Raw genomic sequence first — 133,459 nt, forward strand, 5'->3', positions numbered from 1 at the left:
TTGCACGTGTCAAAATGACTCTGACATATAGTTAAATGGGCTAGTTTGAATATGTAGACAGTGCTGCTTCTTGGAGCCTAACACCGATTTCCTCTGTCTTTCAGGTGTTACTGATGAGATGCTGAGCTTCTTCCTCACTTTATTTCAAGGCCTCAGGGTCCAGATGGGCGTCCCTTTTGCAGAACAGATTATCCAGACCTTCCTCAACATGTTCACCAGGTAACTCTGCTCACTGGAGGGGTGGGAACTGAGCCCGACTCCCTGTGTCCTGAGGGAAATGGAGCCCAATCCTGGTTTTGCCAGCTTTGGGTAGGGGGAGCTAAGTAACATGCCTGGCATCTCTTCAGGGTAGGGAGAGAACTGATCCAAGTATCACTGTGGGGGGGGAAAGTGACTGATCCTTATGCCTCTCATCAGAGGGAGGGGGGGTAAATTGTCCTGCTCCTTGTATTGGCAGAGGGACTGAGCCAGTTGCTTGATGTCACGGGTGTGAATGTGGGCACAGCAGGGGTGAGGAGCCTCCATTCTGGCACTGCTGTTGGGGAAGTGGAAAATAAGCCCTATGCCCAACATCGCTGGGGATGAGGCATGTCCATAATGTTGTTTCTTCCTTTTGTTATGCAGGGAGCAGTTGGCAGAGAGTATCCTGGAGGAGGGCAGTGGTGGTTGCCGTGTGGTGGAGAAGTTCCTGAAGATTCTGCAGGTGGTGGTCCAGGAACCTGGGCAGGCATTCAAACCATTCCTCCCCAGCATCATCTCCCTGTGCATGGAACAGGTCTACCCAATCATAGCAGAGGTAAAGCTGAGATGCTCTTGCATCTCCAATTCTGATGTAGCATAACTCTTTGGAGAGTTTCTATTTCTTACCGTCAGTGCAGGTGCTGTGTGCCAATGTATGATGGTAGCCATTCAGTGCCTGTGGAATGTTTGGAATTTTCTACTGCAGAGTGCTGTAGTGCATGGTTGTTGAATGTGTTTAAGACAGACGGACAGATTTGGAGGCACTAAGGGAATTGAAAGAAAAAGAGATACGGTGGTGTAAAAGTTCAGACACAATTTTATTCAATGGTGGTGCAGGCTCATGGGGCCATATTGCCTATTCCTTTATTCTAATGTCGCCCTATATTCCTTGTTTAACCCCCTGCACACTGGCATTGGTGGAAGATTGTTTTGCTGTCACAATGCTTTGCATGATCCCAGAGTGTTTAATTGGATTTCTTTTGGGTCCCATTCCAGTCAGGTTGCAGACCATTTTGGATTGTGTTCTGTTCCTTTGCTAGTTTGTTCCTCATCTTCCTTTCTCGTTCTCCAGCGGTCCTCGCCAGATGTGAAGATGGAACTGTTTGAACTGCTTTACCAGATTTTGCACAATAATTGGCGATTTTTCTTCAAATCATCTGTCCTGGCCAGCGTTCAGCGTGGAACAACTGAGGAACCAATGGAGAATGAAGCCCAGTTTGCTTCTGCTATGCAGGTACCTCTGGTTCTTCATTATTTGTATGTTTGCTGTTACGTTTCTACATGGACCGTTCTGTCCCTGGACAAATGAACAGTGCTGTACGCTCAGGACTGCAGAAAGTTCTGTTGCCTATACTGGGCTTCACTGCAGAAGCTAGGGAGAGTAGCATAGTCAGAGGTGCACCTTTCAGGCAAGATATTAAACCGTGCTGTCGGGTAACCATAAAAGATCCACACCTATTTTAAAGGAGATGAAGCCGTGTTCATCCAGCCCATTGCTCAACATTTATCCCTCAATTGACACCACTCAAACAGATTATCTGGTTACTACTATCTAAGGAATCTTTTTGTGTGCAACTTGACCGCTATATTTCCTATATTATGCTAGTGACTGCACTTCTGAAAAGTGCTACTTTGGCTGTGAAGTGCTTGGAGCATCCTAAGGATATGAGATGGGTGCTACATACAAGTGTCCATTTCTTCCTTTAACATGGTGTGACCACTAAAGCTGCTCTTAGTTCTGCTTTGGGATCTAACGTGGTCAATGTAATGATGAAATGAACTGTGACGCCGCCCAAGGAAAGATGCTGTGCCATCACTGCTGCATGGTGTGTAATGGTTGTCGTAAGGTGCTAGCCCAGGGAAAGGATTATTTTCTTTGTATGTAATCAATGGCAACATATTAATTCAGGCACACTGCCTCTTCCTGTTCTTTTGCCAGGCTTTTGGTCAGTCCTTTTTGCAGCCGGACATTCAGATCTTTAAACAGAACTTGTTTTACTTGGAGACGCTCAACACCAAGCACAAGCTGTACCACAAGGTGCGTCTGGTTCAGGTATATCTGCAGTAGATTTTTCTACACAATACATTTGGGATGGGTCTCTTCACTCTGAAGGTATTGCATGACCCAAGTTGAGTTCATGGTTTTAGAATGCTGCATTCTAACATTGTGCCCTATTGTCATATCTGACAGAAATCCACTAGACTTTATCACAAAATACAAATTTACAAGCGTAAAATCCAGTTGTATTTGTTTCTCTAAGGCACCCTTGGCCAGAGGGATTAGAACATAGTCTCCATTTAGACTTTGTCCTTGGATAGCAATTTCAGATTGGGTCTCAGATTAGGAAGGGAAAATCTTTGGCAGGGAGTTGCTACAGTAAAGCAGGCATTATACTGACACTTGGTTTAATGTATGTGAGTTGGGAGATAGCTTTGTAGATTGCAAGGGTGTGCACACAATTGTACTTAAAATGGAGACTTGAGGTGAATTTAAAAAGGTATAACTTGCTGCATGTCCAAAAACCATCATGTTGAACCTTGCCGCAGATACACTTTCTCTTTTTCTCATGAAGAATCCCCAGTGCAGTGGCAAGTTTTTCCATCGGGAATCCTGCCAGCCACCATTCTGTCCGCTACTGTGTAACATGGTTCTTTTCTGTTTGCATGTCATCAAGAATTTTCTTCCATTTCTGATGGTACAGGCTGAGTTAATTCCCTGGTGTCAGCCACGGAGCCTCACCTCATGACCATTCTCCATGTGCAAGCCTTCATCACATCAGACGTATCCTTACTGTGATTCTTGCATTTGGTACAATGACTGCTGCAAAGTTTTGTCAGCATTATGTTAAATTCCCTCTTTTTTTTTTAACCTCCTGGTGAGCAAAGGCCATCTAGCACCCAGATTTGGCAAAATTTAGTTACTGTGATAGCAGAAACCAGGTTATCCGGAGGAAATCCTTCAATGTTTATATAGCGACTTGATGCATTTTACACAATGAGCCAGTTTTAGTGAGTTTTATATTCATTCACTGGATGTAGGCATAGAATTCATTGTCCATCTCTAATTTCCTATTAACTGAGTGACTTGTGAAGCTATTTCAAAAGACAATTCAGAGTCAATCACATTGCTCTGGGTCTGGGGTCACATTTAGACCAGACTGGGTAAGGATGGCAAATTTCCTTCACTAATGGACATTAGTGATCTAGATATAATTAACTAAATTTAAGCTCAGTGCATCCTCTCTTGAAGTCTGTTCCTGGTTTGTTCTTGGTCCAGAGAAGATCGAATTGCCCAGTCATTTGAATGGTACATAGTAAAATGGTGAATTTAGCTGGGTTTTTTTGATGAACTCAGATCATTTGAATTCAACTTGAGTGACTAGGGGTCACTGAAGGCGTAGATTGTATCTTGGCATCCTGTAGTACAGCATGTAGACATTTCAGCCTGTTAACACGTAGTGCTAAGATTTTGCAGAACATGTTCTGTGGGTCAGCTTGCTGTGACTTGGTGGGAACACTCCTCTCGCCTCTTGAGTCAGCAGTAGGTCCCAGTCCCACCCCAGAAACTTGAGCACATAATCTAGACTGACACTCCAATGAAGAATGTTACACTGTCAGAGGTGCCATCTTCAGATGAGATGTTAAACAATGGCCCTATCTGCCCTCTGGATACAAGAGTATTCCACTGTAGTTGTTTGAAGAAAAGCCATGAGAGTTATCCCTGATATCCTGGCCAATATTTAACCCTCAAGCAGCATCCCTTAAAAAAACAAACGTTGTTTGATCATTATCACATTGCTGTTAGTGAGAGCTTGCTGTGTGCAAATCAGCTGCTTTACTCGCTTTACAGTGACTTCTCAAAACACTTAATTAGCTGTAAAGCTTTTTGAAATTAACTGAGGTCATAATGGGTGAATTTTTTTTGCTATTGGAAGGGATGCATGGTCTTGTAAGTCAATGCCTGGGCAGATTCTTCCTGATCTCTCAGACCTTACTGAAGAAACTGTTCTCTCCAAACACTCAACAAATCTTCCTGTTTTCTTCCCAGAAAATCTTCCGGACGACCATGCTGTTTCAGTTCATCAATGTACTGCTGCAGGTGCTGGTCCACAAATCGCATGACCTACTGCAAGAGGAAATAGGCATTGCTGTATACAACATGGCCTCTGTGGACTTTAGCAGCTTTTATACTGTGTTTTTACCCCAGTTCCTGGGCAGCTGCGATGGTATCGACTCCAATCAAAGAACAGTGCTTGGCAGGAATTTCAAAATGGACAGGGTTAGTAACTGGAAGAGAACTAGAATCATACAAGGGGGCATCAGAAAAGTGGATGTAATTCGATGACTGGGTACTACAGCCAGAGGATCCCTTTCTAAAGTCCCCAAGTGCTTAGTAAATGCTGTATCATAGAGTACTGTGTTTAGTAACTGTGACTTCTCTCCATGGTAAGTGAACACTTACCATGGAGACACAAGGAAGACGGTCAGAGTGCACTTTCCAACTTGTGCATTCTTTAAAGCCTTGTGTACAATGCAATTGCATTGAGGAATTAGCAAAGTTTCATTGGAAACTGAGTGCCACAAGCTGAGCAGGCTCCTGATGGGATTTAACATAAACTGCAGTGGAGTCCTGTTGCAGGTACGGAGACCACTGTCCCCAACCCTAAATAACTGGGAGAGTTTGGGCAGATCAGTTGCTCAGAGGCTGACATGGTATTCTCCTGTGTGTTTGAAAATTAACCAGATAATACACCAGCTGTTCAGGGAAACGCTCTAGTAGCTGAAAGACTGACAAGTCCAATTTATTCTGTTCATTTCACTGATTCTGTAAACGGTGGGCTCCATCAGGATTGTCAATACCCAGCTCTTACTCTGGCCGTTAACACCACTCCTGTCATAGCTCAGTGTATGTGGTTAACCATTACTGTGTTGACTTGGTGACTGATTTGCAGACCACTAACTTTGGGCTAAAATATTGGAGCAGTGCGCTGTCCTAAAGCCTGAGTCATTGTAGAACCCATCTTCCAGGCATCTGCAATCTCTCTCTATTCTTTCTGCCAAAGTGGACAAGTTCACATTTTCCCACATCATTCTCTATCTACCCAAATTTTTGCCCACTCAATTAACCTACCTATGTCCTTTTGCAAACTCCTTATATCCTCTTACCTATCTTTGTGTGATTAGCAAATTTAGCAACCGTACGTTTGGTTGATATAAATTGTAAATAGTTGAAGCCCCGATTCCTGAGCAAGTGTCACTTGATAACCCTGTCAGCGAAAACTTCCATCACTCTGCCAGAGAATAAACTAATGGGACAGTAATTGGCCAATTGGATTTGTCCTGCTTTTTGTGGACAGGACATACCTGGACATTTTTGACATTTCAGTAAATTCCAGAGTTGTGGTTGTGCAGGAACAACTTGGTTAGGGGTGCAGCTAGTTCTGGAGCACAAGTCCTCTCTACAGCAGGGATGTTGTCAAGGCCCATAGTCTTTGCTGTATCTAGTGCATTCAGCCATTTCTTCATATTAAGTGAATTGAATTGGCTGAGGACTGACATCTATGACCCTTGGGATGTCAGGTGAAGGCCGAGATGGGTCATCTGGTTGAAGATGGTTGGCCTTGTCATTTGCACCGATCATTGAGGATGGGCATGTTTGTGGCACATCTCCTTCCCATTAGTTGTTTAATTGTCAATCATGACTGAATGTGACCGAACTACAGAGCTTTGACCTGATCCTTTTGTTGTGGGAATGCTTTGTTCCTTCCGTAGCATGCTGCTTCTGTTAGCATGTATGTGGCTCTGTACTTGTAGCTTTATCAGACTAGCTCCTCATTTTTAGGTTCCTGTGGTGCTTCCATTGGCATGCTGCCCTGCACTCCTCATTGAACAGACTTGCTCCCCTATCTTGCTGGTCATGATAGAGTGAGGAATGGGAGATATTCGGATTTGCCAGACTGAGAGTGGTGGGTAGTAATCAGCGGTTGGTTTCCTTGCCTATGTTTGACCTGATGACATGAGATTTCATGTAGTCCGGAGTCAATGTTGAGGGGTCCCAGAGCCCCTCCTGACTGACTCAATATCACTGTGCTGCCTCCTGAATCTATCCTGCCTGTAAGAGAGGATATACTCAATAATGGTGATGGAAGAGTGAGTCATCAGCTGTAAGGTATGATTTAGCAAGTGTGACTGTCATTTGTTACTTTATTAGTTTGTAAATCAGCTCTTGCAATGTTAGCACAAATCCCTAGATGTGTTTGTGAGGAAGACTAGTAGGGTGGTGTGCCCCGGTTGATGCCAGATGGTCCAATAAGAAATTATAAAACTGTGTGACTTATTCAACTATTTCCAAGAGTAGGTAACCAGATTGTTGTGGGTCTAGAGTTATGTATAGGCCTGACCTGGAAGATTTCCTTCCCTAAAAGGTATTAGTGAACCAAATGGATTTTTGCAATAATCCAGTATTTTTCTGTTTATTATCAATAAGACTTTTCATTCCAGGTTTTTAGTTAACTGAATTTAAATCTTCCAAGTGGGATTTGAAATAGTGTATCCATAGTCCAGATCTTTTCATATCCCCTTTGCGAGGGTGTAAAATTGAATTTTTTAACTCTTAACAGTTCATTACATAGCCCAGTATATTTTTGGTTAGGGAGCTATATTTTAACATGTAATTTCTATTTTGTAAGGCATTGTCCTCATGGGTGGGAGTTTCAGGGCTACTGAGAAATTGTATTCAGATAAGCTGCTGTATTAAGCTAATAAAAAATCTGAGGCCATATGTTCCATCCAGTCTGTGGCTTTGATTCTCTCCATGAGCCCTCTAGTCTATACCCAGTCTCTCAGGCTTCCCAGACTCTCTAATATTTCTTTTCTTGGGTCATTACTTAATTCCCTTTATTTATGGATGTACCAACATTGCAGTTTCAACTACACACGGGGAAAGAATTTACTTTAAACTCCCTCCTAATTCCACCACATTTATCATGAATGTCTGTCCCCTCACTGTTTGCACTGATTAGGGAGATGGTAATCTCTTGCTATTTATCATAACTCTTAAGTATGAAGAACACTATCTGAACATCATTTAAACTTGTCAATTCTACTGGTAAAAGCCCCATTTACTCAAGTCTCTTTGCTAACTTTTTAGTGCATCTATACTTGTACCTATCCCAAGTTTCCCCATCCCTTCCTGTAATGGAGCACCCACAATTGTAAACAAGACTCCAATTATCTCCTAAGGTTTCCTCAAAATGATATTCGGCTTTTCAATTTTGTGTTTCTAGGGTTTTTAAGCTTCTTATTGTCACAAGTAGGCTTGCGTTGTTTCATGGCAACAAAGTTACTGTGAAAATCCGCTAGTCGCCACACTCCGGCGCCTGTTCAGGTACACTAAGGGAGAATTTAGCATGGCCAATGCGCCTAACCAGCACATCTTTTGGACTGTGGTTTAGAACTGAAGTCCGTTTGTCTTTCTATGCTCCTACGTGAACTGACTTGTCAATTTTATGAAGAATTTGACTGAAGTAATTTGATAAAATGTATTTTCATGCTGCTGCCTTTTGGTAAGCGTAATTAAGTTAAACTTGAAAACTGGTGGAGAGCAATGCGTGTAAGGTAGCAGACTGCACTTGGTTTGCTGTCCATACACTGGGCAGTGAGGAAATCAGGTTAGTCATTCTCATAGAATCCCAATAGTACAAATCCCCATAACGCCACACATTTACCATGGCTAATCCATATAGCCTACAATTTTTACTACAGCCAATCCATCTAATCTGCACATTGTTGCACTGTGGGAGGAAACCCATGCAGACATGGGGAGAAACTCCACACAGACAGTCACCCAAGGCTGGAATTGAACCTGAGCACTGAGGCAGCAGAGCTAACCACCGTGCTGCCCCTATACTGATATGACATTATTGATGCTGGAATTTCAGTAAAGTACAGTGAATGAAATGTTTGCTGTATCCGTTGAATAGATATTCAGCACCACACTCTCAGAAGTAAACGCCTAAACATTTGGCTGCAGGTTCTATACCAGCAGAAGAGTTTTTGTTGTTTGGGTAATAAATGATGAAAGAGTAATACTGCTGCCAGTAACTCTAGAGTCTATCAGACCCTATCATCTACTAGTGAAATGAAGACTCAGTTCTATTTGTTGTCTCTGCATAACCTGAAAATGTGCTTTGCTGCAAGGAGGATTCGTTACAGAAGACCATACTAACATTTCTCTCTTTCTCTTCCCTTCATGCTAGGATTTGCCTTCGTTTACACAGAGTGTACACAGACTTGTGAACGATCTGCGTTACTACAGGCTTTGTAATGGCAGTTTACCTCCTGGGACAATCAAGCTATAGCCCTTCCTGATTGATGCCTTTACCCTTGCCCTCTCGCCAGGCTGTCCAGTGCGACCTGCTAGCTGGACCCCTCAGTATGCTGCTGCAGCACTTTGTGTCTTTGTCCTGCAGGAATATAATGGTTGAATTCAGTACATTGACATGATGCAAACCAATCATGTAGCCTGCACTGAATAGACATCAATCATTTGCACCTTCGCATCGATGTGCTCCTCTCAACTGTTTCATTGAATTAACGAGACTCTCCCAGGCAGTGCTACTGTGTTCAGCACTTTGTTTCCTCATTTGATTTGATTTGCCTTGAACATTTCTGCTCTGTACAGGCAGAGGAACTCTCAATTTTAGGTCATATCATTCCAATGTGATACCAATGGCACACGCTTAATTGATGAAGTGGTTGTGTTGTAAACTTGTGTTCGGCTCCATTGAATAACCCTCTTCAAAAAGTATGCTGGATTATTTTTTAAATGAGAAGTTTTTAAGTTGGATAAATTTATTTTATATTTTCATTAGACTTCCACTCATCTTTGTAATAATTCTCTTATGATCCCTTTCTCACATTAGTCAATCCTGTTCAACTTTTATTGGCCCATGTGTGTGTGTCATGTGTCCACTTCTGATTTGTTGAGGTTGGCTGTGAGATCAGGAATTATAGCCTTTGCCGAATGTAGGATTCAAGCAGATGAGAACGTGTAGTCACTAAATGTAAAAGACCAAGTGTTTGTTTTTTTTTACATTTATGTTTTTCCTTTTTAGTATCTAACTTATTCTCTGTTTGTAGACTGTTGTGACTGTACTAATATGGACTTTCACCAGATTCCAACGGAAGAGTGAATCCCAGCATGGACTCTTTCCTAGTGCAGTATTTGGGTCATAAGTCACTCCATTTGTCCTGGCCCAACGTGTTTTATCTCTGAGCCTCTTCATTGTTCAACTCTGAATTTGCTGTCCAGGGCTAGAGCCTGCAAAAAATCTAGTTCCACATTTTGAGAGAGAGAAGGATTAGAGAACACGGGAGAGAAGGTGGAAAGAGAACTTCTGTTTGATCAGCTTACAGCCCAGGCAGTGGGACCTGCAAATCTGGTAGGCCTGGAGTGGACACATGACTGACCAGAGTTTAGTTGGGATTTCTAACCTGCAAAGACAATGGTGCAAATCAGGAACACCGTGGAATTCCCAGACCCCAAGCCACAAAGAGACTGGGCTTTAATTTGACTTTGACTAGCTGATGCCTTCATGCTTACCTGCTGCTTTCCGAAGATTTCAGTCAGCTACACATTTTAATTACCAGTTAGTGTTAGAAAGTTAAGCCATCTAGGCTGAATGTGTTAAATGGGTGGATAAAGCCTCCAGTATACTTGAAGATTGAACTTTTTTTTCCAAAGGAACCAGTTGTTCCACTCTTAAATTATAGGTACAGAGACTCTAGGAGTCTGGAAAATGTGGCTTTTTTTAAAAAAAAAATCAGTGAGGGTTTCAAATTAATGACCTAAAGCCTGGTTATCATGCACAGGATATCCGTGGTCTTTTCAGGAGCAAAAGACTGTCCTGTCCTTTTCTGCTTCAGTCATTAATATTAAGCAGGCCCCTTCCATTTAATCATTGACTTTCCTTCAGGTCAAGGAAGCTTCAGGCAGCAGTGATATTTGCAGACTTGGCTCTGTGGTTTGAATGTTGCCCAGATCCTTGGCTGTGGTATATCTCTAATCCCATACTGTCTGCCCTGTTTGTGGGGTGCTGATTCATGACCCATCTGTTCTCGGGCAACAAAATATATAATAACTTTGTGCAAGACCGTTTTTTTAAAAAAAAACCTCCAAACTTTTTTTAAAAAAAACCTCCAAACTTTTTCGTACATTTCCAACATTTGTTTAACACTTTGTTTAAAAAAAAAAAGCACTGGTACTTTTCAATCTCAACAATATCTGGACCCAAATAATGCAGTTCACAGTTGGAATTCTATCGGAATGCGGAATGAACTTTCACTCTAGGGGAACTGAGGAAGATGGAGAGGGGGGTGCTGAGAGTTCCAATCTAAAATAGTGTGCTGCTTTAAATGCTGGTGAGGGGTGCCCACCCCATAGTGCCCTACACCAGGTGCCAAATTGGCACAATGGTCAGTGTATATCACATAGACTGGTACTGCTGGTGTGCATCACATAAGCAACTATTACGCTGTAGCCAGTTCTACATAAGCTTGTAGTTAAATGCTGGTCAACAAGCTTGTTCTGTATTTTCAAGAATGGAAATGCACCTTGTAAACTGTGCCACTGACTTCTAGAACATTGTGAATATTAGCAACACCTCACTATCTTAAACCACCTCCAGGCACCAGCAATCTCCTCTGTGATTGGAATTGTAGGCTGCATTGTGTATTGCCTCTGTTTGACTCAATAATCTGAATCTACTGAGTCCTTAGAGAGATTTCTGATTTGAAGTGTTTTTCTGTTTCTGAGCTGTGGATGTTTGATTCTGTCAGGAGCCTGCAATGAGCCATTTGTACTTTTACCCTATGCCTTGATGAGCACATGAATAAAGGTCTTTTTTACAGAAACAATATAATTTGCATTTTGCTGCATGTTGTACAAGAACAAAAGGTACTCTGCAGCTTGCTGTAACCTTCAGTAAAACGTATTTGTTTCCATTAGACTAGAATCATGCACCAGTCAGACATGGCAGATAAGTGGAAGTCTAATGTTTGTGGTGCACTATCACCATTGATTGGACTGGATCTCTTAGATTAGGGCTGTTGCCAAAGCTTCTGTCAGCCCTGTTGGTTCCCATATGTACAATGGGGTGATGGCATGACCTTGCATCTTGCCTTTTTAATGAATCCATTCCCCTCCATTTGGTTCCCCCATTGCTTCCTTCTGCTTTGCTTTTACTCCTCTAAGCTGGTGGCACAGACAGGCTGCCATAAGCTCTTCTGTGCCCCATGTCAGCATTGTTCCGTTATCAGCGAATAAATGTGTACTTTTGCAGTGTGTTGCCTGTTTCTCTCTCCCTTCACTGAGGGTAGACAGCTGTGCTCTTGCACAACATCCTAGCAGACTGTGAAAAAGATTCTCCGGTTGATAATTGAATGGAAGATGAAGCCAGATTTTGATCCTATATCTGGAGATGGAATGGCAAGGTGTTTGTGCTGTAGAGATATTGGGCTTTCCTTGATTGGGTCCAATGCTGTATATTTCCTGGACGCCATTTAGTGGTCCAGGCTCTGAGGCCACTAAAACCATTGTGGAATCCTGTGTCTGAAGTTGCTGGGTCCGACTGGTTGGATCCTACATTATGGGACACCTTCAATGAGTCTTGTCCTCTGACACCTCCTTTGGAGACACCCTGGGCTACGAGCCTCCTACTGTATCTTTACCCATTTGAAGAATGCCACATCTGCAACATGATTGAACTACACTGTGGTATTTATACCAGATGCTTTCTGTACCTGAAAGGAATTTCCCAGTGTACAAACTAAATGTGATGCAGATACCACAGTGCCACAATGTTGGTCTCACCATTTTAAAATGTGGCTGATCAGCTTGTGTGTTAAAATTTGAAACTCTGTTTACAATTGTACTTAGAATGCCTGTATTTGTACAGTCACTGCAAGTATGTGCAAGAAGGTGCTGCCTCATGCAGCTTGCACCATGTACAAAGTGGACTCTTTATTTTTTTAGGATTATGGTAATACTTTGTGTAAAAGTGGACATCAGTGCGATTATAAACAGGTTCCAGCTTTCACCAGGGCTGTGTCAGTGTTTCTGGATGTAAATATGAGACTCTGTATTGTGCCTGAACACTTACAATGAGAAGTGTATTAAAACTACACACTGGTTTTACTGTTTGGGTTGATTCTGTGACATTCCATTGCAGAACTTAATCTTTTAATAAGATGCAATTTTTCAACATTTGTGTAGATATGACTTAATAAATAATGAACTTAATGAGTGTTTGGTTTCAGCAGGGTCTCAGAATCTCAACATGGCTTGGGGACCTGTGTCACTGTCACAGGAGCAAAAGTTCAAACATTTGATTCAACTCCTCTACTGTGTACATTGTACACAGGCTGTTTTCTTTAAACTTGCAGAATTCTCCATTGATCTTGGGGATAATTAACCACAGGCTAAAGATTACTTGACCTATTTGTCAGTTTCTACATTCTGGGATTAATAGCAGATGAACAAATTGATTCCAATGTTGTAAGAGTATAAAGCCAAGATTATTGCAACAAAAACAGGAACACTTTTAAAGGTTATGTATTTCAATCATAATTTTTGGTCTTGCTCATTAAAAACTCATGAAGTAGGCCTGCCTCCTTTCACTCAATGGCATCCAACTCCAATATGTTTAGGGCTCACGAATGGTGATTTAGGTGTACTGCGGTTAGATTTTGTTTAATTAAGACCAGAAAGTTGCTGATGCTATTGGAGAGACTTGGATATTTTGACCACCAGCCGTGACCTCTTTTAAGGGCTTAAAAGGTGAAGAGAAAACACTTGGGATGGAGGGGGGAGGGGGGGGGGGCAGGGATTTAGATGGGGTTAACAGGATGGTGAAAGGTGCAGCAAGTGATGGAGATGGGAGATGAAGGTGGAAAGATTGGTCTCCAAGGATCCACATCCATAACTGGTGTTAGATCTTTAGATCTTTTGCAAGTGCAAAAATGAAATAGGAGCAGAAGTAGGCTATTTGGCCCCTTGAGTCTGTTCTGCCATTCAATAAGATCATGATCTGTTTGTCTTTTGAGTTCCACATAACCATCTACCCCTGATAATGTCTTGCTAGGTAAGGAAACCAGTCTACCCCTGCCTTAAAAATATGCAATGACAATGCAGCACTCCCCCAGAACTACCCATCCAACAGGGACCTATTTTTCTGCATTACAGCAGTCTAGCGGATGGATCTTTTGATTCCTGGACAGTCCTTGGAATAATAGCCCTGTTTTTGGTTTAGCTGATTTGAAATGGAACAGCAGCCTTCCAATTAACCTTGGCCGTCTGGGCCAGCTCAAGGTTCCCACTGTCAATTCCTATAAAGTGATTCCTGGAAATTCCACAGATCTGGATGTAGGATTGCTAATCGTTTAGGATTGTCCTGAAGTCTCCAGAAATTCTTGATGAAAGTCTGAGATGTGTATATCCTTGTAATGCTGATGATGCAATAGATGTCAAGAGGCTGTTGCCCTCTGGCTGAAGTGTCTACTGGAGTGTCTCAGACAAGGTGGGTGGCACAGTGGTTAGCATTGCTGCCCACAGTGCCAGGGACCTGGGTTCAATTCTGGCCTTGGTGACTGTGTGGAGTTTGCACATTCTCACCATATCTGCGTGGGTTTCCTCTGAATACTCCAGGTTCCTCCTACAGTCCAAAGATGTGCAGTTTAGGTGGATTGGCCTTGCTAAATTGCCCCTTAGTTCCCCTATCACTATCTAGGATAAATACGTAGGGTTACGGGGAGAGGGCCTTTGTGGAATTGTAGGTGCAGAGATTCTATGATTCTATTCAGGGCGGCACGTTAGCACTGCTGCTTCACAGCTCCAGGGACCTGGGTTCGATTCCCGACTTAGGTCACTGTCTGTGTGGAGTTTGCACATTCTCCTCGTGTCTGCGTGGGTTTCCTCCGGGTGCTCCGGTTTCCTCCCACAGTCCAAAGATGTGCGCGTGAGGTTGATTGGCCATGCTAAAATTGCCCCTTAGTGTCCTGAGATGCGTAGGTTAGAGGGATTAGTGGGTAAAATATGGAGGGGTATGGGGGTAGGGCCTGGGTGGGATTGTGGTCGGTGCAGACCTGATGGGCTGAATGGCCTCTTTCTGTGCTGTAGGGTTTCTATGATTTTCTATTCTAAGTTGGAGTGAGTGGTGCTGATATCGTGCTGTACAGAGGGAGTCAGGCCACTCTACTGTGACTTATTGAAATGACCATGTGAACGCATCTTCACCACGTTTACTGATTCAAAGCTATAAACCAGCAAATTGTTTTATTCAACAGTACACATCAAATACTTTATTATACTGCTTAGTAGATAGTCACAAAAACACCATCTGCAATAAACCTTCCTTCAAAATTCAGAGTGGGCTTAAAATTCATAGGCTTGTTGCAAAAGGTATGTTGTCGATCAGGAAAATAGGCAAACATTTTCATCTCTAGATATTTTTATTGTAAGGACAATTTAGATAGCTGCCACTAATTGGTATATATCTGAAGGTAATTAATTAAAACAGCATTAGTTGAACTGTTGTACTGTGTGTGAGATGTCCGTTGCACTAGTGTTGATGTCAATTATCAGTACTTATCCAAAACCTCGCATTCCAAAGCATTTCATGTCAAGAATTGCTTTTAAAGTGCAGTCATTATTGTGGGAGTCATATTCCACACCAAGATCCAACAAATCAGATAAATAACCAGATCATCTGTTCTTGGTGCTGTTTGGCGAGAGAAGACTGTTAGGCAGAACACAACAATGTCACTGTGCTCTTTGACCTGATTGGATAGACTCATCTAAAATGCCATACTTCGAACACTGTAGTGCTCCCCTCAGTGCTGCCCCTCTGACACTGTACCATTTCCCCAGAACTACCCGTCCAACAGTGCAGCGATCCCTCAATGCTACCCTTCTGACAGTGTAGCAATCGTTGAATCTATTCGGGGAAAGTGGTAAATATTTTTAGATGCAGGGTGATGGAGGCCAGGATTAGTTTTTTTGCGGTGGGGGAGGGTTGGTAGTCGATCAGGATTCGTTGATTTAGTTGGTACGGGCTTGTGATTGGAGAGTTTAGTACTGGTTTGTGATTGGTAGAGGGGTTGTTATTGGTTTGTGAAGGGGGTTGCCACTGGTTTGTGATTGGCAGAGGAATTGTTGCTTTGTGATTGGTGGAGGGGATTGGTACTGCTTCGTGATTGGTGGAGGGGTTGTTGGTTTGTGATTGGTGAAGGGGTTGTTGGTTTGGGATTGGTGGAGGGGTTGTTGGTTTGTGATTGGTGAAGGGGTTGTTGGTTTGGGATTGGTGGAGGGGTTGTTGGTTTGTGATTGGTGAAGGGGTTGTTGGTTTGGGATTGGTGGAGGGGTTGTTGGTTTGGGATTGGTGGAGGGGTTGTTGGTTTGGGATTGGTGGAGGGTTTGTTGGTTTGGGATTGATGAAGAGGTTTGTTACTAGCTTATGATTGGTGGAGGCAGTTGCTGCTGGTTTGTGATTGGAAGGGAAGGTTGGTACTGGGTTGTGATTGGTGGAGGACGTTGGTACTGCGTTGTGATTGGTGGGGGGTTGGTACTGGGTTGTGATTGGTGAAGGGGGTTGGTACTAGGTTGTGATTGGCGGAGAGGGGGTTGGTACTGGGTTGTGATTGGCGGAGAGGGGGTTGGTATTGGGTTGTGATTGGCGGAGAGGGGGTTGGTACTAGGTTGTGATTGGCGGAGAGGGGGTTGGTACTGGGTTGTGATTGGCGGAGAGGGGGTTGGTATTGGGATGTGATTGGCGGAGAGGGGGTTGGTACTGGGTTGTGATTGGCGGAGAGGGGATTGGTACTGGGTTGTGATTGGCGGAGAGGGGGTTGATATTGGGTTGTGATTGGTGGAGAGGGGGTTGGTACTGGGTTGTGATTGGTGGAGAGGGGGTTGGTACTGGGTTGTGATTGGCGGAGAGGGGGTTGGTATTGGGTTGTGATTGGCGGAGAGGGGGTTGGTACTGGGTTGTGATTGGCGAAGAGAGGGTTGGTACTGGGTTGTGATTGGCGGAGATGGGGTTGGTACTGGGTTGTGATTGGTTGGGGGGGGTTGAGTGGTGGAGACGGAGCCCGGGTTCCGGGTCCGGGGCTCAGTGAGCTGCAGCTTCGGTGCTGGCTCCAGCAGCGATGTTTCTGCGGGCACTGAGCCGGCGGGTGACGGCCGGGATCGTTTGCGGCTTCACCCCGCTTGCAGAGACTCCAAGGTCGGCCAGGGCCGCTGCTGGCTTCCGCTTGCACTCAGCGGGTAAGTTACCTGAAGTTGGGGAGTTGCGCCAAACTTTCCGCTGTGGATTTGGAAACAAAGAAACTTGCGGTCCCGCCACCGCTTCATTGTTGCAAAGCTGAAGATGCTGAATTCTTGCTGGTTACTGCAGCCGGGACAGGGAGGCTGGTGTGTGATAGCTGAACCTTCTGGAGATGGTTCTGTCAGTTTGGAGCTTTATTTATTCTGACCCCGGGCAGACTGAGGGTAAAATTCTTTTCCTGTGTTTCCCAGAGGCTGATCCGAGTTTATTAATCCTGAATAAAGTTATTCCTTTCCATGTGGGAGAACCTCCCGCTGAGAGATTCATCTCGACATTGGCTGCTGTATAAAATGATGTTTAAAGTGAGCAGTTTGTGGAGGGAAGGTGACCCCACCCGCTTTGGGCAACTTATTTTTGTGAAAAATCATTGAACTGAGGACAGATTAAAACTCACGAATCCTAACAAACTGGTGAATGTGACCATAGTAACTGATTTAAAACTCGTGAGCTTAGAACAGCATAAATCCTTGTTTACAACAAACTTAATTTCATTTAGATTTTTAATTCCATTAAAATCGAATTAAATCGATTTCAATTTTATGTAATTATACAACTTCTTTCATTGTTATAAGCCCCCACCCCCCCAAAAGAGAGAAATGTTTTCTAAATAATAGAGTATTTATAGAAACAGGAGGCCAGATGCTTCAGATAGCTTAATCTCTTGGCCTTCTAGCTATTCATTTGCCTGCACTTCAAAAACTTGTAGCTAAATAGGAGCAGGCTATTCAACCCATCGAGCCATTCAATACTATCATCCCGCATTTTTCCCACACTATTCCCGTATCCCTTTACATCATTGGGTTCAATTCACGGCTTAGATCACTGTCTGTGTGGAGTTTGCACTTTCTCCGTGTCTGCGTGAGTTTCCTCCGGGTGCTCTGGTTTCCTTCCACAGTCCAAAGATGTGTGGGTTAGGTGCATTGGCCATGCTAAATTACCCCTTAGTGCCCCAGGATGCATAGGTTAGGGGGATTAGTCAGGTAAATATGTGGATAGGGCCTAGGTAGATTGTTCTCGGTGCAGACTCGATCAGCCGAATGGCCTGCACTGTATGGATTCTATGATTGCCATTTAGAAATCTGTCAATCTCCACTCAATGACAGCTTCTGCAACCCTCTGGAGTAGAGAATCCCAAAGATTCACAACCCTCTATGTAAAAAAAAAAATCATCCTTGTCTTGGTTCTAATGTGGCTGCCCTCTTATTCGGAAATTGGTCCTGGTTCTGGATTCCCCAGTAAGAAGTCTCTCAATACCAGGTTAAAGTCCAACAGGTTTATTTGGTAGCAAAAGCCACTAGCTTTCGGAGCGCTGCTCCTTCGTCAGGTAAGTGGGAGTTCTGTTCACAAACAGGGCATATAAAGACACAAACTCAATTTACAAAATAATGATTGGAATGTGAATCTTTACAGGTAATCAAGTCTCAAAGGTACAGACAATGTAAGTAGAGAGTGCTTAACATGCTCTCCACTCACATTGTCTGTACCTTTAAGACTTGATTACCTGTAAAGACTCGCATTCCAACCATTATTTTGTAAATTGAGTTTGTGTCTTTATATGCCCTGTTTGTGAACAGAACTCCCACTCACCTGACGAAGGAGCAGCGCTCCGAAAGCTAGTGGCTTTTGCTACCAAATTAACCTGGTGTTGTGAGACTTCTTACTGTGTTTACCCCAGTCCAACACCGGCATCTCCACATCTGGATTCCCCAGCCAGGGAAAACATCTTGTTTGCATCTACCCTGTCTATCCCGTTGTGTTTTGTAAGTTTCAATTAGATCACAAATTTCTTCAAAGCTTTGGAGAATACAGACCCAGTTTCCCCACTCTCTCTCTCTCTCTCTCTATAGGACAGTCGCCCCATCCCAAGAACAAGTCTGTGCACCTTTGCTGCACTCCCTCTATGGCAATAATTCTACCTAAAGTAAAAGACAAAAACTGCACACAGTTTTCTAGGGGCAATCTAACCAAGTTCTACACAATTGAAACAAGATTTCACTACTCCTGCACTCAACTCCTCTGCAATGAAGGCCAATGTACCGTGAGCCTTTCCAGTTGCCTGCATGTTAGCCTTCGGTGACTTATTGACAAGGACACCCAGGTCCTTTTGTACATCTACACTTTCTAATCTCTTACCATTTAAGAAATACTATCAAAGTGGATAATCTCTCATTTTCCATTCACCAAGTCTTTCCAAATCCTCTTGAAGCTTCTTTGCATCTTCCTCGCAACACAAATTCCCAGCTGGAGTGTGGTTTATTTTCCAGTTTGAATATCAGGTTACTATCTGAGCAAAGTGGTACTCTGGTAAATACTTAAGGAGCTTGGTCATGAAGGGGAAGATTATTGAGCACCAGGGGCTATGAGATGTAAAGCTGATACTAAGAAAGGATCTAAACCATTGAATTATCATAATGCCTTCATCTTCAGCCCTAATTTTTGTTTGTTTATTCATTCCGTGTCTGCGTCTGTTTCCTCCGTGTGCTCTGGTTTCTTCCCACGTTCCAAAGATGTGCGGGTTAAGTGGATTGGCCATGCTAAAGTGTCCCTTAGTGTCCAAAGATGTGCGGGTTAGGTGGATTGGCCATCTCAAATTGCCCCTTAGCGTCAAGGAGATTAGCAGGTTTAATATGTGGGGTTACGGGGATAAGGCCTGGGTGGAATTGTTGTCGGTGCAGGCTCGAGGGGCTGAATTACCTCCTTCTGCACTGTAGGAATTCTATGATTCATTGGATGTGGGCATGGTTGATGACGTCACCACTTAATGTCTACCTAATTATCCGAGAGGTGGTGGTGATCTGTCATTTTGCATACAACTGAGTGGCTTGTTAGGTAATTTCAGAGAGTAGTTAAGAGTGAACCAAATTTCAGTGGGTCTGGAGTCACATATGGACCAGAACACGAAAAGGCGGCAGATTTCTTTCCTGAAAGAACACTAGTCAACCATATGAGTGTTTACAAAATGGTAGTTTAATGATCACCATTACTGATATTAGGTTTTTATTCTAGATTTATTTTATTGAATTTTAAATTTCCAGCTGCTATGGTGGGATTTGAACTTGTCTCCAAGTTAATAAGACCATAAGACATAGGAGCAGAATTAGGCCACTCAGCCCATCGAGGCTGCTCCACCATTCAATCATGGCTGATTTGTTTTTTCTCATCATCATTCTCCTGCCTTTTCCCCATAATCCCTAATCCCCTTATTAATCAAGAACCTATCTATCTCTGTCTTAAAAGACATTCAATGACCTGGCCTCCACAGCCTTCTGTGGCAGAGTTCCACAGATTCACCACAGTCTGGCTGAAGAATTAATCATCCAGGTGTCTAGTTTACTAGTTCAGTAACAAAGCCACAATGGTATCATTACTTTAGTGAACTAACCTGGTAAGTTCTGTAACTGTAAATAAGTTACTGTGACAGTTGCAGAAACTCTTATCTGAATATTATAGAATATTAATGTGTCAACCAGAACTGAGGCACTACAATCTCATTTGTTCAAGGAGTCTGGTGGGTTTGAATGGTTTCTGTTTTTATTTGTTTTTATTCCAACCGGTTGGTAGGAATTGATGTGAAGTAACAAACACAAAACTAAGATTGAGAGATCCTTTGCCAGTTATAGTTTATCCACTTGTCTTTCATGCAGGTTTCAGCCCATGTTACAATGTAATAAATAGCAGCTAAATAAATGTTTTCATTTCAGCTTGCAGACTAACCTTATTGGCTACATTTACTATCGCCACCCTTTCAAAATAGACACCTTTGCAAGTTGCAGCAGGTTCCAAACCCATGACCTGCACCATGTAAGAGCAGGGACAGCCGGTGCATGGCGACACCACTGCCTCCAAGTTGCACACCACCACCACCACCACTTGGTTGCTGGGTCAAAATCCTAGTACTGCCTCCCAAATAGTGTTGTTGGAGCATCTTCACCACATGGTGGTTTAAAAAGAAAACCACCACCACCTTTTCAAGGACAATAGAATCATAGAAACCCTACAGTGCAGAAAGAGGCCATCTGGCCCATCGAGTCTGCACCGACCACAATCCCACCCAGCCCCTACCCCCATATCCCTACACATTTACCCACTAATCCCTCTAACCTATGCATCTCCGGACACTAAGGGGCAATTTTAGCATGGCCAATCAACCTAACCCGCACATCTTTGGACTGTGGGAGGAAACCGGAGCACCCGGAGGAAACCAACGCAGACACGAGAATGTGCAAACTCCACACCGACAGTGACTCAAGCCGGGAATCGAACCCAGGTCCCTGGAGCTGTGAAGCAGCAGTGCTAACCACTGTGCTACCGTGCCGCCCATAAAAGCTGGTTAGGCCCACATTCTGAAAATTATTTTTGTTTTAAATGCTGTCACTGGCAACTTAAATCTGCACTAAAATCAGAACCATCTGATCGGTTAAATAAACACCAACTGCCCTTCAGTGCGAGCAATTGAGGCAGCATTAACTATTGAGCCTTGGCATAAATTGATTGCCCTGTTTGCGCAGCACTTAATCTAGCTTACTGGCTTGTGGCAGCTTTATAAATAGACAAATATAGATTTAGTTGTGAGAAACCACTGCTTAGTAACACCTGCGGCTAGTTAGTAACTTCTATTGGACAAGTTTGGGGTAAGAAGACAGATGGATTCTAATGGGTCTCATCACCCAAAAGCATTGTGACATTCAGCACCAACAGACTCCTGCCAGTGTGGCTTTGTATTTTGGATTTGGAGTTAGAGAGTGATTGAGCTGGTCAGTCTCACCAATATTGTTTCTTTGGGGACTTACCCATGCACAGTGCTGTTAGCAAGGACATCGTACCAGGAATGACCTTGTTTATTCATTTGAGTTCAACCGTTGCTAGAGAAGATTGTACATCGCCTTTGGGTAACACAGCAGGAGGCTATTCAGCCCCATGAGCCTGTTCCGCCATTGTCAGGTCAAGGTTGCTTTGGTTCCGTGACCTTTAATTCTCAACAACAACGTATATTTACATAGCAACTGTAACAAAATAATATAATGTAGCAAAACATCTCAAACTCTATCCTAACAAACTTCTTGTTGTGGTTGAATGTTCTTTATAGTTACGCAGCCGCAAATTCCCTCCCAAGAAGGGAGGGCGGGGTTGTTGTGGCCACTAAGCAAAACTATTTAAGATGTAAACATGCCAACTTATGGTAACCTCTTCCTGCTCCTCACTCAGGGGTCACTGGGATTCATGAGCAAACACTGGTGGCTGTGAAACCAGACGGAATCCAGAGGCGGCTTGTGGGAGAAATTATCCAACGCTTTGAGAAGAGGGGATTCCAGCTTGTAGGACTGAAACTTGTGCAGGTACAGCAAGATCCCAGCGCCCATCACTAGAAAACGTGCTTTTTGCCAACATTCTATCACCTGTTCTAGTGAAAGTCTTTTTGTAGATTATGGGGAAATGGCGTATAATGGTAATATCACTAAACTAGTAGTCCAAAGACCCATGCTAATTCCCTGGGGAAATAAGTTCAAATCCAACACAGCAACCCCCGGTGAAATTTAAACTGAATTATTTGTTTGAAAGCTAGTTTCATTAATGGTGGCATCATAAATTTTAGTAAAAGTCCACCTGGTTCACTAATGCCCTTCCGGGAAGGGAATCCGTCAGTTCTTTGTATGAGCAATGCACTCAAATCTTCCCCACCTGGCCTTGCACATTTCTCCTCCTCAGAAAATGATCTATTTTATTTCCTGAAAGCCACAATTGGATCTTCTGGTCCTTACCTGGTCTGGTGTACATTTTGAGTCTAAACCCACAGCAATGTCATTGATTTCAAACTGCCCTCTGAAATGGCCCAGCAAGCCACTCCATTGGATCAAACTGCAAAGGAATAAATGTAGACAGACCATTCAGCATCAACTTGGGCATCAGAAATTACCACAGCACACCTATCCCTGTTAACCCTAGAAAGTCCCCCTTACCATTGTCTGGAGGTCTTTGTGCCAAAATTGGGAGATCTGCCCACTTGACTAGTCGAGCAACAATCTGAATCATACCTTACTGTTAGTGTCCCAGACATTACCATCCCTGGGTGTGTGTCCTGTCTCACTGGTAGGACAGACCCAATAGAATCAGTGGCACAGTGGTATACAGTCAGGAGGGAGTGACTCAAGGAATCCTCAACATTGATTCCAGACTCCATGAAGTCTCATGGCACCAAGTCAAACATGGGCAAGGGAATGTCTACTGATTGCCACCTATCACACACCTTAAGCTGATGAATCGGTACTTTCCATGTTGGAGGTGTTGTAATAACATTGGAATCTGTTATAACGTAACCAATGGTAACACGCTGTGGTGGTCAGCTGACCTGGTATAAATAGAAAGCAGATGGGGATTGTGGGGAGCTTGTGTGGCCGAGTTTTGTGTAATGAAATTTCTTTATTAAATCTTTTTCTTTGATTTACTTTGTGAAGTTAGTTATTTTATTGCTTGCAACTGAAGTAACCTTACTGCCAGATGAACAGGAGGTGGCAAGGGCACGGTATGCATTCTGGTGGGGGACTTCAATGTCCATCACCAAGAGTTGCTCAGTAGCACCACTGCCGATGGAGTCTCTGAAAGTGCTGATTGAGGGAGGAATGTTGGTCAGGAGAACCCACTGCTCCGGGAGGCGGGGGGGGGGCAGAGCAGCTGGAGTATTTGAATTCTAAAACATGACCAGTTAAAATAGGGAGTGTCGGAGATGAGGTGGGCTGATTCTGAGCTTTACTAACCCACCCAACCATTTTGTTTCAGCCCCACCAGGATGTACTTTCGGAGCATTATCGTGATCTGCGAGAGAAACCTTTCTATTCTGCACTAATCCAATACATGAGCTCAGGACCCATCGTTGTTATGGTAAGAAGTGGCCAGAAACAACAATGAAGCATTGGTTCAAATGATTGGAGGGAGTTAAAATCTGAGTCTGGGATGTTCTTTTCAGGATGTCAAAATTTACCCTGAAAATAATTCAATAGCTTCTCCCAATAAAGGGAAAGACTCTTAGTACTGTAGAGGATCAGAAGGACCTTGGGGTCCGGGTCCATAGGACTCTAAAATCGGCCCCGCAGGTGGTTAAGAAGGTGTATGGTGTGCTGGCCTTTATCAATCGAGGGATTGAGTTTAGGAGTCCGGGGATAATGATGCAGCTATGAGACCCTCGTCAGACCCCACTTGGAGTACTGTGCTCAGTTCTGGTCGCCTCATTACAGGAAGGATGTGGAAAAGATTGAAAGGGTGCAGAGGAGATTTACAAGGATGTTGCCTGGATTGAGTGGCATGCCTCATGAGGATAGGCTGAGGGAGCTCGGTCTTTTCTCCTTGGAGAGACGTAGGATGAGAGGAGACCTAATAGAGGTATATAAGATGTTGAGAGGCAAAAATCGGGTGGACTCTGAGGCTTTTTCCCAGGGTGGAAATGGCTGCTACGAGAGGACACAGGTTTAAGGTGCTGGGGGGTAGGTACAGGGGAAATGTTAGGGGGAAGTTTTTCACACACACGGTGGTGGGCGAGTGGAATCGGCTGCCGTCAGTGGTGGTGGAGGTAAACTCAATAGGGTCTTTGAAGAGACGCCTGGATGAGTACATGGGACTTAATAGGATGGAGGGTTATAGGTAGGCCTAAAAGGTAGAGATATGTTCGGCACAACTTGTGGGGCCGAAGGGCCTGTTTTGTGCTGTAGTTTTTCTATGTTTCTAACAAAGAGGTGAGGGCAGTGCTGCCATAAACAGTGCCTCCTGCTAACCAAGTACACAAGATTCACTTTTGTTTGTTATTACACGATGGTGAAAGTGGCAAAGTTATTCTTGCTCATTTCTACATTTTGCTGTTCTAATCCTTGCACTTTGTTATTCAGAGTTAAGACTTCAGTCACCATTTGTTTACGTGACGGATTTAAAGCTTTCTTTTAATCCGCATGCCTATTCGGCCAAGTCCAATGTTTAAGTTTCTTGTTTTGCAGGTTTGGGAAGGTTGTGATGCGGTGAGTGTGTCTCGCATGATGGTGGGTGATACTAATCCTGCTGAGGCTCGCCCGGGAACCGTGAGAGGAGACTTTTGTGTTCACATAAGCAGGTAGGGTGAGAGTGGGGGCGATGAAAGAAACCCCTCAACTTTGGAAACCTTCCCAGAGTCATTTTGTACCAGAGCTGGAAGCAAGGGTTTGACCTCAGCTGGAACTTCAATGGGGGCAAAATCAGCAGGTTCTAGCCAGCATGCATCTCCCACCAGGAAAGTGCAGCAATGACCAGGCTTCAGTTTTCAGCTGATTGGTATTAGTGAAGATTCTGTTTATGAAATTCATAACAAAAATTAGCAATGTTTGTTCAAAAGTTTTAGTAGAAATGACTGAACAGAGGAAATATATATGTGTGCGCACACTCTTTCTGTCTCTCTCCCGGCCATTATCCTCAAGATTAAGAGCATAAGAAATAGCAGGAGATGGCCATTGGAGCTTGCTCCATCATTCTATATGATCATGCCTCATAGTTTTTGGGGATGGAAGTAAACAATCTCAGTCTTGCATCTACTTAATTAAACATCCACAGATCTCTGGGGTAGAAAATCCTGAAGATTCACAACCATCTAAAGAAATCTCTCATCAGTCCTTAATGATTGACCCCTGATGTTGAGAGTATGATCGATTGTACTAGATGTCCAGCCAGGGGAAACAGCCTCTCGACAGCAGTAGAATCATATTCCACCACAATCTTTCACTCTATCATTAAATCAGTTGCCTGGGTTGATGGTAATAGAAAAGCAAGTCAACTGTAACACCAGGCATGAGTAAAAATAAGGTGCCAATCTGCTACTACACCCAGAATGACATGCACGCTGAACAGAAAAGGCTGGTTATACACACACACAAGCAATCCCACAACCAACAGATCAGTTCAAAGTGTTGCAGTCCTGCCACATCCAGTCATGACCAGTGATGGACAATTAAACAACTTACAGGAGGAGGAAGCTCAATGATGGTAAAACCCAGCACATCAGTGCAAAAGATAAAGCTGAAACAGCAGGTGAATGATCCAGCTCAGCCTCTGGTCTCCAGTAACTGTCTTCAACCAATTCAATTCACTCTACATGATATCAAGAAATGGCTGAGTGCATTGGACACGGCAGAAAATATGGGTCTTGATAATGTCCTGGTTAGAGCAGTGAAAATTTGTGCCCTAGAACTAGCTGCACCTCTAGCCAAGTGAGTTCAGTACAGCCACAAAACTGACACAAAAGCAAAATACTGCAGATACTTGAAATACTAAGCAGGTCTGGCAACATTCAGAAAGAACAGAGTTAATGTTTCAGGTTTGTGACCTTTCAGCAGAATGGATGATGAGGGTTCTGACAAAAGATCACTGACCTGAAATGTGAACTCTTGTTTCTCTCTACAGATGTTGCTAGAATTGCTGAATATTTCCAGAATTTTCTGTTTTTGCAACACTGCCATTTACCTGACAGTGTAAAATTGCCCAGTTACGTTCTGTCCGCAGGTACGGTAGCATGGTAAATATATTACTGGACTGCAGGCCGGCACTAATGAGCCAGAGACAGGAGTTTAAATCCCACCATTGGAACTGGGGATTTACATTAAAGGCAAAATACTGCAGATGCTGGAATCCAAAACAGAAAATGCTGGAAAATCTCAGCTGGTCTGACAGTATCTGTGGAGAGAGAATGGAGCCAACGTTGCAAGTCTGATGACCCTTCTGGAGCTGGATTTAAATTGTTGTTTGATTAAATCCAGAATAAAGAACTATCAGTAATGGTGATCATGAGACTACTGGATTGTTATAAAGGACTTGGTGAAGCGGATGGGGTTTTAAGGAAGGACATTTGTCCTTACCTCATCTGTGTAACTCAGACCCACTTTTGAGCCTTGTCTTCCCTCTGAATTGACCTAGTGGTTTTGGTCTTGGACCACTGGAAAATAAGGCTGGAGAAGTAATAATAGGAAACAAAGCAATGGCAGAGGAACTGAATAGTTACTTTGCATCAGTCTTCACGGTGGAAGACACCAGTGGGATGCCAGAGCTCCAGGAGAGTCAGGGGGCACAGGTGAGTGTAGTGGCCATCACTAAGGAGAAGGTTCTGGGGAAACTGAAAGGTCTGAAGGTGGATAAATCACCTGGATCGGATGGACTACACCCCAGGGTTCTAAAAGAGATAGCTGAGGAAATTGTGGAGGCATTGGTGGTAATCTTTCAGGAATCACTGGAGGCAGGGAGGGTACCAGAGGGCTGGAAAGTAGCGAATATAACACCGCTGTTTAAGAAGGGAGGGAGGCAGCAGATGGGAAATTATAGGCCGGTTAGCCTGACTTCGGTCATTGGCAAGATTTTAGAGTCCATTATTAAAGATGAGATCGCAGAGTACTTGGAAGTGCATGATAAAATAGGACTGAGTCAGGACGGCTTTGTCAAGGGGAGGTCATGTCTGACAAATCTGAGTTCTTTGAGGAGGTAACAAGGAAGTTAGATAAAGGAGAACCAGTGGATGTGATTTATTTAGATTTCCAGAATGCGTTTGACAAGGTGCCGCATAGGAGACTGTTAACTAAGTTAAGTGCCCATGGTGTTAAGGGTAAGATCCTGGCATGGATAGAGGATTGGCTGACTGGCAGAAGGCAGAGAGTGGGGATAAAGGTGACTTTTTCAGGATGGCAGCCGGTGACTAGTGGTGTGCCTCAGGGGTCAGTGCTGGGACCACAACTTTTCACAATATACATTAACGATTTGGAGGAAGGAACTGAAGGCATTGTTGCTAAGTTTGCAGATGATACAAAGATATATAGAGGGACAGGTAGTATTGAGGAAGCAGGAGGGCTTGGATAGGTTAGGAGAGAGGGCAATGTGGCAGATGGAATACAGTGAGGAAAAGTGTGAGGTTATGCACTTTGGAAGGAGGAATGGAGGCATAGACTATTTTCTAAATGGGGAAATGCTTAGGAAATCAGAAACACAAAGGGACTTGGAAGTCATTGTTCAAGATTCTCTTAAGGTTAACGTACAGGTTCAGTCAGCAGTTAGGAAGGCAAATGCAATATTAGCATTCAAGTCGAGAGGGCTAGAATACAAAAGTGGGGATATATTCTGAGGCTGCATAAGGCTCTGTCAGACCCCATTTGGAGTATTGAGAGCAGTTTTGGGCCCCATATCTAAGGAAGGATGTGCTGGCCTTGGAAAGGGTCCAGAGGAGGTTCACAAAAATTATCCCCGGAATGAAGAGCTTGTCGTATGAGGAATGGTTGAGGACTCTGGGTCTGTACTTGTTGGAGTTTAGAAGAATGAGGAGGGATCTTATTGAAACTTACAGGATACTGCGAGGCCTGGATAGAGTGGACGTGGAGAGGATGTTTCCACTAGTAGGAAAAACTAGAACCAGAGGGCACAACCTCAGGCTAATGGGACGATCCTTTAAAATAGAGATGAGGAGGAATTTCTTCAGCCAGAGTGGTGAATCTGTGGAACTCTTTGCCGCAGAATGCTGTGGAGGCCAGGTCATTGAGTGTCTTTAAGACATAGATAGATAGGTTCTTGATTATTAAGGAGATCAGGGGTTATGGAGGAAAGGCAGGAGAATAGGGATGAGAAAAATATCAGCCATGATTGAATGCCAGGGCAGACTCGATGGGCCGAGTGGCCTAATTTTGCTCCTATGTCTTATGGTCTTCTTACGCTATACTAGCCTTGGAGGTGGCGCAATGAAGATTCAGCAGATTGATTCCTGGGATGAGTTGTCTTGAGAAGAGAGAGGATAGAATGGCTCTCAATTCTTTGGAGTTTAGCTCTCATTAAAATGTTGCAAATTTGAGAGCTTGACAGGATGGATGTTTTCTTCTAATTCTCAGAATGTGGGTATCACTGGAGAAGGCGATGAAGGTGACTGTCTTGAATACAACCGAGTGTCTTTCTGGGTCATTTCTGGGGTAGTTCAGACTTGAGCATATTGCTGTGAGTCTGGAGTTACATGCCGGATGCGGTAAGGACAACAAATGTCCTTCCTTAAAACTCCATCTGCTTCACTAAGTATTTTATGACAATTCAATAGTTTCACAACACACAGGTTGGTGGATTTGCGGATAGCGATGAGGACCGTCGGAGGATACAGCAAAATATAGATCAGTTGGAGACTTGGGCGGAGAGATGGCAGATGGAGTTTAATCCAGACAAATATGAGGTAATGCATTTTGGAAGGTCTAATACAGATAGGAAATATACAGTAAATGGCAGAACCCTTAAGAGTATTGATAGGCAAAGAGATCTGGGTGTACTGGTACACAGGTCACTGAAAGTGGCAACTCGGGTGGAGAAGGTAGTCAAAAAGGCATACGGCATGCTTGCCTTCATCGGCCGGGGCATTGAGTTTAAAAATTGGCAAGTCATGTTGCAGCTTTATAGAACCTTAGGCCGCACTCAGAATATAGTGTTCAATTCTGGTCGCCACGACCAGAAAGATGTGGAGGCTTTGGAGAGGGTACAGAAAAGATTTACCAGAATGTTGCCTGGTATGGAAGGCATCAGCTATGAGAAGAGGTTGGAGAAACTTGGTTTGTTCTCACTGGAACGACGGAGGTTGAGGGGCGACCTGATAGAAGTCTACAAGATTGAGAGGCATGGACAGAGTGGATAGTAAGAAGGTTTTTCTCAGGGTGGAAAGAGTTCAGTTACTAGGGGGCACAAGTTTAAGGGGCAAGGTTTAAAGGAGATGTACGAGGCAGATTTTTTACACAGGGTGGTGGGTGCCTGGAACTTCTTGCCGGGGAAGGTAGTGGAAGCGGATACGGTAGTGACTTTTAAGGGACATCTTGACAAATACATGAATAGGATGGGAATAGAGCTCAAACCCAGGACTGGATCAGTTCCTGAGAAATGCAACATTTAATAACGCTGTCTCAAGAACCAAGAAGCTCTTTACCTGACCTTGCCATGGCCCATAGAGTTAACAGTGAGAACGCTACATGGTGTTAGTATAAAAGACAGTATCATCTAATCAGAACAATCTCAGTTCCAATCCTCAATTTCCCACTCGCTCAAAACCTTTCTCCAATTTTCTCAACCTTTACGCACTGTCAGTCTCTGTAGGACTCAACCCTATGTTTTGCAGTGTCCTGCTGATCTGTTTCTGCTTTCTTTCCTCACAGAAATGCCATCCATGCCAGTGACTCAGTTGAAGTGGCCAAGAAAGAGATTAGCCTGTGGTTCCATAGTAGTGAGCTGGTGGAGTGGGAAAGTTGTACTCGCAAGAACACCTACAATGTTTAAACACGACCGAATCATCGACAACAATAACTACCTCCAGTGATGGCGTGTCTGACAGTGTATTTCACATGTTAAAGCTAGAGACTATTCACCATTTGAGAGTTCTCATGAATCCCTTTAATGGTGTTCTGAGTTCACTCCAGGTGCTGGTAAACGGCAATAAAATTCCTGTAAAATATTAATTTGCATTTAAATGGTTTCAAACCAGTCACATGGATTGTTCTGTTGTTTCAAGAATTTTCTGATTATAGGACTTGCTTCCAACGCCATATTTATAGCACCTTTATCATGGTAAAATGTCCAAAACACTTCATGGAAACGTTATCAAAGAAAATTTGACACCAACTCCGGTGGAGGTATGAGGGGTGAAAAAAAAACTTGATCAATGATAAAGGAAAGTATGAGAGATTTGGGGAAGGAATTCAAGATTAGAACCCAAGACACCAGGTGTAGCTGCCAAGGGAGAGATTAAAGTCAGAAATGCACAAGAGAGTGGAATTTGAAGAGTGCAGCTCTGTTAAAAGGTTGTGGGATTGGAGACAATAGAAGGGCAAAACCATGGAGTGATTTGAAATCAAGGCATTGGTGATCTGTAACATTCGAACCAATTCTGAAATTTCTGGGCTGCTGTCATTTTTTTCCCCTCCTTCCTCAAACTGAATCCTTGTTCACAAAGTTCCTGGGCCATCAGACTCGCACCTCAGTCCGTTACTGGATTTATGATTTGAGCATAAAACTGGTTGATACCCCCAGTACAGCATTGAGGGAGGCAGTGTCATTAAACCAAATTTCTATATCCAGTGGTGAAAGTGGTCATTCAAATGTAATTCAGTTATCTTCATATTTTGGTGAACTATTTGAGTAAGTGATGTGTGGTAAATGTTGAACGCTTCAAAGGAACAGATGAGTTTGGAACCATCATTCCCAAAGCTTGAGTGGGGTTTCCTTCCCCTTATGCTGGAGTCTGCTATAGATAGATTATATGAATTAGGAGCATGCGTAGGCCACACTCTGCTATTTAATAAGATTACGGCTGATCTGATTGCAACTTCAACTCCACATTCCTGTCTACTTCCTAATAACCTTTCACCCCATTGTTAATCAAGAATCTATCTAGCTGAGCCTTTAAAATATTCAGACTGATCCACTGCCTTTTGAGGAAGAGTTCCAGAAACTCACCACCCTTGAGAACAAAATTTTCCTCATCTGTCTTAAATGAGCCATAGTTCTCCCACAAGAGGAAACATCCTGTCTATATGCACTCTGCCAATACCTCTCAGGATTGTAAAGATTTCAATCAAGTCGCCTCTTACTCTTCTAAACTAAAATGGATATAAACCAACCTCTCCAATCTTTCCTCATTCTTTGTCTTAAATGTATTAACATATTTCCTTATATAAGACCAGTACTGTACACACTACTACAGATGTGAACAAGAACAAAGAACAATACAGCACAGGAACAGGCCCTTCAGCCCTCCAAGCCCGCACCGCTCCCTGGTCCAAACTAGACCATTCTTTTGTATCCCTCCATTCCCACTCCGTTCATATGGCTGTCTAGATAAGTCTTAAACGTTCCCAGTGTGTTCGCCTCCACCACCTTGCCTGGCAGCGCATTCCAGGCCCCCACCACCCTCTGTGTAAAATATGTCCCTGATATTTGTGTTAAACCACCCCCCCCCTCACCTATGACCCCTCGTGAACATCACCACCGACCTGGGGAAAAGTTTCCCACCGTTCACCCTATCTATGCCTTTCATAATTTTATACACCTCTATTAAGTCTCCCCTCATCTTCCGTCTTTCCAGGGAGAACAACCCCAGTTTACCCAATCTCTCCTCATAACTAAGCCCCTCCATACCAGGCAACATCCTGGTAAACCTCCTCTGTACTCTCGCCAAAGCCTCCACGTCCTTCTGGTAGTGTGGCGACCAGAACTGGACGCAGTATTCCAAATGCGGCCGAACCAACGTTCTATACATCTGCAACATCAGACCCCAACTTTTATACTCTATGTCCCATCCTATAAAGGCAAGCATGCCATATGCCTTCTTCACCACCTTCTCCACCTGTGACGTCACCTTCAAGGATCTGTGGACTTGCACACCCAGGTCCCTCTGCGTATCTACACCCTTTATGGTTCTGCCATTTATCATATAGCTCCTCCCTACATTATTTCTACCAAAATGCATCACTTCGCATTTTGTCAGGATTGAACTCCATCTGCCATTTCTTTGCCCAAATTTCCAGCCTATCTATATCCTTCTGTAGCTTCTGACAATGCTCCTTACTATTTGCAAGTCCTGCCAATTTTGTGTCGTCCACAAACTTACTAATCATCCCAGTTACACCTTCTTCCAGATCGTTTATATAAATCACAAACAGCAGAGGTCCCAATACAGAGCCCTGCGGAACACCACTAGTCACAGGCCTCCAGCTGGAAAAAGACCCTTCCACTACCACCCTCTGTCTTCTGTGACCAAGCCAGTTCTCCACCCATCTAGCCACCTCCCCCTTTATCCCATGAGATCCAACCTTTTTCACCAGCCTACCATGAGGGACTTTGTCAAACGCTTTACTAAAATCCATATAGACGACATGTGGACTCGCCAATGCCCTGTATAACTGAAGCATGACCTCCCTACTTTTATAATCAGTTCCCCTCACAACAAACAGTAACATTCTATTAGCTTTAGTTTTTTTGTGGTTCATGCATTAGGACACCCAGATCCCTTTGCACTTCTGAGCTCTGTAATCTCTCATCATTTAGATAATCTGCTTTTTTATTCTTTCTCCCAAAATGGACAATTTCACATTTGTCTACATTATACTCCCATTTGCCAAATTTTTGCCCACTCACCTAACCTCTGTCCCTTTCTAACCTCCTTGTGTCCTCTTCACAATCTACTTTCCTAACTATCTTTGTGTTGTCAGCAAATTTAGCCAGCACACCTTCAGTCATTTATATAATAGTAAAACGTTAAGGCCTCAGCACTGATCCATGGCACACCATTGGTCACTTTCACCAACTAGAAACAGACCCATTTATACCAACTGTTTCCTGTTAGCTGACCAAACTTCAATCCATGCCAATGTTTCCACAATAACCTTTGATGTGACACCTTACTCCAGTAAACATGATTTTCCTTTCACAAAACCATGTTGACTCTGCCTGAGTGCCTTGAATTTTTACCAAGAGCCCTGTTATGACTTCTTTAATAATGGATTCTAACATTTTCCCAATGACAGTCCTCCCTTTTTGAATATAGGAGTTACACTTGCTATCTTCCAATCTAATGGAACCTTTCCCAAATCTAGGGAATTTTGGAAAATTAAAACCAATGCATCAACTATCTAATTTAACCACTGAGGGTGAAGTCAATCCGAACCTGGAGATTTGTCAGCCTCCAGACCAAATAATTTGCTCAATACCACTTCCCTGGTGATTGTAATTTTCCTGAGTTCCTCCCTCCCTTCTATTTTCTGATTATACAGCTGTCACTGGGATATTAACTTGATAGCTGTAGTCAGGTCAACAACTCCATTGCGTCATAGAAATATCCAAGGGAAGAAGATGAACTGGTTGGACCTTGGTCTTTTTGTCCAGTAATCAAGTTCTGTTGTATAGGTCACGACAGGGAGGAATTATAAATGACCTTCACGAGTAGCTCCATGGAGTCCCGTAGATTGTACTCTTTGTAGACATGCTGTGCCAGTGGCCAAGGAGATAATCACTGATCCATAAACTGCTTTGTCCTGGATGGTGCTATTGGCAGATATTCCATCACCCACTTGAATGGAGTCCTGCTGATGGTGGAGAGCTTGATGAGGTCATGAGGTGAGCATTTGTCAAAGCATCCAACTTCTACTCATTTATGCAATGGATTGATGCAGTTAGGCATCAGATCATTTGTGACTCCTAGATTATTGATATTGAAGTTACAAAACCAACATATATTATAGCATCCTTAACCTAATAAAACGTCCCAAGGAGCATTATAAAATGTCACCAAGCCACCTCGAGGACAAAACACTTAGTCAAAGAGATCGGTTTTAAGGACTGTTTTGGTGGAAAAAAGCAAGGTAGAGAAGTGTGGGGAGGAATTTCCAGAGCTTGGGTCATAGGCAACTGAAGGTGCAGCAAAACTGGGGATTCAACAGAAACCCGAATTAGGAGTGTAGATATGCCAGATGGTCGTGGAGCTGGAGGAGATTACAGATGTGGAGGAGCAAGGCACCAGAGGAACTTACAAACAAGAATGATAGTTTTAAAATCAACATTGTGCTTGACTGGGAGTCAGTGTAGGTCAGCAAGTACAAGGGTGATAGGAGAGTGCAACTTAGAATCATAGAATCTCTACACTACAAAAGACCATTCAGCCCATCAAGGCTTCACTGACAACAATCCCACCCAATCCCTATCTCCATAACCCCACGTATTTACCCTGCTAATCCCCCTGACACTAAGGGACAATTTAACATGGCCAATCAACGTAACCTGCACATCTTTGAACTGTGGGAGGAAACCAGAGCAAACTCACACAGCCACGGGGAGAACATGCAGACTCCACAGGCAGTGACCCAAGGCTGGAATGAACACGGGTCTCTGGTGCTGAGAAACAGCAGTGCTAAGTACTGTGTCATCCTTATGTTTCAAGTTAAGACATAGACAACAGAGTTCTGGATGATCAAGGCTATTGTAGATGGCCATTATGTTAATGTTTACTGTCACTTACAGACCAAGCTTAGACTTTATCCAGATCCTATTAAGGTCTTGACAGGGCACCTTCACTATCAGAGGAGTTAATCACTGGAATTATCAATAAATAGTTCCACTCTTGAGAAAATGGAAGTGTAATTATTGAAACAACTGAGGGTACCTCCAAGTAATTCCTGCAGCAGTATCCTGGAACTGTAATGAATGGTCACTAACAACCACATGTTCCAGGCATGACTCCAGCCATGGAGGGATTTTTGTCTGATTGCCAGTGGCTTTAGCTTCTCTCCAGCTCCTTTGTGCTAAACGCAGTCAAATGTTGCCTAAAGGAATAATGCAGCTACTCTCAGCCATACCCTGCCATTCAGTACCCGAGTCCAGGATTCAAGTCTAAGCCAAGTAGTTCAGGTCGGAACAGAACTAAGTCTCAGTTGGTGTTACTTTTTGATAATATTGACCATTCCATCAATCACATTATTGATTGAACATGGGCTGGTTTACATTTATCCTGTGGATAAAACATATCTGGTTAATTTTCCACACTGTTGAATATGTGTCACCATCATAGGTACAGGAACAGCTTGGCTAATTTTGCACAGGTCTTTAGCATTACCACTGGGCTGTTGTTAGAGCCTCTGCTGTGCCCTGGCATCCAAGCACTCTATCTGACGTACAAACTTACTGGAAAGCAAATTTAAAAAACACACCTTAAAGGAGGCTTGCTGTGAGATTAACTTATAATTCTAACTTCTTGGGAAGGAAATTTTAACTCAGGTAAACACTCAAAATACAAATACTGGGCACCTGGCTGAGGCCTCAATGTTCACTTCAGTCAGGTCAGCCGCTTTAGATTTGTTGGGATTGCAGGATTATCTTTGGATGCATTGCCTTGTGTAATAAAGCCCTCGCTGACTATCAGATAATGATCCTGGGTTTATTGAAGTACAGAAATTATACACAAAAATGGTATAAATACAGCAAAGGATCCAACTAAAAAACAATACAAAAATCCAAAGCAATTGGACAGGGTCACTGCTCAATACTCAGCTCCTGCAGAATGTTGTCGCCTCTGAATAAAACCTCACATCTGAACCCAAACATTACCTCTCATTTCATTTCTTACTTGGATTGGATAAATGGAGCAAACTTCAAACCAGCCCCATCACATTGCCAGGACAGCGTCATTCAAGAGTAGCACCTACTTCAACAAAGCCGTGTTTGTCTTGAGGCCAATCGGACAGAGGGCTTCTAGACAAGCATCAATAGTAGCCATCAGATGCCATGCTGCTAAAGACTATAACTCGATGACTGGATAGTGTCCGTATCTGCCCACATTTAACATATGGACATATTGCAGATTCTCTCTCAGTCTTGGGTTATCCTCCTGCCCTCCATCCCCACCCTACCCCAAACACTGCACACATTATGTGCAAATATGTGAAATACAGAATTTCTCCCCTTGCCCGCCCGCCCACCCACCCACCCACCCATTTAATTAATTACAGAACCAAAGTAAAACACAACCTGAACTGAGTAAGAGATGGGGAAAGTTCATTAAATTTCCGATGTACTTTTGCGCTCCATTTCAAGATTTTGCCTGGGGACAGGATCCCCCGAGATTTCACAGTCTTTATCGTGAGGAGTTTGAGCTGGATCTGCTGCGGTGGCGCCGCCGTCCTGGTGATCGTGACCGGGATCGTCTGCGGACTGGTGACCGTCTGCGAGGTGATCGGGACCTGCGATAGGAAACAAATATTCAATCAGACCTGTATCTCCACACCAACAACCTGCGCTGGAACCAAGCGGCAAGCCCAGGCCAGGAAACCAAGCACCGCGCTGGTCCTCATCATGCAGGGCCACATACTTAAAAATCAAACACCCCTCACCAGTGAACAGTGCTATTCAAACAGCAATCTTGTAACTAACCTCCTCCTCATTCGTGGTGGGGTTCTGCGCCACATGGGTGGAGGTGGTGGCATCCTACGCGGTGGAGTGATCCGTCGTGGCAAAGGTCTGGGTCGAGGAGCCAAGACGGCAGTCGCTGTTACTTCCTGGCCATCAATCTGACCTGCACAGAACAGAAACTGGATAAAATGCAGACAAGACAGAAATCCATCGAGCGACAATCATATTTACACAACATGCTTCAGACGGCGAGTTACTGCTACAGAACAGCAACTGCACAAGAAAACACTAAACATTAACATTAACGATGAGAGGGAAATGGTGGCCAGGACGGCAGGAATAATCTCCCCTCCTCACCGAATAGTACGGTGGGACCTTTATAATCACCCTGCAATCACCAGGACTTTGATTTTAGTTCAGCAGCACTGCCTGCTCCCACCCTCACCCAAGTACCCCACATCTACAGGTTCTCCTTTATCCATGTTGCTGGTAACTTCCACAAAGAACTCTTAATAAATTAGTCAAACACAATTTCCTTTCACAATACTGTGTTGACTGTCTCAGTGCATCAAAATGTTCCAAGTGCCCAGCTATAACCTCCTTAATAATAAATTCTAGTACTTTCCCAATGACAGATGTTAGGCTAATTGGCCTGTAGTTTCCTGCTTTCTGTCTCCCTCTTGAATAGAAAAGTTGAGAAGTTACATTCACTATTTTCTAATCTGATGGGACCTTTCCAGAATCGCAGGAATTTTGGAAATTTACAACAAATGCATTTACTATGCAGCCACTTCTTTTAACACCCTAGAATGCAGGCCATCAGATTCTGGAGACTTAGTTCTAATAATGTTCTCCGCATCCTTTCCTTAGTGATTGAAACTGTTTTCCAAGTTCCTCCATTTCACCTCTTGATTTACAAATATTTCCGGGATATTATTTGTCTTCTTCAGTGAGAGCAAACAAACATTTGTTCAAGGTTTCTGCCATTTTCTTGTTTCTAATTATTAATTTCTCAGACTCTCTTCTCTAGAGGATCAACTTTCACTTCAGATACTTGTAGAAACTCTGTTTTTATATTTCCAGAAGGTTTCTCTCATACTCTAATTTCTCCCTCTTTTAGTCGTTCTTTGCTGGTTTTTTAAGTTCTGTCCAATCTTCTTATCTACCACAAATCTCTGCAGATTGTAAGCTGTTTCTTTCAATTTGATGCTATCCTTAACTTTCTAAGCTAACCACAGACTGTGTGTCCTTCTCATATCATCTTGCTCAGAATCATGAAATATCTCCTTAAGTGTTTCCCACAGCATCTTTACTGTTCTACCCTTTAACCCAATTTCTCGGTTCACCTCAGTCACCTGTCAGAGTCAATGAGCTACAGATACTGAGGTGCAGCAGGGAATGGAAGTTTGCTCCAGAATGTGGACACACTCCTTAGGATTGGGTCTTCCGATTTTCACAATGGTCAGGCACAGGGGGGTGTGACTGCAAGTGAGGAAGATATGGGGATCGAGAAGGCAAAACTATTAAATAAGTTTTTTCCGTTTATATGGATGAGAAAGGGAATGCAGGGTGGAAGAGCAAACCAACCACGGCCCCGTGTACAGGAAGTCATTCAAGCAGGAGGAGTAAATAGGAATGTAGTGGTGGTGGGGACAGTACAGTCAGGGGGATAGACACAGAGTGTAGCTGAGAGTAAGGGCCAAATGGCCTAATTCTGCTTCTATTTTCTATGTTTCTGAAGGTGGCTGTGTTGCCTGCCTGATGACAGGGTTTGGAACATCTGCTCAGGGCTGGAGAGAATCTTGCAGTGGGAGGTGGAGGATTCAGCTGTCATGATCCACACAGGTACCAACGACAAAGTTAAGACTAGAAAAGAGGTTCTCCTTCAGAAGTATGAGCCAAATTAAAAGCAGACCCACAAAGTTAATAGTCTCTCGTTATTACCTGAGCCACACGAGGGAAGATGTGGCAAGGTGACCAAGGTTGGGACCTGAATATGCAAGAGTACCTAACATTTAGGAAGGACAGGAAGCTTGGAACTGGTGTAAGGGGTAGCTCTGCTAATTAAGGATGACATTAGTACAATAGTGAGAGATGACCTTAGTTCTAAAGGTTAAGATACAGAATAAGTTCGGTTAGAGATGAGAAATAGCAACGGTAAGTAGTCACTTGTGGGAGTAGTTTATAGGTCCCCCAACAGTGACTGCAATGTAGGATGGATTATATAGTAAGAAATAATGTGAGGTTGCAAGAAAGGTGCCACAATAACCTCAAATGATTTTAATCTATAGATGGGAAGAATTAGATTTGGCAAAGGTAGCCTGGAGAAGTCAATACAGCATATTTGGGACAATTTCTTAGAGCAGTATGTTCTAAAGCCTTCCAGAGAGAAAGCCATTACAAACCTGGTATGTACAATGAGACATGATTAATTAATTACCTCATAGTAAAGGAGCCTCTAGGTAACAGTGATCATAATATAATTGAATTTCACATTCAGTTTGGGTGAGTTTACTTGGATTTTCAAAAGGCATTTGAAAGGTGCCACATTGAAGGTTACTACACAAAATAAGAGCTCATGGTGTAGAGGATAACACATTAGCACGAATAGAAGATTGGTTAGCTAGCAGGAAGCAGAAAGCAAGAATATGTGAGTCATCTTCAGACTAGCAAGCTGTAGCCAGTGGAATACCACAGGGATCAGTTCTGGGGCCTCAACTATTTACAACCTATATCAATGACTTGGATGAAGGAACCAAATGTATGGTTGCTAAATTTGCCGATGACACAGTAGATAGGACAGTAATTGTAAAAGGACAAAAAGGAGTATGGCAAAGGGATGTAAGAAAGGTTAATTTAAGTGGGCAGATGGAGTATAACGTGCAAAAATGTGAACTTGTCCACTTCATTAGGAAGAATAGAAAAATAGTAAATAACTTAACTGGAGAGACTGTAGAATTCTGTAGTACAACGGGATCTGGGCATCTTTATAAATTAATTATAAAAGTTAGTAGGTAGGTACAGCAAGTGGTCAGGAAGGCATATGGAATCTTGTGTTTACTGCAAGGGAAATGGAATATGCAGCATGGTGGCAAGCACTGCTGCCTCACAGCACCAGGGACCGGGTTCGATTCCCAGCTTGGGTCACTGTGTGGAATCTACACGTTCTCCCCCTGTCTGTGTGGGTTTCCTCCCACAGTCCGAGAGACGTGCTGGTTAGGTGTATTGGCCATGCTAAATTCTCCCTCAGTGTACGTGAACAGGCACCTGAACAGACTGTGGCGATTAGGGCATTTTCACAGTAACTTCATTGCTGTGTTAATGTTAACCTACATGTGACTAATAAATAAACTAAACGTAGAGACATTTTGCTACAGTTGTATTGGGATTGGTGAGACCACATCTGGAGTACTGTGAACGTCTTTGGTCTCCTTACACAAGGATAAAATTGCGTCAGCAATTCAGGGGTGGCTCACTTAAATCATTCCTGGGATGACTAATTACCCAACTGCTCCTGTGTTAAAGCCAAAAAGTGGAGTTGTTTGCATTAGCCGTTACCTCCATCCATATGCTTCAGAGCCTTCTCTGTATCATCCGGATTCTCAAACTCAACATAGGCGTAGCCCTTAGACAGGTGGGGGTGTGAACGGTCCAACGGCATGTCGATCAGCTTGATCTTCCCGTATGTAGAAAAGATCTCCATGATGTGCTCCTGTGGCAGAGAAACAGCAACAGTTATGGCCCGCAGCACGAGAACACAGAGTTCAGAGTGGGACATCCATTCACCCCACAACTTGTACACATACGGCATCTTTAACATAATAAAACATTCCAAGTGTTTCGCAGGTGACACAAAGAAATATACGGTCACATGAGCAAAAGCGTGGTCAGCTTTAAGGAGCATTTCAGAGAGGCAGAGGAGTTTATTTTAAAAATTCCAGAGCTTAGGCCCTAGGAAGTTTAATGCACGTTCATCAATGGTAGAACAATTAGCATCAGGGATGAGCAAGAACCCAGAATTAGACAATTGCAGATATCTCGAAGGGTAGCAGGGCTGGAGCAGATGAGAGAGACAGAGAGGAGCAAGACCATGGAGGGAATTGAAAACAAAGGCACACATTTTTAAAATTGAGGCATTGCCGGACTGGGAGCCAATGAGATTCAGGTTGAATGCAACTTCGCAGCTCACTGAATTGAGGGATGTCATCGCTGGGGGTAGAACACTTTCCATAGAAACCTGGTGCATCAAGCACTCCCACATCAAGCTTTCTTTACCTGTGTCCAAATCCCAGAAGAACAGCACCCAAACTAGAGCTAACAGGCCCAAGACTTCACCATCCAGCAGACAAACTAAACATCTACTGCTTCTGTATTGCTTGCTCACTGCTCTGTCCTTCTTTGAGTGCAGAGTTTGGTTTAGAGAAATTTAACACCATTACATCAATAGAGGATGAATCCTAAATCAGTTAGACAAGATCTGTTGATATCTACAAGATACAGATTTAACAGATACACATGGTCAAATCCTGCCGAAATCTGGACTCTTCCATGTCTCTCCTTAGCCACTGGCTTTCTGTTTTCTTATGTCCTTTATTTCCCTCCCCCATTCCAGCTACTACACTTTTACAGTGCTTTTCCTTCTTTTTTGAACTGGTTCATGCACCCACAGCTCTCCTCCTCCCCACCCCAACTTTTGCTGGGAGTGTGGTGCAGCACAGTGTCCACACATGGCACCAAGGGGCAGTTAGGTCCACTGCTCAGCAACGTCACTGTGAAGGGATTTGCACTTTTGCCATGGAGGGGAAAAATGAGGAGTCTCCCTTCCATATACCTAACTCTTCAACCCTAACCTTTCCCCCTCCAGGGCAGCACGGTGGCACAGTGGTTAGCACTGCTGTCTCACAGCACCAGGGACCTGGATTCGATTCCCAGCTTGGGTCACTATCTGTGTGGAGTCTGCATGTTCTCCCTGTGTCTGTACAGGTTTCTTCCGGGTGCTCCAGTTTCCTCCCACAGTCCGAGAGACATGCTGGTTAGGTGCATTGGCCATGCTAAATTCTCCCTCAGTGTACCCGAACAGGTGCCGGAGTGTGGCAACTAGGGGATTTTCACAGTAACTTCATTGCAGTGTTAATGTAAGCCTACTTGTGACACTAAATAAAAAAACGTTTTCCTTTCTAATGGTGCCTGTGATCATTCTGCATGAAGTGTCTGCACATTCAGCAAGGGATCACTGGATTACAATCCGACGTGGGAAACCTAAATAGAACTGAGATCACTTGTGAAATCACAAGAGAGTTGAGAACAACTCAGTAACAGAGAGAAGCCGCTTGGTAAGTGATCAGTTGAAGTTTTCAGGAGTCAGCAGCAAGGTTGCAAACCCTTCATCATTGGAGGTGAAGGAAACCAATACTTCAAACCATACAACTCATTCAAGAGTAAAATCCTGACAAAGAAAACCCTTCGATCCACACCACCCTGCACTGCGTGGGCCAGAATCGCAGGGTCCCAGTGTCCTCTCCTTCAGAAATCCCAACAGCTCCATCCATTCAAGGCTGCAGTTCATCTCAGGTTGATGTACAATCATAGTTTAACCATCACCTTTGTCACGTTCCTGGTCAGCCTGCCGATGTGTACTTTGGTTGGTCTGGGAGTTGGACTTCTTTTCTTTCTTTCCTTGTCATCTCGCTTTGGGGATTTAGATCTAAAAATGCAACAAACATTAAGTTTATAGCTACACCTGGAGTAGATCATCATTTACTGCAACAGAATGCATTTGATGGGCGAGTCCGGTTCATCCCCCGATTCAGTTAAAGCAAAAAAAAAACAGGACCAGTAGACCACATGGCCCCTCGCGCCTGCACTACCATCCATTAAGATCGTGGCTGATCTTCGACTTCAACCCCACTCTGGAATTATTAACATTGCATACTGCTGTTCAATCAGAAAACAAGATAGATCAGCTTGATAAGCTTTCCCAGAGCTGCCTATTGCCTGACTGTTCTGCCACTGCAGACAGGAAATTAGATGTAGCCTATCACAGCTAGGTAACGGATGGCAACCAAGACTCTCATAACTTTACCCAGCCAGGAATCAACATCTCCAGGAGAGAAGAAAGTTAGAGAAGATTTAATTGAAGACAGTTCAAATAAACAGAGCTGTCCCCACCAACCATCTAAACTCCAATAACCTCCTTGTATTCACCTTCACATCCGTGTCAATGGGGCGGGAAGGAGACTAAGACATCAGTGTGGTGGAACCCTCTACATGAAGGAGAATGTATGAACTCACAATAACAAACTGAAGATATAATATTGCATGTTAATTCTCCTTAATTTCCTGGAAGATGTCCAGTGGACAGGCTATCCCCACATCCATTCAGTTTGGAGAGGTCCTTAGGGAGCGTGCGGACTGCAGACAGGAATGCAAATCTCACAACTTTCCCATGATGGCCAGTGACCAAGTGTGGGTTGCTACAGACCACAGCAAGTTGGTGCCTGCCCATCCCACTGCCCCTCAGCAAACATACACGAGGCATTGGTGAAAAGAATGCCAATCAAATAGGAGATGCAAAGTAACTGCTTAGGGCTGAGAAAATAGCAGATAACATGTTCCCCCTCTTCCCCCACACGTAGCATCACTGACAGGGAACAGAAACATTCCCACTGCTTCTGGCATTCACACTGAATTCTGTAGAAAATACTGTTCTAATAAAATGGAGCATCAAATCATATTGAATTCTTATCAAAAGCAATTAGAAACCATGCAAAGCCACTCCAGCAAAACCCACGTCAATGTTAGATCTGGGAACAGGTGGGTGATGAGGGTCTGTACAAGTGTCATTCTTCAAAAGCAAAATGCTGTGGGTGCTGGTAGTCCAAAATAAAAACAGAAAAGGCTGAAAATGCTCAGCAAGTCAGACAGCTCGGATCAAAAACCTCTCATCAGAACTGGAATCAGAGATGCAACTGGTTTTAAGCAAGTAGACAGGCTGGTTTCTCTGAGAGCTGGAGAACAAATGGGATTGTCTGCGACAGAATGGATGGCAAGAGAGATTACATTAAACCTTAAATATTCATGCCCTCCACGACCAGCATAGTCGCAGCAGCGAGTACCGCCTACATCACACAATGCGCCACTCACAAAGTCTCCTTCAATAGCACCTTCCAAACCCATGACCTCTATCCTCTAAAAGAACAAGGGATCTAGTGCATGGGAATCTGCAAGTTCCCTTCCAAGTCACTCACTATGCTAATTCAGAATTATATTGCTGTTCCTTTACTGGTGCTGGGTCAGAATCCTGGAATCCCTCCCTACCAGCAGAGGGGTGCACCTACCCCACATGGACTGCAGCGGTTCAAGGCAGCGGCTCACCACCACCTTAAGGGCAATTAAAGATGAACAACGCCCACATCCCATGAATGAATAAAACAAATGACAAAAGGGATGATGGTGCAAGGCCAAATTAGATGGCAACTGGCAGGGTAAAGAAACAAAAAAAGTGGGTCTATAGGAACAGCAGAATCACCATCATTAGCTGCCATCCCCAAGAAAATGGAGTTAGAGATTACAAACTAAAATTGTTGAAATTAATGTTGATTCCAAAAGGTGCAAATCAAAAGATGAATTTTTAATTTTTTTAAGTTTATTTTTTAGCGTCACAAGTAGGCTTACATTAACATCCCCTAGTCGCCACACTCCGGCGCCTGTTCGGGTACACTGAGGGAGGATTTAGCATGGCCAATGCACCTAACCAGCACGTCTTTCAGACTGTGGAAGGAAACTGGAGCACCCGGAGGAAACCCACACAGACACGGGGAGAACATGCAGACTCCACACAGACAGTGACCCAAGCCGGGAATCAAACCTGGGTCCCTGGTGCTATGAGGCAGCAGTGCTAACCACTGTGCCACCGCGCCGCCCAAGAGGTGCAATTCTTTAAGTTTTGAGGCTGAGGACAAAAGAATCAGAGTGGGAATAGGACAGAGAATCGGAATTTCAATGTGGAGCTCTGATTTTAACCAAATTCCCAGCATGACCTGTTTCCAATGGAACTAGTTCCACAGCTGGCACAGTATCCCTGCAAACCCACTTGTAGAATCATAGAATTGCAGATTGATACAGCAACAGATGAGGCCCATTCAGCCCATCAAATCTGTGTCAGTTCTTTGAAAAAGCTATCCAATTGGCCCCACTTCCTGTCCTTTCCCCATAGCCCTGTAAATGCTTCACTTCCAACACTTAAGAATTCATTTTTGAAAATTACTATGGAATCTGCTTCTAATGCCCTGTCAGGAAAGACACATTCCAGATCAAACAACTCTCAGTGTAAAACATCCTTCATGCCGCCTCTGGTTCTTTTTCCAATCATTGTTGTCTAGTTGTTACTGAAACAGTTTCTCTTTCACTTCATCAAAATGCAGTGTTTCGTTAATGTTTAGCATAACTCCCTTGCTTTAATACTCTACGTACCAGTTTGGTGGTTCAGATAGAATGCACCAATTGATGATTAATCCTGAACAAAAATGTATGCCTTCCTCACAGCTGCAGACCAGAAATGAATCCACAAATGTGCTCAGATTACACATCAAAGCAGTTGTAATTAACATGTCTGAAATCAACTAGCTCTTTAACAAAAGGTTGAGTGATCCCGTGTCAACTTTACAAATTCACTCTCAGGATGAATACTTTGCTGGGAAGGCTGGCATGTAATGCCCATCGCTAGTTTCCAAAAAGGTGACAGTGAGTTAGTCTCTCGATCCAGTGTAGCAGTTGATACAACTGTGGTTTGCTAGGTTACCACATATACTAGAGTAATATTTGATCACATGTAAAAGTTCACCCTAAATTTTGGCCAAAAAATCCTTTATTTTTATAAACCTCAATTCACTATTTATTAAAGCAGTACTTGCAAATGCAATCCCCTGCACCAAGGCTTAACTCAAGGGCTGAGATCAGTCACCATGACATTTGCCAATGGCATGGTCCTTCCCTTCCCCGGCCTCCAAGCAGCACTAAAGCGCAGGCTGAGCAGATACTGCCATTTTCTCTCCCAGGTTGTGGGACTTGGGGGATGCTCCCTGGATGTGGGAGCACAGCATAATGAAACCATATCAGGGAGTGGGTTCAAGTTCGATACCTCTATAGGATTTTGATGGGAAGACTATGTTGACAGGTCATTAGGTTTGACTAACACCCTGTGAGGACAGAAAAGGTGGATCAATGTGGACCCAAATTTCATGCTCCCTGAAAGACTGGGAGCTCCAAGTCCAGTTCAAAATTCACGGAACTGAAAAAACAAATCTTCACGGTGACTGGTTAGCTAATTGGTATGCAATGGACCAATTAAGACTTGGCATTGTGTTGGAAAGCAAAGACAAGTTCCACTGTATAGGACAGCTATTGGACATGTATCTCAATGATGAGTGTGCTGATCACATGTTTTCATACATGTCAGCCATGGTTTCCCCCATTAACTTTTAATTGGAAGCAAGTCCTTCAAAAACATTATCCATCTAAAAATCAACCCCTAACTTTTTGCCTTAAAGATGGGTCCCAAAAATTCAACTTTTACCTGAGTTTATGCGCTATTTCAGACAAGAGTAGACTACGTAGGTATAGAACTGGAGTAACATGAAGGCACAGACTGGACAAGAATAGCAGGCTCCCTCCTTGGAAGGATATTAATAAACCACTCAAGCAAAACCAAAACACTGCAGATACTGAAAATCTTAAGAACAGAAAGTGCCGGAAATACTCAGCAGGTCTGGCAGCATCGGTGGACAGAACTATTCAGGTCAATGACCCTGTCTCCACAGATGCTGTCAGACCTGCTGAGTATTTCCAGCATTTCCTGTTTTTGTTACATTAGGGAGCCAGCTGGGAATTTATAACAATCCAACAGCTTCATGGTCACTTTTACTGAGACCAGCTTTCTATTGGTAGATTTTTTTTAAAACAGCTTAACTCAAATTCTCAAACAGCAACAGTGGGGATTTGAACTCGTGCTTCCTGGATCATTAGTTCTGCAGTTTAATCACTGAAGAAGTCGTCCAAACTGGAAGTCTGAACAAGATCTGGTTCCTGCGCCAGAGACATTTACTGATAGAAGAGTTTTACTGATTTGCTTGTGACAGCTCTGGTTGCACGAGCTTTTACTGTACTCACTTTGAACGAGTGCGTCTCCTGTTAGTGTGTCTGCGCCGGGACGGGCTCGGAGATCCGGAGGAAGTGCTGGAGCTGGAACTACGGGAACTGCTGGAACTTCCAGAGCGACTGGAGGCAGAGGATGAGCTCGATCCACTGCTGGAGGCAGAGGTGGAACTGGATCCTGAACTGGAGCTAGAACTAAAAATATGACAGAGACAATTACCAAGAGAGAGAGAAGCATCCTAGCAAACAGCAGACTTGCCCAGGATCCAGGCTGACCAATGCCCTTCACATCTCAACACAAGCAGCATCACATTTTATTCAGTCCCTTCCAACTTTGGTAGATGCACACTTGACTTTCAGATCTTAGCAACTGCACTGCTCTCTATTCAACGTCCTAAGCACACAGTCTAACAGTGAGACTCACAAGCTGACAGCAGTCTACTGCATACTAAATGGCAAACCATGTCACCAAAGTCAACTGAACCTGGTTTTATTGCCATTCAGGGGCTTTCTGATAAACGTATCGTGTGGATGAAGTCTTAGAGACCAGTAGCTCAAAGATTTATCACACCACGCTCCAAGTTAGCTGATCTTAGCCAAGGACACTGGACAGCCAGCTGGAGCAGAAACCCTGGCTCATTTTGCCCCCAACACAAACAGTAATGCCCCAAGGGCTCTCTTGGCTGTGTCCCACAATCAGATATGGTCTTCCTACACTGTATGGGATTTAGAATGACTTTTAATTCTGCTGAACCTTTCACCTTAGCAATGTGAAAAATAGGAATTTTTATTTAAATCACATCTCCCTAATATTCAAAGCTCTTTGCATATAATTAATTAATCTCTAAAGACCAGTCACTATCGTTTGGCAGGTAAATATCATTCTAGAGTCAGGGGCCACATTCGACAAGATGAAAGAGCAGTGAATCTGTTCTTGGCATTGGTTGAGAGAGAAATGCTGGCTCGGACTCCGGAGAACTCCCAGCTTTGCTTTTGATAGCACAATAGGCCACTTGAACGGACTTGTTTTACATTTTATCCAAAGGACAATACTTCCAACATTCAATCACTACAGGATTGGAGTGTCTGCTTAGCTACGTGCTCAAGTCTCCGATCCTGGGCTGGAATCGCAGCCCAGTGACCAACAGGCTGCAACAACCAGCCCTTTATAATGTCAATTAGCATGAAAGGGTGGTGGGTGTCTGGGGCGGGCTGCCGGAGGTGTTGGTAGAGGTGGGTACAATTTTGTCTTTTAAAAAGCATTTAGATAGGTACATGGGTACGATGGGTATGCGGGAAATTGGAACTAGCTTACGGGTTTTAAAAAAAAGGGTGGCATGGACAAGTTGGGCCGAAGGGCCTGTTTCCATGATGTAAACGTCTACTGCAAGAAACAATTCAACCACTAGTGGATTTTCTTTAAAAGAATTTGGGGTTAGCATATTAGTGTGCATACACACTGCTGCCCCATACAAACTACACTGCACACTCGAGGCCTGCCTTCGGGAAAAAAAACTTTAAATATTAAATAGACCCCTATTGGATCCCCAGCCCATCCACTCCCCCTGTACCTGGTGCTGCTGCTCCCAGTTGAGGCACTCCTCCTCTTGCGGGTCTTATCACGACCTCGTTCTTTCTCACTTGACTCCTTAATGCTGGATTTTTCTTTGTTCCTGTCTTTGGATTTCTCTTGGGTGTGTTCTTTACGCTTGGTTGGTGATGGAGCCCTGTTAGAGAAAAGAGAGAATGTTAGGAATTGTTGTGTCAAAGAAAGCAAGGAGCTGCCAACAAATGCTGTCCCAATCAAATGGAGTGTATGTTGAAGAGCAACCCATAATCCTGCACCTCATCAAGATCTGAAATTAAATCAGGATAACGACATACAACAGCTCCTTCAGAATTTACATAGAAACATAGAAGATGGGAGCAGGAGGAGGTCATTTGGCCCTGGTCTGCCATTCATTGCGATCATGGCTGATCGTCCAACTCAGAAGCCTAATCCTGCTTTCTCCCAATAACCTTTGATCCCATTCACCCCAAGTGCTATATCCAGCTACCTCTTGAATACATTCAATGTTTTGGCATCAACTACTTCCTGTGGTAATGAATTCCACAGGCTCACCACTCTTTGGGTGAAGAAATGTCTCCCCACCTCTGTCCTAAATGGTCTACCCTGAATCCTCAGACTGTGGCCCCTGGTTCTGGACACCCCCACCATCGGGAACATCCTCCCTGCATCTACCCTGTCTAGTCCTGTTAGAATTTGAGAAGTCTCTATGAGATTAATTTAACAGTGCAGACAAATCTCTTGTCTTTCAGGTGCTGACTGACATATGTATTTCCAGTATTTCCTACTTTTTCAGCACAAAGGAACAAGAGGAGGCCATTCAGACCCGCAACCCTGTTCTGCTATTTAATTAGGCTGTGGCTGGTCTGTACCTCAAGTTCATTTACCTGCTATGTTAATAATTAGGAAGCTGGAATAACACATCTAAAAATGCCTGACAGGACAGCAGACACTGAAGTAAGAAATAGCTCATGAACCCTAACACTCAACACTTGCCTAAACCGAGATCTCCGAGTACCTCACACGTACCAGCAATCCAATATATACATAACTAGACCTCACCAAACCACACAACAAACTAAGCAGGTGCTACCAATAGTGGTTTCAGAGCACCGTTTGTACCTCATTGTGTTTGTGCAGAACACCATTCTGTCATAGTCCCAATTCCAATGTACATAGAACATAACAGCGCAGCACAGGCCCTTCGGCCCTCGATGTTGCGCCGACCTGTGAAACCAATCTAAAGCCCCTCTAATCTACACTATTCCAATATCATCCATATGTTTATCCAATGACCATTTAAATGCCCTTAATGTTGGCGAGTCCACTACTGCTGCAGGGAGGGCATTCCACACCCTTACTACTCTCTGAGTGAAGAACCTACCTCTAACATCTGTCCTATATCTATCACCCCTCAATTTAAAGCTGTGCCCCCTCGTGCCAGCCAACACCATCCGAGGAAAAAGGCTCTCACTATCCACCCTATCTAATCCTCTGATCATCTTGTATGACTCTATTAAGTCACCTTCTTCTGACAAAAACAACCTCAAGTCCCTCAGCCTTTCCTCATAAGACCTTCCCACCATACCAGGCAACATCCTAGTAAATCTCCTCTGCACCCTTTCCAATGCTTCCACATCCTTCCTATAATGCGGCGATGTCCAAGCATTGGCCAAAGACACATTTTGGAACTGCTCTCCGGTGGAAAAGACCACAAGATTGGATTAATAGCAGGCTTAGAAATAAAGACAAACGGTGCAGGAAAAACTCAGTGGGTCTGGCAGCATCTGTGAAGAGAGAAATAGAGTTAATGCTTTGAGTAATCTTCTTCTGAACTTAGAGTACATATTGGACACGGAACATTAACTCTGTTTCTCTCTCCACAGATGCTACCAGACCTGCAAGTTTTTCCCAGGACTTTTTGTTTTTATTCCGGATCTGCAGCATCCACGGTATTTTGCTTTTGTAATAATGGACTCTGTTGTCCATTTATTCCAATTCTCCCAGAGTATCAAATCTGACTTTGTTTCCACATCTGTATTGGTTTTCTTAAAAAATGTGCCCCAGGTCCTGATTTCTACTATCATTGCTGGAAATCTGTTGATGGCCCTGCATGTAGAGGACTACATCCCACTGTTTATCCTCAACGTTCTTCTCTCACGCCCAACATACGCCTTTCCCGAGTGCTCTTTGTACTTGAAAGTCCTACTCTGGTTTTATCCTTTCCACCTCACCAACTCTTCAGTATACTGTAATAAGCTTACTATTGTTCACTTTTCTTTTAATCTTGGAGATTGATACTAAATGAAATGAGATTTTTATGTTGTTGCTCAATAACACTAGTGCACATTTAACATCAGTCAAGGGTGGAAACAACAATGCCTCAAGGAAGCAGAGAATGCATTCAAATTAACCCTAATGAACAAGAAAAGGGCTGTGTGGCCTGTCATGCTGTTTCACCACACATAATCATCTCTGAGCTTTACCTCAACTCTACTTTCCTGCCCTATACCCAAACTATACTTTGCTTTAAAACGTTATTTTGCTGGTGAAACACTAACCATTTATTAAGACTCGATGACTGTCATCATTCCATTCCTAAGCAGAAAACTCGCAGTAAACTAAGTCAGTGCAATAACTAATTTAGAACCCACATCCAGGGTGGTTAGCAAAGCCAGCTGGTCAATGACAACATAATGAGTTCTCCACCACACTTTCCACACTGCCAGTTCCTGCAGCGATGACTGATCATCCACTGAGTGTCTGCCATGCACAGTGTCAACGTGTTCCCTGTTCCATTAGTCATAGGTTACAAACAATCAAATCTATTCACCTTAAACCTGTCATTTTAGTACAGATCCACCCAAATGATTATCAACAGTCTCTGCACTGCGTATTCTGACAATGAGAGAGCGCAAAGGTTTAAGAGAGTGGATAGAGGCTCCAATCAGAGTTTACGCACATTCCCTTACAATTAATGTGGTGCCTTGTAAGAGAACAAATTTCCTTCAGGGTCCAATTTAACTTTGGCCCCAAGCTCTGGATAGCAGCACAGCTGCGTCATCCCTTCAATTATTTTTTTAATTGTTCATTCTGGGATTGAGAGTATCGCTGGCTAGGCCAGCATTTATTGCCCATCCCTAATTGATCTAGATGGCAGTGATGAGTCATCTTCTTGGACCATCATAGTCCATGTCCTGTAGGTACATCCACAAAAACGTTAGGGAGGAAGCTCTGGGAGTTTGACCCAGCAGCAGTGAAGGAATAGTGATATAGTTCCAAGTCAGGATGGTGCGTGACTTAAAGGGGAACTTACAGATGGTAGTGTTGCTGTGAGTCTGCTGCCCTTGTCCATTTCGGTGGTAGAGATCACAGAGTTTAGAGTGTTACAGTGCATCTTGTGAATGATGAGAATGCAGGTCACCAGCAAGTTACTACACATTAGCAACAGGAAATGTAGTTTGACACAAGCAGGTCATCTCAGACAGATGCAATAAGATGTTAAGGAACTACCATCCCAAGTGAGGATTCCACATTTTCAGGAGTTGGGGTACATGCAAGGGACCAGAGCTGGAGAAACACAGATCTCAGAGGGTTGTCGGGCTGAAAGAGATTGCAGAGATAGTAAGGGGGTTGTCGGACTGAAAGAGATTGCAGTAAGGGATTTGAACGCAAGGGTGAAAATTTCGAATTTGAAGCAACAATGAGCCCAGAGTCAATGTGGATCAACAAGGATAAGGAACAAGATCGTGCTGTGCACAAATTGACCACCGCATAATGTCACTGGATTTTCTATTACTTGGTGAATTGCTTCAATAGATCAGATTGGGTGCGGTATAAACACAAGTCTTTCTATCCTTCTTCTCAATGTTAATCACAACAACCAGACAAAGGGCTCAGCTATATCACATCATCAGAGTTGATGTTACACGGCAAGGCCCAGACAGCATCAGCTCTGCCAAAGTACCAATCAATCAAAAAAGACACAAATAAGTCCTTTTACTGACTTTTGAGTCTGAGTTGGGAGAGTGAAGGAAAGATACCCAGGGTTCCCATTTCTGATCACCCAAATCCAGTCTATTCTCAGTGATGGACAAAGAAGATCCCAAGCAAGAAGAGCAGGAAGTTCTCCCTGATGCTTTGAAGAGTCATATCAACTCAAAATGTTAACTTTCTCTCTCCACAGATGCCAGATCTGCTGAGTTCTTCCAGTATCTTCTGTTATTAGTTCTCCTTCGTGTCCTGGTCAGTATTTGTCCCTCAATCAACACCATTAAAACAGATTCTCAGCTCATTATCATGTTGCTGTTTGTGGAAGCTTGCCATGTGCAAACTGACTACAGTGTTTCCTACATTACAGCAGTGACAACACTTCAAATGGCTGTATTTGGGACATCCTAAGATCAAGGAAGGTGCCTATAATAACTAATTTCAACACCAATAACTGACCACTTTCACTGACTCCTGCCGCGGAGTGAATACGAGTGAACACTAACTCAGGGCATGCTTAGGTGATCAAATCACCCATTACTAATCATAGAATTATAGCAAGTTTACAGCATACGAGGCCATTCAGCCCAGTGCGTCCATACTATCCCACTGGCAGAGCACTTCACCTAGTCTCGCCCACAGCTTTGCAAGGTCTCCTCTTCAGATAATTATCCAAATCCCTTTTGAAAGCTGCAATTGAATCTGCCTCCATCACACACTCAAGACACCCAGCTCCTGATCTCATTACAGCCTTGGTCCAAATATGGCTGAAATACCAAGCTCAAGTGGAGAGGTGAGAGTGGCTGCCCTTGATATCAAGAGTGTGGCAAGGAGGAGCCCTAGCAAATCTGAAGTCAATGAGAATAGAGGGGAAAACTCTCCACTGACTGGAGTCATATCTAGCACAAGGTAAGATGGTTGTGGTTGTTGGAAGTGAATCATCTCAGTCCCAGGACATCAGTGCAGGAGCTCCTCAGGGTAGTGTCCGAGGCCCAACCATCTTCAGCTACTTCACTGATCTTCACTCCATCATAAGGTGAGAAGTGGGGATGTTCACTGATGAATGCACAATGTTCAGCACCATTTGTAGCTACTCAGACACTGAACCAGTCCATGTCCATACACAGCAAGACCTGGACAATACTCATGCTTGGACTAATCAGTAGCAACAACAATCACACCACACATGTGCCAGGCAATGACCAGCACCAACAAGAGAGAATCCAACTATCGCCTCTTGATATTCAATGCCATTACCATCGCTGAATCCCCCATATCAACACCCTGGGGTGACCACTGACTAGAAACGGAACTGGACTAGCCATATAAATACTGTGGTTACAACAGGTCAGAGATTGGGAATTCTGCAGCAAGTTAAGTCATCTCTCAACTCCACAAAACCTGTCCCCCATCTTTAAGGCACAAATCAGGACTGTGATGGAATACTCTCCTGGATGGGTGCAGCTCCAACAACACAAGCTGGACATCACCAGGACAAAGTAGCCCAGTCGATTGGCATCCCATTCATCATGGTCAACATCACTCCCTCCACAACCAACACACAATATCAGAAGTGTGTGCCATCTACAGGATGCACCGCAGCAACCCATCAAGGCTCCTTCGACTTCCAAACCCGTGACCTCTACCACCTAGAAGGATAAGGGCAGCATGTGTAGGGGAACACAGCACCTTCAAGTTCCCCTCCAAGCCACTCACCACCCTGACTTGGAAATATGATGTCATTCCTTCACTGTCATTGGGTCAAAGTCCTGGAACCCCCTTGCCGAACAGCATTGTGGATGTTCCCACAACACATGGACTGCAGCGGAGCGGTTCAAGGCAGCAGCTCACCACCATCTTCTCACAGGGAATTGGGAATAGGAAATAAATGCACCCACATCCCATGAACAATTTTTTAAAATTCCACTGCGTAAAAATGTTTTTCATGTCGCCTATGGTTCCTTTGTCAATCACCTTAAATTGCTGCCCTCTGATCCTGAACCCTTTCACCAATGGGAACAGATTCTCTTTCTATCTACTCTGTCCATATCCCTTCCCTGATTTTGAACGTCCCCATCAACCTTCTCCAAGAACACCTAAACTTCTCTAATTTATCTACGTAACTGCAGGTCCCTCATCCCTGGAACCACTCTTGTAAATCTTTTCTGCAATCTCTCTAATGCCTTCACATTCTTCCTAAAGTACCGAGTTGGACACAATATTCCAGTTGAGACCAAACTAGTGTTTCATAAAATTGATCAAAGCTTCCTCGCGTTTGTAGTCTATGTCTCTGTTTATAAAGCCTGGATCTCACACCTTTTTAACCACTTTCTCAACATATCCTGCCACCTTCAATGACTTATGCACATATACCTGCAGGTGTTTGTTCCTGAACTCCCTTTAAAATTACCCTTTGGTTTATACGCTCCTCCTGATTCTTTCCAAAATACATCACTTTCCAGCATTACTTCCTCTTTTGCCAATTTTTAACCCATCCAGCATTTCAATTGCCTCCTTTTCACCGAGACCCCAGTAGCATCTTTAGTAAAGACCGATGCAAAGCAGCTCTTTAACATTCAGCCATACCCTGCCTCCCTGCATAAATGTCTCTTTTTGGTTCCTAAGTGGCCAAATCCCTCTGTTTACTATCCTTTCAATATTTAGATGCCCATAGAAAACTTTTGCAATTCATTTTATGATAGCCACCAGTCTCGTCTCATACCTTCTCTTTGCCTCATTTCCTTTCTAATCACCCCACTGAGCTTTCTAGTCAGCCTGATTCGCACCTGTATAATCAACCTGATATTTGTCATTTACCCCATTTTTCTGCTTCCTTTTCATGCTTTTGTTACCTCTACACTTGACTATTCCATCACAGCCCTGGCTGGTCTCGCACATTTTAACCTCCTAAACTATGTTGCCTGTGTCTTAACTCAATGCAAGTTCCATTCCCCCATCATTCCTGTGTTCACGGACCTACACCGGCTCCCTGGTCAAGCAACGTTTTAATTTTAAAACTCTCATCCTTGTTTTCAAATCCTTCCACGGTTTCACATCTTCCTATCTCTAATCACCTCCAGCCCACAAATACCTGAGATATCTGCACATCTCTAATTCCAACCTCTTGTGCATCCCAATTTTAATTGCTTCATCCTTAATCACCATGCATTCTGTCGCCTAGATCTTAAACTCTGGAATAACTACCCTACACCTCTCTCCCCACTAACTCACTTTCTTCCTTTCAAACACTCTACCTCTTTGACCAAGTTGTGGCTCAATGTTATATTTTGTTTTAGAACATTCCTGTGAAGCGCCTCGAGATGTTTCATTATGTTGAAAGTGTTATAGATAAAAGTTGTCATTCATCTCACGTCATTATTTGTTATTCTGGGTACTTTGGCTTTGTTATCCTACTCCCCACCCTTCATGGGAATGTACCTCAATTATACCCAAATATCATCTCTTTAAAAGTAACCCATTATAAAATTATAGTATTGGTTGGCAATCTTTGATTCCAATTTACCCAGGCCAGATCCATTCCCATCTCATTGAAATTAACTCTCCCACTAAGTATTGTTTTAAAATTTTGGCTTGTTCTTTGCCTGTTTCCATGGTTAACCTAAACTTTGTAATACTATATTCATTGTCCCTTAAGTGATTCCCTGCTGACAGGACCCACCTCATTCCCCAGAACCAAATCCACTGTTTAAGGATACAGATGGAGGGTGGGTATTTTGGGGGAGGTACTCAAGGTGGGTGGAAACTGCCCCAGCAACCAGTCAACAGGAGACGGGAAGAGAGGAAACGACACAAGCCCGGCAACTGGGCTGGTTAGGAGTGAACCCCGGGGTCAATCACAGCCCCAGTTAGAGCGCGGCTCTCCTCTCCCCCCCCCCCCCCCTTCAAGTCAATAGGGTTCCTCCGCTAGGCCTCAGGCTCCGTTCTACACCCAGATTCTAATCCTGTACAAAGGGAGCATTCATCGGTATAAAGGCGTCACAGTGCAGTGAACGCGAGCCACCCCCAGCGCGCCGAGCCGACTCCCGCTGCAGCCAAAGCGGCCCCCGGCCCCGATGGACACGGATTGCCATCCACTCACATTCCGCTCTCTCCGTTCTCACTCTGTGATCCCAGGGCCCGCAAACCGTCCCGCTCACTCCGCCTTACCCATCGCGCGCTGCGTCATGACGCGCAACGCCTGCTGTACCGCCGGCCGGCAGCAGAGGGAGTGAGAGCGCCGTCAGCGGAACCGCCAGGGATCACTGGGGGTACAGGGCATACACAGTAAGAAGTCTCACAACACCAGGTTAAAGTCCAACAGGTTTATTTGGTAGCAAATGCCACTAGCTTTCGGAGCGCTGCCCCTTTGTCAGGTGGAGTGGAGAAATGCTCACAAACAGGGCATACAGAGACACAAACTCAATTTACAGAATAATGATTGGAATGCAGTCTTTACAGATAATCAAGTCTTAAAGGTACAAACAATGTGAGTGGAGAGAGCATTAAGCACAGGTTAAAGAAATAAGAACATAAGAAATAGGAGCAGGAGTAGGTCATCTAGCCCCTCAAGCCTGCTCCGCCATTCAATAAGATCATGGCTGATCTGATAGTGGGTTCGGTTCCACTTACCCGCCCGCTCCCCATAACCCTTAATTCCCTTAATGGTTAAAAATCTATCTATCTGTGACTTAAACACATTTAACGAACTAGCCTCTACTGCTTCATTGGGCAGAGAATTCCAAAGATTCACTACCCTCTGGGAGAAGAAGTTCCTCCTCAACTCTGTTCTAAATTGACTCCCCCGTATTTTGAGGCTATGCCCCCTCGTTCTTGTTTCCATTGTAAGTGGAAATAACCTCGCTGCTTCTACCCTGTCTAGCCCCTTCATTATCTTATATGTCTCTATAAGATCTCCCCTCAACCTTCTAAACTCCAGTGAGTACAGGCCCAGTCTACTCAATCTCTCCTCATAAGCTAACCCCCTCATCTCCGGAATCAACCTGGTGAGCCTTCTCTGTACCCCCTCCAAAGCTAATATATCCTTTCTCAAATAAGGGGACCAAAATTGTACACAGTACTCTAGGTGCAGCCTCACCAGTACCCTGTACAGTTGCAGCATGACCTCCCTGCTTTTATACTCCATCCCTCTCGCGATAAAGGCCAACATTCCATTTGCCTTCTTGATCACCTGCTGCACCTGCAAACTGAGTATTTGTGATTCATGCACAAGGACCCCCAGGTCCCTCTGCACAGTAGCATGTTGTAATTTTTCACCGTTTAAATAATTGTCCATTTTACTATTATTCCTTCCAAAGTGGATAACCTCACACTTACCAACATTATACTCCATCTGCCAGATCCTTGCCCACTCACTTAGCCCATCCAAATCTCTCTGCAGACTCTCTGTGTCCTCCACACAATTTGCTTTCCCATTCACCTTTGTGTCATCCGCAAACTTTGTTACCCTACACTCGTTTCCCTCCTCCAGATCGTCGATGTATATGGTAAATAGTTGAGGCCCCAGCACCAATCCCTGCGGCACACCACTAGTCACTGATTGCCAACCGGAAAAGCACCCATTTATCCCGACTCTCTGCTTTCTGTTAGATAGCCAATCCTCAATCCACGTTAACACTTTACCCCCAACTCTGTGTACCTTTATCTTCTACAGCAACCTTTTGTGAGGCACCTTATCGAATGCCTTCTGGGAATCTAAATATACCACATCCACCAGTTCCCCTCTGTCAACCGCACTCGTTATATCCTCAAAGAGTTCCAGTAAATTAGTCAAACATGAATCCATGCTGCGTCTGCTTGATTGAACCATTCTTTTCCAGGTGTCCTGCTATTTCTTCCTTAATGATAGATTCCAGCATTTTCCCAACTACGGATGTTAAGCTAACCGGCCTGTAGTTACCTGCCTTTTGTCTACCTCCTTTTTAAAGATGTACAGGGCATGGCAAGGCATTGGATCCAGAAGCGCCCAGGGCACTGGAGTTTCATGATAAGGTGTTGATTATTTTCGACTCAGATGAGGAAAACTTTCTTTACCGAGAGGATGGTAAATTTAAAAAATTATCCCACAGGATTATGGATGCTCTATTTGTGAGTACATTCAGGGCTGGAATCCATTTTTCTGTCCCTCAGAGAATCAAGGGATGTGGGGAACAGATGGGAAAGAGCAGCTAAAGTAGAAAATTAGCCATTATTTTATCTAAAGCTTGAGGGACCGAATGGCTAACAAAATATATCAATGATTGTATTAGGTCAGAGGAAGAGGCTGATAAAGTTGCCAAAATAAATGGTTAGCCTGAGAATCTGAGAGCATTTTAGAATTCTGCAAAGGAGGACCATGGAAAAGATGAAGAAAGGGAAAATAGAACATGAGACTAAGCTGGCGAGAAACATGAAAACGGACATTAAAAGCTTCTATAGGTATGTAAAAAGGAAAATATTAGCAAAAACAAATGTGGGTCCATTGTAAGCAGAGTCAGGAGAATTTATAAAGGGGAATAAAGAAATGGCAGAGAAACTAAACTTCGTATCTGTCTTACAGAGGGAAACATTTAAAAAATCCCAGAAATAATGGAGAATCAAGGAATTGGTGTAAATGAGGAACTTTAAGATATTAATATTAATGAAAAAAGTATTAGATTAATTAATTTGGGGTGGCATTGTGGCACAGTGGTTAGCACTGCTGCTTTACAGCACCAGGGACCTGGGTTCAATTCTGGCCTTGGGTGACTGTGGAGTTTGCATGTTCTCTCTGTGTCTGTGTGGGTTTCCTCCTGGAGCTCTAGTTTCCTCCCACACTCCAAAGATGTGCGGGTTAAGTTGATTGGCCATGGAAAATTGCCCCTTAGTGTCAGGGGGACTAGCAGGGTAGATATGTGGGGTTATGGGGATAGGGTCTGGGTGGGATTGTGGTCAGTGCAGGCTTGATGGCCTCCTTCTGCACTGTAGGGATTCTATGACACTTCTCTGAATGTACTTAAAAATCGATAAGCCTGAATCTGAACATTCCGTTGAATGAGGTGGCTGTAGTGATAGTGAATGCGTTGGTGATCATCTTTCAAAATTCTGTAAACTCTGGAATGGTTCCTGCCAATTGGAATGTGGCAAATGTAACCCCACTATTCAAGACAGGAGGGAGAGAGTAACAGGGAACTGCAGACCTGTTAGCCTGGCATTGTTGGTAGGGAAAATGCTAGGACCTATAATAAAGGATGTGATAATAGGACACTTAAAAACAATGGTAGGATTGGGCAGTGTCAACATGGATTATAAAAGGAAAACCATGTTTGACAAATTTGTCGGAGTTTTTTAGGATGTAACCAGCAGAATAGAAATAGGTGGGTGTGATATATTTAGACTTTCCCTTATTCGAGTCCAATGAACAGTCATATTCGACTAGAAACGTTAACTCAATTTCTCTGTCCCACAGATACCGCCAGATTTTGCTGTTTTATTTCAGATTTCAGCACCCACTCTCTTTCGCTTTTGCCCTGCACTTCTGACCCCCTGCACCAAGATGGCGCTGGTCCTGTACGTCCAGTCCCCTGTACCAAGATGGCACCGCAGTTGCGCTTCCGGCATCCTGCCCCCAAGCCGGCGCGGTTACGTCAATTCCTGCTCTCCTTTACCATGATGACGCTGATGCCAAAGTCTCTCTGTATCCGGGATTGAGGCGGCGCCGGTGCTGCGCTTCCGGTCACCTACCCCAAGATGGCGCTGGGAACGCGCAATTGGAGCCAACGGTGAAAGAGGTTATGAGATTTTAGCCGGCAGATTCGGTACAAATCGGGTCTCTTCCTCAGCAATAAATGAAGTGGACAAAATGTCTTCAGTTCCAGCTTGAGACGTGGGTTCGAGACCCAGAGCGACGGTGTGGGTAAATCTGGCTGCTCAGATGTGGTGAATCTTTGGGAGGTTTTAGGTAAATCTATTTCAGCAGTAGTTGGGTTGACAGGCCTGGGCTGTGTGAGAGGTGCTGAGGTATTTCTCTGTCTCATGTTGTTAATGCACCACAGTTATAATTCACTTGTTTGTCTTCTCGAGGCTTTCCTGCTCACTCACCTCTGATATTTCTCTGGACTTTGTGATCCAGGACAGTGAGAGTCCTACAGTCTGGAATGATCTTCATCCAGTGACTATATACAGATACTGGAGCAAATAGGAGAGGAAGACTTGGGATTATCCCCCACTCCCTCTGTCAGCTAAACCCACCCTGACTGTCATTGGCAAACCAAGCACGAACTGGGATTCAGATCTCAAGCTTGATTGTTTTTTATTCATGAGCTGTGAGTGTGTGGCTGGCAAGGGCAGGATCTATTGCCCAGCCCAAATTGCTCTCGAGCTGTCTTCTGGAATATATTTGAGTTACTTGCCAGGTTATTTCATAGGGTAGTTTAGAGTCATGTATGCCAAAGCGTGTAAAAAGATTTCCATTCCATCACTTACAACAATCTGGTAGTTTCATTGTCACTGTTACTATGAGTAGCTTTTTTCTTCCAAATTTATTTAGTTAACTGAATTTAACTCTGCAGCTGCCATGGGAATTAGTCTAGGCCTCAATACTAGTCTAGTAACATACACTATGCTACTGCTACTTTTAGAGATCTATTTTGGTGACTTTAAATTTTGTTTATAAATGTAAACTGCAGAATTCTGGGAATTGGGGGCAGTATTCGAGGAATTTGTCTAAATTTGTAACTTTTTTCTCTGTGTGTGTATCTGCTTTTCCCAGGATCCTCACAGCTATGGACCCCGAAATTCTTGAAGTCCGTTGCCTTGTCAAACAAACAGTCATTACCCTGTCTTCCTCCAGAAACAGTGCAGAAATCACACGCTGTTTACAGAATATGAAAGAGTACCTAGGGGGACTGGAATCTGCTGAACTTTCATCAAAGAGCAAAGAGTTTGTAAACACGCACTACTTCCACTTCCTGCAGGCCCTGGCCAATAATCTCAGTGCTGATTGGCTGCTTTTGTTGCCTGTTGACCAGGAAAAAGAATTATTGGATGACTTCTTTCTGAATGGCCCACCCCATCAAGCGTACCTGGTGCTGCTGGACACCATCACTGCTGCCAGGTAACCTCATCAACATGGTGGGCACTCTGTGGTGAAAGATTTATTTTGTGCAGTAGTGTCACTGGCAATGGTGGCTGTGATAAATCCTCTTATTGTGAATAAAGCACATATCACTGCACACAAATGTGGCCAGTGTCTGCACAGCATTATTAGGACGTGTTAATGAATATTGACATACTCTCAGGGACTTCTTGAACACACACATACCTAAACACATACATGGAGCCCCTCCTAAATATTTACATGCTCCCAGGGGGCACTCTGGAAATTTCTGCCAGGCTGCCCTTTGTTGGGTGGGCTGTGTGGTGTGGGATGGGGACTGGGATCAGATCCATGTTTTGATTCTGCTGCAATATGGTCTTGTGTCACAGCCCAAGTGCACGACAGGAGCGATGTGTGCAGATTCTGGAGCAGTTCCTGCGGAAGGGTCGGATGGCTCAGCTGATCTGGGAGGTTTGTCTTGAACACTCTTCACCACACATGGCCAGTCTGCGAGAGACATTGCTGAACAAAATCTCTGCATTGCCAGATCACATGGCAAACAAACTGGAGAAGAACAGCCGCGAGATGTTCTACCCCAAGAACTACTACCCACTGTTGGGGCAAGAGATGCTCTCTGTGTTGGAGAGAACCTGTGAGCGACTGAAAGGTGAGAATAGCCAAGGTGTGATGTAATGGAACATAAACCATTTTTCACAACTAGAAGAGGTCTTTCTATAGCTTCACTGACACCCCATCCACCGCCTTAAACATCCACTCCCAATGCACAGGGTGTACCTTGTATAAGCTGTACTGTGGCAATTTGCCAAGGTGCATCTTTCAAACCCTTGACCTCCACCACCTCCAAGTTCAAGGGTAGGAAATTCATGGGAAGGCCACCACCTGCATGTTCCCCTCCCAGTCTCACACCACCCTGACTTGATACTGTCGCTGTTATTCATTTTTAATCCTACAAACCATTAATCTGTCTCTCTGGTGATGTTGACTGGTGAGTGTGTGTTGTGTGTGTGTTGTGTGTGTGTTGTGTGTGGGGTGTGTGTGTGGGGTGTGTGTGTGGGGTGTGTGTGTGGGGTGTGTGTGTGGGGTGTGTGTGTGGGGTGTGTGTGTGGGGTGTGTGTGTGGGGTGTGTGTGTGGGGTGTGTGTGTGGGGTGTGTGTGTGGGGTGTGTGTGTGGGGTGTGTGTGTGGGGTGTGTGTGTGGGGTGTGTGTGTGGGGGGTGTGTGTGTGGTGTGTGTGTGATATGTATGTGTGAGAGTGTGTGTGTGTGAGAGTGCGTGTGTGTGTGTGTGAGAAACTCCCCTGCTTTTCTTCTGCATTCACCTGAGACGGCAGGTGGGCCCCTCCATTTAATGCCTCAGCCAAAAGGTAGCATCTCTGAAGTGCAGTGCTCCTCCAGTACTGCATTGGGAATATTGGTCTGGATTTTGTGCTCAGGTCTCTGGAAAGGGACTTGAATCCAAAACCATTTGACTCAAGAGGCGAGAGTCTGGGCCACCAAGCCCTTCTGAGCTTGTTAAAGCATACCAGATAGGATGGGGTTTAAGACTGCATGCAGCATGTACTAATAAATTCTGCTCTCTCTACCTTCCCAAGTGTAGTCGGAGAGAAGGTTCTCAGCTTAGAGAGGGTGCACTGAGGACACTGGGAGTTGGAAGAGTTTGGTGCAATTTCAAAGCCCGTTGGTTTTGGTGTATTATGAGTGGTGAGGGGCTAAATAATTAAGTTATTGACTTTATTGCATTCTGTCACAGGTGGGATGGACTGTTCTCTCTCCTTCGTGTCTCAGCTGCTGGGGAAGGTCTGCATACAGGGCCACACTGGTAAGTGAGTGTCACACCAGTCAGGGGACAGGGTTCAACCTCTCAGCATAATCTGTCGCAATATAACCCCTGAGTCAGCCAAGGTTTACGTGGCGGAGCAGACTCGAGGGGCTGAATGGCCTACACCTGCTCCTGTGTTCCTGCTTGTTTGTGACTGGTTGCTTGTATCCCCTGGTTAAAAAGTGGATGACTATCCAGTGAAGATAGGATTGCTCCTAGCTGTGATGCCTTTCACAGTCAAAGAGCGCTATTTATAAAAGGGCTCAGTGCTGGAAGATTAAAGTCTGCCGTGGACACTGTAGCCCAGAAACAGTCACAGCCTTTGAGAGAGTAACTGAGACTAGAGGTGGCGATGCGAACCTACTCTGGACAGTTGCCCCTGGCAATATTTGCACCCTGGAGCGTTGCTCCGAAAGCTTATGGTATTTGCTACCAAATAAACCTGTTGGACTTTAACCTGGTGTTGTGAGACTTCTTACAATATTCTCAGAGCACAGTGTCAGTGAGAGCTTTCAAGTAGCAGCTTTTTTAAGAAGCTCAGTGGGTTGAATATTAGATCAATCCCTAATTTAACCACTCTCCAGTCTCGCAATGGATTAAGACAGTTGGTCCTATGCTTCTTGGAAAGAGTCTGCTCTAAGATTTGATTGAGGTCTTTAAAATAATGAAAGAATTAAATTTAGTTCATGTGGTTAAAAGCAAATTACTGCAGACGCTGGAATCTGAAACCAAAAGGGAAAATGCTGGAAAATCTCAGCAGGTCTGGCAGCATCTGTAAGGAGAGAAAAGAGCTGACAAAAAGAGCATTTTCTCTTTTGGTTTTAGTTCATGTGGTTATTTGAGTTAAACAGGTTAAAGGGCCAGGGACTGGGAGAAAAGTTTCCAAAGAAAAGAATACAAGTTGAAGTTAGTTGATAATTAGACCCCGGAGTATAGAATATTTAGAGGCTGATCTTTATTCAGTTCTATAAAAAGACAAAGGGGTTCAATGGGGCAGAAAGAGAGAAACTTTCCTGTGGAGTGGGAGTCCAGAATAGCGAGGCATATTCTTAAAATTATTGCAGGCTGCTGAAGAATGAAATCGGGAAGGTTATTTTCACACACGCAGTAATGGAAATCCGGGTTTCTGTCACTTAAAGATGTTTTCCTATATAGAACCATAAAAAGTTATAGTGCAGAAAGAGGCCGTTCAGCCAATTGTGTCTGCACTCGATTAAAAAATAGAAAAAAAGAAATTAGCCACTCATTTTATTCCCATTTTCCAACACCTGACTTGCATGTTTCAACACTTCAGATGCAGATCCAGGTACCTTTAAAATGAGTTGAGCGGTTCAGCCTCCGGCACCATCTTAGGCAGTGAATTCCAGACGCCTGCCACGCTCTGAGTGAAGGTTTTTCTCATGCCCCCCTCTAATCCTTCTACCAATCACCTTAGATCGATGCCCGCTGGTATTTGACCTCTCAGCTAGGGGAAACACGACTTTGCTGTCCACCCTGTATATACCGCTCATAATTTTGTACACCTCAGTTAGGCCTCCTTTGTTCTAAGGAAAACAACTCCAGCCGATCCAATCTCCCCTCATAGCTGCAATTTTCAAGCCCTATCGACATTCTTGTAAATCTTCTCTGTACTCTCTCCAAAGCAATTATGTCCTTCCTGTAATGCGGTGACCAGAACTGTACACAGAACTCCAGCTTTGGCCTAACCAGTGCTTTATACAGTTCCATCATTACATCCCTGCCTCTGTATTCAATACCTCTCCCAATAAAAGAAGATATTCCACATTCTTTCTTGACCGCCTTTCCCACCAGATGGAGAAAAGAACATTTGAAGTGTTCAGTAAGGGTAATTGCAACAGCCCCAGTGCTATCTGTATCAAAAGTGTGTGATTACAAAACTCTACCACAAATTAACACAGACCACTTTGGCCCATCCAGTTTGTTCTGCACTGTTGTTATCTGGCTCTGATTGGCTCATGTTTCCTCAGATGCAGTTTTGCAAGTATTGGTGCCGAGGCTCACTGTTCTTACCCAATCGGATGGCATTTGGCAACGAATCAGTTGGCGATTAGTGGAGAATGTGCCGGAACGTTGGATGGAGAACGTGGTTTCTGGTCTGGTTCGGTTCGCAGCAGGGTAAGTGTGGACTTCAGAGCATTGAGTGCAGACAGCAGCTGGACTGGCTTTCTCAGCCTGAACACACCCAAGCTGCAAGCAGTTTGCTTAGAACCAGCTGTCAGCCATGGCTCAGTGGCAGTGCCCTTGTCATTGGGTCAGAGGTTATGGGTTCAAGCCCCAAATCAGACAACTGGGAACAAAACTGCCTGAAATTCTCACCACAGTACTGAGAGAGTGCGGCACTGTTAGTGGGGCAATACTTGTGGAGCCAAGCATTGGTGAGGGGCAACACTGAAGGAGCACTAGACTGTCAGTGGGGCAGTATTCAGGGAGCACCACACTTTTGGAGGGCCAGTATTGAGGGAGCGCTGGACTGCCGAGGGTCAGTATTGAGGGAGCGCTCTACTGTCAGAGTGTCTGTTGAGGAGCATCACACTATTGAAGGGTCAGTGTTGAGGAAGCGCCTCATAGAGGATCACTGTTAAGAGAGCACCACACGGTTGGAGGGTCAGTATTGAAGAATGCCACATTGTCAGAGGGTCAGTATTAAGGAAGCACCTTAATAGGGTCAGTATTGAGGGAGCACTGCACTGTTGGAGGGCCTGTATTGAGGGAGCACCGCAATGTCAGAGGGTCAATATTGAGGGGGCACCGCACTGTTGGATGTTCAGAAATTAAGCAGGCCACCACACACTGTCAGAGGGTCAGTATTGAGGGCGTGCTGCATTGTTGGAAGTGTTGATTTTTGGATGAGATGTTGAACCAAAGTCCTGCCTTCCTCCTTAGTTGCAAGTAAATGATGCCATGACATTAGCCACTAATCACTGCTTAAAGGGGTTGCACGTGAATAACTTGTTTGAAACTTTGCCCTTTCTCTGACAGGCCTGAGGTGTTGTCGAGGTTATTGGGCAGCATCGTGCTGAAGAACAAGAAGGCTGAGTTTGTCCTAACACACAAATTCCTGATCTTGCAGTATCAACACAAGGTGTGTGCAGACACGGGAGTGAGGGAAGATTAGAACAAGGTGTGTGGGAGGAGGGGACCTGGTCAAGGTAACAGATTAGCCAACTTTGGGAGCAGGGATTTAAACTTCATACACCCACACCATGACATATTGCATTAGGATGTTGAGGGAAGTGGAGGCTGTTGGGGAGGGAGCCATGTTGGAGGCACTGGGGATGGTTGGGGTAAGGGCAGGGGAGGGGTGGTTGTTGGGGGTGAAATGTTCCTGATTATTATTTCCGCCTGTCTGATAATGTCTTTCTGATTGGTGCAGAACTCTGTGCTACAAAGCTTGCTGGGGTATCTGGCCGGTGAGAAATCTCGGGGCTGCTTATTGGTTGAGGTGAGTGGGTACAAGGGGGCGTCACAGCATCTCTGAGCGATTGGTGGGTTCACGATGTCTCAAGAAAGATGGAGACTCTCAAGGAGGCGGGTTGGCAATGCTCTCTCACGGTTGGGGGGCGGGGGGAGGGGGGTGTGTGTCTTGGTGTTCACGGCAGCAATTCGAGGGTCGGGGGGGTGTGTTTGAACATTCTGGAGCTGGAATAGTGACCCCTGACATGTTAATAAAGCATTGGAACTACACAACAAGCTAACTGCTGGAGCCACCCTAGGGCTTTCTGCTCGCTCCCTCCTGACGGATCAGGATGAAGAGTGAGAGTGGAAACCTGCTTGTGGGACCACTCTAAGCTATAACAGATTCTAAGTTTGTGTGTCTTTGCCAGGTGCTGAAGAAGCTACTGGAGACCTGGGGTAACAGCAGTGCTCTGAGACACACCTCCATAGAACAGCAGCTTTACATTAGCAAGGCCATCGTCATCAGCCTTGCACAACTCACTGACCCGCAGATACAGGAACACAAAGCAGGTTAGTGTTAGTGTGTACACACTAAACAGGTTATTGTGTTTGTGAGGCTGAGGTAGGACTGAGTTGGGACGACGAGTTTTGTGATGAAAGTGGGAGATCAAGATGGTCAGTGACACCATTGGCTCATCAGACTGTTAAATGAAGGGGCGGCTTTAAGATGGTGCTTGGATTGTGGGAGTTGTGATGTGGTGGAGTTGACAGGAGGGAGAGGGCTAACGTGATGGAGTTGATAGATGTAGTCATGAGTGTTCTCTGGTGCCTTGTGTTTGCAGAGCTGCTGTCTGGGATGATGGCTGGGATGGAGTGTCACCTGGACAGTAACATATCCCGTGTTCGCCAACTAGGGATGGTTGTTGCAGAATGCCTTAGCGCGAGGTTGAATTCTGGGGATCACAGGCTCAAGTTCCAGGTAGGTCTGACGGAGCTGAGAGTGCGGAGCACAGGCCCAGTGTGTGGAGATCCTGTAATTCTGCAGGGATGGGGCATTTTAACTCACTATCCCCATAATGTTGCAACACAACAGATTTGAAACCAGTCTTTTACATTTTACCTATCTGCCTCACCTAACATCTCATCAGAGAGCCAGCACCCCTTACAGTGCAGCAGCGAAATGTCTGCCTGGATTACGAACACTAATCCTGGAGAGGGACTTGAACTTGTGACCATCTGACCCAGCGGCTGACAGACACACCCCATACGGCTAGTGCAACCTTTCCCTGCGTCATTGAGACTAGAATGGGATCAGTGAGCTCTGTGCACTAAGAATTGATCCTGGTTTGTTATAGGTTATTTAACTCTAATTGGCTAGAGAGTGGACAGCTCATTAGGTATGAAGTGGGATTACTGAAATGTACACATACTTAAAATTGATATTAAAACACGCGTTAATAGCTTCGGGATAGACAAATATAGGGAACGCTCTTTCTAGGCATGATGGGAAATTTAGCCAATACTATTGACATGATGGGAGACCTGGCCAAGGACGCTTCCAGAGATGGCTAGTCCAGCAGCTGTAACAATAACAGCTTTCACAAGAATTCATTTCTGAACAAGACAAGAAGGAGATAAGGGGGAACTCAAGGCCATACCCAAGGCTAAGGGGTGAGATAATGGGAATATGGGAATAGTATGGTAAGAAATTAATGGGAAACATTACAATGAAAAACAGCAAGATAAGACTATAAAGGTGTTCTCCAAAGCTTGTATCATTGAGAAAGGCTCCATGGCAGTCTCCCTCTATAAATAAAGTCTTCTTAATCGGAAGTTCACAGATTTGGAGTGGTTCTTCAATCGCAGGTGCATGCATTGGCTGCTGATCTTATTGCTCAACCTCTGAGTCACTCAACTCCAGCACGAATGTTGATTTGATTCTCTGATCCTCACACTATCCTTGTTTCTAACTAAAGTGGTACAGTTATTGATGTGATGCTTTTATTCTGTGGTCCTTCAGTATGTGGAAGACGATGAATTGAGGGAACTCCAGTCACTGTCCACCCCGAGGCCGCTGTCCAGCTGGGAGGCTCCTCCCCAGCAGCACAGGTACATGAACATTCAACATTCGAAATGGACTCCCCCTGTAAACTACAAACCCAAATACTGGAATACACAGCATATCATATACAGCATCTCCAGAGAAAACTTTCAGCTGCGTAACCTTGCATCAGAGTGCTGAGGAACCTGTCTGCGTATTAAGAGGTTATAGGATCATAAAATCCTACAGTGCAGAAGGAGGCCATTCGGCCCATCGAGTCTGCACCGACCACAATCCCACCCAGGTCCAACTCCCCATAACCCCATGCATTTACCCAAGCTAGTCCCCCTGACACTAAAGGGCAATTTAGAATGGCCAATCCACCTAACCCGCACATCTTTGGAGTGTGGGAGGAAACTGGAGGACCCGGAGGAAATCCATTGCAGACACGGGAAGAACGTGCAAACTCCACGTAGACAGTGATCCAAGCCAGGAATCGAACCCGGGTCCCTGGTGCTGTGAGGCAGTGGTGCTAACCCACCGCGCCACCGTGTCGCCCCGGTTGTTTGAGTTGCTATTGTCTGAAATGGGGGGTGGGACTTTACAGCCCCGAGCATCCCGGAACCGTAAAATCCTCCCCGAGGTCAATGGGCCTTCCCATGCTCCAACCCGTCACCCCATCAGGTTCCCGTCGCGGGCGGAGCGGTAAAACTCCAGCCTCCATGTCTGTGCGACTAGTGGCCACTCAACACGCTGAGTACGAAATGTTGAATGAGAGGGAAACCGATGTAAACAAAAAGCCATACTGGATTTTGCTTGTTGCTCCACGCTCCCTTATTTTCATTGGCAATATTTGAACCCTCTGGTGAGAATTTGCATGGTTCCCTCCCCAATCCTGAAGCCACATCACTCCATCTCCACCTGATCCTCCTCACAAGCAAGAACTCAATTCACTGGCCACAATCAAGGCTGTCAGGACTTTCATGAATTTTCATCCATTTCTAGCGATGGAGGCTCACCGATGGAGAGCAAACAGAAGTTGGCGGAGAGCAGACAGAAACCAGTGAAGAGTAAACAGCCAGAACAGAGAATCCGGGACACAGAGTCAGAGTCCGAACTCGACAGGTCGGTAAATCTAGTTTTCACCGCTCTCCAGGTTTGGCCATTAGAATAAGAAATAGGCACATGTAGAAGATGGGGTCAATTCTGGCCTCTGGCACTCTGGCCTCCTATAGCAGAGCCTCAGGCTATGTCCCAGGAGGAGTAAAGTGTTGAATGAATCCAGTACTGTCCTTATGGTGAATGGGTCTCTCTCTCTCTCGCTTATTGCCCCGTATTCTCTATCTAACTCACCCCCGCGACCCCTGTGCTCTCTAACTCATTATCTTACTCTTCATAGCTCACTCCCCAATGCTCTCTCTCTCTCTCTCCACTTTGTGCTTTCTGGCTCATTTGCTCTCAATTTCATCCACTCTCTTGTTCTCTTACTCCTCTTGTACTCATATCTGCTGCCCCTTTTTCTCCAGCCCTCACACCATGTCTTTTTATTCACAGTGATGATGAACTGATTCCCTATGACCTGTCAATGGACACTGAACTGCAGAGGAGTAAAGCCCCAGTCTACGTCAGTGACTGTCTGGAAGGTAACCTGGTGCCTGGTCTTTGTGTGTTGTATTGTGTGGGGGCGAGGTGAGTGACCGGTCACTCTGGGGGAGAGGGCACTGAGTGACTGGTCAGTGTGTGGAGGGGGGGGTGGGGTGTGCAGTGGCCACTCAGTGTGGTGGGGGGGGGGGGAGGGAGGTGCTGAATGGCCAGTCAGTGTGTGTGGGGGAGTGCACTGAGTGAGCAGTCAGTGTATGGGGGGGGGGGGGGGGGCGGGGCGCTGAGCGACCGGTCAGTGTGAGGGGTGGGGGGTACACAATGACCGGTCAGTGTGGGGGGGGAGGGGGGCTGAGTGACCGGTCAGTGTGGTGGGGGGGGTTCTGAGATGACCTGTTAGTGGGTGGGGTGGGGGGGAAACTGTGTGACCAGTCAGTGTGTTGTGGGGGGGGGTGGGGAGACACTGAGTGACCGGTCAATGTGTGGGGGAGCGGCATTGAGTGACTGGTCTGTGTGTGGGGGGGCCCCTGAGTGACTGGTCAGTGTGAGAGTAATTGACCCTTCGACCCTAGGGAAAAGACTCTGACTATCCAGTCTAACCAAACCTGTCATAATCTTGCAAACCTCTGTCAGGTCCCCCCTCATCCTCCAACACTCCAATGAAAACAATCCAAGTTTGTTCAGCTTTCTTCATAGTCCATATCCTCCAAACCAGGCAACATCCTGGTAAATCTCTTCTGCACCTTTTCCAATGCATCAGTATCCTTCTGATAGTGTGGTGACCAGAACTGTACACAATACTCCAAATGTGACCTAACCAAAGTTTTATACAGCTGCAACATGATTTTCCAATTCCTATACTCAACATCCTGACTGATGAAGGCCAGCATACTATACACCTTCTTGACCACCTTGTCCACCTGAGTTGCTACCTTCAGGGATCTGTGGATCTGCACACCTAGATTCCTCTGTATGCTAATATTTCTAAAGGCTCTACCATTTACTGTACACTTTCCTTCTGTAGTAGACCTTCCAGATTGCATCACCTCACATTTGTCCGGGTTAAATTCCATGTGCCATCTTTTGGCCCAGGTCTCCAGCCGATTTATATCCTGCTGTATCCTCTGACAATCCTCCTCGCTATCTGTTACGCCCCCAGTTTTTGTATCACCTGCAAATTTACTAATCAGACCACCTACATTTTCCTCCAAATCGTTTATGTATCTTGCAAACAACAGAGGCCCCAGCACGGATCCTTGTGGAACACCTCTTGTTACAAACCTCCAGTTAGCAAAGTACCCTTCCACTGCTACCCTCTGCTTTCTATGCCCAAGTCAGTTTTGCATCCATCTTACCAGTTCACCTCATGTCCCATATGACTTCACCTTCTGTATCAGCCTGCCATGAGAAACCTTATCGAAGGCTTGACTAAAGTTCATGTATACGATATCCACTGTCCTGCCCTGGTTAATTTTTCTTGTCACTTCCTCAAAGAACTCAAATCAAGTTTGTGAGACACGATCTCCCCTTCACAAAACCATGCTGCCTATTGCTAATAAGCCTATTCTCTTCCAGATGTGAGTACATCCTGTGCCTAAGAATCTTCTCTAATAATTTCCCCACCACTGATGTCAGGCTCACAGGCCTGTAATTTCCCGGATTGTCTCTTCTGTCCTTCTTAAACAGAGGAACAATGTTAGTTACTCTCCAATCCTCTGATACCTTGCCCGTGGCTAAAGAGGATACAAAGATTTTTGGCCAAGGCCTCAGCAATTCCTTCCCTCACCTCTCTGTATTCTGGGATAGATCCTGTCTGGTCCTGGGGACTTGTCCACCTTAATGTTTTTCAAAACCTCCAATACCTCCCCCCTTTTTATCTCAACATGTCCTAGAATGTCAACATCCTCCTTTTTATACACACCATCCACCACATCCTCCTTTGTGAATACTGATGCAAAGTACTCGTTAAGGACCTCACCTACCTCATCTGGCTCCACACACACATTCCCTCCACTGTCCTTGAGTGGACCTACCCTTTCCTTAGCTACCCTTTTCCTCCTTATATATGCATAAAAAGCCTTGGGATTCTCCTTAATCCTGCCTGCCAAGGACATTTCATGGCCCCTTTTTGCCCTTCTAAATCCCGGTTTAAGCTCTTTCCTGCTATCTTTGTATTCTTCAAGAGCCTTATCCGTTTTCAATTTCCTGAAATTTATGTCATTCTTTGTCACTAATTTCACAATCTCTCTTGTCATTCAGGGTTCCCGAATCTTGACATCTTTATCCTTCATTTTTACAGTGACATACTTGTCCTGAATTGTTAACAACTGACTTTTAAAAGGTTCCTATTGGATGTGGATTTACTCTCAAACAGCCGCCCCCAGTCTACATTCCCTACCTCCTGCCTAATACTGTCGTAGTTAGCCTTCCTCACTTTGCCTACGTACTGATCTCTGGATTTCTGATTGTTTTACAGTCCTGATAACATCTGCAGACCCAGAGCGAATTGAACTCACTTTGAATGTTGTGGAAAGCTTGATTAGAAAAAATCCAACTGCAAGCAGAGAGGTGAGTTGGAGAGGGAGGGAGGGAGAGAGAGAATGGGGATGATGACAAGGGTTTGCTATCAGCATTGTCAATGAAGGATTCTGGTTGTGATGTGCAGGAATTGTACTTTTCACTGATGTACAGCTTAATTTAGAAGGTTGTGGTTGAGCTTCACTCTGGAGACTTGAACACAAAACAGGACCACTGCACTTTTCCAGGGTCAGTACTGACGGAGCGCTACACTGTCAGAGCACAAGTATGAAGGGACCATCGCACTGTTGGGAGGAACAGTACTGAGGGAGTGCCACACTGTCGGAGGTGCAGTACTTGAGGGAGGTGCAGTACTTGAGGGAGGGGCAGCCCTGTGGGAGGGGCAGCCCTGTGGGAGGGGCAGCCCTGTGGGAGGGGCAGCCCTGTGGGAGGGGCAGCCCTGTGGGAGGGGCAGCCCTGTGGGAGGGGCCGCCCTGTGGGAGGGGCCGCCCTGTGGGAGGGGCCGCCCTGTGGGAGGGGCCGCCCTGTGGGGGGGGCCGCCCTGTGGGAGGGGCCGCCCTGTGGGAGGGGCCGCCCTGTGGGAGGGGCCGCCCTGTGGGAGGGGCCGCCCTGTGGGAGGGGCCGCCCTGTGGGAGGGGCCGCCCTGTGGGAGGGGCCGCCCTGTGGGAGGGGCCGCCCTGTGGGAGGGGCCGCCCTGTGGGAGGGGCCGCCCTGTGGGAGGGGCCGCCCTGTGGGAGGGGCCGCCCTGTGGGAGGGGCCGCCCTGTGGGAGGGGCCGCCCTGGGGGAGGGGCCGCCCTGGGGGAGGGGCCGCCCTGGGGGAGGGGCCACCCTGGGGGAGGGGCCGCACTGGGGGAGGGGCCGCACTGGGGGAGGGGCAGCACTGGGGGAGGGGCAGCACTGTCGGAGGGTGAATTAAGCTGTGGTCCTATTTGCCTTTATTGATGGTTGATGTGGGAGTTAACCAGCACTATTTGAAGGGTGATCCAGTATCCTAGTCAACATATATCACTTGTTTCTTCATATAGTCATGGGATATTCTGTGCGTGATCGCTGGTTTAACTGATGGGGGAGTAATTTGTGTGGGTTTCTGAGTGGGGTGCTGAAGTAGCTTGTTATTTTATTCCACAGGTCAGTGTGCAGTTTGCACAGGTACTTCTCCACCTTGAGGACAAGTTTAACATCTCTGGGTTTATAGGACTGCGTCAGCGAGGGCTGGTGGCAATCACTGTAACTGATATCATTCCCGTAAGTACAGAGGAAGCTGCTGAAGAAGCAGAATGATCTATTCATTCTGGGGTAGCTATAACCCTGAACAGTTAATGAATGTGTAATATCATCACTCGCCCACCGTTCGCCTCTCCACAGAACCTACTTGAACTAAAACATTGCCTGCCCTCCACTGTCCTGACTTCCAGCCTGCCCGGTCCCCCCGACTGCCCCATTCCCACCTCCATCCTGACCCATTGCCCTGTCCCTCCCACCATCCTGACCCATTGCCCTGTCCCTCCCACCATCCTGACCCATTGCCCTGTCCCTCCCACCATCCTGACCCATTGCCCTGTCCCTCCCACCATCCTGAGCCATTGCCCTGTCCCTCCCACCATCCTGACCCATTGCCCTGTCCTCCCACCATCCTGACCTATCTCTCCATCCCCACAAATTTCCCATCCTGACCACCCTGCCCCCCGATTGCCCTGGCCCCCCAACCTCTCATCCCCCCCACCATCCTGCTCCCACTGCCCTGCCGACTGCCCCTTGAACGATTCACCGACTGCTCCATCCTCCCAGACCTCCCTTCTCCCTAACTGCCTCCCAGCCACTCCGGCCCTCGACATTATCGTGCAAACCCCCTCCACAGGCTTCAGAGTCCAGCAGTCCCTCTGGGCCTCGGGCCTGCCGTGCTCTCTCAGCGCCAATCCCCTCTGTTTCCTCTCGTTCTGCATCCAGCATCTTTCCTGTCAGCCTCCTGCTCACTCGCAGCCAGACTCCAACACTAACTGAGTGTGCAGAGTTAGACTGCACTCTACCCCCAGTATGGAGTGACAGCTTCATCCTCTTTATCTGTATTGCAGGTCACTGAGTATCTCACCTGCGAGTTCTACGCTGTGAATTACAGTCTGACTCAGCGTCTGGACATCCTGGATGTGAGTTGCTCACCACCTTCCTTCACCACTTACTGTTCCAAAGTAATTTCCTACCTTGTCAGCAACTTCCTCCTGGTTCCACCAACTCTGTGCTTTATGTTTGCCCAGGTCCTAGCACTGGCTGCACAGGAATTATCCCAGCCTGACAGCAGCCAGAGAGCAGCCAAGGAGACCCCTTCCATTCAGCTCCTGAGGGAAGAATCTTCTGATCCGCACACCCCCAGTCACCAGTGGAAGAAAATCATTGAGGAAAGGATCGAAAACAAGACCCGTCGCTTCAGCAAAGTAAGAGCAGAGCCTGGCTGGGGGGCCGGGGGGGGGGGGGGGGGGGGGGGGGGGGGGGGTTGGGTTGGGCTGACTGGAGCCGGGCAGGACTGGGCATGCGGGGAGGGTGCAAGGCGGGGCAGCGTCAGAGTGGGAGGTGAGTGAGGAGCAGTGTCCGCTGATTATCTGGCTGGGTGCATTTAGCTGAGGGCCTGTTGAGAGAGGTTGATGAGCTTGCTGCTGTATGAGATGTGACAAGCTTGGGATAGGGCTTCTGAAATCAGAAACAGTAAAGGGTTCACAGAGCGAGGTCAGGCAGTGGTTAGTTCAAGCCAAAATAAAATTGTTGACTGCCCCTCTGCCCTTCTCCCTCTTTCTTTCTCTCTCTCTCTTTCTTTCTTTCTCTCTTTCTTTCTCTCTCTCTCTTTCTTTCTTTCTCTCTTTCTTTCTCTCTTTCTTTCTCTCTTTCTTTCTCTCTTTCTTTCTCTCTCTCTTTCTCTCTCTCTTTCTCTCTCTCTTTCTCTCTCTCTCTTTCTCTCTCTCTCTTTCTCTCTCTCTCTTTCTCTCTCTCTCTTTCTCTCTCTCTCTTTCTCTCTCTCTCTTTCTCTCTCTCTCTTTCTCTCTCTCTCTTTCTCTCTCTTTCCTTCTTTCTCTCTCTCTCTCTCTCTTCTCCTTTCTTTCTTTCTCTCTCTCTTCTCCTTTCTTTCTTTCTCTCTCTCTTCTCCTTTCTTTTTTTCTCTCTTCTCTTTCTTTCTCTCTCTCTCTCTGGCTCCATCTCATTGATTATCTCTTCCATACCTCCCTTCCTTGCCTCTGTTGCTCTCTTCCCCAACTTCGTCTCAATTCACCTCTTTCTGTCTTTTTAATCTCTTGTAGGACTCTCTCTCTCCCCCTCCCGCTGTCCCCCCTCTCTTTCTCTCTCTCGCGCCGTCCCTCCCCTCCCTCCCTCTTATTCACCCTCCGTCTCGCTCGCTATGCTGCATCTTGCTCTCTCACTTGTCTCTCTGTCAGTCTGTCTTCTGTTCATAGGACAGTGTGAATGGCTCTCTGCTATATTTACTAATGACTTGATTGTTCTTTTTGTCAGGGAGCTTCGAGACCAGAACCCAAGGCTGTTCCCAACAGGCTGAGCCCAGTCGCTGGACATTTCTTTTTCCCTCTAATCAGGAATTACGACAGGTAATATCTGTTTGTGAATCTTGTCACGACCACGTAAAAAGTGTTTCCTCAAAGTGGTTAGTGTTTCCTCAAAGTGGTTCCTGAGTTAAGAACTTGTGTGTACGTATGTAGCCCACTTTTAATTTGAGTTTATTACAAAACTACTACTGAAAGTTAATTAAGCAAAAGTGATAAAAGTTATTAAATAAAATAAAGATACAAAAATTAAACTCTCCCTCACCTGAGGACGAGCGGCGCTCCGAAAGCTCATGATTCCAAATAAACCTGTTGGACTTTAACCTGGTGTTGTGAGACTTCTTACAAAAATTAAAAGTAGATAAAGGGAAAAAACTTTATTTAAAGATGAGATTTCAAATCAGTCTCGGTGAGATATTGCTGCAGGCTTGTGCTCCAATTCCTTCTTTTCAAAATGAAGTAGTTGAAATTCAGCAGCTGTGATGGCTCCTGCAGTCAACTAAGTTTGCCTTTTTCAGGTGGACTCAGCAGGTCAAGCAGGTTTTGCGAAACAGAAGATTTTTTGTTCCTCGATTATGGAACTTGTGGAATTGCCAGGATTCCTTCACTACAACAGCAGTTGAATTCTTAATAACTTCCTCTATGACTCCAGTTGCAAAGAGCAGACCCCGCCGATCATGTCTCAAGAGTTCTTCCTGGGGGTTCTGCACACAAAATGGCAGTTCTCCTCCAGACTTTAAAGAGTTTAAAGTTATTGCTATATTAATTTTCAGTGAGTCATTGTTTCACCAAAAAGTTAATTGTTTTGAGGTCCTTTGAAGAACCCTGCTGTTCCTACAGAGGTAAAAGAGGTTTTCATACCTTTTAGAAGATTCAATGGACATTCCTGGAAGGGGTTTTTTTTTAAATCTTCGTAGCCAGCTTTAGAGATTGAATTGATTTGATTTATTATTGTCACATGTATTGGGATATAGTGAAAAGTGTTGTTTCTTGCAAGCTGTTACAGACAAAACATACTGTTCATAGAGTACATAGGGGAGAAGGACAGGAAGGATAGGTTGCAGATTATAGTGTTGCAGTTACCGATAGGTTGAAGAGAAATATCTGCTTAATATGTGATAGGGCTATTCGGAAGTCTGATGGCAGCAGGGAAGAAGCTGTCTTTAAAATCTGTAATATCATAATGACATGTTTGTGACAATCTTTACAAGAATTTATGTTCATCATTTTTTCATTGATTATCTCACTGATCACAATCCCCAAACTCATCAATCATATTATGGGGAAACGACGGTTCCCTCTCCCACTCGGGAAATTCGATTCAATTCCCCACAACAACAAGTTGAATTCCACAAGTGCCTGAAACGCGCAACATCTCAGGGTAATTAATGCTAGCAAGTCAGAGATTGAGAGAAATCCTGGCTCGAAGTGGAGGAGGAGGAGGGAGAGACAGCCAGTGAAACTGAGCAGAGCTTTCTCTACAGTCACCACAGCAGCCCCAGGTCCCTCGGTTAGACTCAGGCTCAGCTCCTTGTCAACCCAAGGATTGCATAGACCTATTACAGGCCAAGGTTAAAGGCAAAATGCTGGGGATGCTGGAATCTGAAACAATAACAGATTCAGATCCCTGCCGGAAAATCTCAGCAGGTCTGACAGCAACTGTGGAGAGAGGATAGAGCCAACGTTTCAAGTCTAGATGACCCTTAGTCAGAGCTGGCCAAGGTTATTTCCTGCAGTGAAGACCGGCAGTTTCGCACCAGTCCCCATTTTTTGTGACCCTGAAAGTCTCAGACCTTCTGTTGATTCAAAATAACAAACAACAGTTTTATTGAAAGGGATGTTGCCTGCACACAGTATAAATTAAAACTAGGAGCCTCTGGAAACCCCCAGTGACATCACCGTCAAATCATGCGACCAGGTCTTAAAGCAATCATGCAACTACTTAAATATATAATATTCCTGCCAGACCACACTGACCACTGCTTAATTCCCCCTCCCAGACCACACTGACCACTGCTTAATTCCCCCTCCCAGACCACACTGACCACTGCTTAATTCCCCCTCCCAGACCACACTGACCACTGCTTTATTCCCCCACAGGCCACAGACACCGTTTGACTTCCTGGCTGCACAGCCTCTGATGATGGGACGTCTAATTCACACACTGGCGATTCTGATGTACTTTTCTGTGAATGCCCCGGTGAGTTGATGAACCTGGGAATGCTGGTGGGTGGTATGAGACAAGGAGTGAGTGTGGAGCACACTTCTGGACTGATCCTGACGCAGGATTCATGGGGTACTCTTCAGGCCATGCAAACCGAAGCACTGGTGCTTAGTGTGAGACCTTTACTAATGTGAGTGGTGTAGCATCAGCTACGTGAGTAACCTGTAAGTTTACCCTCCCCTAGATCGCTATCCACATGGGGAAGGCTCTACTGGATTTCACCTGGGCTGTTCGGTATCACACAGACACGTAAGTAACTGCTCGAGTGCCAATAACCTTGGTGTTGACCCTTTTTCCCCTGTTAATGTGTTTTGACAGTCGATGCTTTGCTGCTGCAACCACTATTCGGTTGCGCTGATTTTCTTCACCTCACTTCTCAACTGTTCATGTGTGAGCAATGGCGAGGAGTGCAAGCAACGTGATGGGTGGCACCGCAGTCCCAGTGCTGCTCAGGGCAAACACTCCTCCATTCGAATGTTATCAGATCAGGACAGCCATTTGGCTGACATCACTCGCTGGTGGAACCTTGTGATTTTGGGATCAATGGTGCTTGATCCCAGTAAAAATTCGGGGAACAGTGAGGGGATGGGATGTGACGGGATGTGGGGAGGGGGGACAGTAGTTTTGTGTCGTTGATGGTGTCTGGCTCATCTCCAGGGGCGTCTCCAGTTCCAGTCTATATGTCACCAGCTGCAGGCTGCTTTGAACACCCTCAAGTAGAATGGGGGAAGTTCAGCTTTTGCTGTGGGCTAGGTTAGTTGGGTCATTGTAGCATTGCCTTGATGGTTTGTGCTGTGAGCTGTCTGTTTAGTTGCCTGTATTGGGGAGAGTATGTAGCCCATTCTCAGGCCTCTTTTGTTACTCTCTCAGGTATGTGCGACAGGGCACATTATTTGCTGTCTCCTCGGTATTGCTGAGTGTTCCTAGCCACGTCCTCCTGACTGAAGTTCCGGATGAACTCCTGGAAATGAGATCCTGGCTTGCAGGTGAGTCCTCAACACGGTTCCGCGTAATGCAGCAAATTCGACACTGACCTTCCTGTTCAGGGACATGGGCTCAGCTCCAGGCCACATCCGCTGGATGTGTATCGGCGGGGTTTTCTCAATGTCCGAAAGTTGAACTGCCCTAATAGAATTGCTGTGTAATTCACTAGACAGTGTTGCTCTGGGGAATGGGAATTTTGACCCCCCAACTCCCGAGTTGGGGATAATCTAAATATATCTCTGCAAGTACGTAGGCCGATTACAAAGTAGAGAATCCTGGCTCCCCTTCATCAAAGGGGATCTGAAGGGATCTGGTGAGAAGTATAGAAAGCCTAACATGCTAAGTGCTGCCTTATTGATCCCCAATGCAATGGGCTTTGGGCTTAGGTGCTGCTCCGGTAGCTGGGATTCTCCCTGTGGGTCATACCCCCAATTCTGGCTACAGGCTATTGCAGAAGGTCCAACCTGCCCCTGGGATGTGAGGTGTGAGCTGTACCCTGAGTGCTCCAGTTCCCAGTGTGTACAGCAGTCTAACCGTAAGATGTTACTCTCTCGCCAGATGTTGCAGAGAATGATTCAGATGAAGGTTGTCGCAAGTCAGCCTTGCAGAGCTTGCTGTTACTGGAAAACTTCAAGAAGAAACTTGGTCTCTCCACAGAATAATTGGAGAGCACAGGCCGAGGCTCATACATTGATATTCCTGTAATCTGCAAAGGACACTTCCTTGTAATCATGAACTGGGATGTGTGATGCCATCCGAGTTTGGCCTTGGACAGGACACCGTCACCAGCAATTGCAGGGACTGTGCAAGATTCAGGAGCTAGGGGATGGGAGGAGGAGATACGAATAAAGTGATTTCCTTTGAGGCTGACATGGATGAGAGAAGTCTGAACCCATAATGTTTTATCCTCCATGTTTGGTAGTAGTTGGGTGGTACAGTGGTTAGCATTACTGCCTTACGGCGCCAGGGACCCGGGTTCAATTCTGGCCTCGGGTCACTGTCTGTGTGGAGTTTGCATGTTCTCCCCATGTCTGCATGGGTTTCCTCCAGTTTCCTCCCACACTCCAAAGATGTGCAAGTTAGGTTGATTGGTCATGCTAAATTGACCCTAGTGTCAGGGGATTAGCAGGGTAAATATGTGGAGTTAAAGGGATAGGGCCTGGGTGGGATTGTGGTTGGTGCAGACTCAATAGGCTGAATGGCCTCCTTCTGCACTGTAGGGATTCTGTAGTTAACTCAGGGGGGTTCAGTGCAGTGTTAAGGTGTCAATGGAAAAGTGGATCATGGTCTCGAAGTCTCACATCTAATACGTCCATGCACTGACCTAGAGATGCAGTCATCTGTAATCATAGTCTCTCTGGAGACCTAGGTATACCCCATCTTTGTCTTTGATGAAGTTGCCGATTCTCGCTAGGGTGTGTATCTTTCTCTCTTTCATGCTGCTCAACATGGAAGTGTGTCATTGCTGTTCCTGAGCCCGATGACCACATGTGCACTTCAGACAGGAATTGAGTAACAAGAAGTGGGGAAACATGCCCAAACCAGAGAGACTGCGGTAAATCGTAGCATATCTGATATAACACAGAGTGAACCTGTGACTTCCTAGTTTGTGTTGATGAACACCACACAACATATATAATATATTTAGTCCACTGCAACAGTGACTATCTGTAAGTTAACAAATGCTGTAAGGGTGAGACTCGTTTGAGGCCTTTTTCTTCTGCCGATCGTTAATGATTCGTTCAGTTTTATCCATGTGACTGTCTTTCTGGCCAAAGTGAATTTATCAAGTTGTGGCAGCTGAGTTGTACAGTCCAGAAGTCTCAGATTTCCTCCACTTTCTGTGCTGAACTAGTGACTGTCTCCTGAGGGAGGGGGTACAGTTGCCAGAGCTGGGAAAATTGGACAGAAAATCTACCAGCACCAACACTTCTCGCAGCAGATTAAGCCTGCGCCACATCGAGGTCCAATCTGCTTTGATTCAGGGAAATATTTCTTGTTGTGATTAACGCAGTTGGTGTAATTTCAGAATAAATTTTATTTTTTCTCACTTGCTAGCCTGAGTTTTGTTGCGCAGCTTTCATTTTTTTACCACGCTAGGTAAGGGTAATGAGGGGTGGCAAGTTACCCATTTTCTCTCTCTCTCTCTCCAGTAAAGTTGTGTAACTGCCTCTTTCACTGGTGGGCTTGGAGTCCTTCTGCAGTCTTTACCCTTGCCTCCTCCACATGTCGCCTCTATTGAAACTGCAGATCACTTGCTCGGCTGCCCCGTAGCTGTCCATTCATGTATAAATTTAGACAGTGAGTGGCTCAGTGTGTTGTCCTGTTGTGAGGAAGTTCAGAGCTAAGCCCAGATCTGTTCTACACTTGACATTGTATTTAACCCAATGGTACTGAGGCCAATCCACTCACCCAGCCTGCCTCACCCATCCTGACTGGCATCAGCACAGCCCAGGACTGTCGCTGGTTGGCATGTTCACCAGCTGTGTTCTCTATATCCTACGTTGCTCTTGTGTTTTTGGACGAATAAAACTTGTCACGCCGGCTGAATGTCATTCTCCTGCTGGTTTCGCTTTCTCCTCATCACAATGAGCAGAGTGTTCCCGAAACAAAAGTATTTATTTCCATCTTTACAGAAGTAACAGTTCTTGTCAGTTGTAAGGAATTATGAGGTCAATAATATCTCTTCCCCCTTCCAGTTAATTCTCAAGGTAAGGTGACAGTATTCCAATTAATAGGAAACATGAGCTCAGGCTGCTTGGATCCAGTGTCACCAGTTACAGGAGCCATTTGTTACAAGAGCTATTACCTTACAGTCAGGTCTCGCCAGGCTCTCAGAACCTTCAATTGTCACTTGCCTGGCAACTGAAGCTGTGTGTGTGTTTTATTCTATCGCTAATGCTGTAAAGGCTGCAAATACCAATCAGTGGAAAATGTGGAGGGAAATCAGAGACTTTAAAACATTTTGTGCTTCTAGGGTGATAAGAACCCTTTCCACATAGATAACCCTGTGCCAACGTCAAACAGTCGAAAGGCAAGTACAGCACGGGTTCGATACAGATGAAAGTTCTCTACACTGTCCCCATCAAACACACCCTGGACAGCTATAGCACAGGGTTAGATAAAGAGTACCATTCCCTCTATCCTTATCAAATTATATGCTGCTGTGTACTGTGCTGTCAGCCATTAGCAGCTGGGTGTAACCAGATTTCACACAAACCCTTACAGGCAACAAACTTGGTAGCTTTCAGCCCATGCTGTCTGAATCCTGGTCATAGAAGTAATGGCCGGTATCTAACCCACAGTGACATTCAATCCCTCAATAACAATGTTTAAAAGGCGAGTGGGGAGCTTCATCTTTGGCAATGACCTGGGCTGTAACAGGGGCTGAAGCTGGCTGAAAAGTGATAACAGTTATAATGAACACCTTCAAGCATACTGCACCTGTTTTGGAAGGGGTAGCAACACAAAGTTGTCCTATTCATGTATGTATCACCCGACACAAAGGGGTGATCCCAGGTGAGTAGCAGGTTTAGTTTTTCACGATGCTGGATCTGATAGAAACCAGTGCTGTTCCTTATTATATAACAAGGGTAGTGTGTTCCATCAGATTCCTGACTTCTGTCTTGACAGTGGTGGAGAGGCTTAGGCATGTCAAAATACCAAGCCTCTGACCTACCTCAAATAGCCCCAACCCTGTCAGACAGTATTAAAGGGAGACAGTGAGGTTTGCATGGAATTCAACATAGTTTCATTTAACTTAAACCCTCTAAAAGGAGGATTTTAACACATATATACATATATATTAAAATTGTACTACAGTACTTCAATAAAACTGATAACTAAAATGACCAGTAACTTTACATTTAAAATTTCAAAAACAATAATTCCCAAGGTTTAAATTTGTTAATTCTAACATTAGGCAAATACATAGAAAAACGTACACATCAAAAATATAGTTTGCCAGAGGTTCCTGTCCCAATGCGTACAGCAGCCTTGCATGTACGGAGTGCCGGGATAGGGATCACTCAGTCATAGGGATGCCCAAAGAGTCTGGGGAATCACATGTGAACTTTGAACCCCAGTTCCTTATAATTTGCAGAATTCTTAAGTTGCTGATATGAATAGATCTTGTTGTTTTGGTCTCGGATTCATCCACTGACTCATGGGCCCCTTTACAAATCCAAGCCTTTGACATTCAAGCCCACCCAAGGAAGTCCATTCCCCAAGAAATTATGCCCCAGTGGCTTAAATACAAGCTGGGTTCGAGGGTCGTTGGTTGGACATCCCTCCTCTGTAAGGCAGGCTGAAATTGTGCATTTACTAACACTGGTAAATATAGGACAGAAATTATTGCTAGTTTCTACCATAATAGCCCTTAAAGTGGAGATTCATTAATAAGCTGTGAAGAGGTATCAAAGAGGTCCAGAACTATCACACGAGTGCTGCTTCTCATTTTTAAGAGAATTCAGAATGAAGAATTTGTGGCCATCAGACCAGTCATAAATTAGGAAATGATAAGAGACGTGATCCTTACTCTGCTGAACAAATGGGTGCTATGCATTGACCAGAGGCTGCGCCGCTCGATATGTTACAGTAAAAGTGAGGTGATTCAGTGCTTAGAATACAGAAAACTTAATGGGAGTTGGTACAAGTGCAATAGCAGCTAACACGGGTCTGGGTTGTTTTATACCTGGAGCATGAGGTCAATGAGGAGGATGTTCAGAATTTGTGAAATCCTCAGCAGAGAATCAGGGGTTAAGAAAGCTAAAGGAATTTATTTTTTCTCCACCACCCAATTCCCCCCTCTACCCCCTGCCAATGCCAGCAGCGTCCCTGGTAACAAGTGACCCCAATCAACTGCAACCATCTCTGGTAGCAGTTTGCCCCAGAGGTGTGACTCCCCAATGGGGTTTTGCCCTGGCCTTTAGCAGTCTTCAGTTTAAAAATTTTAACATGATCTTCATTCAAACTTCAGAATGCAGTTGTAGATTTTAAAATCCATCTAATTGTAAATCAGGAGGCAGAGAGGTACTGTGTGCCTGGGTTATGGATATTCGAGGGATTGATACCATTCTGAGAGAGCTGGACCAATAAAAATTGAGGAGGACTAAGGAATGCCAATTGCAATTTAATGTGCCTAAGTCTAGGCCAATGCTTATAGAATTGGGAAACTCGGCATTTGTTATATGAGCAGACTTTATAGAATGGAGACAGTAGCTGATGCACCATTAACTCCCTGCCTACAGGCATAAGAAATAGGAGGAGCATTCAGCCTATAAAGCCTGCTTAGCCATTCAATAAGATCATGGTTGGTCTGATGGTGGCCTTGACTGCCACTTTCCTGCCTCTACTCTATAACCCTTGACTCCCTTGTAGACCTTAAATCTAACTAAGCCTTGAATATATTCAATGACCCAGTCTCCACTGCTCTCTCAGGAAGAAAATTATAACGACCAAAGAATGGGATGTCTAATTCGCACGCTGGTGTTTCTGATGTTCTTTTCTGTGAATGTCCCAGCGAGTGATGAACTTGGGAATACTGGTGAACCCAGTGAATACAGGCCCAACCTGTTCAACCTTTTCTCATTTTCTCTTCATCCCAGGAATCGACCTTCTCTGCTTTCATTACAAGTATATTTCTCCTTAAATAAGGAGACCAAAACTGTGGACAGTACCTAGGTGTGGTCTCGCCAACGCACTATGGAAGACTTCCTTACTTTTATACTCCATCCCCCTTGCAATAAAGACATCATAGGCACTTGGGGAAACTTATTATCCTAACTTTGCATAGATTATTCACATGTCTTGAATACTGAAGTGTGTTGGTGTGCTGCAGAAGGTTCAGTGAAGAGCAACCTGGATAACAATGGGACTAGAGTTCAACTGGTTCCCACCAGTGAAAATAAAATGGAGGGGGGGGGGGCACAGATGGTTATGATTTAGGTCTGTAAGATGCCAGGAGGAACGAGTAATTGGGAAGTTTGGAGTTTATTTAGTAAGGACAATGGGCCCAGAATGTAGGCCAGGAGGATAAAATTAATCAACGTCAAGTAAGTTCTGAATTAGAAAAAAATTCCTTGCAGCAAAAACAGTTAAAAATCTGGGTGAGTATCTTTAGGACAGGAAAGGTGGCTTTGTGCGTATATAGACAATCAAACACAGTATGATTTTCCGTCTGCAGGGGTAACTGTTGAATGGCTTCCATCCTAGACAATATTAAGTTAAATTGTAGGATTGGATTTTCTGAAGTTTTCCTGGATATGCTAACTGGGTTATGACGAGCTGATACCATGGATCACACTGCACTTGGGCCAGGGAAGATGAGCTAAAGGCCTCTTCTCCCCATTGTCCTTTCTGTCTGGAAGACTGTTCAAAGTTGTGTATTCAATACACAGTCTAAAGAGGTCACACTAGTGAAACATGTCCTTGTTACACAATATAGCAGACATCAAACCTCGAAATGCTGCACAATTTCCTGTGATATTATTGTACCGAAATGAGATGAGTGACAGGCTGTTGTTCAACTAGCACCCAAGCTGATGGGAGCAGCTATCATTGCACCTGGTCCTGAGGCAGTTGTAGTTCCCTGGTTCAGTGGCTTGTGACAAATGTGTTACAGTCCAAGGGCTTCCTATCTGGAAACATGTGAGCTGCCTTGAGACTGGCTGGAAGAGGTGGTGCCAGCACTGAGCTGTGAGAATCCACTCTGACAGGACTCCAGGCTAGTCATGGACCCCCTGTAAAGAGAAAGGGCAACTGTTAAATTGTGCGTCCTATTACTGCTCTTCTGCAGGTACCCCCAGTAATGCACCCAACTCACGAATGTGGATGGGTGCCATTCAGTCTCTCAGGCCTGTTCCGCCACACAGTGAGATCACAGCTGATAATCATCTGCCTTGGTTCTATATACTTTGATACCCTCGTCATTAGTTTTGGTGCACCAGTCTGGACCTAAGCAGGCTATTTGAGTATGAAAGGCTATACTGTTTTGGCATGCATGTGCACGCACCTACAGTAGGGGTGGGCCCCTGGAGGGCAAGCAGGAGCAGGAATCAGTTGGGATGATGCAGCCGTTGTGAACTCACGCTCGGGCTGTGGCTCGGAAAAACAAATTAATATAATTCTCTGCCTTTAAAGGTGACATGGCAACAGACATCAGTGGGGACACACCATCCCTCCATCCGAGAAGTTAAATCTGGCCCTCATTTTATTTAGGAACCACCCACTCATCAGATTTTACAAATTAAAGGACCCTGGTTCTGTCCTGTTGCTGCTTCTCTCTGTTTCCTGTCAGAACATCCTGACTGAAGCAGGATAGTTGTGAGGGCTTAGGGACTGGATAGGGAAATCCACATGTGTCAGCTGGAAGCAGAGGACAGACAGACACCCACCTGAAATCTTCCGACGCCAGCACCTCGGTGTAGAACATGATCTTGCACTTGTAGGAAGAGACTTGTAAAGAAGCCAGTACATCATCGACACGAGGGAGATTTGAGGAGCAAGACCAGGGACTGTGCATCTTCCACTGCAGGATGTAGAACCCAGGCCAGCGGGTCACATGTGAACCCTGAAGGCAAAAAACATTTGATCATGAGATCCCTTAACTGGCCGGATTATCATCACAATTTTAGAAAAATCCTCCATCCTGCCTCTGCATGCCAGCTGTGGCTTAGTGAGTATCACACTAACCCCAGAGTAATAAGGTTGAGGGTTCATGGCCTGCTCCAAAGACTTGAACCCATGATTCAGACTTGCATTCAATGCAGTCCATCTGTCTGTTATTAGCTGTAATATGCCAGGTACCATCAATGTTTCTCTATTTGAGAGGGTCAAATGATTACAGCGTGAGAGGCACCAGTCTGCAACAAGCACAATTGAACAGGAATATCGCCTCTCTCCTGCTCTTACAGTGCGCCATGGGTGTTTTGGAAGGACTAACAGGTGATTATCAACCAGTTTAGCCACAATGTGAAGGAGAGGCTGGATAGACTGGGACTTTTTTCCCTGGAGCATAGGGGGCTTAGGGGTGAGCTTATTGAAGTCAATAAAATAATGAAGGGCATAGATAAGGTCAATATCTTTTCCCAAAGATAGGACAGTCTAAAACTAGAGGGCATAGGTTTAAGGTGACAGGGGAGAGATACAAAAGGGTCCAGAGGGGCAATCTTCACACACAGGGTGAGTGTCTGGAACGAGCTGCCAGAGGTAGTAGTAGTAGTGGCAGGTACAATTTTGTCTTTTAAAAAGCATTTCGACAGTTACATGGGTAAGATTGGTATAGAGAAATATGGGCCAAATGTGGGCAATTGGGACTAGCTTAATGGTTAAAAACTGGGTGGCATGGACAAGTTGGGCCGAAGGGTTTGTTTCCGTGCTGTAAACCTCTATGACTCCTCCCATGGCCAACAAGTCCTAGAGCAGGACCTGAACCCAGAGCTTCTGGTTCAGAGGCAGCACTGCTACCCATTGGGCCACAAGACCACCTAGTGGCTTACTGAAAGAGAATCCAGAAAGGTTTTGATGCAGCTGAAGATGTGATGGGAGCAAGAAAAGGGCAGAATGGGGGGGAGATAAAGAGCAGCCAGTCTAGAATTCTGTCCCACTCCTTAAAAACCATGTTCTATCACAGCTTTGGGCCTCTACTCTAACAGTTTTTGATTTGGTGTCCTTTTTATTGATTATGCCTTAGGATTTTTTCTCTAATTTAAAAGAGTTACATAAATATGAGGTGTGCTGTTGTTGATGAGTAGTGTTTGGACTGAAAGGAAATTGAACTCCTTAGACTGAACCAGCCACTGAAACAAAATAGTTTAAATATTCATGTGAAACTGATGAGTGGGAATTCATCCGATACTTAAAGAAATGAGAAAAGTAATTGGAGTTATGGATGGAATTTTTCATTTAATTAAATCCTGGGATACTATATGAGGAGAATGGAAAATAGTTTAGGTTCCAATTATAGAACAGTTCCAATCATTGATTATTTTTAATTTGTAGCTTGCCAAACAGAAATGAAGTCCTTCAATTTTTGGGCTCATCAAGCTGACTGATATTAATGACAGAGAATGGAACATCTGTGAAGGTTATCCGACATCAACATTACACAGGACAGGTACAACACAAGTTACGCATACAGCAAAAATACTTCTACATTGTCCCATCCAACACACCTAGGACAGGTACAACACAGGCTAAATACAGGGTAAAGCTCCTTCTGCACTGTCCCATCAAATACTCCCAGGACAGGTACAGCATGGGGTTAGATATAGAGTAAAGCTCCCTCTGCACTGTCCCACCCAACACTCCCAGGACAGGTACAGCATGGGGTTAGATACAGAGTAAAGCTCCTTCTACACTGTCCCATCAAACACTCTCAGGGAAGGTACAGCACGAGGTTAGATACAGAGTAAAGCTCCCTCTACACTGTCCCATCAAACACTCTCAGGGCAGGTACAGCACAGGATTAGATACAGAATAAAGTTCCCCTTGCACTGTCCCATCAAACACTCTCAGGGCAAGTACAGCACGAGGTTAGATACAGAGTAAAGCTCCCTCTACACTGTCACATCAAACACTCTCAGGGCAGGTACAGCACAGGATTGGATACAGAATAAAGTTCCCCTTGCACTGTCCCATCAAACACTCTCAGGGCAAGTACAGCACGGGGTTAGATACAGAGTAAAGCTCCCTCTGCACTATCCTATCAAACCATCTCAGGGCAGGTACAGCATGGGGTTAGGTACAGAGTAAAGCTCCCTCCACATTGTTCTATCAAACGCTCCCAGGGTTCAGCACAGAAGGTTAGAATTCAGGAGAGTTTTGCTTGGTCTAAATGTTAAATTTAGCGGGGTGGCACGGTGGCATAGTGGTTAGCACTGCTGCCTCCCAGCGCCAGGGATTCGGGTTCAATTCCCGCTTGGGTCACTCTGTGTGGAGTTTGCACCTTCTCCCTGTGTCTGCGTGGGTTTCCTCCGGGTGCTCCGGTTTCCTCCCACAGTCTGAAAGACCTGCTGTTTAGGTGCATTGACCCGAACAGGCTCCAGAGTGTGGCGACTAGGGGATTTTCACAGTAACTTCATTGCAGTGTTAATGTAAGCCTTACTTGTGACTAATAAATAAATAAACTTTAAATGTTATGTTACTAGTTTTACTAGAATGCAAAGGGACTGATGCACAGCCCCAGAAACGGACCTGGACACTCTCTCCTTCCCGACAGATGAGTGGTGTTTCTGTTGGGCTGTAGTCCACACCCAGCACCCAGCTCTTCTCTATCAGCTGCACATTATTTCCACCGGGGAGGGGAACCAGTGGGCTATTCGAATCCTTGCGACTGATCTGAGGCGCCTGCTTGGAATGGAAGATGTTAAACACCACATCGCCCTTCAGAATGTCAAAATCCCAGGTGATAACGGACGACGCCTCCAGAATCTCAATCGACTTCTGTGAAACAAAGCAAACTGGATTGAAAGCTAAGCCTGAGGGAGAAAGCAGAGCTGGGGTAAAGATAGAGAGTTGTGCCAGACCAACCTGGGGGAAGTAGGTGCGAACTTGGTGCCATGTACTGTCCAAGGGTAGAGTTCCTAATCATTCTGCAGTGTAAATATTATGCGCTGTATAACTGTGCAGAGTAACTATTTATTTAACTGGATAAGGATTATTCAGTGTAACTGTGTGCAGTTACTGTTTATTCAGCGGAGCTAATTGCAGGACAGAATCACACGGTGTGCACTGTTAATGGTGACTCCGTACCTCATGTGGGGCTCCTTTGAAGATGGTGGCTGACTGATAAATGGTTTCTGTCCAGAGTTTGATTTGATCTGCGTTTTCTAGCATTTCCTCTGTCTGGTACAAGGACTTGGGAACCATTCCTCCTTCTGGGATATTACACTGTGAATGGAAGCAAGAAAATAGACATGATTGACAAAATGTCACAATCAAGCACACCCTTCTCACAGTCCAGGTACGTTCTACCAGCCCATTTACCCTCTGACCACAGTTGATGTACACTCTCCCATACCATGGACTCCAGCCAGCTGCTCCAAACCAGAACAAAATGAAACAAAAACAGAAAATGCTGGAAAATCTCAGCAGGTCTGACAGCATCTGTGGAGAGAGAATAGAGCCAATATTTCGAGTCAAGATGACCCTTCATCACAGCTTCCAGCATCCGCAGTATTTTGCCTTTATCAGAACGAAATGAAATTATTTTAAAGGTGGCACTGTTGAAAGGTTTCCACCGTTAGTGCGTTACTGCCACAGAGAGCATTTTTTAACATCATGCCTTACACAGCCTGAACTGCACCCCACTCCGCCCTCACCATCCTCAATATCAGCCCCCCCACCCCACCCCAGCACCACCTACCCACTGCTCTGACTGACCCTCCACACCAGCACCTCTTACCAGGCAGTCTCCACCCAGGAAATCAGGAACAATCTCTTTGTCGATATAATCGATGAGCCCTCCCATGCCCTGGTAGTTGTTGCCACTGTAGATGAGGAATTTCTGACGTGTGTTCTCGTTGATGAATGGATTGACCTGAAGAACACAGAATCAAGAGGTGGATGTCAGGCTCTCTGTCTGGTACTAGGGTATCCACCCAAACGCACAGAGTTCAGGGTAGTCCAGGCCACTCTGCCTTTCTCTATTCATTCTCGGGATGTGGAAGTCACTGACAAGTCCAGCATTTATTGTTTGTCCCTTAGTCATCCTGAGCACGATTCAACCAAGTGATTTGCTCGACACTTCAGAGAGTAATTAAGAATCAACCACATTGGTGTGAGACTGGAGTCACATTTTGGCCTGAATCGGATAGGAGTCAACAGGTTTCTTTCCCAAATTAACTTTGTTAATGAGTTGAGCTTTTACAGCAATCTAAAATATTTCATGGCTGCTTTTGGTGGGAGCAGCTTTTTACTGGTAGATTTGTAAAAGTGAATCCAATATTATCAAACTGGTATGGTGGGATATGATCTCACATTGTCTGGATTACTAGTCTTGCAAAACAGAACCACATTGTTACTGTTACCACAAGTCAGATGCTGTGGCCGTGATATGTGGCATTTAAACCTGTATGAAAGCAGCTCAGACTGTACACACAGAAAATTTCAGGATTGATCCCTGGTCTTTTAGGGTTAGCTGAACTCGGATAACAATCCTGGTCCAGAGAGGGAAAAATCAGCCAAGGGTCCTGCTGCTACCCAGTGATGGCTGCTGGTGATTTGGTGTTTGGATATTGAGTGGGGACAGGCTTCCACTGCCCAGTTGTCACCATCTGGGCTCTAATGAATGGGCACTTGCTGGATGTACAGGGGGGGTCACAGGGAGTCAAACTAAGGAATGGGTAAGAGCAGCATCAGTTTTTGACTCACCAGCGTCCAGAGGACAGGAAACACTCTCGGTGCCCTGAGAATCAGAAGTCGGCCTAGCGTCTCAGGATAGTTTGCTTCCACCACTTCGATGATCCTCAGCAACGCTTTCACTCCCGGCCGCCACAGATGCCTCATGTTCAACCCTTCTAGGTCAACCAGGCAGGTCCACGATCTGTCCATTCAATCAAATACTAGAATTACTCACAGACCCATTGTCTGAAGCAACAGCAGATCGACAATTGGGAAGCTGACAAATCAAGGTTTCATCCATTCTAGCTGTTGTCTTGTGCAGATCTTTATGGCTCTGCTCTTTCACCCAGGCCTCTTCCCCTTTTTCCCAGTCTCTTCTGCCTCTGCCTCTGCCCTACTGCCCCAGCCTATCATCCTTGTACCCTTCCTGTCCCAATCCTTCTCCCTGTACCGCCATTGTTCCAGCCTATCCCATCCCGATCCCTCCTGTCCTAGCCCCCTCCCAACTGTCTCTCCAGTCTTGGTGAATTGTCACCACAATCAGTCGCCATCAAACTACATTGACTCTCTCACCGAGCACCCACCTCCAGATCTCTCTGACTCAAATCTTAATTTCATAACCAGGTAACTATACACAGGGCATGCTTGGAAGAAGGAAAGAAGGGGAACGCGATTGTGAGTGAATAAGCGAGAGTGAGAATGCTTGTGGAACTGTATCCCAGCAAGAGGCAACACCTCCAGGAACAGTGTGGTGATAAACAGGTAGAGAGAAGGAGAAGGCATTGCCGGTGTCTAATACTTCACTAACGTGATTGGGCGGCCGAAGACTTTGGTGTTCTCTTCACATCTCTTCTGTCCATCCTCATTGATTGACAGAACCTGGAGAGAAAGGATGAGCTTTTAGTGATGCCAACTGCACAGGGCGAGTGCTGAGAATTGCCCGCCTGTCAGTGAACCTGTGGTCCATAACTGGAGATTTGTGAGTCTGACCCAATTGCACCAATCTGCCTAATGACACCAAAATGCCCATCTTATAAGTACATGTTGCTCTGGCCACAGGTATTAGAGAAAACAAATCTACATCTAACCATCATTAACACAATGAACAGAAAGAGAGCTTTACTCACCCGCCTCCTCACCAACTAACAACAACCAATTGCACTTCTGTAGTGCCTCAATGTAATTAAACAGTTCTATATTGATATAGTGCCTCAATGTAATTAAACAGTTCTGTATTGATATAGTGCCTCAATGTACCAAAACAGCCCAGGGAACCTCACTGGTGCAATTATCAATCAATATTTGACACCGAGCCACATAAGAACATATTAGGTTTGGTGGCAGAGGTAGGCTTTAAGGAACCTTTTAAAAGGAGGAAAGAGGTCGAGAGTCAGAGAATTCAGAAGGGAATTCCAGGGCTTGGGACTTTGGCAGCTGAAGATGCAGCCAGCAATAGTGGAACAACTGAAAACGGGATGCTCAGGAGGCCAGAACTGGAGGGCTGCGGGGCTGGAAGGCTTTACAGAGATAGGGAGGGGTGAGGCCATGGAGGGATTTTAAAACAAAAGATAGGACCTTTAAAATCAAGCCCAGGAACCAGCCTAGCTCAGTGAGCACAGGGATGATGGGGGAATAGGACTTGGTACAAGTTAGGACAGGGGGCAACAGAGTTTTGGAAAGTGTTTATGGAGGGTGAAAATGGGACACTGACCAGGAGAGTGTTGGAATAGTTACATTGGACACATTCAGTGATTCTTCTCACTAATTTTGAATTCTGAACAGAAACCCAGAGCAACAGAGAGAAGCTGAACATCTGGTTCAATAAATAAAATAAAGAAGTCTTTGCAGTAAGTGAGGTCTGTTGATGAACTGGTCATGTTACTGGACTAATGATCTAAACCACGTGAGTTTCAATCCCATCATAAACTTTCATCCAGTTTAAAGAAAAATCTGTGTTTAGTTAGTGATTTATATCAGTCTTGCGAGGACATGCAGGCCAGATTAACCAGAATGATAATGAGATTAATAGGGTTAAATTCAGAGGACAGATTGTACAGACTGTGCATGTATTCCCATGAATCTTGAAGATTAAGAGATGATCTAATTGAAGTGCTTAAAATGACCGAAATATTTAATTGAGCACATAGAAGCTATTTCCTCTGGTGGGAAACCAAGGGCCATAACCTTAAAATTAGAGCCAGGGTATTCAGGGACTGTGTCAGGAAGCACTTCTTCACACAAAGGGTAACGGAAATCTGGAATCTCCCTCTGTAAAAAAGCTGAGGGGGTTAGTTTGAAAATTTTTGAAAATGGAGATTGATGATGTGTTGTTAGGCGAGGGTATTAAAGCTGAATAGAGTTAAGATTAAAAACAGTCACAATCTAATTGAGTGGTAGAAGAGACTCGAGGAGTTGAATGGTCTCCTTGTGTTCCTATGCTCTACTGAACAACGCTGGCCGCGGATTATTGAGCACTTGAAGCGGAGCGTCGCTGATTGACTCACGTGTCGTAGAATGGCCTCCTCCCCCACAGCTTTCAGGAGCCCCTTTGTGTCCATCTGTCCCAGGCGCAGGATGTAAAGTGGCCGGCCATCTTGGTCAATGGAAAAGAAGGAAATCAAGATTTGTGTTCAAAGCTGCAGCCCCAACACAAGATCCCAAAACTGATGGGTCACCAGTAGCCCTCTGTATTACCTACAGAGGCTGTTCCAGCTGCCAGGTAGATATCTGAGCAATGGGTTAACTGGGCTCGTTATGCCAGTGGTTGTGTGGTTTCCTTTAGTTTGATTGCCTGTGGGGGTGGAAGAGGAACTACGCAGAATTTCTTTCCTCCATTGGTCAAAGGGTTTTCCCATTTTCTGCTGCCTGCAAAAGCTGTATGATTGGTGCCGTGGTGAGGGTGTACAGATTGAACCATATTGCAATGGGACAGGCTAGACGGACCAAGCTCCTCAATCCTGTCCTCGCACTTCCATTAATGAAAGCTGTACCTTTCAATGAAACCCACAGCACATAGAACCAGTCAAACATAACACTTGGCCGTCACTCCTCTTGCACACAGACCCTCGCTGGGGTCGGCTCTGATGATGTGGAATCCTGAGGGATGCATCAGGAGACTTGTGCGTGACATCAAAGCCTGCAGCCTGACAAGAAGGCAGCCAAAACCCCATTCTATGCTTAGCAACTGAACAAAACAAACACTCGTTCAATTGACGGAAAAACCACAATCTGTGGGTAAAGAAAGGTAAAGTTTGTTTATTAGTCACAAGTAGGCTTACATTCACACTGTAATGAAGTTACTGTGAAAATCCCCTAACCGCTGCACTCCAGCACCTGTTCGGGTACACTGAGGGAGAATTTAACATGGTCAATGCATCTAACCTGCACATCTTTGGACTGTGGGAGGAAACCGGAGTGCCCGGAGGAAACCCACACAGACACTGGGAGAATATGCAAACTCCATAGCAGTTAACATCCTGAATCCATGATCGATTAATAATCTGAATCCTCCCACAGCCCATTAGTCACCATGAGAGTGGAATCATATCCAGGACCTCAATGTGCAAGTTGAGCCCAGGAGCAAGCATGAGCATTGATCAAAGACTGGCTCCCAGTTAAAGTAATGAACCTGAAGAATTACCTCTGTCATGATAGTGCCAGCCTCCTGTATAATAGTTGACGAGCACCTGTGGGGGTCTCCACACCTCGAGAATATAGTCCACCTGGTATTGTTTGCGCCAGGTAAGTGACAGACATAAGATCTCTCGCGCCTTGTCAATATTGAAATCCCGAGCTCGCAGGAAACGCAGAATGTGTTCATCTTTCGGTATCTGAAAAACACAACAGGTTCTGTTATCACTGGCTTCACAGCATTTACATCAGTGGCTGGAGCTTGCAAGCCAGCCCTGTTCGTGCCAGTATTCATAAAGACACACTAGCTCCTACTCCATTTCCACCTGTAATCTCAGGTGAAGAGAAACAATGCATTTAGACCAGCATTCACTGAACAGGTGAGCTTCATGTACACCAGCACTCAGTCTATATGCTAGTACTGCCCTTCCATTATTACAGATGAGGAAATCCATTTGGTCCAGTCAAGTCATCCTTCCATTGAAACCTAGAGCTCTTTGCATAGAAAGTCTGACCCAGAAGGGTTGTCACTAACAAATCTTTGGAGTCTGTGCTTTGAAAGTGCTTCACACTTGAACTCCAACCTGTCCTTCTGCAAAATATTATTCATTTCAATTCAGTGACTCTGAGGCAAGGTTTGGAGTAGGCAAGTCTCAATCTTTCCTGATTGGGATTAGTTTAGAAGCTGCTTGTCCTTTCCTCTGGAATTCCCATCATGTTTAAAGGAACAGATTACTCAAATGCCACTGCAAACACATGCAGATCATTCAAATTATCACACGTGTGACTGTAATGTGCATGTTAGAACATATGGGTGTATGCATGTTTTTAGTGTGTGTGTAAGGATTGAGTGCTCCATGTGTGCTCATTTTCCTGAGTGAATGCATGTTTTAAAGATGATGGTGTGGCCATCTTTGGGAAGAGATTCAAATAAATAGTCTATGTCCTCCTGATGACCAACAAATGAGACACAAAGATAAATGAGAGGCCAAATGTAAAGATGTCCATCCAGATCATTAACTTTTATCCAGTAAGGCAATAAGGCAAATTCATGAAGAGAATTAAACTTAAGAAATATGGTTACCCTGGTTACAAGTTGATGACAGCATGTCAAAAAGCTGTTGACTGGAGGACACATGACAATTATATTTGAATCCATCTTCCTGATATCACACACTAGCCCTACTAGGCAATGCTAAACTCTCACTCGCGCTGACATGCACACACAGCAAATATTACCTTTTCTGGCTTCCAATCACCTGCCTCAGACTATAAAGAGCACAAAAAAAGATATGACTTGAAGTGCAGCACTTGACTGAGATACAAGACAGCATTCCATAATGAATTCACACATGGCATTGCGCAGTCTTCATAAAACAATCTCGAGACACAATCCATTGGTGTACTCACATCCAGCATCTTCAGGCAGTAGGATCTCAATCCTGCTGAAGCAAGTAAATTTCTGGAAAGTTTGCAATGATTCAGGAATCATTTGTGGAGAGAATGTCTATTCCAAATACTCACAAACCTAATAAGGATCCCAACCATTTGTCAGGAATTTTATTCTTCTGTCCATCTCAAAACCCAGAGATGGTTTTAACTCCAGGATGGAGGTGGAAGTGGTCAAACTCCCCTAAAGCAGGCTCAACAAAGACCTCTGCATCAGCCGCACAGTCATCACAGTGATATATACATTTATCCTGCCATTTCTAGATCTTGGTCCTACCTCTAAGAAAAACCAAGAACACACTGTTGGAATATACTTTCCAGTCAACTAAGATTCAGGGGCCAAAAGAGAAAGTGCTGGAAAATCTCAGCAGGTCTGGCAGCATCTGTCATTTCTATGCCTTTTAGCTTTGACAAAGGGTCGTCTGGACTCGAAATGTCAGCTCTTTTCTCTCCTTACAGAGGCTGCCAGACCGGCTCAGATTTTCCAGCATTTTCTCTTTTGGTTTCAGATTCCAGCATCCGCAGTAATTTGCTTTTAACCAAGATTCAGGACCCAATTTCTTTATGTATGAGATATCCAAGTGTTTCCAGCTCCATTCGATCCATGTTAGATAACCAGACCTATCTTACTTGCCTGTAAAATGTCCAGAGCCAATTTCAACATTACACTATATATCCAAACTCTATCTGTGTATGAGGAACCCCAAACCCATTCTATCTGTGCACTTGGAGAACTAGACGGTAAAAGTAAAATAGTGTGGTTATATCCTAATGACTGCTTCACAGCCAACAAAATATTTTAAAAATGTAATCACTGTTTGAGTGTAAAAGAGGAGGAGGCATTGCATTATTAGTTAAGGAGTCAGTTACTGCAGTGAGGAGAGATAATATATTGGAGGGAGCATCCAATAAAGCTTTGTGGGTAAAGCTTAGGAATAAAAAAGGGCAGCCACATTGTTAGATGTTTATTATAGACCTCCAGATAGTCAGAGGGATATTGAGGAGCAAATATGTGCTCAGTTTGTGGAGGTGTGTAAAAACAATAACAATAGGGTTATTAGGTGATTTTAACTTTCCCAACATTAACTGGGATATACACAGTGTTAAGGGCTTGGATGGAGTAGATTTCTTGAAATGTGTACAGGAGAACTATTTAAATCAATATATGGAGGGTCCAACAAAGGAGGGAGCTGTGCTGGACCTGATTCTGGGGAATGAAGCCTGACAGGTGGTTTAGGTGGTGGTGGGGAGCATTTTAGTGATAGCGATCACAACATGGTACAATTTAAGCTTGTTATGGACAAGGAAATTGACAAGCTGCAAAAAAAAGTTTTGGATTGGGGGAGAGCAGATTTTAGTGAAATAAGACGGGATCTGGCCAAGGTAGACTGGGAACAGCTACTAATGGGAAAATCTACAGAAGGGCAGTGGGGGACATTCAAAAAGGAAATGGTAAGGGTGCAAGCCCAGCATGTTCTTTCTAAGGTGATAGGTAGGAAGATCAAGCTAAAGAGAGCCATAGATGACCAGTGATATTCAGGATGCAATGAGAAGGAAAAGAAAGGCTTTTAAAAAGTACAAGGGGAGCAAATCAGTGGAGGCATTAGTGAGGTATAGAAAGTGCAGGGTGGAGCTTAGGAAAGCAATTAGGAATGCAAAGAGGGGATATGAGAAAGCTCTAACTGGTAAAAGTAGGGAAAATCCCAAGATATTCTATAAGTATGTCAATGGGAAGAGGATAACCAGGGAAAGAGTAGGGCCCATTAGGGATGAAGGGGCAATCTGTGGGTGGAGCCAGAGGACATTGGTAGAGTGTTGAATGAATACTTCACATCCGTCTTCATCCAAGAGAATGAAGATGAAAGTATGGAATTCGGGGAGAGGGACTGTGAGGTTCTTGAGCAAATTTACATAGGGAAGGACAAGGTATTGGAGGTGTTGGCAGCCTTAAAAGTGGATAAATCTCCAGGTCCAGATGAATTGTGCTCTAGGCTGTTGCGGGATGCAAGGGAGGTGATTGCAGGAGCTCTGACCTAAATGTTAAATTCCCCTCTGGCCATGGGGGAAGTCATGATGTGGAGATGCCGGCGTTGGAGTGGGGTAAACACAGTAAGAGGTCAAACTCAATTTACAGAATAATGATTGGAATGCTAATCAAGCTAATCAATGCTAATACAGCTAATCAAGTCTTAAAGGTACAGACAATGTGAGTGGAGAGAGCATTAAGCACAGGTTAAAGAGATGTGTATTGTCTCCAGACAGGACAGCTAGTGAGATTTTGCAAGTCCAGGCAAGTTGTGGGGGTTACAGATAGTGTGACATGACCCCAAGATCCCAGTTGAGGCCGTCCTCATGTGTGCGGAACTTGGCTATCAGTTTCTGCTCAGCGACCCTGCGGTGTCGTGTGTCAGGGGAAGTGCCAGATGACTGGAGAACGGCTAATGTGGTTCTGCTATTTAAGAAGAGTTGCAGAGATAAACCAGGGAACTACAGACCAGTGGGTCTCACAACAGTGGTAGGGAAACTATTAGAGAAACTTCTGAAGGAGAGCATCTATCTCCACTTGAAGAGGCAAAGCTTAATCAGGGATAGTCAGCATGGCTTCATCAGAGGGAGGTCATGCCTAACAAATTTGGTTGAATTTTTTGATGGGGTGACCAGGTGTGTAGAGGAAGGTAGTGCAGTCAATGCAGTTTATATGGATTTCAGCAAAGCCTTTGACAAGGTGCCACATGGGAGACATGTAAAGAAGGTAAATTCACATGGGATACAGGGTAATTTGATAAAGTGGATTCAAAATTGACTCAGTTGTAGGAGGCAGAGAGTGATGACAGAAGGCTGCTTTTGTGACTGGAAACCAGTGTCCAGTGGTGTACCACAGGGATCTGTGTTGAGATCTCTATTATTAGTCATTTATATAAATGACATTGATGACTATGTGGGGGATAGGATTAGTAAATTTGTGGATGACACAAAGATTGGATGGGTGGTTAACAGTGAAGCGGCGTGTCTTGGGCTACAAGAAGATATAGATGGAATGGTCAAATGGACAGCTCAGTGGCAGATGGAATTTCACCCTGAAAAGTGTGAAGTGATACACTTTGGAAGGAGTAATTTGACAAGAAAGTACTCAATGAATGGTAGGACACTAGGAAGTTCTGTGGAACAAAGGGACCTTGGCACGTTTGTCCACAGATCTCTGAAAGCAGAAGGGCATGTTAGTAGGGTGGTGAAAAAGGCATATGGGACATTTGCCTTTATCAATTGAGGCATAGATTACAAAAGCAGGGAATTCATGTTGGAGTTGTGTAGAACTTGGTGAGGCCACAGCTAGAGTTCTGTGTGCAGTTCTGGTCACCACATTATTGGAAGGATGTGATTGCAATGAAGGGGCTGCAGAGGAGATGTATCAGAATTCTGCCTGGGATGGAACATTTAAGTTATGAAGAGGGGTTGGATAGGCTTGGGTTGTTTTCATTGGAGCAGAGAAGACTGAGGGGCAACTTGATCGAGGTGCACAAGATTATGACTGACATGGACAGAGTGGATAAGGAACAGCTGTTCCCCTTAGTTGAAGGGTCAGTCACGAGGGGACATAGGTTCAAGGTGAGGGATGGGAGGTTTCGGGGGAATGTGAGGAAAAATGGTTTTACCCAAAGGGTGGTGACAGTCTGGAATGTGCTGCGAGGATGGTAGAGGCGGGTTGCCTCACATCCTTTAAAAGGTATCTGGATGAGCACTTGGCACATCATAACATTCAGGGCTATGGGCCAAGTGCTGGCAGATGGGATTAGGTGGGAGTTCAGGTGTTTCTAATGTGTCAGTGCGGAGTTGATGGGCCAAAGGGCTTCTTCTGCTCTGTATGATTCTATGACTCTATACAGGAATCGTGGCAGTCAATGTGTGCACAGCAAGATCCCACAAGGAGAATGAGATAAATGATGAGCTCAATAGTATTCCCATTGGAATTGTGCACTAAAGTGACTGATGATCTTAGCCTGTCCATGAAAAAGAAGGTTCTGACAAATAGGCAAGATTCTGCAACAAGGCAATGACTAGTGGGAATCTGTTAGGTATCCCCTTTCTTTTACACTTCTCACAAATGGCATGGACAATAAAACAATAGCATTTACTGATGACACCAAGCTCTGTGCTCAAGTGATGAGTAGAAGAGTCAATGCATTCAAAGGGAACTGGACTAATTCAGAGGAAGGATTATGGAATGGGCTGGCTCTTTAATAGATAGAAATATTGAGTACAAACTGATCCACAACACAGCAGGAAAATACAACCACACGTAGACAATACTTGGGTCTCTGCTGCCAAACATGTGAAAGGAATAATGTGTGGGTGACGAGTGACAACTCACTTGAATATCTAAGGAATGGAATGCAATTCTCAGTGAGGATAATCAACACTGAGGATAATATTCAGGAAACCTGACTATCCGGCTACACAAAATATTTTAACTCATTGCTGAAGTCACCTTTGAAATGCAGCACCCACCTTCCCCAGGTCAAAATGTCAACTCTAAAACGAATCAGCTTCACTCACTCTCCAACTAATCTCGGTCTTGTTTTATTGGATTGACTTATGTTAAACATGGATTATTTCACCCTTGAACTGCCCATCACGTACCTTGCCCTTGTGTGTTTCCTGGAGCCACTGTCGAAGCTGGATCAGGCAGCTCTCTTGCATGGGGGTCAGTTGCCCCAGATACCGCTCGATGTAATCAGCATCGAGCTTATCAGCTGAAAAACACACGAATAAACCCAATGTTGACTGTTGTTATTGAAGAACTCAATAGCCAATGCCACTCATTGAGATCTATGCACAATAAAGCACTCATGTCTCATCTCTCGATTCCTTTTAAATGGCAAAAAATAGGCCAAAGTAGAAAGCTGTGGGGACAGCTGAGAGACAAGGCTTGAAGCTAATTAGGCCACTTGGGACAGTTTACCGCTTTGACCTAACCACTGGTCATTTCAACTGACTTCTCTCCTACTTTCTTCTCTATCTGCTGATCCCCAACATAAAGCACCTTGGAGCACTCTTCGTAAATGAAAAGTTTTTAAAGCTTAGGAACGATAAAGGAGTGGGAATAATTGGATAACTCTTTCGAAGAGGTGGCACGAACATGATAGGCAGAATAGCCTCAATTTGAGTTGTATTAGTCTATGAAGTTGTTGTTTCATTAGGATACACACTGTCTACTTCAGATCAAGCTGACTTCCTAGTTGACTAATGTCTTTAAGGAAGGTCAGCATACTCAAACACAGGGATTATTGCTTGTGTATATCACTGCCAACGTGATGGGTGTCCCACCATTAATCTCCCTCCAGGAAAGCAATGGTGAATGATTCATACCATTAACAAATTTCTATCTCGATTGGATCACATACCAACTGACATTATTTCAAAGTTGGAAAGACCAAGATTGCCCCACTCTTCTGCAATGATAGCAATCAGCCCTGTGGTTCTCCATAAGCATTAAATTAACTTGATTCTGTTTTATATATATATATATAAAAACAGCCAGGGAAGAGAAGGAGTCATACCTGATGTTTGCAGAAACTTACCATCTGCTATTGCGGCCTGTGTTTCCTGCCCACACTGGCTGGTCAATGGTTCTTTGGTACTGCTGTGTGCCAGATCCTCTGATGGCTCTACCCTGAGATCCAGCACTGGTGCTAGTACTGGTTGCCTGGACTCTGGCACTATCTCTACTCTGGCAACAGTCGCACGGGGAGTCCAGCGGGGAATATGTCGGATACCCTGTGCAGTCAGCTCATTCAGATAATGTTCAATAACTTCTTTACCCTGAAACATAACAGAATTGATTGCATAGTGCCTTACATTTCAGAAAGACTTAGACCAGCAGCACTGAAGCACTTTGGACAAGAGCCACTTAGCACCAAACCAAGAGAAAGCATTTTCCGACCAGCTTCTCACTTAATTTACGAATAGCTCATTTGTTATATCAACTCAGTGGGTAGCACTCTGAGTCAGAAGCTAGAGAATTCAAGTCCCACTCCAGGATTCAAACTTCTAATCTAGGCTGATGCTCCATTGCATTACTGAGGGGATGCTGCACTGTGGGAGCTGCGGTGTTTTGAGTGAAACATTAAATGAAGACCACATATGCCCTCTCAGGTGGACATAAAAGTGATAGCTTCAAAGTAGAATATGGAAGTTCTCCCCAGCATCCTGGATGAGATCTATCCCTGAAGCAACACCACTAAAATAGATTCACTGATCAGCCATTCATTTGGGATCTTGCTGTGTCCAATCTGGCTGCCAAGTTTGCCTGCGTTATAACAATTTTTATTGCTATCATGCCTTTAATGTAGAAAAACATCTGCAGTGTAGGCATCCGGATAAAAATATGTTGGCACTTCAAAAAAAGTAATTTATCGTCGTAAGGTGCGTTGGAAATCTCTGATGATGGATTAAGATGTTATTTAATGCAAGCTCTTCATTAATATTAAATTACCAGATGGGAAGTTTATTAAAATGATTACAATTTCACACTCCTCGGTCTTTTAGTGGCTGAACTGACCACCCAGTGAAGCTCTGAACCATGCAGGGTAAGGCAGGTTAGACTCACAGACTGGTCCCAGAAGTTATGGTTCAGTCTGCTACAACTGGATTCAGTCTCCATGGACTGAGGACAGAGAACATCAACCAGGATTCCTGCTCCTGTTCAAGCTGCAGAAAGGTATCTTGAATTCTGGAGGTCAAGGAAGGGCAGGGTCAGGTTGAGCTGCGCTGTCCCTGTAGCTGAATCACTTGCCATCTAGGCTCACACATGAGCAGTGGACAGTTTAATGTAACACCAGAGAGTCACTGCCTTGTGTAAAATGTATTGTTAGGTTACTGCGATTGCAAAGCACCGGGCTGGAACCTGACCAGTTAAATCCTGGCTGATTGTATATGGGATGGAGATAATCTAATGATTTAACAGCACAGCTATAGTCAGTTCCTCAGAGGGATCAGGAAACATTGATGATATAGAATGCCTTGAAGAGATCTGTGCTGTTAGCTCCGTGTTGTCATCTGTCTTGAATCCCTACAGTGCAGAAGGAGGCCATTCAGCCCATCAAGTCTGCACCAGCTCTCTGACAGAGCATCTCACCCTGGCGCATCCCCGTAACCCCACACATTTACCATGTCCAATCCACCTAACCTGCACATCTTTGGATTGTGGGAGGAAACTGGAGCACCTGGAGGAAACCCATGGGGAGACAGTGCAAACTCCACACAGACAGAGCACCAGACACTGAACTCAGAGAGCATCAAACCATTTCACAAAGGACTCTTCCAGCCAGCACAGAAAGGAGATTCCCATCAGAAGAATTTGGGCTGGATTTGAACCTAGATCCCAGGGCTGCGTGAGCAGAGTCTAATTCACTGCACCATCTGTCCATAATCCGATTAGCTCTCACATCCCACCACCGCAGTGACAGGAGATAGAGAGAACAGGAAAGTCTCTTACCTTCTTGATGTTGGCAGTGTATTGTCTCATTGCAATCTTTTCCACTGAGCTTTCAAATCCAAAGAAAGACTTGATGTCCAGTGACGCAGACTGTTCAAAGCAGGTCCAGTCCTCATTGTCAGGGTGAACCTGGCCAGGGAAATCGGCACAGGTGCGTTTAAAAGTGGCATTCACACAAATTCTCCACTCAGCACCACATCAGCACCCATCAACACAAATACCACAGACTCCAGTCACGCAGCAAACGCAAGGAAATAGGAAATGTAGACAGTGTCCAGACAGTATGCAGACACACCTTAGCCATGGGGCAGGTAGAACACAGACAGCGACCAAAAAATAGGAGGCAAAAGCAGAAAATCAAGACAGAAAGTATGACTAGCATGCAGAATCCAACAACCTATATTTATATAGCACCTTTAATGTAATAAAACATTCCAAGGTGCTTGACAGGAGCAGCATAAAACAAAATCTATCATGCCCACAAAAGGAGTTATTAGGACAGGTGTTTAAAGGGAAAACAATCTTATGGGAGGAGAGAGTAGTGGAGGTGCGCAGAGATTTAGGTTAAAATCTAACTTTGAAATACAGAGCAATAAAGCACAACTTTTAACTGCCAGTTTCCACAACTCACACTGTAACTGCAGATCTCATTGACAAAGACCCTGTTGGAAAACGTCTCATTGTGAGCCTCGATCAGCAGTGTGCGCTCCTTCCAGTTCACTGTGTTCTTCTGGATGAAGGAGACATATTCCACTCCTGCGATCTGCAATGGGCAAAGAGGGTGTGTCACGGATGGCAAGGGGATCGGGGTCAGAGCTGTGTCGGCCTCTTCTGTCACCAGAAACAACTGGCAGGAAGGCTCGGAATGAACCCAATTCTTGTCAAACCGAGCACAATGCAACGCTAGTCCAATACTGAGAATGCAGCCTAGCATACATTAGATACTCCCAGCCAGCCTTGCTCAGCGTTGATCAGAGATTCACAGAAGAATGCAGCATGGCCATTCAGCCCATCATGCCCATGTCAGTTCTATCCAATTAGTTCCATTCTGTTGCAAATGTATTTTTAAGTAGAAGATTCGATTCCTTTTTGAAAGTTCCTGTTGATGCTTCCATCACTTTCAGGCAGTGCATTCCAAATTACCGCATAAAAATAAAGGTCTGATACTCTCAATCTACTCCCAGTTTTAGTACTCCCAGGTCCAATATTCCCAGGCTCAGCCTATGTCTGATATTCCCATCTTTGCCCAGCAGAGGTCTGATCACTCCCAGGCCGGGTCAGGCAACCTCAGTCCTGATGCTCATGATCAGGTGCACGGTGCTGTCTGTAAAGGGCTTTTCTATAAGATCAGAACTTAACTGTTACACAAGTAACTGGCAACACAAACTCACCTTCTTCAGCAGTCGTGGTGCATCCACATTCAGCTTGCAGATCCTCTCCACAATGTGCAGTGATTCATCTTCACTCTTGTACTCACTAAGTTTCTCACTACCTAGGAAAACCGGGATCAAGGGGCATGTCGGGAATCTCTTCTCATAAGCCTGGAATAAAAAGATAAATTCTTCAGAGAGGGAAGAAATAGACATCATTTCGTAGAATCCCTGTGGAACAGAAAGAGGCCATTTCGCCCATTAAGTTTGCATTGACTCTCTGACAGAGCGTCTCACTCAGGCCCATCCCCATAACCCCATTTATGTACCATAGCCAATCCACCTAACCTGCACATCTTTGGATGTGGGAGGAAACCGGAGCACCCAGAGGAAACCCTCACAGACACAGGGAGAATGTGCAAACTCCACATAGTCACCAAAGGCCGGAATTGAACTCGGGTGCCTGGCACTGTGAGGCAGCAGTGCTAACCACTGTGCCACAGTGCCTCCCTTAACCCTCAGATTTCCACCAAAGTAAAGTTTATTTATTAGTCACAAGTAGGCTTACATTAACACTGCAATGAAGTTACTGTGAAAATCCCCAAGTCGCCACACTCCAGCACCTGTTCGGGTACACTGAGGGAGAATTTAGCATGGCCAATGCACCTAACCAGCATTCTTTTGGACTGTGGGAGGAAACCGGAGCACCCGGAGGAAACCCATGCAGTCACGGGGAGAATGTGCAGACTCCACACAGACAATGAGCCAAGGAATCGAACCTGGGTCCCTGGCGCTGTGAGGCAGCAGTGCTAACCACTGTGCCACTGTGCCACCGTAAGGAGTCTAACAACACCAGGTTAAAGTCCAACAGGTTTATTTGGTAGGAAACGCCACTAGCTTTCGGAGCGCTGCTCCTTCGTCAGATGGAGTGACTCACTGGCTGTCCTGTCTGGAGACAATACACATCTCTTTAACCTGTGCTTAATGCTCCCTCCACTCACATTGTCTGTATTTTTAAGACCTGGTTGGCTGTAGAGATTTGCATTCTAATCAGTATTCTGTAACTTGATTTTGTGTCTCTGTGCCCTGTTTGAGAGCAGATTTCCACTCCATCTGACGAAGGAGCAGCGCTCCGAAAGCTAGTGGCGTTTGCTACCAAATAAACCTATTGGACTTTAGCCTGGTGTTGTTAAAACTCTTACTGTGTTCACCCCAGTCCAACGCCGGCATCTCCACACTGTGCCACCCCCAGAGCACATATTGCTGATAATCAAATCAATGTTCAAGTCACTCATTAGCTGATGTAAAGACCAAATCCCACAATTCCGCCCTTTCACAGTCTTCTACATCACATCAGCCGTTTGGCTGCTTTTGCCAATTCCTCCCCCAAAGGCTGTGCTTCTCTCTGGGCTACAGCTCGACAGCGAGCAGTGACCCTCACTGAACTGACCATTCTTCTTGCGTAAGGCTTTGTAACAGCACTGATATTTTTCTGATATTTCCAAGTGACTGAGACAGTGGTTTTCCCAATGGGAATTCTCCTTTAATATGTTAACTAAGGAATGTCATGGATAAGGAAAAGGGGCAATGTCGGTTAATACAAGTTGACCTCTGGTAGATTGTGCCCACCTGCCCAATAATAACAGGTAGAGATGCATCTAATTGGAAGCAAATTTAGGAACAAGCCACAGATTAACACAGTTGTGTCATCTGGTGTGAGGTCACCTGTGTCTAATACACACATTAGGGATCCGACGAATCAACTGCCAGTAATGGTCAGAATCTTAATGCACTATCAGTAATGGTCAGTATCGTAATGCACTGTCAGTAATGGTCAGTATCTTAATGCACTGTCAATAATGATCAATATCGTAATGCACTGTCAGTAACGGTCAGTATCTTAATGCACTGTCAGTAACGGTCAGTATCTTAATGCACTGTCAATAATGATCAATATCGTAATGCACTGTCAGTAACGGTCAGTATCTTAATACACGCTCAGTAATGGTCAGTATCGTAATGCACTGTCAGTAATAGCCAGTATCATACTGCACTGTCAGTAATGATCAATATCGTAATGCACTGTCAGTAACGGTCAGTATCTTAATGCACTGTCAGTAATGATCAATATCGTAATGCACTGTCAGTAATGGTCAGTATTGTAATGCACTGTCAGTAATGGTCAGTATCATAATGCACTGTCAGTAACGGCCAGTATCGTACTGCACTGTCAATAATGGTCAGTATCGTAATGCACTGTCAGTAAAGTTCAGTATTTTAATGCACTGTCAGTCACGGTCAGTATTGTAATGCACTGTCAGTAACGGCCAGTATCGTACTGCACTGTCAGTAATGGTCAGTATCCTGATGCACTGTCACTAATGGTCAGTATTGTAATGCAGTCAGCAATGGTCAGTAATGGTCAGTATTCTAGTGCACTGTTAGTAATGATCAGTATTGTAATACACTGTCAGTAATGTTCAGTATTGTAATGCACTGTCAGTAATGGTCAGTATCCTAATGTACTGTCAGTAATGGTCAATTGCCTGATGCACTGTCAGTAATGGTCAGTATTGTAATGCAGTCAGTAATGATCAGTATCGTAATGCAGTCTGTAATGGTCAGTATCGTAATGCAGTCAGTAATGGTCAGTATCATAATGCAGTCAGTAATGGTCAGTATCGTAATGCAGTCAGTAATGGTCAGTATCGTAATGCAGTCAGTAATGGTCAGTATCATAATGCAGTCAGTAATGGTCAGTATCGTAATGCAGTCAGTAATGGTCAGTATCGTAATGCAGTCAGTAATGGTCAGTATTATAATGCATAGCAAGTCCCATTCAGCTCTCACCCCCGCACTAACTGAACTCGATTATCTCCCATTTAAACAATGCTTTGATTGAAAAATTCTCATCTTCATTTTAAAATCCATCTATGCTCTGATCTTTATCTATCTCCTCCAGCCTCACAACCCGCTCAGGTATCTGCCCTTCTCTAATTTTGGCCTCTTGCACATCGCTGATGTAAATTGCTTCACCAATGTCAACTGTGCCTTCAGCTGCCTGAGGCTTAGCCCTGAATCTCCCTCACTAAACTTCTCTGCCATCTACCTTGCTTTTGTACTTCAAAGATTCTCCTTAAAATTTACCTCTTTGACCAAGCTTTTGGTCATCTGTGCTAACATCTCTTTTTGTGACTTGGTGTCCAACTTTATTTAATAATATTTTTGTGAAGCACATTTTGCTAAATCTAAAATGTGCTGCTATATAAATACAAGTTGTTGTTACACCCTATGCCTTTTTCTAGATAGGCTGCCCGACAGGGAGGGTGCTCTGAAGAAGCAAACAGGGTCATCTTACCAACTACCCCCTCACTGTACAGCATTTTCAATCATATAGAAAGGGATGACATACTGGGCACTAAGGAAATGGCAGAGAAACTAAACAAATACTTTGTGTTTGTCTTCATGGAGGAGGAAGCAAAATCCTCACGGAAATACTTAAGAGCCAAGGAAAAATAGAAATGCAGAGTATTTATCACATGGTGAGAGATTGGGAAATTTTGATGTCCAAAGGGACCTGGGTGCCTTTGTTCGCAAGTCACTGAAAGATAACATGCAGATGCAGAAAAGCAATTAGAAAGGTAAGTTGTATGTTGGCTTTTATTGCTAGAGGATTTGAGTACAGGAATAAAAAAGGTATTGCTGCAGTTGTATAAAGCCTTGGTGAGACTGCATCTAGAGCACTGTGTACAGTTTTGGTTTTCTTACCTAGATTAGGATATACTTGCCATAGAAGGAATGCAATGAAGCTTCACCAGACTGATTCTTGGGATGATGGGTTTGACCTATGAGGATTGATTGAGGACGCTGGGCTGGTATTTTCTAGAGTTTAGAAGAATGAGAGGTGATCTCATTGAAACATGCAAAATTCTTAAAAGGCTTGACAGGGGTAGATGCAGGAAGGATACTTCTTCTGGCTGGTAGGTTTAGAACCAGGGGACACAGTCTCAGAATAAGAGATGGGCCATTTAGAGCCACAATGAGGAGGAATTTCTTAACTTAGAGGGTGGTCAATCTTTGAAATTCTCTATACTTGAAGGCTGTGGAGCTCAGTCATTGGGTAGGTTCAAGACAAAAATTGATAGGTTTCTAGTTATTAAAGTTATCAAGGGATATGGGATAGTGCAAGAAGATCAGCCATGGTGTAGTTGAATGTTGAGCAGGTTCAATAGGCCAAATGGCCTAATTCTATTTCCTATGTTCTTACGTTCCATCCGTTTGCCACACACCATGTTTCCTTCTCTCATATCTATTGAGGCAGCTCACTCAGTGCTGTCAGTGACTATTGTTAACACAAGATCTTTGCAAAGGAAAAAGCCTTTGTCATCACTACCAACATTTTTACCCCCATTTTCTGCCACTTACTTTTAAATGACCACGTCATGTTTAAAGTTTATTTATTAGTGTCACAAGTAGGCTTACATTAACACTGCAATGAAGTTACTGTGAAAATCCCCTAGTTGCCACACTCTGGTACCTGTTTGGGTACACTGAGGGAGTATTTAGCATGGCCAATGCATCTACCCAGCACATCCTTTGGACTGTGGAAGGAAACTGGAGCATCTGGAGGAAATCCACGCAGACACGGGGAAAACGTGCAGACTCTGCACAAACAGTGACCCAAGCTGGGAATCGAACCCAGGTCCCTGGCATTGTGAGGCAGCAGTGCTAATCACAGGGCCACCGTGTTGCCCATGCTGTGCTACTGTGTTTAACCAATCTTTATGTTAGCAATATTTTGGCCTCCACTAGCCAGCACTGAATGACTGGCAAATGCAATTTAGGTCACAAATAGGCTTGTATTATGTATTTGACTACCAAAAATCAGGGAAAGGAAGTGGTTATTGGGGTCAGCACATCAATGGTCAGGTACCATGGGATTAACCCCTGATCAGATAATTGATGCAGTCTGTGTGTGTGAATCCAATTCTGTAAGCAGATGATTGTATCTTTATTTGACTGGGTGACCATGCAGTTTCCTCACTGGACAAATAATTTGCAGTGGAATGGTGGCACAGTGGTTAGCACCGCTGCATCACAGTACCAGGGACCCAGGTTTGATTCCTGGCTTGAGTCACTGTCTGTGCAGAGTCTGCACATTCTCCCCTTGTCTGTGTGGGTTTCCTCTGGGTGCTCCAGTTTCTTCCCACAGTCTGAAAGACATGCTGGTTAGGTGCATTGGCCATACTAAATTCTCCCTCAGTGCACCTGAACAGGTGCCGGAGTGTGGTAACTAGGCAATTTTCACAGTAGCTTCATTGCAGTGTTAATGTAAGCCTACTTGTGACACTAATAAATAAACTTTAACTTTAAAAAAAACTTTTAATTTGGAATAGTGACAATGTATTTCACTTTACAAACATAGTGTTTTTTAAATAAACCACACAACTCTTTTTATTAGAAACTGCCAATGAGCGGGCATTGTGCCAGTGCTAACCACTGTGCCACCATTCCACCACTTCATAGATTTATCCTAACGTATCTACATGTGACACAGAAACACACACACACGGAGACTTCTGTCACATGTAGATTCATGTTGTCAGGATAATCTATGAGGTATGTTGGCAGGAAGCCTATTCATTGACAGCTTCTAAAAAAAGGAGTGTTTGCTTTATTTAACCAGGACTATGAGAGACAGAAATACACAAACACATATTGTGGGGATGAGAGAGGGGGAATGAGAGAAACAGACATGGCCAGTCCTGATTATTACTGAGCGAGAGAAAGCAAATGAAAGGTAGTGATGGATGGCTGTCTATATGTGTGAAAGCGACCTAGAGAAACACAGACAATTATTTAATAATTGCCCTTTCTATAGCAGCACTAATATCAGTTTGTAACCCCATAGCAAACCTATGGACAAATGCGAGTTCTCCAGGGCTCAGAAAATGTTACTGTACAAGTGAGAGGAGAGGGATGAAATAGAACCTCCTGAGTTTCACCGAACCAGTTTGAAGAGCATGGACGGAGTTGGTAGATTCCTGCTGAGATACTCCTGTCCCCTCTCCACTCTTACATAAGATATCTTCGACAACAGGGGCCCTGTGTGAAGAGCAGCAGGCACATCTGTTCTGTAGGATGGACAGAAGGAGCATGTGACCGCACTCACAATAGGTTACTGTGTGACGTTTGTATAACTCTGAGACACAGAGTGGCACTGCTGGCTCTGATTGTTCATTCGGAATAGGTTCCTTGAAAGGGTTTCACTCTTGACAGAGTTGACTCTGACATCGTTCAATGGACTTCCGGGACATTCCTGTGCCTTGCTAAAGAGGGCATTTCTTCATGTGTCATTTACACAGTTAGGATTGGGAGAGTATTCAGCCCTGGAGACATCATTGTTGAAACTTGATTCATCCTCAAACAATTTCTATTCAGTTTCCAGCAGGACTGACTGCAGTTTTGTGTCAGTGTGATTCAGTACCACGCTCAGCAGCCCAATCCACATACTAGAGGCATCGAGGTGGGTCCAATTACTGATGGATACTCAGCGCTGACAGATAATTGCAGCCATTCTGAAATCTCACATGCTCCATGCTACAGGACTGGTTCTGGTTCAAGTTCAAGACTCCTCAGTTCTGACACTCAGAGCAGGATCAGAATGTACTGTGTAAAAGGTCATCTTTGCAATCAATATATACTGAAGATTATTAACCCTCCACACCATTTTTCTCCCATTCTTAAAATATTTCACTTACAAGTTATTCTGATCACAATATTAAAGGTGCTAAAGGAAGGGATTTCTGAGTGACAATGTGAGGGAATAGGAGAGATAGTGAGAATAGGAAGAGCAGAAGGAAAAAAAACTGCCTTGCCTTGACATCAAGGGGAAGTGGTAGCATAATGGCAGTATCACTAGACTAGTAATCCAGAGACCCAGGGTAATGTTCCGGGGATTGGAGTTAAGATCCCGCTGCGGGAGATGAAATTTGAATTCAATGAAAACAAGTCTAATAATGACCACGAAACCATTGTCATAAAAACCTATCTGGTTCACTAATGTCTTTTGGGAAGGAAATCTGCCATCCTTACCTGGTCTGGCCTACATGAGACTCCAAACCTGCAATAACACTTAAATGGCCCAGCAAGTCACTCAGTTCAAGGGCAATTAGGGATGGACTGTAAATGCTACTCCAGTGATGCCCACATCCCATGAATGAGTTAAAAAAAAGTTGGGTAGCAGTTTCAATGAAAAGAAAGATTTACAATTGCATAGCACCTTTCACAACCTCAGGATGTCCAGAGCTCTTCGATTAAGTACTTTCGAAGTGTATTAACTGTTCCAGTGTGCTAATATAAATGTTACAGTCAATTGGTGCAGAGCAAGATCCCACAAACAGCAATGTGATAATGCCCAGGTAATTTGTTTCTATGATGTTGATTGAGGGATAAATAATGGCTCCAAGGTACCAGGGATACCTACCCTGCTGTTCTTTCAAATAATGTCATACGATATTTTAAAACTGTCTGAGAGGACAGACAAGGCCTCAGTTTAATATCTCATTGGAGAAATTGTACATCTGACAATTTAACTCCCTCAGTTCTGCTTTGAAATGTCGAGTCAGATTTTTGTGGTTGAGTCACTTGAACCCACAACTCAGACAAATAAGCAAGGATGTGACCCACTGAGCTACAGCTGACACACCAAATGCTAGTATATTGTGCAATAAATGAACAGTGAAAGACACTTGACCCAACCATCTTCAGCTGCTTCATCAATGACCTTCCCTCCAACTTAAGGTTGGAAGTAGGGATATTCACTGATGTTTGCACAATGTTCAGCACCATTCACAATTCCTCTGATACTGAAGCAGTCCGTTTCCATACGTAGCAAGACCAGGATGACATTCTGGCTTGGGCTGACAAATGGAAAGTAACATTTGCGCTGTAGAAATTGCAATGATCATTTCCAACAAGAGAGAATCTAACCACTGCCTCTTGACATTTGATGGCATTACCATCAATTTGTCCCTCATCATCAATATCTTCAGGGTTACCACTGACTGAACTCGACCAGCCATATAAAGTCTGTGGCATCAGGAACAGGTCAGAAGCTGCAAATTCTGCAGCAGGTAACTCTCCAAAGCATGAACTTCCTGCAACACTGATGCACAGTGGCAGCAGTGTTTACCATCTACAAGGTGCACTGCAACCACACACCAGGGCTCCTTTGCTAGCACATTCCAAACCCGTGACCTGTACCACCCAGAATGCATTGGAGCACCACCACCCGCAAGTTCCCCTCCAAGCCACATATCATCCTGATTTGGAGCCAAATCACTATTGTTTCACTGTCACTGGGTCAAAATCCTGGAATGCCCTCTCTAACAGCACTGCGGGTGTACCTACATCACATGGACTGCAGTGGCTCAAGGAGATGGCTCATTACCACCTTCTTGGGGACAATTAGGGATGGTTTTCAAGAGTAACAAATGTTGGCCTAACCAATGACGTCCATATTCCACAAAAGAATAAATTTTTAAAAACACCGATGGTGAGGTTTTGGAGACAATTAGATTTCTGGAGTGAGAAAGGATCAAAGATATCATAAGAAGGTGAGCTTGATCAATTCAAAAAGTGGTTGTTGGATGCAAAGGCCTTTAGCTATCTCCTCAACTTCACCTGGTTAACAAGATGTGTAAATTCCTGAGTAAAGGAAGTGTCTTGATGTTCTGATTCTGCAGTGTGTATGCCAGGGCATCCATTGTAATTAAACATCATTAACTCACCGCCATCACCATTTCAAAAGTGTACTTGTAGACCCGTACTGGAGATTGGTATTTCTGCACCATTTTCTCTCTGCAATTTTAAACAAAATGGAATGAGTAAAATCCGTCAATGCTTGCATGGACTAATATTCTTTCACATCATTTCACTGATTTCAAATCAGTTGTTTCCATTTCTACCCAAACCTAAAGCAACTGAAGCCAACTCTAGCAGCCAGAGAGAATCACGCAGAGCCCTGGGTAGCCCACACCTTGATGCAATCAGTCCTGTGGACACCGAGACACAAGGCGACTATTCAAGCCACTGAGGTTTTGCAGACAGGCAGGGCTAATCATCAACTTAGAGAGCACACACAAAAAGGCTCAACTTCACTGGCGTTGGGCTCTGTGAATAGGAAATGTTTTAATGATTTTTATTCAACCAGTTGCTTGGCGGCAAATAACTGCAATCTCCTCACATCCTACATTTCATGTCAACTTTGTGGAATATAGTAAGTTTTATAGAGGCAACTGGGATGAATTTCCAATGAAATAACTGGTCAGAGTCTCAGCTGCTGAACTCTGAAACGTATACTATCCATTAGCCATCACATTTTGTCTCCAATTACATTCTTTGCTCTTTTTACAGACCTCAGAGTAACTAGAGGACCCCTGGGCAAGGTCCTGTCGTGAGCAAGATCTTCCCTTGAGCTAGATCCTCCCCTGGCAAGGCCCCCACTTGGTTTCCTCTGGGTAGGACTCTCGCCTGGGCAGAAACCTCACCTGGGCAGGATACTCCTCTGGGGCAGAACCCTCACCTGGGCAGGCCTTCTCCTGGGCAGAACCCTCTCCTGGGCAGGATCTTCCCCTGAGCAGGACCTTCACCTGGGCAGAACCCTCTCCTGGGCAGGATACTCCTCTGGGGCAGAACCCTCTCCTGGGCAGGATACTCCTCTGGGGCAGAACCCTCTCCTGGGCAGGATACTCCTCTGGGGCAGAACCCTCTCCTGGGCAGGACACTCCTCTGGGGCAGAACCCTCACCTGGGCAGGCCTTCTCCTGGACAGGATCCCATGGCATGATCCTCACCTGGGCAGGACCTTCCCCTGAGCAGGACCTTCTTCTGGACAGAACCCTCCCATGCATGATCGTCACCATAAGAAGTTTAACAACACCAGGTTAAAGTCCAACAGGTTTATTTGGTTTTGCTATCAAATAAACCTGTTGGACTTTAACCTGGTGTTGTTAAACTTCTTACGGTGTTTACCCCAGTCCAACGCCGGCATCTCCACATCATGATCTTCACCTGGGCAGGACCTTTCCCTGAGCTCCTGGACCCTCGCCTGGGCAGGAATTTCCCCTGGGCAGGACTTTCCCCTGGGCAGGACTTTCCCCTAAGCAGACACTCCCCTGACAGCAAGCTCAGGAAGGATACAAACAGACTATTGAGCATTGATGAGTCCAGACTCAGCGAGCGAGTTCAGCCGACATTCCTTACCAGAGTCAGCGGGCAGCTACATGGCGGGCAGCTAAATATCCTTTTGTGTCATTTCTTTAGCTCGAGTTGCGCAAGGCCTCACCTGAACGGATGGGGAGGTTCTACCAAGTCCCCGGGTGGCGTTTATCGGTCTTTGGGAATGATTGGAGAATGTGTAGCAGCATTTCCAGTTCTGATAGAAGGTCATTGAGCCGAAAGGTGAACTCTGCTCCTCTCTCCACAGAAGCTGCCTGGCCCGCTGACTATTTGCAGCATTCTCTGTCTACGTATTACTATCTCTACCTCTGCTGCCTTCAGTTAGACTCCCTGTGTGCTAAGTCATCCCAGTTTCACAACACCTCCCATTGCAAAAGTCCGGAATGATGTCCACATTCCCCAGTCCTCCAAATCGTAACGTCCCTCCTAAGATCTTCAAGGATTTCAGAGGAAGCTAGGATGGGAGGCAAGCAGGGTTTACCCAAGTGTCTGCTTAACTCAGGAACCTAACCCATATCCGGGCTGAATAACACAGGGCGAGTTTTTACATGAATTGAGTGATTGGCTCCTCCCTCAGCCAAGCTGCCGGGAAGCAGCGCTGGCACTGAGTGCAAAGCTGGGATATGAAGCCTCAGTGAAGCTACATTCCTGGTGCAGTGACAGAATGCGAGAATCTCCTTGCCAGGTTTAAAGATAGATAGATGTTTCACTGCCACGACCCGAGCACTCCCAAAGTTCGCTGCTAAACTTTCCAGTCGCGGCTTTGCGAACCGGCAGCGAAATGTTGGCAACATTTTCGGAGCAGCGCCGGTCTCCCGATCATTGCTGTGGCTACATCGCAGCCCGCAAGTCAGGGCGAATTATAATACTTGTTCGCCCGCCGTGAATTCGCCTCCAAAACTGTTTACCTGTCCCATTAGCTCCTGGGGGAAAGCAGTCAGTTTGAAATGGATTCGGTCAGGTTTACAGAGTGCACTGAGAGGGCAATCAGAGCGATGTCATTCAGAGAGTGCCTGCTGCTGCTGCCTCTGATTCATTGTTCATTCTAGCTGTGGACTGCGGCTTTAACAATACTGCAAACATCAGCTCCGGAACATAATGGCACTTTGCTTGCCCAGGGCACGGTTGGTGTTCTTTGGCAGGGGATCAGGGCGCGTTGCTGTTTAGATTAACTGGCGTTCAGCAGTCACTACACCGAGAGAGAGAAAAAAATCACACGAACTCATCTACCCAACCATTCCATCACCATGGGAACATGACTCCACTCCATCCATCTCCCAACATGTTTGCCGAACAGTTTTCTTTTTGTCTTCAATTATTGAAAGTGTCATAGGCTCCCGGGAGAAGACTGGTTCCTCCTCGCCATCTGTTCCCTGTGCACAGCCCACCCTCCAGGACATTGAACATGTGTTTCATCCGACATGAAGACAACTAATAAAGTTGCTCAAAGCAACTCCGTTTACTGTGGTTAACTCCCTTCTCCTTTACACTTGTCTTTTAATAAAAGTGCTGTCTTCCTTCTAGGAAGTCTAACAACACCAGGTTAAAGTCCAACGGGTTTATTTGGTAGCAAATGCCACTAGCTACCAAATAAACCTGTTGGACTTTAACCTAGCGTTGTTAGACTTCTTACTGTGTTTACCCCAGTCCAAAGCCGACATCTCCACATCATTCCTTCCAGGAATACAGTTTTTTTTAATGCAAAAATGTGCTTTATTCATAGAATATCTGAAAGGAACATTACAAAACATTTCAGATGGTCGTAACAGGAAGGTGAAATGATATTGGCATTCTCTACACAGATCAAGCTGCATTCTGAGGTGCTTCAGCAGTGTTGAGAACATTACAAACTTTCCAATACAGAGAGTACACACAGGATGTCATCACCCCCCTTCCCCGCCCACCCCCCCCCTCCCCCCGGTACCTTGCCTGGATTTACATTCCTGCTTTGGAAGCCTCGATGCTGAATGGGTCAATTCAGAAACAAAGCCAGTTTCATTCTCTCCTCAGCCAACACCCGCATAGCTCAGCGCATTCCTTAGATAGCGATCAGCAGCGGGGCACCCGAACTGCTCCATCCAGCCCAAAACCACGGCAACTGGGACCAAGGAACCCACCACAATGACTGAAGTGAGTCCACTCAGCACAAACCGGGAAATCAAAGCCGGGTCCCTCCCTCGTCACTCACAAAACTCACCGGCTAAACTAGAGGAGCCATCAGAGAGCTGCCGAGATTCCCCACGGTGCTGGTTTCAAAACCGTCAAACACCTGCAGACCCTTCAGTGGGATTGGGAAGAGTCAAATAGAACAATATGGCTTACTAGTCCAGAAATCCAACAAGTCTCATCATCCTTACAAGTCCTGCAACTTTATACATCTAAATATCAAGAACATCCAACCTCGCTCTGTCCAAGAAAGCTGTGAACTTTGACAACTTAATAGATCTCACCTCCCAAACAGGTCTACATGGTGCTCAGATGGGGACTGATGCAGTGTTAATCACACGCTCCCAGTTCCAGTACTCACATGGTTAAATGGTTCCAATATTTGCAGGGTCAATCTCGGTCCCAGTAGTTCTCAGATGACAGGCCTGTCTCAGTCTGAACACACTGAAGCAGATCCTGCAGCCGCTGTGTCTGCCCTGAACCGCGGGGAACCACAAGTGGATGCGAATCCTCTGCACACATTCTCTGCCCGGAATGGGTCCCTGTTGTCTGGTGAAGCTGTGACATGAACCTGATCCGCCTTTACCTCAAGAAGTTTCTTCTGTGCAACGATTTAGCAAGCAGGGCGCCTGGGTGACTTGCTCCTGCAGTCCCCCAGTGATGCAATGCCAAACCAGTCAGCGTGCGGTGCCTTTCCTCTCTCCACAGGGTTCTAATCAGAATGGATTATTGGCTCATTTCCACCTCAGTCATTACATCACTGGACTCCGCAATTAGGAGCATCTCAGTTTCAAAGCGAGTTCTGGTGATATCCTATACACTGATCAAAGCAAAACGCTAAACACTTGGAAAGCCGAGCAGCAACCTAGCTGAGCCCTGTGTCCTGCTCTACACAGATGGAGCCCGGCTTTCCCCCACTGTTACAGAATGGTAAATTAGCCCAGCGTTTAAGTCACAGGACATGTTTTAAATCAGAAACCAAAGCTATTTTATTTTTCAATAAAAGCCCGCCTTGTTACCCCATTATCTCAATTCTGGGATTTTGCTTTCGGCAAAAAGAAAGCTTGCATTTCTATGGCAGCTTCCCACAATTTGGGAAAGGTTTGTTAGGGAGAGGATGAATGATTGACTCAGAATGAGCATCTCACACTGCTACCTGCCAGGCGTGGTGGCAAGACATGGTTTGTAAGGAATTCAGAGACATTCCCATTCTCATAAATCTTCCAGCTAGTTATTTTAAGAAAGATTATTTTACTATTTATTGTCGATTTTTGTATAGCTGCACTTGAAATCCTAGATGGGTACAAAATCACACAAACCCTGTGCTCAATAAATAGTCTTATAGCGGGCAGGTTACTGCTGAACTTGGTACACACTATGCCACTGTTTCCATGAGCTCGGGTCACTTTACCCCAAATGATACCAGTCTTGGTTGGGAGAAGATAAGACCTACATTTACCTGGTGCCTTTGATGAACACCGGACATTTGAATTACAGTTTTCAAGGCAGAAAATTTGGCCGGCAATTCGCTCCCTGAATCACCCTTCAGAAGAAGAGCGAGGAAGTTCTCCCCGATGCCTCGGCCAATGTTTATCCTTCAATCAACAGCTCAAAAAAAAGGTTCATGTTCATTAAAATATTGTTGTCTGTGGGATCTTGCTGTGCAAACATTGATTGCCGCGTTTCCTGCATTACAACTGCGGCTACACGTCAAAAAGTACTTCTTAGGATCTGGATCACTTGGCAGTGTAAAGCTATCACAATGCAAGCCTTTCTTTCTTGAAGCCCAGAGGTAATCAAGTAAAATCCGAGAATATGCACCGTGTCTGATGCCGGCACCTTTTAGCCTTCCTCGAGTTACTTTCCACAGATAACATTTCCACGGTCCCCGCATCAGGTGTTCCATGGAGTACTCGGGTTACCTGTGTGCAACCTAACCTTCAATCCACTCCTAACCTGCCATGTACACAGCAGTGAGTCAACACTGAGGCGACTATCTTAGGCCGGAGCCTGTTGCAAGTGTACACCACCATGGAAAATGTCTCAGCTTTGACGAAGGGTTATCTAGATTCGAAACGTTGGCTCTATTCTCTCCCCACAGATGCTGTTAGACTTGCTGAGATTTTCCAGCATTTTCTGTTTTTGTTCCTGGAAAATGTCTCTTTTGTTGTCTGCTGTCTTCTTCCAGACTGACTAAATTGTAAGAAGCTCTGTCTATTCTTAGGGGACATTATTGAGGGGGAGGGGGAGCAGCCAGAGGTCGTTGTACAATTGGTACCAACGACATAGATAGGAAGAGGAATGAGGTCCTGAAGTGTGAATATATTTTGATTTGATTTGATTTATTATTGTCACATGTATTAGCATACAGTGAAATGTATTGTTTCTTGAGTGCTATACAGATAAAGCATACCGTACATAGGGAAGGAAACGAGAGCATGCAGGATGTAGTGTTACAGTCATAGCTAGGGTATAGAGAAAGATCAACTTAATGCAAGGTGGGTCCATTCAAAAGTTTGATGACAGCAGGGAAGAAATTGTTTTTGAGTTGGTTGGTACATGTCCTCAGACTTTTGTAGCTTTTTCCCGATGGAAGAAGGTGGTAGAGAGAATGTCCAGGGTGCACAGTGTCCTTGATTATGCTGGCTTCTTTTCCAAGACGGTGGGAAGTGTATACAGTGTCAATGGATGGGAGACTGGTTTGAGTGATAGACTGGGCTTTGTTCATGACCTTTTGTAGTTTCTTGAGGTCTTGGGCAGAGCAGGAGCCATACCAAACTGTGATACAACCAGAAAGAATGCTTTCTATGGTGCATCTGTAGAAGTTGGTGAGAGTTTCATAGAATCCTGCAGTGCAGAAAGAGGCCATTCGGCCCATCGAGTCTGCACCAACCACAATCCCACCCAGACCCTATCCCCATATCCCTTCATATTTACCCACTAATCCCTCTAACCTATGCATCCCGGGACACTAAGGGGCAATTTAGAATGGCCAATCAACCTAGCCCACACATCTTTGGACTACACATCTTTGGAGTTGTAGCGCACATGCCAAATTTCCTTAGTGTCCTGAGAAAGTAGAGGCGTTGGTGGACGTTTTTAACTTTAGCATCCACATGGAGAGACCAGCTCAGGTTTTTGGTGATCTGGACACTTAAAAACTTGAAGCTCTCAACCATTTATATTTCATCCCCTTTGATGTAGACAGGGGCATGCCGTCCACTATGCTTCCTGAAGTCAATGACTATCTCTTTCATTTTGTTGACATTGAGGGAGAGATTATTGTCGCCGTACCAGTTCACCAGATTCTCTATCACTCTCCTGTACTCTGTCTCGTCATTATTTGAGATCTGACCCACAATGGTGGTGTCATCAGCAAACTTGAAAATCGAGTTGTAGGGGAATTTGGCCATACAGTCAGAGGTGTATAAGGAATATATGAGGTGCTGAGAACACAGCTTTATGGAGTACCAGTGCTGAGGATGATTGTGGAGGAAGTGTTGTTGCCTGTCCTTTCTGACTGCGGTCTGTGGGTTAGGAAGTCTAGGATTCAGTTGCAGAGGGAGGAGCTGAGTCCCAGGCCATGAAGTTTAGAGATAAGTCTCGTAGGAATAATGGCGTTGAAGGCTGAGCTGTAGTCTATGAATAAGAGTCTGATATAGGTGTCTTTGTTATCTAGGTGTTCCAGAGTTCAGTGTAGGGCCAGGGAGATTGCACCTGCTGTGGACCTGTTGCAGCGATAGGTGAATTGTAGTGGATCCTGGCAGTCTGAGAGGCAGGAATTGATTTGTGCCATGACTGACCTTTCGAAGCACTTCATAATGATGGATGTCAGAGCCATTGGATGATAGTCATTAAGGCACACTGCTTGGTTTTTCTTTGGTACCAGATGATGGCCGTCTTCTTGAAGCAGATAGGGACCTCAGATTGATGTAAAGAGAGGTTGAAAATGTCTGCTTGTACCCCTGCCAGCTGGTCCACGCAGGACCTGAATGTCGTCCGGGTACCCAATCTGGGCCAGTTGCTTTCTGTGGCTGGACTTTTGAGAATTCTGCTCTGACGTTGTCAATGCTCAAAACAGGCATAGAATGCATTGAGCTCATTGGGGAGGGGTGCGTTGGAGCTGGGAATTTTACCTGTCTTCATCTTGTAGCCTGTTATGTCTTGCAGACCTTGCCATAGTTGGCAGGAGCCTGTGAGGCTAGCCTGAGAATCTAGCATAATCCAGCAATGTCTTTTGTCATCTTTAATGGATCTCTGTAGATCGTATCTGACTTTCTTGTATTGGTCAGGGTTGCCTGACGTGAGCGTCTCAGACCTGTACTTCATCAGGCAGTGGATATCCCTGTTCATCCATGGTTTCTGGTTGGAAAACATGTGGATTTGCTTCTTTGGCATACAGTCTTCTACAAACTTACTAATGAAGTCAGTTACTGTAGTGGCGTACTTTTGGTCGCAGAGTTTTTAAATACTGATCAATGTACTGACTCTAAGCAATCCCGTAGGAGATCATCTGATTCCTCAGATCAACATTGTATGACTTTTTTTGATGGATTCTCCCGTTTCAGTTTTTGCTTGTAAGCAGGGAGCAGGAGCACAGCCTTGTGGTCTGATTTACCAAAGTGTGGGTGGGCGATAGAGCGTTAGGCAGAAGGCTAAAGTGCAGGACCTCGAGGGTAGTACTTTCAGCACGACTGCCGGTGCCACGTGCTAGCGAGAGTAGGAATAGGAAGATTAGGCAAATTAATTTGACAAATCCTTTGACAAGGTCCCGCATGGGAGGTTAGTTAGGAAGGTTCAGTCGCTAGGTATACATGGAGAGGTAGTAAATTGGATTAGACATTAGCTCAATGGAAGAAGCCAGAGAGTGGTAGTGGACGATTGCTTCTCTGAGTGGAGGCCTGTGACTAGTGGTGTGCCACAGGGATCAGTGCTGGGTCCATTGTTGTTTGTCATCTATATCAATGATCTGGATGATAATGTGGTAAATTGGATCAACAAATTTGCTGATGATACAAAGATTGGAAGTGTAGTGGACAGTGAGGAAGGTTTTCAAAGCTTGCAGAGGGATTTGGACCAGCTAGAAAAATGGGCTGAAAAATGGCAGAGGGAGTTTAATGCAGATAAGTGTGAGGTATTGTACTTTGGAAGGACAAACCAAGGTAGAACATACAAGGTAAATGGTAGGACACTGAAGAGTGCAGTAGAACAGAGGGATCCGGGAATACAGATACATAATTCCCTAAAAGTGGCGTCACAGGTAGATAGAGTCGTAAAGAGTACATTGGCCTTTATAAATCAAAGTATTGAGTATAGGAGTTGGAATGTTATGGTGAGGTTGTATAAGACATTGGTGAGGCCAAATTTAAAGTATTGTGTGCAGTTTTGGTCACCTAATTACAGGAAGGATATTAATAAGGTTGAAAGAGTGCAGAGAAGGTTTACAAGGATGTTGCCGGGACTTGAGAAACTGAGTTACAGAGAAAGGTTGAATAGGTTAGGACTTCATTCCCTGGAGTGTAGAAGAATGAGGGGAGATTTGATAGAGGTGTATAAAATTATGATGGGTATAGATAGAGTGAATGCAAGCAGGCTTTTTCCACTGAGGCTAGGGGAGAAAAAAACTAGAGGACATGGGTTAAGGGTGAAGGGGGAAAAGTTTAAAGGGAATATTAGGGGGGGCTTCTTCATACGGAGAGTGGTGGGAGTGTGGAATGAGCTGCCGGATAAAGTGGTGAATGCGGGCTCACTTTTAACATTTAAGAAAAACTTGGACAGGTACATGGATGAGAGGGGTGTGGAGGGATATGGTCCAGGTGCAGGTCAGTGGGACTAGGCAGAAAAATGGTTCGGCACAGCCAAGAAGGGCCAAAAGGCCTGTTTCTGTGCTGTAATGTTCTATGGTTCTATGGTAATGTGCGGCTTGAGAGCTGGTGCAGGGGGCAGGGATTTGTGGATCATTGTGATCTCTTCTGGGTCAAGGGTGACTTGTTCAAGAGAGATGGGTTACACCTGAACTCGAGGGAGACTAATATCCTGGCGGGGAGATTTGTTTAGAGCTACTCAGGAGGATTTAAACTAATTTGGCAGGGGGATGGAAGACAGAAGAGAAGGTTGACAGAAGAGAAGGTTATAGCACAGAAATTAAAGAGAGCACATTAAATAGTAAAGGCAATGTCAGCAATCTGCCCTGCTTTTGTCAGTTAGATCAGGCAAGAGCAGGGCAGAGATCAAGGGAAATCTAGATTAAACTGCGTTTATTTCAATGCAGAGAGGCCTGACGGGCTAGGCAAATGAACTCAGGGCATAGATGGGACTGGGATATTATAGCTATTACTGAAACGTGGCTAAGGGAGGAACAGGACTGGCAGCTCAATATCCCATGGTACAGATTCTATAAGATAGAACAAGAGGTAAGAGAGGAGGGGGAGTTGCGTTTTTGATTAGGGAGAACATCACGGCAGTACTGAGAGGGGATATTTCTGAGGGTTTGCCCATGTTTGAGTCTATATAGGTAGAACTGAGAAATAAGAAGGGGGAGATCACTTTGATAGGATTGTACTATAGGTCCCCAAATAGTCAGAGGGAAATTGAGGAGCAAATATGTCAGGAAATTACAGATAACTCCAAGAAAAATAGAGTGGTAATAGTAGGGGACTTTAACTTTCCCAACATTGACCGGGACAGCCATAGTATTAGATGCTTGGGCGGATAGAAATTTGTTGTGTATATTCAGGAGGAATTTCTCATTTTGTATGTGGATGGCCCAACTAGAGAAGGGCAAAACTTGACCTCCTCTTGGGAAATAAGGAAGGGCAGGTGACAGAAGTGTTAGTGAGGGATCACTTTAGGACCAGTAACCATAATTCCATTAATTTTAAGATATCTATGGAGAATGATAGATCTTGCCCAGAAGTTAAAATTCTAAATTAGAGCAAGACCAATTTTGATGGTATTATTCAGGAACTTTCAAAAGTTGATTGGGGTAGTCTGTTGGCAGCCAAAAGGATGCCTGGTAAGTGGGAGGTTTTCAAAAGTGTATTAACCAACGTTCAGGGTAAGCACATTCCTTTTAGAGCGAAGGGCAAGGCTGATAGAAGTAGGGTACCCTGGATGACTTGGGATATTGAAGCCCTGGTCAAGAAGAAGAAGGAGGCATATGACATGCTAGGGAGGAAATTCAATATTCCACGGTACAGATGCTATAAGAAAGATAGAACAGGAGGTAAGAGAGAAGGGAGAGATGCGTTTTTGATTAAGGAGGACATCACGGCAGTACTGAGAGGGGGTATTTCTGAGGGTTTGCCCATATTTGAGTCTATATAGGTAGAACTGAGAAATAAGAAGGGGGAGATCGCTTTGATAGGATTGTACTATAGACCCCCATATAGTCAGAGGGAAATTGAGGAGCAAATATGTCAGGATATTACAGATAATGCGAGTCCCCTAGCAGAGATATTTGAATCATCGACAGCCACAGGTGAGGTGCCTGAAGAATGGAGGGTGGTAAATATTGTGCCTTTGTTTAAGAAGGGCTGCAGGAAATAGTCTGGAAACTATAGACTGGTGACTCTAATGTCTATAGAGGGTAAGTTGTTAGAAGGTAATTCGAGAGACAGGATCTTCAGGCATTTAGAGAGGCAAGGACTAATTAGGGACAGTCAGCATGGCTTCTTGAGTGAAATCATGTCTCAAAAATTTGATTGAGTTTTTTGAAAGGGTAACCAAGAAATTAGACGAGGGCAGTGCAATCGACGTTGTCTACATGGATAAGTACTTTGACAGAGTATAACCGCATGGTAGTTTGTTGCATAAGGTTAAATCTCACGGGATCCAGGGTGAGGTAGCCAATTGGATACAAAATTGGCTTGATGACAGAAGCCAGAGGGTGGTTGTGGAGGGTTGTTTTTCAAGCTGGAGGCTTCTGACCAGCGGTGTGCCTCAGGGATCAGTGCTGGGTCCACTGTTATTTGTCATTTATATTAATGATTTGGATGAGAATTTAGGAGGCATGGTTAGTAAGTTTGCAGATGACACCATGATTGGTGGCATATTGGATAGTGAAGAAGGTTATCTAGGATTGTAATGGGATATTGAGCAATTGGGCCAATGGGCTGATGAATGGCAGATGGAGTTTTATTCAGATAAATGCGAGGTGATGCATTTTGGTAGATTGAACCAGGGCAGGATTTACTCAGTTAATGGTAGGGTGTTGAGGAGAGTTATAGAACAAAGAGATCTAGGGGTAGAGGTTCATAGCTCCTTGAAAATGGAGTCACAGGTGGACAGGGTGGTGAAGAAGGCATTTGGCATGCTTGATTTCATTGGTCAGAACATTGAGTACAGGAGTTGGGATGTCTTGTTGAAGTTGTACAAGACATTGGTAAGGCCACATTTGGAATAGTGTGTACAGTTCTGGTCGCCCTATTGTAGAAAGGATATTATTAAACTAGAAAGAGTGCAGAAAAGATTTACTAGGATGCTACCGGGACTTGATGGTTTGAGTTATAAGGAGAGACTGGATAGACTGGAACTTTTTTTCCTGGAGCGTAGGAGGCTTAGGGGTGATTTTATAGAGGTCTATAAAATAATGAGGGGCATAGATAAGGTAGATAGTCAACATATTTTCCCAAAGGTAGAGGAGTCTAAAACTAGAGGGCATATGTTTAAGATGAGAAGGGAGAGATACAAAAGGGTTCAGAGGGGCAATCTTTTCACACAGAAGGTGGTGAGTGTCTGGAACGAGCTGCCAGAGGTAGTAGTAGAGGTGGGTACAATTTGTCTTTTAAAAAGCATTTAGACAGTTACATGGGCAAGATTGATGTAGAGGGATATGGGCCAAACGCAACAATTTGGACTAGCTTAATGGTAAAAACTGGGCGATATAGACAAGTTGGGCCGAAGGGTTTGTTTCCATGCTGTAAACCTCTATGACTCTATTGGTGTCTATCATCCTGAGTCAAATAATCTGTTTTTATCTCCGTCACTTAGCTTGAGGCCCAGGTGCGGAACTGTGCCATGTTTAGTGTTGGAGAGAAGACAGCATTAGGCAGTTGTGGTTGATTATTATTGAATTTGCATTTTAAAGATTTGACGATCCTAAAATGGAAAAAAACAATGAAAGGAGGTTTTTAAGAACAGTCCTTTCAATTCAAATTTCACATTTCAATATGCAAGTACATTAAGAATTTACATTTCCGTAGCACCTTTCACGAACGATTACAAGATGTCCCAAAGTGCATACAGCCACTTTTGAAGTATAGTCGCTGTGGTAATTAGGGTAAATACAGTAAGAGTTTTAACAACACCAGGTTAAAGTCCAACAGGTTTATTTGGTAGCAAATGACATTAGTTTTCGGAGCGCTGCTCCTTTGTCAGATGGAGTGGAAATCTGCTCTCAAACAGGGCACAGAGACACAAAATCAAGTTACAGAATACTGATTAGAATGCGAATCTCTACAGCCAACCAGTATTCTGTAACTTGATTTTGTGTCTCTGTGCCCTGTTTGAGAGCAGATTTCCACTCCATCTGACGAAGGAGCAGCGCTCCGAAAGCTAATGGCATTTGCTACCAAATAAACCTGTTGGACTTTAACCTGATGTTGTTAAAACTCTTACTGTGTTTACCCCAGTCCAACGCTGGCATCTCCACATCGTAATTAGGGTATTCAGCAGCCAATTTGCAAACAGCAAGTTCCTACAAACAGCAAGTGCAGAGGAGATTCCTTGGATGATGTCTAGGCTAGAGTGTTCCAGCTATGAGGAGAGGCTGGCAAGGCTGGGATTGGTTTCCTTAGAGCAGAAGGGGGATATGATTGAGGTGTACAAAATCAAGAGGGACATAGATAAGGTAGAATGTTTCCCCTTAGTAGAAGGGTCAGTAGCAAGGGGGCATAGATTTAGGTGAGGGGATTTGAGGAAAAAGATTTTCAACCAGTGGGAATCTAGAACTCACTGCCTGAAAGGGTGGCAAAGGCGGAACCCTCACAATACTTAAGAAGCATTTAGATGAGCATTTGAAATGCCATAGTTTACAAGGCTACGATCCAAGAGCTGGAAAATGGGATTAGGATAGGTTCTTGATGGCCAGCACAGACACGATGGGCCAAAGGATTTATTTCTGTGCTGCAAAACTCTAATGCCGGAACTCTACCACCTCACCTGCCACAGAATCAGAGCGGGTGAGGGTGGACAACGGAAATGTCTGTTGACCTCGGGTGGGAATTTCCAGTCTTGCTCAAGTGAAGCCGTAAAATCCCGCCCTATAACAATGTGATAATGACGAAATAATCTGCTTTTAGTGAAATTGGTTAAGGGATAAATATTAGCCAGGGCAATATTAGCCAGAACTCCCTTGCCCCTCTTGAAATAATGCCATGGATCTGTTACAACCACTTGAGAGGGCAGACTAGGTCTCAGTTTAACATTCCATCCAACAGTGTGGCACTGCATTGTCTCGATTATGTGCACAAATGCTAGAGTGGAGCTTGAACCCTTAACCTTCTGACTCAGAGGCAAGACTGTAACCAACTGAGCAAACAGAAAAAGAAAGGCAATCATCTCATACTGGAAGTGAAAATAGACAAGCTATAAGTGGTGGTTCTCTGCTGTTCTATAAGTTTTCCCTCACCAACAGCAATTGAACTTTGCAACGGTTGGGTTTTGATTGTTTTAAAAGGACAGTTCCACCTTAGCAGTTGAATAGTGCCTTGTGCATAATACATCAGACACTTGTCATTATGAGACAGAGTCTCATCTGAATTAATGAGCAACACCATGAAAGATCCTCTGGTATGAGGGGGTAGAGTTTACTAGGTTGGAATGGTTCTCCTGCTCTCACACTGTTACTTCAGAAACTCCAGGGAAAAGACTCAGGCATCACATATCAGAGACCTTTTGTTTTGTTCTGTTTTCTGGCAAGGCCAGATTTATTATTTTTGTCTAGTTGCTTGAGCTGTGGGACGTCTGCTTGAATCACTGCAATTCTGGTGAAGGTGCCTCTTCCACAATGGACTTAGGGAGGGGAATCCCAGAACTTTGGCCCAATGATATTGAATGAACAGCAATATTGGTCAAGGTCAGGATGGTGGGGAACCTGTACTTTTTTATTGGTTCATGGAATGCAAACATTGCTGCATTTATTGCGCATCCGCAATTGTCTTTGAGGAGGTTGTAGTGAGTTGCTTTCTTGAACCACTGCAGTAAGTACATGGTGTGTAGGTACACCCACAGTGCTGTTAGGAAAATAATTCCAGAATTTTGACCCAATGACAGTGAAGGATTTCTGGATATGTATGACATCAAAGGATATGGGGATAGCACAGGAAAGTGATGTTAAGTAGATGATCAGCCATGATCTAATTGAATGGCAGAATAGGCTCAATGGACCAAATGGTCGATTCCTGCTTCACTGAATTTTGTTGGAGTTGCACTGACTCAGGCATGTGGAGGGTATTCTACATACTCTTGACTTGTGCCTAGTAGATGGTCGACAAGCTTTGGAGAGTCAGGAGGTGAGTTAATGGCTGCAGGATTCCTAGTCTCTGAGCTACTCCTGTAACGACTATATTTATACAGTTGGTCCAGTTTAGTTTCTAGTCAATGGCAACTCCAAGCATGTTGATGGTTGGGGTATCAATGCCAGCAAATGTCAAGGGGTGATGGTTAGATTCTCTCTTGTGGAGATAAGTCATTGCCTGGCATATGTGTGGCGTGTATGTTTTTTGTGGTGTTTCCATGATATTCCTACTCTTGGCCTGGTGGATGGGAGGTTGTGAGGCTGAACAATGCTCTGGAAGTATCTTTGGTGAGTTGCTACATTGTTTTCTGTTGCTTGTATATACTTCAGTCACAGTGCACCTATGGTTAGGGGGGTGGATACTGATTCCCAGTGGTATGGGCACCAGGTGTAACACAGCAATTGGATTGTAAGACAGTGTTATTTTCTCCAGTGAATAGTCTAGAAAATATCCATTAACTATTTTGACATTTTTTGTATCCAGTTTTTCCACCTCAATAACTCAACTTGTTTTCAAACTCTTCTTTTCTAGTTCTGCGACTGGATGATTGTTCTATTATTATGGTTAACATCTTTCATTTATCTCATCCCCTGGGCCTTTTTTTGAAAGTCTTCTCGCTTAACCTGTTTATGGAAATTTCCTTCTTTGTTCCTCGAGGGACAGTGTTACGGAAGAATGATCAGATTGTTTTGTAATTTGGCCTCATAGGATTTTGTTTCTTTTAGTAAACAACAAAAAGACGCTCAGTGCTATCAGCTCACCTGCTCTGTCTTTGGAGTCACCTCTCCATCTCCGCATCCTATCCTGATGGTGCTGGGTACACTTGGGACACAGTTTTACAATTGCAGGCAACCCTCTGTTGCTTTGCCAAAATGACTAATCCCCGTGTCAATGGTTATTTAGCGATGGGTGCAATGCCAGAGCCAAGCTCAAATCCAAGGTTCAAACATGCATGTTTTTCAACAGGGGTCACTGGCTTGTATGATCATCAGAAGGAACTCAGCTGCTTTTCAGCCATTAAATGCACCACTATCCCTGAACCTGAAATTGATTACGCCCTGTGTTTCTCCCCTCCCCCCCCCCCCCCCAAGGGTTCAGTTACTGGGAATATTGTTCATGCTACACCTCCACTGTGTCCTAACTCACAAGAGCTGTTTGCTTCAATAGATTTCTATCATTGTATAATGTCGTTGTTTCTGATGTCAGGCATTTACTGCAGTGCACAGCTGTGAAATCCAGTTCTGTAACTGCCTGTGACAGGGGATGAGGAGGGTGGAAGGGAGGAAGCAAAATAATGGGCTCAGCTGTGCCGCAACTCATTAGTGGTGCCATTCCAACGCACTGTTGCAGCATGGATTACCCACACGCTAAATAGCAAGCTACAAGTTTTTTGGTGAAGTTTGTGATAGTTGTATCCAAAGATGTATACTTTTCAAGGATCTTTAAGACAGTCTTTTCTTGGCTAACTCAGCAAAGACTGTAGAAACAACCTGGCAACCTCTGGGCTGAGGAACATTTAAACACAGCTCTGTGAGATGGAGAAGACAAGATGAGTATTTCACCACAGATAAATGCTCTGATTCAGCATGAGATCTCACTGCAGTCCACATTACAGTTAGCTAATCTTAAACAGGATTTAATCTCATCCCAATAAAATTTAAAATAGATTATTCTGAGAGGAGTTCATAACTCTATTTTGCACTGTCAGGTTACTGTCCCCGGTCCACAGAGGATCTACGACAATGACTATAATATTGAAAGGTGGAATGGAAGTTTTTGTTCTGTAACAGTGTATTGCATAGATGCTTTGTAAGCAAACTATTTGACATATTAAAGTTTTTTAACATTTATTTATTAGTAGACTTACATTAACACTGCAATGAAGTTACTGTGAAAATCCCCTAGTCGCCCACTCCGGTGCCTGTTCAGGTACACTGAGGGAGACTTTAGCATGGCCAATTCAACTAACCAGCACATCTTGCAGAGTGGTCAAAGCTGTGTTGTGGGAGAATCACAAGGCAATAATGCTAGTTTCATATTAAAATGAACTTTGTCAGTGGGAGAGCGAGTGTGTGTAAAGCTGCTTTGAGCGCATTTATGAGTGTCTTTACCATCAACCAATCTTCCAATAAGCCACATTTATTAAAAATCACTTGTTCCACAAATAGAAACATAAGAAATATTATGGCACAGGAGGCCATTTGACCCATTGTGTCCACACCATCTGAAAAAGAGCCATAGTCTAATCCCATTTTCTAGCTCTTGGTCTGCAGCCCTATAGGTTACAGCACCTCAAGTGCCTATCAAAGTACTTATTTAAATATGAAAAGAGTGTTTGCCTTGACAACCTTTCAAGCAGTGAGTTCCAGAGCTGCACCACCCTCTCAGTGAAAAATTACTCAACTCTACTTAGTCCTTCCACTTTAAATCCATGCCCCCTGGTTATTGACCCCTCTGTGAAAGGAAACAGGTTCTTCCTATCCACTCTATCTAGATAGACCCCTCAGAATTTTATGCACCTCAATAAAAACTTGCAATGTCCTCCCTTGTTCTGAAGAAAACAATTCCAGCTTATCCAATCTTTCCTCATATCAAAAAAAATTCTATTCCTGGCAACATCTGATAAATCTTTTCTTGTACTCTCTCAAATCCTTCCTGTAACATGGTGACAAAGAACTGCATGTGGAACAAAGATTTATCCAACAATTGTAACACAACTTACATCATATAAACAACACATGACAAAGTGCCAGAAATTACACATAACCCTGACAGTTAATATCCTTCCCCATGCTAATATTTACCTTTATTTGACGAGTACTATATCTGTGAAATGCTGTTACAGACTGTAACTGACAAGGTCCTCAACCTGGCCACAGGAACATTCAGTCCCTCGAGTCAATCAGTTAGATCAACCCTCAACTCCATTTACCTGTCTTTGTTCCATATTCCTTGATACCCAACAAAAATCTATCAATTTGTCTTGAAATTTCAATTGACTTGGGAGAGAATTCTAGATTTCAAATATCCTTTTGGTGGAAAAGCTGTCCCTGATCTTACTCTTGAATAGCCTGGCTCTAATCTTGAAATGATGTTCTGTCTCCAAGTAAGCTGGGAGGCTGCTCTGGGAATCAGTCCATAATCATAGAGTCCTTACAGAGGCCATTCAGCCCATCGCGTCTGCACTGATTCTTTGGCAGAGTATTTTACCCACGCCCTCTCCCCATAACGCCACACATTTACCATGGCTAAACCCAAGTTAATCTTCGGACTGTGGGAGGAAACCCAGACAGAAACGGGGAGAATGTGCACGCTCCGCCCGGACAGTGACCCACTCCAGGAATTGAACCCGGGTCCCTGGCGCTGTGAGACGGCAGTGCTGACCACTGTGCCACCCCAATCTGGGACAACATTCACCATCTTCACCCCTGTGTCCCAACTAACCCAGCTCACTTGAACCTGAGGCTCGGAAGACCCCCGGTGCAGTCTGGAGCCCAGGGGGTTGGGTTGTTCCCATTAGGCCTCTTTTAAGGTGGTTGTTCCAATTAGGCTTCTGGGTGTTTTGATCCGGGCCCTCAGAGTGAGGATGAGGCAATGGTGGCTAGGCCGTGGTTTCCACGGCAATCCAAACACGTCACATCCGGTCACCGGAGCGCGTTGACGTCACATCCGTCAAACGGAAGCCGCTGGCAGGTACCCGGATGCTAAGGGGTTTGTCGCTGACTTTCTGTCTCTCCTTGAGCGTCAGCCTCAGCTCCCC

The 133,459-nt window shown here is 44.7% G+C and overlaps 5 protein-coding genes across 14 annotated transcripts in view; 3 read left to right on the forward strand and 2 right to left on the reverse strand.

Annotated features, from left to right (window-relative positions):
* Positions 1–12,540, forward strand: part of xpo6 (exportin 6) — a 110,646-nt gene extending 98,106 nt beyond the window's left edge. For 3 of the 5 annotated variants that reach the window (XM_078240459.1, XM_078240462.1, XM_078240464.1), the window contains 6 exons: positions 105–219; positions 625–796; positions 1,313–1,474; positions 2,180–2,293; positions 4,289–4,519; positions 8,499–12,540. In XM_078240459.1, the coding sequence (XP_078096585.1) occupies positions 105–219; positions 625–796; positions 1,313–1,474; positions 2,180–2,293; positions 4,289–4,519; positions 8,499–8,600 (896 nt within the window). In that variant the 3' untranslated portion in view covers positions 8,601–12,540. The remainder of the gene's footprint in view (positions 1–104; positions 220–624; positions 797–1,312; positions 1,475–2,179; positions 2,294–4,288; positions 4,520–8,498) is intronic. The other 2 variants (XM_078240461.1, XM_078240463.1) reach the window with 1 other exon arrangement.
* A 3,823-nt stretch (positions 12,541–16,363) lies between these two features.
* nme4 (NME/NM23 nucleoside diphosphate kinase 4) lies at positions 16,364–30,108 on the forward strand. The gene is made up of 5 exons (XM_078240467.1): positions 16,364–16,561; positions 21,828–21,958; positions 23,397–23,498; positions 24,602–24,714; positions 29,783–30,108. Exons 1-5 carry the CDS (start codon positions 16,444–16,446, stop codon positions 29,901–29,903), a joined length of 585 nt encoding a protein of 194 aa, XP_078096593.1. The 5' UTR covers positions 16,364–16,443; the 3' UTR covers positions 29,904–30,108.
* A 5,428-nt stretch (positions 30,109–35,536) lies between these two features.
* rnps1 (RNA binding protein S1, serine-rich domain) lies at positions 35,537–56,444 on the reverse strand. Of its 2 annotated transcripts, none has more exons than XM_078240466.1 (7): positions 56,330–56,444; positions 48,245–48,400; positions 46,689–46,862; positions 42,123–42,225; positions 40,080–40,233; positions 36,543–36,684; positions 35,537–36,352 (listed from the first exon to the last, which is right to left on the reverse strand). In XM_078240466.1, coding segments are annotated over exons 1-7 (837 nt in total). In that variant the 5' UTR covers positions 56,332–56,444; the 3' UTR covers positions 35,537–36,246. The 2 variants fall into 2 exon arrangements, with proteins under 2 accessions (XP_078096592.1, XP_078096591.1); XM_078240465.1 differs by having other exon boundaries at positions 46,689–46,868.
* A 3,487-nt stretch (positions 56,445–59,931) lies between these two features.
* telo2 (TEL2, telomere maintenance 2, homolog (S. cerevisiae)) lies at positions 59,932–81,537 on the forward strand. 3 transcript variants are annotated; one of them, XM_078240473.1, is made up of 21 exons: positions 59,932–60,166; positions 60,977–61,321; positions 61,693–61,970; positions 63,073–63,141; positions 65,130–65,277; positions 66,142–66,244; positions 66,536–66,604; positions 66,987–67,128; positions 67,401–67,537; positions 68,579–68,667; positions 69,605–69,724; positions 70,154–70,242; positions 72,675–72,766; positions 73,866–73,982; positions 74,810–74,881; positions 74,990–75,166; positions 76,233–76,324; positions 78,380–78,479; positions 78,688–78,752; positions 79,374–79,489; positions 80,046–81,537. In XM_078240473.1, the coding sequence occupies exons 2-21, from the start codon at positions 60,990–60,992 to the stop codon at positions 80,147–80,149; spliced, it is 2,511 nt and encodes an 836-aa protein (XP_078096599.1). In that variant the 5' UTR covers positions 59,932–60,166; positions 60,977–60,989; the 3' UTR covers positions 80,150–81,537. The 3 variants fall into 3 exon arrangements, with proteins under 3 accessions (XP_078096599.1, XP_078096598.1, XP_078096600.1); XM_078240472.1 differs by having other exon boundaries at positions 59,950–60,121; XM_078240474.1 differs by lacking the exon at positions 59,932–60,166 and adding an exon at positions 60,191–60,225.
* A 610-nt stretch (positions 81,538–82,147) lies between these two features.
* LOC144510719 (SEC14-like protein 5) lies at positions 82,148–118,666 on the reverse strand. Of its 3 annotated transcripts, none has more exons than XM_078240470.1 (17): positions 118,542–118,666; positions 114,566–114,635; positions 105,795–105,944; positions 105,035–105,166; positions 104,404–104,532; positions 102,488–102,728; positions 101,547–101,659; positions 96,699–96,728; positions 95,470–95,659; positions 94,334–94,422; positions 92,638–92,708; positions 91,860–92,031; positions 90,892–91,026; positions 90,240–90,377; positions 89,682–89,930; positions 86,882–87,057; positions 82,148–86,227 (listed from the first exon to the last, which is right to left on the reverse strand). In XM_078240470.1, exons 2-17 carry the CDS (start codon positions 114,626–114,628, stop codon positions 86,122–86,124), a joined length of 2,184 nt encoding a protein of 727 aa, XP_078096596.1. In that variant the 5' UTR covers positions 114,629–114,635; positions 118,542–118,666; the 3' UTR covers positions 82,148–86,121. The 3 variants fall into 3 exon arrangements, with proteins under 3 accessions (XP_078096596.1, XP_078096594.1, XP_078096597.1); XM_078240468.1 differs by lacking the exon at positions 118,542–118,666 and adding an exon at positions 116,121–116,496; XM_078240471.1 differs by lacking the exons at positions 96,699–96,728; positions 118,542–118,666 and adding an exon at positions 116,121–116,496.
* Between the last annotated feature and the right edge of the window lie 14,793 nt (positions 118,667–133,459).

The sequence above is a fragment of the Mustelus asterias genome, chromosome 23 (assembly GCF_964213995.1).
Source record: "Mustelus asterias chromosome 23, sMusAst1.hap1.1, whole genome shotgun sequence".
Lineage (NCBI taxonomy): Eukaryota > Metazoa > Chordata > Chondrichthyes > Carcharhiniformes > Triakidae > Mustelus > Mustelus asterias.

Bases quoted from the DNA above. Each gene is read 5' to 3' on its own strand.
- nme4 (XM_078240467.1), top strand. From the start codon at position 16,444: ATGTTTCTGCGGGCACTGAGCCGGCGGGTGACGGCCGGGATCGTTTGC. The intron at 21,959-23,396 runs GTACAGCAAGAT...ATTTTGTTTCAG, and splicing joins TAGGACTGAAACTTGTGCAG to CCCCACCAGGATGTACTTTC. The intron at 23,499-24,601 runs GTAAGAAGTGGC...CTTGTTTTGCAG, and splicing joins CAGGACCCATCGTTGTTATG to GTTTGGGAAGGTTGTGATGC.
- rnps1 (XM_078240465.1), bottom strand. The intron at 40,234-42,122 runs GTGATGGTTAAA...TCTCTGCCACAG, and splicing joins TGACCAGGAACGTGACAAAG to GAGCACATCATGGAGATCTT. The intron at 36,353-36,542 runs GTTAGTTACAAG...TTCCTATCGCAG, and splicing joins CCACCACGAATGAGGAGGAG to GTCCCGATCACCTCGCAGAC.
- telo2 (XM_078240472.1), top strand. From the start codon at position 60,054: ATGAAGTGGACAAAATGTCTTCAGTTCCAGCTTGAGACGTGGGTTCGA. The intron at 66,245-66,535 runs GTGTGTGCAGAC...TGATTGGTGCAG, and splicing joins TCTTGCAGTATCAACACAAG to AACTCTGTGCTACAAAGCTT. The intron at 68,668-69,604 runs GTACATGAACAT...ATCCATTTCTAG, and splicing joins GCTCCTCCCCAGCAGCACAG to CGATGGAGGCTCACCGATGG.
- LOC144510719 (XM_078240470.1), bottom strand. From the start codon at position 114,628: ATGGTGCAGAAATACCAATCTCCAGTACGGGTCTACAAGTACACTTTT. The intron at 105,167-105,794 runs GTGAGTTTGTGT...TGCCCATTGCAG, and splicing joins CACCACGACTGCTGAAGAAG to ATCGCAGGAGTGGAATATGT. The intron at 94,423-95,469 runs GTAATTCTTCAG...CCATTGACCAAG, and splicing joins CTGGCACTATCATGACAGAG to ATGGCCGGCCACTTTACATC.